Here is a 114,573-nt window from a genome sequence, read left to right on the forward strand (position 1 = left end):
CTCAAAAAATTGAAACTTGGAAAATAGCTTTTCTTTCCCCCAAAATATTCTCATAGTCGACCGAGAATAATCCACTTTAACGTCCGAAATTATATTAAGCGGATATTTTTTTTTTAACATATCATTTTTCATACACATCACTCAATAATTGAATCCTGAACTAAATCTTTAAATAAAAACTATTTACAAGTTGTGTTACACGTTATTGTAATTTAGAGAAAAGTAAAAGGGAATAGAGATATTGTCGGGTAAAATTAGAATATGACCTATAACATAGCCACTTTCACCTCTGGTGGTTTTCATCGTGGTTGAATAAATGCTTCTGGAATCACACTAGGTAGAAGTGAGAGCAATTAATTATAGAAAAAATTTATGCAGAAAGCCAATCAGAATAAATGCTAGATAAAAAATTTATACATGTTCTGGAGGAGAGAGAATCAAAAATTGTCTTTTATTAAGAATTTTGAGTTAATTATTGGCTAATCAAGAATTTTCTTTTAGAGAATACCATAAAATTGAGAACAAAATGTTTACTTGACATACTCATAAAAAATATGAAGGCAAGAAAGAATGAATATAAAAATAAATAAAAGAATGAAAATTATCAATATCTTGTGGATCGTGAAACACACTTCAACGCTCTCAAGTCTCAAGCTACTCAGCTGACTTCACCAGTGGGCCGCAACTCAAGGTTCCATATACAAGGCCCAAAAGGAGCCAGAAGGCCTAAGAAGCTTAATGGTTTTATTATGACTTTATTGGGTCTTTGTCATGTTGAGGTTATTTATATGTTTATTTTTGAAAAAATATATGAATATATTCATAAAAGTTGGGGGAAGCACAAAAACTACCTAGAATGACATTATAATTAACATAAATTGGAAAACTACCTTTACCAAGACTACCAATATCAAAAGAACGACAAAAAATTAGAACCTTATAAACTTGTCAAAAAAAAGGCTCCTCTAAATCTTTCTAACTGCCTCAATTACTGCAAATTCAACCACAGTTTCTATTAGTCTGACTGCCTCAATGAAGAGTAGTTTCTCAAGCAGACACACGAACACGAACAGCTGTAGTTTTGGCCGTTGAATTAACAGCAGGCACACGGCACACGATTCATGCGGCCACCGCCAGCTCCCATCTGTTCACTTCTCTGATACCCATCACCTCCACGGCTAGAAAAACCTCCTCGAGGGCCATTCCTAAAGCCAAATTCCCCCTGCCATTAAAATCACCACGACCATAGCTTCGGCCATTTCCATAGTTTGCACGTCCTCTGGCTCGTTCACCCCTGTAACCTCCATCATCCCTGTAAACTAGTGCTCTTCCGGATGAGAATCGCCCCCTACCTCGATTAATAATAAATTTACAATATTTTTATATCTAGGGTAAATATGTCTTTTTGCATAAAAGTAATCATCTTTCTTTTCATACTCTATTCTACCAAGCGGGTGAAGATAGTGTATTTACATCATTCTTTCTCTTCTATTTCTATCATTCTGGACAAACAGAGCATTTGAAAGCAGATGCATTTGTTCACAAATAACTAATTAGTTGTCTCTTATACTTAATTTTGTTTGAGAAAAATGTTTATAGGCGAAAGAAGTATGATACAAAATTGGTGAAAGAAGTATATAGGATTGTACCTTATGCACATGTTGGTCGAAGTAGTTTCATGAGAATATTATCGACTATAACATATTTGGGAATAGAGTGAAATATCACGGTAGAGTGCATAGTCATTTTTGAACTGAAAGTTACAATTTAACTTTTCTCAATTGTGATAATCACGATTAGACTTCCATGTTAAAAAACCAAACATGTCAAGTAAAAATGCTTTGATTCATGAAGGCTCCCAAAAAATAAAAGATACCTGTTCATCAAGAGACAAGCCCACCTTTCTACAAAAGGCAGGGTATTTGTACATTAGAAATTAGCATGAGCTACTGCTATCAAGTTGTTCGATCTCTACGTTTGAATTAAGCTATTCAAATTGAAGACTCCATCAGCAATATATGAGACTCAATCTCGTGTACCTCCATATAACTTTAGTCCCTTACAACATGCCATAAATCCTCCTGGAATAAAAAAGGAAAGGTAATAAAGAAGGAGCTGAGAGACGATACTTTCTATGAAATTTAGTGTGTAAATATCTGGCCTTTGCATTATGAAAAGACAACCAAACAGTAAGAAATCTGAGCAAAAAAAAACTACAGTATTTCCTTTGCCAAAGATCATAAGTTACAATCTCATGACCTTACCACCAGCAAGTAAATAAGGGTTTTGATTCATTCACAGCATAAGTGGAAATGGAGTATCAACCAAACATTTTTGTGAACTGGATATTTACACCCAGGTTCATCTTACTTCTGATATTCTGAAAAAAAACCTATTGAGTGATCGGGATGTTTTAGTGGGTGATCATCCTTAATCTAACCAAATGCCAAACAGACTCTAGGCATATTTAAAATTGTCACACAACTAAAACAAAGGAAACACATAAGTAACTAAAATGAATAATATATAGCCTTATTTTAAAATACGATTAGAACGACTTGCTAACAAAACAACAAACAGCACAACAACTAGCAATATGCAAAGAAAAGCCCTTTTCAACTTTAACTTAAATTCAAGTTTACCTGCTTCCCACTTACCGTCACCAATCCTGCTCTTCAAGATGCACCTGATCAAATATATATTTGGTTTTTAAGCTATTATGCATTTGATGCACCCAGGCAAATGCACAAAGGGTGTGTTTATGTGTGACAGGTCAAAAGCAGAACAACACCATATGATTAACTAAGTCACAGTGAAACTTTTAGTTCTATTCTATATTATCTAATGTGTTGGTCACTGATGCACAACACTAATAGTTTTGATAAAGAAGGGAACGGGAGGATGGGTGACTAGAGTTGAGAGACAATTGGCCTCTGATTTACTGAGTGACATATTTTCCATAACTTGCACTTCATTTTTGTGAAAGTTTAATGCACCAAAAGGTTCTACTTTTCACACTTCTTCAACATCTAAGAATAAGTTCTCACTTTCTTCCTTTTTTCACATCAACGTTCTTATCCCTCAAAATAGGGATTTTTCCTGAACCACTACAAACTTTGTTTCATTCAACTCAAGCAATGACATTACCCTATCCAAGCTACAGAGCACCCACTTAAGTTGTGAGATAGGATACAATCACGTTATTGCACATTTACAATTTGTTTCACTACCCAAGGGTTTCATAATTATACACCAATAATTAGTTATAACTTAGAAGCAAAGAGACTGAGCAAAGAACAATAGAGAAGGAAGCAAAAACAAAACAAATTATAAGAATCTCTCTCTAACAAGTTGAATGCCAATTTTACCTATAGCAGCTTTTGGTCTTAACTTCTGCTGAGGGTGAGTTTTGAAGCAAAAAGTTCAGTATTCCAGCAGGTATCGGTGCATGCTCTGATTTTGTTTTCTCTATGATATCAGCTTCTTTATGTAACCTGGCAGCTTCTCTCTGTGACACAGTAGCGGCTTTCTGTATCTTCACATCTATCATAGCTGTTCTAAGCAATGATGTAAACCGTTCCACTTTAACTTTCAATGACTTCAAGTGACACAAGAACGCGAGCTTACGCTTTACTAAATTGGGGATTAAGAAGAGAACCTAAGCAATGAGAATGAGGGTGAATTAGGAATGATTTAATGCAAGTAGACTGATTTTTTACAAAAAATTGAAATTAAAAAGCATCTTAAGAAGTAAGTAAAATTGTAAAAATAGGCTCAAAGGATGCCAAGGCACCTGAAGAGTACTTGTAGAGACTGTCAATGATTTGATATTAGTAAGCTCTTCCAGCCAGCTGAGTAGAATCAAAGGAGGCTCTGGGGCATATGCTCGCATGTCTACATCGATACTTAATTCTTTCACAGAAGAAAGACTACTCCCACAGAGCCGCTGACGAGGAGTGGAGCCCGTAAAATCCAACCTATGAAGACTTGGTGCAGAGAGCTCAACTTCTTTAAAGTCCCCATACAAAGTATGTATAATAGTAACATCAACAAGTGTTGTACTTGATATGCAGAAGGTTTGTGCATCCTTTATGCTACAATTGTCAATGATCAAACTATGCAACTTCTTAAAAGCCGAAAAGGGCTCGGCTCGGCGATTGATGCCCCCGGAGAAGGTGAAACAACCCAGATGCAAGCTGGTTAATGCTGGCAAATTGAGACATGAAGATACCGGAAATAAATTGCCAGAAGGATTAGACCGCCCAGTGTGAACTAAAAGCTCCAGAGATGTTAAAGACTGGCATGAAAAAATGCGAAGGATCTGAGACAGGTTATATACCACAGCAAATCGTAATTGCTGAACTTTATGTGACAAAACATAGCTGACGACCCTTTTGTGGTAGCGAAACTCCATAGAGCCACGACGCTCAAAATCAAAGCTGTGCAGTGCAGCCGAGCGATCGCGAAGGTCCAAAAGCTTATTCATGAAATCAGTGAAACTCTTCAATCTCACAAAGTCCGGCGAAAGTAATGTGATCGAAGGAACACATTTCCAGAGATCCTTCCATCTTGTGGATAATACGCAAGTCTGAACCGCGCATTTGGCTTTCATAAATGACATAATGTGAAGGAGAAGGCAATCGGGCAAATCACTGAGCCTGTCTTTGTTCACTACATTTTCACTTCCTCGCTTTGGCTTCGGCGGAGTCAACATCTCAACGATTGAACCAGTGTTCTCTTCATTTGCAGTCTCGCTACGCCTTTTTCGCTTCACAGGAATCAACATCTTCTCAACCGTTGAATCAGGTATTCAGAAAAGTACCGATGCATGAAAAGGCAACAAAAATTAAAATTAAAATGACTCTTGTGCAATTATACAGTGGATTTTCAAAACGAAGCAACGTCGTGTTCGATTGCATTTGGGGAAAAACGAAAAAACCTAGAAAGAACCCTATGTATGAATCAGCGAAGACGATGATACAGGAAAAATGGAAAATGAAATTGAATCGGGAAAGGAGAAATTCAAATACCTGAGGAGGATTGAGAAGGATGCAGGTGGGAGCATAAACCCTAGCTTGTTGCCGCTGGAGAAAGATGGAGTGAAGAGTTGAGGGGAATTTGGTTTGGCACCCCACCTATTGGGTTTCGCACCCCACTTTATTAAAAACGGGAATTTAAATTCCGATTTTAATACGAAAAAAACGGAAATTAAAAAACCGTTATATATTTTAGCATATGTGGCACATTTTCAACCGTTCATTGCATATAAAAAACAAATCGGAATTTTAAATTCCGTTTTGAAAACGGAAATTAAATTTCCGTATTGAATACATGGGGTGCCAAACCCAATAGGTGGGGTGCCAAACCCAAATCCCAGAGTCGAGAGATTCAAATGGAAATGAATCGTAACCGTCACTCACGTTGTTCAAGTTTTATAGGGTTTGATAGTTTTGAAATTTATAATTTTCGGCGGAAGAATCTTGATTCTTGTCTGACTATTGCATTGCCTGTTAAAAACTCTACCACAAATATAATATTTGATGGAAAAAATATGATCAAAGGAAAAAATAAATACTTTCTATTTTAGTTGAGCCATTTGAGTGGGTAAGCTAAGATATTCCATATAAGATTTTGAAATATTGTAGTCGGAATATTTTTATAAATAAATCTATTAAATTATTATATTTTAAGCGTTGAATCAAAGATCTCAACCAAACGCATTATCGATTTGTCTCATATTATGTTAATGTTTTTACATGGTTAGCTGATGTGTTAGCATAAATTGTTTCATAGCAATGATCTTCATGAAATGGCTTTGACACCATATGTAAATAACTGACTTGTTTGTAATTTTTAATTATGTGGGTTTGACGAAATTACAAGTAGAACGGGATGAGACCATATAAAATTGAGTGTTCACATTTTGGTAGGGGAATCATGTAAAATTGAGTGTTCACATTTTAGTGTGGGAATTTGTAGGGGTTATGAAGGTGATGAAGATATGTATATTACAACAATTTTTTATTTTTGCAACATTTTAAAGTGGATAGTGAAGACCGAAGAGAGTTTAATGTCAGAAAGACAAAAACAAGAGTGGCCCTTCACCTAAACATGACTGTCACCTTTTGTTTTTTTATTTAACGTGAATTTTAGGAATAGAGTCTGTAATGTAGGTTATAACTTATAATTAATACCTCACGGATAATGTTTAACTTTTTATTAAATCACATTAAATTGGAAAGTAAATTAAAAAATATATTACAATAAGATTTATAAAATATAGAAATATTATTAAGTTTTAAGTTAATATGAAAATATTTATAATATAATATAATAATTTAAAACTATTTTTTTTTAGAAATCAGAAATCTTTATTAAAATGCGGTTGATAGTACAAATAGTACTCAATAAAGTGAGAAACCCCCCCAATACACCCTAGGAAAGCTTTAAAAAAAACTATTTAGGACAAGCTAAACAGCTACCCAATGGCCTTAATTGGAAACCAATATTTTAGGTGCATCCAAAAATAAAACTATAAAATTACAGCACCTAAGAACTATCTTCACTCCACAAATTGCAGGACAAACCCTAGGCTACACCAACAAGGACTCCATCCCGTATCAAGCAATAATGCTTTGTTTGTTAGGAGAGAGATAGAAGAGAGAGAGATGCAAGAGAGAGAGATAGGAGAGAGATGGGAGAAGTAACCTTGTTTGGTGGGAGAGAGGAGGGAGGGAGGAGGGGGTTGTAGAGGTGGGGCCCACCCCTTTTTGGAGTCTCTCCAATTTGGAGAGAAATTGAACAGTAACCGTGGGCTGCATTTTTTATTTTTTTTTTCTACTTTTAGCCAACTTAGTGGCGGTTTTTAACCCCCACTTTGTTACTTTTTTTCAAAAAAATATTATTTTAATCTAAAGTTAATCTTTTCTCTCTCTTTCACCTCATTATTTCTCATCTCTCTCTCCTGTATCTCTATCATACCAAACAACCTCTTAAATCTACTCTATTTCTCACATATTTCTCTCTACTCAACTTCTCTCTTCTCTACTCTCTCTTCTCTATCTCTATCTTCTCTACCAAACAGAGTGTAAAAGACCAACAAGAAGGTGCATCTGCCGGGGACTGCAAAGCGACGAAACAGCCACTAACCCAACAAAAACAGAGCCCAACTTAGTATTGGGGGATGCTAATCAGCGCCGAATATCAATCAGTGAGAAAACAAAAATACCTGCCCAAAATTTTGGACGCGAGAGGTCCTCCCGCGCACTCTGACTCAGCCGGACCAGCGTACCGAACAACGAGCAAAGCGAAGCCTGAGCCACCCAAACCCAAAATTATTTTTATTCAAAACCAAATTCACTTAATCTCACTAACTGAGGTTTGATAATTCCTTTTCAAAAAAATTCATTTTCAAGTTACTATAAAAGAGTGCAGCAATGTATAATGACTTAGGATCTTGCTATGGAACATTTGTCACCATTTTTTTTAAGCAAAATTGTATTGAGGAGGTACTAAGGGTATCTCAACCCATGGTAAGTACATTGGAGTGAAAACAGAAAAAACAGATAGACAAGGTGACAAATGTTGAAGTTTATGTAGAGCTTGAGATTGAAGGTTTGTGCTTCTCTCTTTTATCCTTAGTGGTTATCTCATTTATATCTTTGTAGTGTTTCTAACCGCGAGGGTGATAAAAGAGGGAAGAGGTGGTTAGAAATTCAATCCCTTTGCCATTTCTTTTTTAAACTACCCATTTTCTCAAAAACACTTGGTACAAATTCATGAAAAAATAAGTGTTATGAGTGGCTAGTAGCATCCAACAGATGAACAAAATTTCACTGAGTCTTGTGGTAGAGCCTAGGGGTAAGGATCATGCTGATATTACACAATATCTCCAGTGTCATTAAACGAAGTGGTATAGTTTAATGCTCTGTATTAAGTACTTTATCAGATGGAATGGAATTGGTGTAGATTTTTCAGGTATATACTCTCCCAAAACGGTTTTGCTGCATCTTGTGTATGCAGTGAATTGAAAAGAGGGGAAAAGTCAATTGCAGCAGTAAACTAAAGTTATATAGAGTAATTAAGTTCCAATCCTTAAAATTAAGTTCACAATAAATAGAGTAATTATATGTTCACACCTCATTTGAGGTAGGTGTGGAGAGGTGGAAGAAGAGAGAGATAGAAAGAAATGAGAGAGAAAGTAAAGATGTGATAAGTGATTTGATTGATAAAGAAAATATAAATAGATAGAAATGAAGGTGGAAAAGAAGTGAAGATGTGTGTATATATCATAACTCCAGCTAATAGCTTTTGGAGTTTTGGTACTGAAATGAAGACGATGTCTTCGGTGGATCAGCTTGTTTAGTGAAGCACCGTGGTTCACTCTATTTACTGTCTTAAAAGACAAAAATAACCTTTTAACAAATAGATATTTCAAAAATACCATTTTCTCTTTTCCACCACACCTCCTCCGCCATGTATCTTCCGACCACCACACCACACCTTTTCCACCACACCATCTCCAAGCACAAGATCTCCTCCATTTCACAACAAAGTCATAAGGTTCTTTTTGTTGATCCTGGGATCTATGCAAACAATAATATGGGCATAAAAAAAGAAAAGCTACAAGTCACAGAGCCAACACCCATCACCGATCAATACAATCAACACATTTTTTCATCTGAAGCAACTAATTTGATAAGGGAAAATCACAAGATCTCATGAATTCAGTTTGGGAAAATCAAATTGTGAATGGAGATTTCATGAATTCAGTGTCAGATGAAGCTTGGGTGGTGGGGGAGAGTTGGTGGTGAATCTGGAAGTATTGGTGGATGGTCGGAGATGGTGGCGGATCTGAACAGGGAAATTGTAAACCCTCGGAATCCTTTCTCTGCGATGTTGGATCTCGGCGCCGAGTTCAAAAGCGGGTCGTAACTCGCCGACGACGGTGGCGGCGTCTCCGAGAACCCCATTTCTTCATCTTACTCTTTAGGGATTATGCGATAGAGAAGACAGTAGGGAGGGAGAGATTGGAACGGGGGTATATTTGTCATTGTAGTTTTTTACAAAATTTAATCTGGATCACTTAATATTTTAGTATTATATCCAACGGTGACAGTTCAACTGTACCACCTTAGTTCACTTTTTAATTGTCACACTGAAGCCAACACCTCAAATAAAGTTCAAAACATAAGAGATGGATCATGGAATTATCGACAACTTTTGGTAACGTACAACCTACAACGATCCACTAAACATTAATTTCATTGATATTTTCACATGTGACGTGGAACTTGTGACATTATAAAATTATGAATGAATATTTATATATTCGTGAGCTTATAATTATTATATTATAGATGCAGTGGGAGTCAACATGTGGGAACACACGGAAACGTCAAGCAGCTATTGAGGAAGATTTGTTAAGATCCATCCAAATTCTCACAATATCAGACTGGGGCCATTGCCTCGTGGGTCTTGTTGGCAAATGCATGTGCCCTTCAAGTTAACCCTTGAACTCTAGTCTTGTGCCGATAAATTGGACCAACCGACCATTTCCAATGTAATTCACACCAACGACACATTGCACATTTGTTTTATTATTATTTTGAGTTCAATATATCCATAGTTAACAACAATTAATCTCTTGTACTCACACAAAATGATTTTTTTTGCTACAACCTACTCACAGAAAATGATCAATGACTAATCTTGATCTCATAATTAAGAAATGAAGCGAGCTAGCCAATATGCCACACTTCACTTCAATGATTAATTAAGGCACATTTGTACTCTTTCATATACATGCATATCTATGCTTCAATCCAGTAGGGTCATCATACTTTGAAACCCTATGATCTGATCTCCTATCAAAAATGCAATGCCAAAGCAGATGATCTTCCCATGTAGCAAGACCATAGTACCATACCATGTCACTTTAGCAAAGTTACAATAGTATTCTCTCATTACAATAGTAAATTGCACACAAATCCTAGCTTACTGTGCTTCTAGTTCTGGGACACGGAAAAATTCTTTTTAGGAGCTGGTCAACGATCGTATCCCATAAACAAGTGCCACCTGGATAGGGACACGGGACCCACCCATTTTCATGACTCTGAAATGTAAAGGCTTTTTTAGGGCCCTCGGCTGCAATCAGAGGTTATAAATTTCAAAGTTGCAGTCAATGCTATTTAGTCAAAGTTAGGTATGGATGTGTGTACAAGTCGCGGTGGTCAACGTAAGCTTGAGAATGATTTGAAATTTTAATAAAGAGAGTAGTGGAATAGAATATTCATTGTAAAGAAGAAACTAGAAAGCATAGACTTGTATATATATATATATATATCAATTAGTAAAACCATAGGATAGGACCACCCCAAAAAAAACTATAGAAGAAAATTTTGAAACCAGTAGCAATTGAAACTTGTACATAGAGCTGTCAATACGGGCCAGCCCGGCCCATATGAGTCAGCCCGTATGGGTTGGGTTGAAAACGGGTTGGGTTGTGTCAACCCGGGGCCTTAACGAGTCAGGAAAATATGAACCCAACCCGGCTCGCTACGAGCTCGCGGGTTGGGTGAAAAAAAATATAAAAAATAGATAAATTGGATTAGAAAATGTTTTAAAAAAATAATTTCACAAAAATACTTTAAGAAATTGGTAACAACTCATAAGAAAGAGGTTTATCAACCCATTAATTTGTATGTCACATTTGAAATATAGTAAAGTAACTTTTTGGTTACAAAATATAGTAAAATAATTTAGTTGACAAGATTTAAAAACACAATTATTTTACTGTCACATTTAAAATAAGATAAATAATAGAATAACAATAAATAAAACACAAAAAATTGTCTCAAATTTAAAGAAATGAAAATTTCCATTTTTCTATCTAAAAGTAATTCATAAAACTAACCTTAAATTAAAGACAAATAAAATAATTTTTTTAGTAAAAAATAACTCTAACCCGACGGGTTGGCTCGCTTGACCCGCGGGTTGACCCGTTTAACCCGCGAGTTAAACGAGCCGGATTGCACTAACCCAAGTTCTTTTCGAGCTGGAATTTAACCAACCCAACCCGGCTCATTTAGCCAACCCGTCGAGCTGGCTCGCGGGTTGGAACCCATATTGACAGCTCTACTTGTACATGAGAGCATAATATTTCTTTTAACATAAGAGTACTTGGTTTAAGGGCTGCATATTTAATTTCTTTAAGTAAGGTGTCAGTCCTCAAATTTGAGTACGTGAATAAAAAAACTCTTTTAAAAGAGTTAATTTTTTATTGTCATGTGAATATTATCTGTTCGTAGAGAGAATTGCACTACTAAAAAAATACAAATTGCTAAAGCTCAAATTTTGAATTTCCACCTAAAAATGGAACTAAAAACACTTGATACTTTTGGCTTGAATTCAACCACTGTGAAACAGATATCCTGGAAATTGATCTGCTTAGACTTTAGCCAGAAGACAACCCGTGTGGAACGGACTAGTCTGCAATGTAGTAATTTCTGAAATTTGCTGGGCATCTCTTGTTATCTATTGTACAAAATCTGGAGTTACCATCACAATCTTGAAATGCAATTTGGACTTGCTGCTACAATCCAGAGAAGAAAAAAACAAACCGATACGACGGCGTTCTGCTTTTTCCTACGTCCTCTAGCCAGCCATGTACAACAAATAAACAAAAAAATTATAATTCTACTGTCACTGCCATTACTGAAACTCAAACAGCTATCACTTGTCTCCTAGCTGTTGTCTTTCGCATCCCCCATTATTTTTGAATTCCCTCTCTCTCTCTCTCTCTCTCTCTCTCTCTAATCCATTTTCCCCTCTTTAATTTAATACTATTTCACATCAACACCCACACATGACTCACTCAACTCATTTTCTCTTCTTAAACCAAATTCAACGCTACCCTCACCAACCCTTCTTCTCTTCTCTCTTTTTTCTCTCTCCGTGCGCATAACGCTATTTCGATTTCTCTATTTTCCCGCCGCCTCTGCACATCGCTTTCTTTCTCATTACTACCCTCCCTATTTTGCAGCATTTTTCTTCACTCTCTGTTGCTGCTCTTCTCACCATCCAGATTTTGAAAATGTCGGTCAGTTCCAGTTCCAGTTCCAGGGGAAGAAGAATAACCACCACAACGGACAGAGAAACCAGCCCAGAGAGAACCAGAGTCTGGACCGAACCCAAACCCAAAACCACCAGAAGAGTCTCCGTCGTTTACTACCTCTCCCGTAACGGCCAGCTTGAACACCCTCATTTCATGGAGGTTTCTCTCTCCTCCCCTCACGGACTCCACCTCAAAGGTAACTACCTCACTCGTTACTGAGTAACCAATTTCGCAAACCAATTAAATTAGTTGGTTTGCGTTGTTGGTTACTCAGTTACTACTTAGTAACTAACGAAGTGAACCAACGAAATTAATTAGTTGGTTTTGTTGGTTCACGTAGTTGTTGGCTACTAGAAAGAAAAAATCGAGAATCTCATTCCTTGATAACTCTTCTTTTTCAGACGTAATCGATCGATTGAACCAGCTACGAGGGAAAGGCATGGCTACTATGTACTCCTGGTCTGCAAAACGGTACCGTTTCTTTCTTTCCCCTTTCAATTCCGAAATTCGTTTTTGTTTGTTACCGTTGATGACGGTGGTGATGGTGGCGGTGATGATTCAGGAGCTACAAAAACGGCTTCGTTTGGCATGATTTGTCGGAGAACGATTTCATCTACCCGACGCAGGGCCAAGACTACATTCTCAAAGGATCGGAGATTCTCGAACACGCTGGCGGTGGTGCCGGAGTTGCACCGCATACATCACCGCAGACGCAGAAATCGGAGGAGGAGTCTGATTTTCCGGCGGCGATTACTAGGCGGAGGAACCAGTCGTGGGGATCCATGGACTTGAATGAGTACCGAGTTTACAAGTCGGATTCGTTCGGTGACTCGGCCGGGAGAGTCGCGGAAGCGGCGACTCAGACGGAGGATAAGCGGAGGCGGAGGAGGGCGGTGAGGGAAGAAAAGCAAGAAGAAGAAGAGAAGGATGGGATTGGAAGCGAAGAAGCGGAAATTGAGGGAGAGAGGGTCCCGCACCAGAGTACGGAGCTCAGCAGGGAAGAGATCTCGCCTCCGCCGTCGGATTCGAGCCCGGAGACGCTGGGGACGCTGATGATGGCTGATGGGCGGTTAGGATTGCGTCCTCCGGTGGTGCCGGTGAAGGAGAATACTCCGACGGCTGAGAACGGTGGTAGTGGGAGGATGAGAGCTTCGTCTGTTCTGCTGCAACTGTTATCGTGCGGTGCGGTGTCATTCAAGGAGAGTGGAGCCGGGGCAGGGAAAGATCAAGGGTTCTCGTTGGTTGGGCACTACAAGTCAAGATTGCCCCGCGGAGCAGGGAATCATGGGGGAAAGGAGGTGGGGACATTGATGGAAATTCCAGATTTGAGCAGGGTGAGATTGGAAGACAAAGAGTATTTTAGTGGTAGCTTGATTGAAACTCAAAAAGTGGAAACCCCTTCTTTGAAAAGGTCCAATTCTTACAATGCAGACAGGTATATTTTACTTTCACACAATATTTTGTATTTTCACTGATAAAGAATTTTTTGTTGTGTGAAAGAGTTTTGCTAGATTCATGCCTCTCCAAGGGTGCACTGCCTAGTAATTAGCAACATTGGGGATTGTAGAGTTTGACATTGATGCAGTTTCAGCTATAGGTTCTATAAAAAATTGTGGTTAATCATATGTTAAATGCTAAATTAAGACATAGAAAGTATCTAGAGATTGAAGACATAAAAAATGGTGTTAAGGTTTATATACTAGTCTAATTTTGCAGGTCAGATTATTGTAATAGTCCTATAATATTATACTAATCCCCATATATCTATTGTGTAGTAATTCTTTAGTCCACCCTAGTAGATTTCATTTCATTACTCATAGTTTTCTTTAGAGTTTGACTGAGTAGACATTCAGAAATGGTCCAAAATTAGAATATCATAATTCATCAGCTATTCTTAAAAAAAATAAAAATCTCAGAAGTAAACTACATATCTATTTATGGGCTTCCATTATTTTTTTATCTTATCTATAATTTACACTACAGTGTAGCTTTCCCTCATAGCTTCCTCTGTCTCCGGATGTTGTCTATTATGCTTGTTCATCATGTAATAGTAGTACCAATTGGCTTATTTAATTGCTTTTTCCCCCATTTAATATGAGTGTGCCCTGCAATTGAGTCTTAAATTTGTTCAATTTACATAAAGGAGCTAGCTATATCTGGTCTTGCAGAGAGTAACATGAGGTGCTGATACTTGACAGTTGTGTGCCTGTCCTGTTCCATCTTGTACCCAGTATGTATGGTGAATAAATTATATACTAGTTCATAATTTTAGTTAATGATATAAGTAATAACTACTGAGAGTCAAACACCTGTCCTAATTGTAGTTAATGAGCTGCTGCATGTGGGGTCCAATTTAAAGCATCCAAAGAGTTCATTCCTTTTCATAAATTAACTTGTCAGTTTGCCTCCTACAATTATACTAGTAGGACAATATCAGGGAAATGGGATGAGTAAAACAATAGAGTTTCGCTTGGGGCAATGAGCACTTCAATACATTCATAATTTCAGATATTTCATTATAGACTTTTTCTGATTGTTGTTTGTACTATATATATGATTTAATCAATCAAGTACCAACAATTTGACATATTAATGAGCTTAATAGTAATAGTCATTGTAGAAAAAGCAAAATTTGCTTAACAATCAGAACAATTGTAATTACATGACATGATTCAATACTGTTTATATGATCATGACCGTTATAAATTGATTTGTCAATTATGTGGTTTAGTCTAAAGTTTGGTCTCTCTTGCTCCTTGCAGCGGTTCGCGGTTGCAGATGATCGAGCATGAAGGGGAAGTTGTGCGGGCAAAGTGCATACCGCGCAAGTCTAAGACGCTAACAACAAAGAAAGAAGAGGGTACTTCCATGGATATTGTTAGCAGAAGCCAACATGGGAGTAAAAGATTTGATGGTTAACTATAAGTTGATGCTTTGAACGAGTATGAAACAAAAAGAACCTTGTCAATGGCAGTTTGTAGCTGACAACTGAGAACAGAGAAGAAGCTAATTAGAGGAAGCATTAATGTTGTATCTTATAGAGTAAGTACTAATCAAGTTAGGAGGTAGTATAGACTATAGAATTAGTCACCTTGAACATAAAACTCTCAAACTCGTTTGTGAGAATATGTGCTTCACCACTAATGCTGCTATTTATTTACACAGTTTCTGATTTCTATCTCTACAGAACTACTCCATCTCTAACTACTACAATTTCTTTATCTACTCGCTCCTCATTCTCATTCTTTGTTTCTGTTACAACATTTTGCAACTCCTCCTCAAGGATTTTTAGCGCACATTTTTCTCTGCTATCTATCAAATTGTCATCCTTTTTCATTGGTCGAACTTCTCTGGCGCTATCTATAGACATTGATATTGCTAGACAATGTTTTACATGCTGCTGCTGACTGTGACACCTATATTATAAAATTATATGAAATTAAATATCATATTAGTTGTTCACTCAGAAATCCTAAAACATCGAGTTAGATTGTGACTTGATCTAAAGCCAATGTAATAATAATATAGATGTGAATAGTAAGATCTCTCTTGTCCCACTTCTTACTTGTAATCTACATATTTGTTACGTCTAAACCCTCATAAGTATAGATGTTGTATAGTTGCAACTTATTTAGATGTAGAGAAGCGCTGATTAGACTACTTGCAATGGCCATGTTGAATGGGGGTTGAAAAATGGATTCAACTGTTGAATTGTTTCAATGGCCCTATTGAACAATAAATTGTTTCCACTCATGCCACATAGTAAAATCTCATTGATTGTTTTAATTTCCAAATTCTTATCTCATTCTAATTATTTGGGGTCAATTTTTCGTAGCAAATTAATTTTTTATTTAATTTTTTTCACCAAAATTCATCATTTTTTTTCTATAAATAGAGACTTGGTTCATTTGGTTTGGACACAGAAAAAAAACCGACATTTTTCCCTCTAGTTTTTCTATTTAGCCTTCAATAAACTCTTGTTTGTAGCTCTAAACATATTTTTAGTGAAATGGATCTCAACAATAACCCTTTTAATAATGACTATCCCTATATCTCGTCTTTTTTTACTTGCAAGAAAAAATTAATTAAGAATATAAAATTACTAAACTAGAAAGAAAAAAAATTAACTCTAAATTATTTCAATTTAATTTAAATCGATAATTGTTATTAATATATAATCACAAAAACAAAAACATAAAAAAAGTAAAAAATATGAAATAAAAGTGGTGGGGTAGGGTGTTGAATTTTATTAAACAAAACCATTGTAGTGAGTAAGAGTTGAATGCGTGTTGAATTATTAGGTGGAAGAGGGAGAAAATGATGTGGAGTGTAGAAAGTGAAAAAGTAGGGTGTTGAATGAAAAAATCATTGTACATAGTCTTAGAGTCGTTAAATGACTTGAAGGTACTGTTTTAGCATAATCATTTTATGTTGACTCTATTAGAGAAATAATATTAAATTATTCATGTGACTCTTACTTAATAGTTTAAACTTTTGGAATAATTGGATGTTTGACATGATATCAGAGCAGTAGAGCTTCCATGACCAAGCAGTTCAGAGTTCGACCCTTATCGCTCCCAATTCTTCTAAAAGAAATTGAATTTACCCACGTGTTAGATGGGCCCAATATTGTCAAGATTTGGGGCTTTATAATATGGATTTCACGTAAGATCTCATTGGAGCAAGATCTGTCCACGATCTAGGATATCGATCCAACCCCAGCTAGTGTTCTAGACCAAAGAGAAACTTGCTTGAGCTGCAGGACCTCCGTAACCACTTCACATCGTCTTCTCCATAGATCATCTTCTTTGTTCTCTAGTCTCTCGTGTTTCTAATCTCTAATGCACTAATTTTCTCTTCTAACATGAGTTTTTTCTTTTGATAGAATCATTCAGTTTTTATAACCTGTTCTTGATTTGAGTCTGGGCCATGGAATCTATTCATAATCTAATCCACCTTCAAAATAAACAAAATAACAAAAAGCAGTATTTATAACTAAAATAAAGGATAGCTCAAGTGGTAGGAGTAGGGGTGTCAAAGCGGGTGCGGCCCACGGGCTCAACCCGCAAGCCCGCAAAAAAGGGGCGGGGCGGGCCACGAAAAATGAGCCCGCAAACCATGCAACCCGCCCCACCCCGCCCCGCAAACATAGCGGGTCAACCCGCATCGGGGCGGGTCAACCCGCATCGGGGCGGGTCAACCCGCATTTTTCTATTTGTTTCCTCCACATAATTATGTGGGCTGCTACTGCCATTTTTTTCTCTCAATTTTCTCAAGATCTACATGTCAGCGCTTCTCACTTTGGTATGTGTTATGTGTTGTGTTTTGTCACAATAGAACTCCTCAAAGCAAAAAGCAAATGTTTGATCCGGATGAACATATATTTTCCTAAAGCTAAGTACCAGTACCACATATATAGTTAAAATGTTTTTCCTTAAAATATGAGGCTTAATTATTTGATCTAATTACTTCTATGACATTTTAACCAGTACCACATATATTCACAATGATAATTGGTTTTGATCTGTGTACTGCTATGACATGAAGACATTAGCATGGAGTTGTGGTAAAATAAAATAACCAAGTTAAAACAATTGATGATTTTTCTTTGATGAATTGATGGAATTAATTGTGAGAGATTGACGTACTGTGCGACATATTTTTGTGTTTATAATTCATTCATATTAATTATCATTAGGAAGTAGAATTTGACTCTTAATATTAGGCCAATATCATCATTATATAGACCAAAATCAGTTATTTGAAGGCAAAACCCACCATTTTATAGGTAAAAAATTGATTTTCTCTTTTACGCGAGCTAGCCCGCGAGCCCGCAAACCCGCCATTATGCGGGGCGGGCTAGACTTTTCCAACCCGCGCCTCATGCGGGCTAGCCCGCCCCACCCCGCTTTTATGCGGGTTGAGTGCGGGGCGGGGCGATGCGGGGCGGGTTGCCCGCTTTGACACCCCTAGGTAGGAGCTTGGGGACATATGGGTTGGGTAGGGGGAGGTCCAGGATTCGATTATTGGCGGGTGCAATTTATCTTTCTGATGTACCAAAAAAAATGATAAATATTCCTAATAATGCAAAATAAAATAAAAAGAATAAAAAAGTAGTGAAGTAAATATTAAAATATAAGAAAAATGCATGCCATTAATAAAACTAAATGCAAAACTAAATCAAAATAATATGTAAAATATGCACTCATCAAACCTAGGCGTCTCGTCGTTAGTATTTGATCACAATATTTGGTGCATAAATCAACGAAATCGACCGGGTCTCCATGAGGGAACAAGTCTTGTTAGCTCTAGATGTATCAAGCCTTTTTAAGGTAGAGTATACCTTGAGAATTCGGCATTTGCTTACACGTAACTTGATCGAAACCTATGAAGAAACAAAGTCTAGCAAAACCCTGAGTCGTTTAAGATGAAGCATGACTGAAAAAATTTCTCTTCAAATATATAATGGTCAGCCACCTTACATAATTTGTAACGCTTTAAATATTATTTCTTTCGAAGACACGTGTCTCCTGACCATTGGATTGTGCACGTTTTTTGAGAAGTTTAAATAAATATGGTATTAGTTAAACTTTCTTCCATATTTAAGGGGATTTCCTTTTTGCCTTTCACTTTTAAGGTCATTGTTTCACCTCCTTCGTTTCAAAATCTCTCCTTCCGATCCCCCTTTTCATTTCACTGCTGAGGTACACATTCCTGCATCTTTTCTCCCTTATTTTTCATTTCGTTCTCGTGTTGCTCTGTTTATTTTTCATTTTTCATATTCGTTTATTGCAATTCCTTATTCCTTGTCTCGTGTCTACTCTAAATATTGCCTAGATTTTTTGCAATTTTTGTCTCTTGGAATGTTTAGGGTTTTTAAAATTCATGATCATGGTGAATTGAGTAAAAACCAGTGAAGATATTACAATAAATGTTTAGAATATCCATAGATGTCGATGAATTAATCCATGATTTTGCTGAATTTTATGAGTTAATCGATGAAACTCTTAAATTGTATAAGGATGATTTTAATTTTAATTATATTGATTCTGACATTGGAGATCGGTCTATACTTTCCTAAGTCAGGATCTCCAATGACAAAGAAACCAATGCGTGTAAAAGTCAGTCAATTCGGGATTTAGGGTAACCACATTAGATCTTAATGGTACAGTTAGGTTATAAAGTAAATATAAAAGGGGGTTGAGAGGGGCGTATGATTATATCCACCCACAAGTTGATTTGGAAGATTTTGAAAAAGATACGATGTGACTAGAGTGATGTGCGATAAATTTATCATTATGTATTCATAATTTGTTTCTTCAATTATAAGGCGTGATGATTTCCCGTGAAGGTGTTGTACATAGGGGTGGAAATATGCAGGATTGTGTTAGATTACCAATGATCGAAAGCTTTTTTTAAATTTGGTACAAGTCATTGATTTTGTATTTTTTGTTCATTTTGGCCCTCATCCCTTGGATTTTTGGTTGTCTTTTTATGTCATTTCTCTGGATGGTAGGAAATTTTTGTTTTTGTTATCCCCTCAGTTTGTCATATTCTGCCAAGTCTTTGCTTTTTGTTTCTAGGTTAGTCTCTTTCCTCTTAATTAATATATTTGAATCTTAAAAATAAAAAAATACTTCATAGTTGAGTAAATAAGTCACAAGTTCATTTCTAAAGAGATTTATATGGTTAAATCATTTTATAGTCTAACATATTTAAACTTACAAATAAGTCATTTATTTTAGAATTAGTTGTAGAAGAATTTTTAATTAATTTTAAAAGAAAAATCAATTCTCTGAAGAAGCTTATGTGAATACTCATCCAAACATACTATCATTGGATATGCCATGGGGTGAATTCAATGACTTAGAACTTTGCTTAACATTACCTATTTATTTTCCGTTTCTTCTTTACCTGCATGCTATAGTGTTCAAACAAACGCCTCACTCACACACAAACATTGACACAACTATGTAAAAAGTAAGTTACTGTTATCTGAACTTGTTGGCATGCCACTCACTGCTCATGATTCTTTGAGGTTCATTTTGTGGCTTTATAGGTTATAATGTCATGATAAATAAAAAATTGTTTTTATTTTTCTTACCTTGTGCATTGTTGATTCAATTTGCATGTAGTTGTAGATGATGGCTCGTGTTAAAGGACAGAGAAAGCCAATAAAGCACCAGGCTGCTGCTTCTGCTGCTTTTGGGTGGGGTCAGGAGGGGCCTCTGGATTGGTCGGATGAGTTCTCAGAGAAGATTAATGGTAGATGTTGTTTTTCAGCTTCACTGTTTTTAATTCATGTGATGCTTAGCTTGTTTCTTATATATGTTTGATGTAGTTTTTACTTATGAATCCTGGTCTGTTCGATTTTTACATGATTGAAGTCTCTGTCATTGAAATTTTATACATGCTGAATCATGCCAATACACTGTGTTATAAAATCTGAGGATCCTTAATTTGACTCTGGAGTTGAATGCCATTATGATCATGTTATCTTATCAATTAAGAAATGCTTAATTAATCACATAAGTATAATTGCTCTACTGTGAAACCTAAATTGGTTCTTGTATCTTAAGCTGCAGTAGTTTTTTTCATATTAATTAGTGTATAAATCTATTACGTTTCATGAATCTTAGTTTTAGGTGATTTTGTTCATTTGGCGTGCATCTATTTGATTATATGTACTGAGGTATTGCTTGACTAACACAAACTCACCCAGGTATTGTATATACTATATACTGATGTGTCTGTCACTTTTTTCTGGGTTTTTCCCAGACAAAGTCAAATCTAATCTTTATATTTTCATTTGTTCATATATGTGTTTGTTTCTATCATGAAAAGAAATTTCACCAACTACCATTGCTAATTTTACATTTTGTGGTGCTTGGTAGGTCGTCATCAGAACACTCCTACATCTGTTTTCAAGATCACCAAAAGTATGTTTGAATACATATGTTCACTTGTTGAAGAAGACATGATGGAGAAACCTCCACATTTGGCATTCACCAATGGCCAACCAGTGTCTTTGCATGATCAAGTAGCTGTGGCGTTGAGAAGACTTGGATCCGGCGACTCACTGGTCCTTATCGGCGGTATATTTGGGGTAAGCAACACTATGGTTTCACAAATCACCTGGAAATTTGTGGAATCCATGGAAAATAGAGGGCTCCTCCACCTGAAATGGCCACCCACTGAGCGCGAACTGATTGAAATTAAATCCAAGTTTGGGAAACTACAAAGCCTCCCTAACTGTTGCGGTGTAGTTGATGTCACACACATCAACATGTGTTTAGCTTCCACAGAGCCTAATAAAGATGTGTGGCTTGACCATGAGAATAAACATAGCATGGTCTTGCAAGCAATAGTGGATCCTGATATGAGGTTCAGAGACATAGTCACTGGTTGGCCAGGTCAAATGAAGGATTGGATGGTCTTTGAGGATTCAACTTTCCACAAACTTTGTGATGAAGGAGAGAGGTTGAATGGGAATATTATTCGTCTCCCTGATGGATCAGAAATAAGGGAATACATAATTGGTGATTCAGGCTATCCTCTACTTCCATACCTCATTGTCCCATATAAAGGGGAAGAACAAGAACTCTCAGTTTCACAAGCTAATTTTAACAGGAGGCATCTCGAAACGCGGATGGTGGCGAAGCGGGCACTGGTGATGCTGAAGGAGATGTGGGGAATCATTCAGGGAACTATGTGGAGGCCTAACAAACATAGGTTGTCAAAGGTTATCCTTGTTTGCTGCATACTTCACAACATAGTGATTGATATGGGAGATAGAGTGCAGAATGAACAACTATCTAATTTGCCTACCAATCATGACCCAGGTTACCATCAACTGATTTGTGAAGCAGAAGACCCCCAGGGAGTGTTATTGAGGGAAAATGTGTCTCGCTACTTGTCTCAAGGGATGGCTCCATGATATGTTATTTGTCCATTGTTAGTGCTTGGTTGCTCAGAGATTTGAATTCCTGAAAGTTTTTTTTGGTTCTCATAAAACAATTGTTGCTGCTTCTGATTTATACTGTCAGTACTTAAAATGGTACTTTTTGTTGGGTGAACTTTGCAAGTTTATCAAACTATGATTGAGGATTATGCAGGTTATATTTGTTAGTAGAATTACAATAGTAATCTGAAATCATTAATCTCTAATCTGAACAAGTCTGTCAAAACTCGCTCGCTCGCTACAATTACATGGACTTCATCAGATGCTGCATCTTTTGGAGATGCTTGAGGTTCTCCTTGAGGTGAGCTCGTTGCTCGTTGCAAGTACATTGTCTACCCAAAAATGTGTCCATAATTTTGTTTTTTATTAGAATATTAATTAATGATGTGGTTGTCTAAATGACTCACGTGAGTTATTAACTCACAACTCAATGGATCAATATATAGGATTCATAAAATCATGATTACATTTATATTGAGTTGGTCGTGGATATCTGGTTGGCTTCGCTGCAGCTGGTGTTCCAGGAGGGTATATTCATGTTTTGGGGGTTATTATCATTCTTTGGAATTGGAACTGTCTTTATGCTGGCTGTTTACAGTTTATAGTATAGGAACTGTTGGGGGTTTTCACAAGTGCTATGTTTCTGGCACTATTTTTCTGTCTTCTTTTTTATAATTTGTCTTTCTGCCTATAAAAAAAAATTATCTTTCTCTCTTTGTATATGGGTTAGCACCCCTTGTGCTTAATCAATATATTATTTGTCTATATAAAAAAAACATTTAAATTAAAATTTGGTACAGGTCATTTTTTTTTAAAGAAACATAAACTCATATAAATCAAGCTGGTCTAGAAGTCAAAATGTCATCCAACAACAACGGAAATAAACCCGGCGGACCATCCTCAACCCAAACCTCATTGGTTAAGGTAGAAGTGTTCCGCGCTAAAAAGTCAGCCGCACAATTGCCCTCACGACGAACGAAAGAAAGATCAACAAAGTCGAAAAAATTACAAAAATGAAAGCAATCCTGAATAACAGTAAAAAGAAAGATCATTGGTTTTGCATCTTTAGTTCATTTTGGCTATCACCTCTTGATTTTTTGGTTGGTTTTTTATGTCGTTTCCTTGTGATTTGGGATTGTTATAAATCGTTATAATTAAAGTTCGCAACTTATATAAATTCATTTATAATATATATTGTCCAATAAAATCTGAAAAGATAAAAGCACTAAATGTAATGAGTGAGCTTAGCAGATAATAACCTCAGTTGATAAAAAAAAAATAGCGCAAAATTAAAACCAAATCCGAAAAAAAATTTTATGGAAACTCTATCCGTTAAATATCTAGTTTATAATTTTTAAGATTATTTTTTCTTTTAAAATGTTGTTGCAATTTGTTTTCAAAATAATAATATTAATTATTCATAAAATCAAGATTATGATTTCTTCATCTCCTTTTTTTTTAACAAATATTACATCTCTTTATTAATATATGAATTGTTTTTCCGTTATGTATTTCCACTATATATAGACATATAATGATACAACACCTCTTAGTGGCATTCACCATAAAGAAAAATCCTTCAAATTATGAGAAATCTTCTATCTACCCGGCTTTCACCTGGCTTCTCACATAACCAATACACAGTGGTACGCTTCTTCACCTTGTTAATATGGATTCCTGATCACCGCTAATTCGGTGAAAAAGGGATATTTTTTAATCTATTAACGACTTACTTATTCCATATGGGTGTTCTTCTTATTTCATGTGTTATCTGTTTTTCAATATTTTGAGTTGTTTGAAGTGGGAGCTGCAGTTTTGGAGCTTCGGTGAATCTTATGTTTTGTCTTTTGAATTGGTTGAAGCATCATGTGATTGTTTATTTTTGTACATGTTTAATTTGTTTCGACAAATAGGTGCACTAGAATCAATTTCATTTAGTTTTTGAGTGAAGATGCATTGGAAATTTTTTAGATAGTGTTTCACTTAACTTTTTCAATGCATCTACACTCAAACTAGCAGAATTTTTTAAGCTCTTTGAAATAAAAGCTATTAATCTTAACAAAAACTCTCCCAGTGGGTTAGTGAGTTGGGAAAACTACTTAATTAAGTGTTTATAATTTCTTATCACATAAAACTTATTATATAAACTAATTTAAATTTTTTATTGAAATACACCTATTCAAACTAAGTTGAAATTTTTGTTAAAATAAATTGAAATAGATAAATAAACATAAGTGGTACATGTTAAATTCTTCTTAAATAAGGTTTTGGGTTCGAATTATGTTGATGAAAAAATCTCGTTATGAGATTTAACTCCATCAGACCATAATGTAATGTTTCCACTTGAATAAGATTGTTGAAAGAGAAAGAAGAGAAAATAGAGGTACAATAAAAGCCTATTAAGATTTATATTGTGAATAATTAATTTAGTTAAAAATAAAATACTTTGTAGTAATTAATAGATTCCTAATCCTCATATCCATATTTTGATATCTAGAAGATAAAACTCAAAAGGTTTGGCCATGTAAATTTCATATCCATACATTGTGCAATTTTATTGCCCAGACTCTTAGTTGCAGTTCAAATCTAAAACTAGCAGTGAATAATGAACTTTAAATTTTATGAGTGTGAGTTATCTAATAATGGATGGGAATTCTTATGCAGCTGAGTAATAGATGGAGAAAGCCAGTAATTTCAATGTACTCGAGGAGAATACAGTGCCGAGATGGGAGATGGGGCTTGTTGTTGCAGCCATCTAAAAACTTGTCTAGGCCAAAATTCTCTGATCATCCATTCTTTCATTCCTTGTTGGTACATGCTTACAGTTCTGAAAGTGGTGGAAGAAGTGCAAGTAATGAAAATACATCTCAGGAAGATGCACATGCACGGTTTGGAGAACAGGATCTCAAAAATAACAAGCTTTCCAAAGAAAGTAAAAAGAGAGAATCACCGATTTTGACAAGAAGAGATAAGTTTAAAATTGAGATTTTGAGAAGAATTGTTCCGTGGGACAAAATTAACGTTTCTTGGGACACATTTCCATATCCCATTCAGTTCAGTAATTACTTACTCATCATTCCTTTTCAATTTATTTATCTTTTGTGAAATTTATTGTGGAACTAATTAAGTTGTCTGTTTCCATCCATATAGTGAGGAAAAAAAAACTCTTCTGGTGGAATTTGCTGCTTCACATTTGAGACATAGTAAGATTGCTTCATCTTTTGGTACTCGCCTTGCATCTTCAAGTGGAAGAATACTGCTCCAGACTAGTGGTATGTGATTTAACTAATAATTTTTAATTTTTTTAACAAATTTGATGGGTTTAGATTCATTTATACATCATTTTTTTTCTCATCTATTTTCATTCTCTTTCTTTTTATATCTCTCACTTTTATTCCTATCACATTATTTTTCACTTTTTTCTTTTTTCTTTCTAAATCTTTAATGTAAAAAGTGTTTTGTATGTGAACAAAACTTTATTGAGTTTACTTTCAACAATAATATGTTCACACCCAACATTCTCTAAGAGCATTTCCAATGCTAGTTCTTATTTATTAGTTCTTAGCATTATTCATGTGGGCCCGTACTGCCACATGTGTTTAAGCAACTATATGCAAATTTTGCTCCAACCATGAGTTCTTAGTTCTTAGCACTATTCATTTGGTCCCACAATATCATTATAGTAGTAATATTTTTTACTTTCATATAATTTTGATTTAAATTTAAATGCTAATTCAATACCTAAATTAAATCAATTGATGAATGAGAGAAAAAAAATTAATTTTTCATGCTAAGAACTCAAAAAGTAAAACATCTTATATAAGAACCTAGTTCTTATTTTTAAGAACTAAGAACTCCACGTCATCTCCTCCAATGGTTAAGAACTCAGATCTTAGTTCTTAACTCAAAAATAAAAACTAAGAACTTTGCATTGGAGATTCTCTAATATCTCATTTTCACTTACTTTTTCTTCTTATCTCTCATCTTTTTTTATGACATTACTAATTAAATATCTCAATTCTCTATTTTCTCTTTCTATCTCTCTAGTCTCGACCAAGTTGAGGCGGAGAGATGTATGAATGATTCATTTTCCTAAAGATGAACTACCGGATTGAATACTTTTTTTTCTGTTCCATCTGGAGATTACTGGATCGAATAATGATACATACACACTTCATTTTTTCATTAACCTCATTTTCACACATTTTTGTTTATGTCTCTCAGCATTTTCTATCACATGACAAATTATATCACTCATTTCTATTTTATCACATGAGGTGGAGGTGAAAGTGATTTCTCAACTAAACATTATTCATACCAAATTTTAACACACACACACTACTGGACACGTGAATACAATAAAGCATGGAACATTTTAGGAAATGAAAAAGGGGTGAGAAATTGAACTCCCATGGAGGAGGGAGATGGGGGCAACAGTTCCAGCAGTGGAAACTGCCTTCTCCTTCAATTCATCCAACAACGAAGGCGGCACAAACCCTCTGCGCTTTCCACGGCCTCTGAAACCTTGTTACAAATTAATCCACCTTTAACCCCTTCAACCAGAGTAATTGAATGTGTTAATTATATTGTCATTTTATCATCAGGCACTGAGCTCTATCAGGAGAGATTAGTTAAAGCACTTGCACAAGGTTTACAAGTTCCTGTGTTGGTATTTAATAGCACCATCCTTGCTCCTTATGTAAGTTGTGGAACAAGCTACAAGTTATCCAATGTTTTTTTAGTGTAATATATAGTATTGATTCTAGCTAGACTGCAAATAATTTACATGAATTGAATTGTTATGCAGCAGGATCTTGATGATGACTCTGGGAAGGAAGGTTCTCTGGAGTCAGAGAATAAGGATCATGGTGATTCTAGTAAAAAAGAAGAGTGCACTAGCAGTTCCGGTTCAGAGTCGGATGCTAGTGATGATGATTATAGTGGTGAAGAAGAGTGTACTACCAGTACCGATGCAGAGTCAGATGCTAGTGATAATGAAGATACACAGGAATCTGCTGATGCAGCCCAGGAACATGTCCCACATAATGTTGGAGAATTGCCCAAGGTGTATATGCTATTAATTTTTTATGAGTAATCTACTAAACTTGAATAGAGAGCCTGAAGGAACACTGTTTCTAAGAAAGGTCTCCATCCTGGCCGTTCATTTTATTTTTTTTTGTCCTGATTTGCCTTCGATCAATCTTGGCCATTCATCTTTTTTCTACAGCATTGGGTGACCCAAAGAGAGGGAAGCAGTGTTTTCTTCCACGTTTTCTCTGCCTCTGCCTCTGATTGATCTTGTCGAAGAAGGAGGTGTTAAAGGAGAACAGTGTTTTTGTCCGAAATTGTCGTCATCGTTGCAGGGTTCCCTCACTGTAGATAGGGTTAGGTTAGGATTAGGTGGAGAAGAGAAGAGGATTGCAGTTCAGAGCAAGGAGAAGGTGAAGAGAAGATGACCGAAAATCATCATCACCCTAGACAGGGTTTAGGTTAGATTCAGAAGGAGAAGAGAAGATGGTGGAAGTAGAAGGACGAAATTTCACTGTTTACGAATGGGGATGATCATATGGTGACGAAGAAGGACCAGATTCAGAAGCCAAGATGATGATAGATCACGTCAGTTCAGTACAAGTGCAGCAGGTTCATTCACTTTCCTGATAAATCCCACTGTTCATATATTGTATTGCATTTCAATTTCTCTATAAATACTGTCATTCTTTGGTGTTTCTTCCCATCCCTCACTGCGTTAGTTCCTCAATTCCTCAATTCCCTCAACTGCGTTTAATTGAATGGATTTTGGTTCTTCTTTCAATAGATTTTGGTTCTTTCAATATGTGATTGGAGTTTGCTTGAGTCCCCCTTTTGTCATATATTAGTGATTGTAGTTTGCTTAATTCCCCCTTTGGCTGCTACGTTTGATGCAGTTGCCAGTTTTGGTGAGCACAATGCGGCCTGTCTTCCTATATCCGGGGAAGACACTTTCCTTCTTGCTGCTCCATGTTTTTCTGCTGCTGGTACTTTGTGAGAGGTAAACCATTAGTTTCAACTGCCACTAGGAAAGTGAATTTTTTTATTTTTCTCTGATTTATAATTTTTTTTATGAATGACCTGTGAGTGATTCTTAGGGGTATGTAAAGATAACTTGTAGATGAATAAATCGCTAGGTATATTATTTTTTTGCTTATGTATGAGTTTATGAAATGCTACATTCAAGATTTTTGGTTGTCACAATATGATATTCAGTTGGTTTGACACAGACACTTACGACTATCCTCCACATCTTGATGCTCACTTGGTATTAATCATTCCTTTATTTGTGCAAGAGTAACACTGCTATGCAATTGAACCAGCCTTTGTGTATAGATTTTTTACTAGGAAGTCAGCTGTGCACGAGTTTCACTGCTCTGTTGTATGGGAAGTTTAAATGAATTGCCGAATTAGTTTTCGTTCCAGTCCAAGCTTTTTGATTTAGGGTGCCATCGGCTCTCCTTTAGTGACAAGGTAACAATTTAAATGCTTTCTGAATTCTAAGTTTCTTTATAGGTGAATAATACTCTATATTTCTAGCAAAACAATTAGGGTGTTTACAATTGAATTTGCGTCCTTTGAATTCTATAAGCAATTAAAGGATGTATCAAATTTTTTACATATGCTAAGCTTTGGCTTCTTTACACCATTCGTTGCTATTCCGTTGTGATTTTTCAGCAAAAGTCTCTTCTACTTGGTCTAAAATAAACATTTTATGTTTCCCTTTCTCTTCATTTTAGATATGTAAGTGGCTCATATGATTCTGACAATGTCTTCCTCTTATTGACTAAAGAGATTTCAAAGCACGAATCTTCGAAAACAGTATAGAGGGTTCATCGTTGAGGCTTTTCTATCTTGCACTTTCAGTTTTTGGTAACTCTTCCTCCGAAATTGGATTTGCCTACACTTCATATTTTCAAAATATGAATTTGTCACTTATATTTTCAAAATTGGATTTGTGTACACTTCATATTTTAACTTTGCCTACACTTCATATTTTCAAAATTGGATTTGTCACTTATTACAGATTACAGGTTTGTTTACAAATCTTGATAAATACAATATTTTATTTGCTTTGTGTTGTACCCTTTTAAGTTTATGATCTCATTTGTACCTATTTTTGTTTGAATGATGGGTTGCTTTGTTCAAATCTAGTACCAAAAGAGGCCTAATTACAAATTCTAACGAATTCTATTATTATGTTGTTCATTAAAAACTCTTTGTTTGTGCTGAGATCACATTAATTTGAGCCCTTTGTCAGTGGTGTATTAGTTGAGTGTGCAACTACTGTAAGTTGATACCTCTGATATTCTCCAATCATATTAGCAGTTTCAGTTTAAAAGTTGTTTTTTGTGAACAATATCTCTTATTAATTATGTGTGGTGAACATTTGATTGAAATTTAAGGCTTTGTTTTATAACAGCTTTTGATTAATGATATAATTGAGACCATGTCATGTGAAATGTGATATTTCTCTTTCGTCAAATGCACCTGCTGCCAAGCTAACACTGAGCAGTTTGATTCTTCGGAGAAATCATAAGCTAGAGTCAAATTGAACAGTGCTTTTGCTTTCAATAGAGTGGAAAGAAATGGGATCCAAGAAGGTGGAAGGAAGTCCTCCACAAGCTATGGAATTGAAGAAATGGGTGTATTGATTCAGTACAAGCTGATGCTCATGAGAGTTCAAATTATCTCACTGTTTATAAGTAATTTACGAGGTGGCCTTTATGTTTCCAAGTCCCTCTATAAATGCCTATATAGGCATATTAGTTTTTGCCTTTCAGACTGTACATCACATATCACTACTCACTTGAAGTAACTTTGAATTTATAGAGCCCATTGAATGTTTTTGCTGGCGTAAAAATGTACCAGTCAACCCTATTTATTTTCTTGAGTACTTATGTGTTTTTTAGTCATGGTAAATGGGGTAACTACTATACATGATATCTTGTGTTTTTATAATATTGGGATATAGTTTTAATGTTATCAAACTCCAATGTGATCTAGCAATAGATGGTTGGTTCAAGCGTTTATATTTTGATAGAAAGGTTATGTTGCTTGATAGGAAAACAGATAAAAGAAAACAAAATGGCATGAAAGGAACTTTTCAACCTCTCAAATAATTCTCTTTGCTTTGAAATTTCTTTGATGCTTCAGAATTAGGGTGCATATAAGCATGCTACTAATTCTTTGAAATTTCGCAGAGACCAAACAAGGCCCTCGTGAGGATGCTATTACTTCAAGCTCCAAATAGCCGTGTATTAAGATTAATGTTGTTGAGGAGGGTACTATTGAGGAAGATCTTTGTTCAAGTGGATGCACTACACCAAAGGCTAAAGAGTTCAGAATTCCGAAGGTATTAACATGTCCACCAGCTCCAAAGAAGAGAATAGTAATGCTCAATAAGAATATGTTGAAATTAAGATGAAATCTATAATTCTTATACATTCAAGTGCTTGAGCTTTAGTCACTAGATTACTCTAAATTTTCTAACATGGACGTTTACTCTTCTTGATGTGTTAATTAGGTATTTGTGCAATAAATGGAGAAGCAAATTATGTAAGGTTACAAATTTAAAAAAATGGTAAATCCACTTCTTCAACTTTTCTCTTTGAAAAACATGTAGGAGATAAGGGCACGACGAGACATCGCATGTGAATTGAATTTTGTTGCTTAAGTTTTCAAATTTTTATACTGCTAATCAAGTCATTGTTTTGATTTTCAAAATGCTCATTTTATTCATGTGTGATAACCTCATTCTTTCCATGATATCAGCTTGGAACTCTATTGTGTGTGGGACTAGGATGTGCTCTTCAAGTGTGATAGTCGTATTAATTTTCTGTGTTCAAACAGTAGCTTTCAACTTTTCAGTTTTCTTCCAGCTTTGATTTGGATTTTATCTTAAAAGACTTTTCTCTTATGTGTGGTTAAGCCTTAATTGGAGTATAAATTGTTTGTTTATTGGCAGAAGCTGTGTTTTTTTAATGAAAATTGATGATGTGAAGCTAACTATAAATGGGAACTGATGAATGTTATAGTGAACAATGGACGAATCATTTTGTTGCTTAAATGTGTAAGTCTTATTTTTTTTCACTTTCTCTTGGTCATGCTATATTACCAGTGCATTCAAGAGGTAAAGGAATATCATGGGTTGTGCAGAACGCTGGAAACAAAGAGAAGTGGTTGGATGAAGGCCTTTTTGCTTTGCCATGGAATGACATGATTGAAAAAAGTAGGAGATTTTGCTTGAATTGAATGAACCTACTGAGAAAAATGCAAGTTTCTACTTATGTAAACATGATTTGTTTTTTATATTTCTATTCCTTTTGTTGTCCACGTTGGAAAAGTTTTTCTTGGTCACAACTACCTTGCTTACACAGTTAAAATTTCATGTGGTGAACTGTTTATGCTTTGTCTGAAAGACTTCTGAAGTGGATTAATAGATCCAAAAGTATAATTTCACAATGGTGTTAGCTTGACATGGGCTCAAGATGCAAGTTCATTGTTTTATGCTATGTCAGATGAAAGCAATGACCTGACATGTAAAATTGTTGTTGGCTATACATTTTTATTAGTTTTTGGGGTTGGAGGAAGGGAATGGATTTTAGCTTAGGATAGTCTCATAGTCTCATAAGTTAAACTTTAATGTGGTTTTATGGCAGGGTTCTTTGTAAAAATACTTGGATATGATCCTGTGGATGATTTTGCAGTTTTAAAGAAAGATATTCCAACTATTGTGTGGACATAACAAGCACAAAAGATGGCAAGTTTAAAACTGCGAACTCGAACTCAAGGACTTCATTGGAGAAAGGAAGTAGACAAAATGAAAAGGGTCAACTCTTTTTTTGGGTTTGTGAGTGTGTCACCATTTTGCTGAGAAAAATTGGTGTAAGTACTGCATCAGAGGGAGATTTGGGATATTTCAATAAAGGTTCCCCTTGGAGCAGTTCCTACCGGTTTTATGTACTTATCATTTACTTATGTTTGTTTCTGGTTAGATAGTTCTTTTCTATATTTTTTCTGCATTCCATGGATTTTGTGATCCTCCTCTTCATACATCTTTTTTTATTAACAAGACTTTATCATTTAGTTTCTAAGAAGGGAAGCCCCTATATATGTGTCACACTTTATCATTTAGTTTATGGATAGTGAAAGTTATAAACTATGGCTGGCTGAATCAGATTAAACCACACAAGGCATATCTTTGGAAGAAGTTAGATATTTTCCACCTAATCGAACTGAGTGTCTATAGCCTTCATACATACAACCAGCCCTATCCTCAGTCTTCTTTTCTTTTGGAATATAACTACCAATTATTTTCATGTGCCCTATGGCATGAATACTCCAACCCTACTTGATCTATCTGCTATAACAATGTTACAAATTCAAGTGGGTGACTACTATCTTTGAAACCCCAGAATCTCATGGCCAACAAGTTGAGTTTTGCATACAAAAAATAAGTCTTCTTCGAATAAGATTTCTTTCCATAGCGGTATACTTAAACACATGGATAAATTAGGAAGCTCCAAGTATAAAATGTATCGATTGTAGAAAAACTGAAAGAAACTGACTGAAATGTAAATTACCAGAAGCAAAGTAATGAAATCTAACTGATGAAATATAAATCTACACTGAAAATATTTGGGAGTTTTAAGTAAAAGCAACATAATCTTCTAGGATGACAACTAACTGTCATTGCGGCAAGCAAGACACATAAGGTGAAGTAAAAGAAGCTAAAACTAAATATGACCATAAAAATCAGAACTGATAACACAGATTTTCTTCTTAAAGTCTGCTTATGAATTTGTCTATATGTAACTCTAGAGATGGAGAAAGTTAGCTTCATTGATTTTTCTATATGTATGTGTTTACATACTTTTGGTCATGGTATTTTCTACATGTCATGATATTTTAGAGTTGATATTATTTAGCTTTGGAATTTAATATGAAGTGAAAGTTAGTCTTTTCTTCGAATGTTAGCCGAAGTGGCAGGACTAATTTGACGTAGGGGATCAAAAGGGTTAAGTGTGAATGGTACAGGGTTCAAAACTTGTGGATGAAACACTGTTACAAATAGATTTATTAAGAGTATATTTTTTATTCACTTTGAAGATTGGTATATATTTCTTATTATATGTCATAATATTTTAGAGTTGATATTATTTAGCTTTGAAATTCAATATGAAGTGAAAGTTATGTTTTTATTCGAATGTTAGCCGAAGTGATATGACTAATTTGACGTAGGGGATCAGAAGGGTTAAGTGTGAATGGTGCAGGGTTCGAAGCTTGTGGATGAATTATGTATTAACAATATTTGATAACTAGGATATTTCTAAAAAAAGTAAGATAGTTGTTTTACTTGAATGTTGTGATAGTCCACTTATTTCATGTGGATTGAGTGGGGCATGATTTTTTTCATTTGTTCTAATTGTGTGGAGTTTTTTTTATGAAACTTATGTTTTTTGGGGTAAGTATGTTAATTTTTTTTGGTTAACTAGAAATTGGCTATGTGGGCCAGTTAATTTTCTGAAACTTTGGGCGGCCCAATATTTTGTTGAATGAGGAAATTTAATTTTTTGTTAAATGTTAGGCAGGTCTATGATCTTTGTTTTTCTTTTCCCAGAGACATGAATTTGTCATCATAAAATTAATTTTCTTATTCTCTCCCTTTTAGTTAGGATTCACTTTCTCCCCTTCCCTTTTCAGCCTTCCATTGTTTGTGATCTGAGCTTTGTTTCGTTTCCTGTTCAACAATGGACAAACTTGTGTTCATCCCACTTTGTGCAGCAGTTAGGCTTCGCGTCAGCGTCGTTGTTGCTGCTAATTGCCGAACATGGATAAGAGACGTTCAACTCTATCTCTTTGTATATCTTCTATCATGTTACAAGTAGGTATTTGACAGATTTTATTTTCTAATCTCTTCTTCTTGGTGCATCCAGGTAAGATATTTACTTATTTGACTTATCAGTACATATAATATACTAATCAGTAGTACAAAAGTAACAGTAATCATGATTTTCATGTACCCACCCCAACTGCTCTCAAAGGTATCATACTTGGAAGTAGATTAAAATAATTTTTTAACTTGATTATCATTTGTTTACATGATTAGCGTGGGGCAATTTTCTTGTGTAAGTAGGTCAATTGCTTGAGTCAGTTTGTACAATAAGGAAATTAGTACTTTTTGTGTTTTTTTTATGCGTATTTGACACTTAAGTTTCTTTCTGAATATATGTATATTGTTGACCAAAGTAGGTCAAACACTGAGATTTTCATCATTTTCACTCTGAAGCTTCATATATTTACTATGGAAACTTTAACATTGTAATTGTGTTCAAGTTATTTTGACAGATAAATGACAATACAACTTTTGTTATACATATTAATGTTTATAATTAGTCGTTGATGTCTATGTTTCGGTTAAGCCATATTTTGTGTTGTGATTAGTAAAAGTTACAATAATTGGTATGTGATTTAAATAGATAGAGTTAAATAAATTGATAAATAAATATGATAAATTAAGGAACTACTCGTCCGTGCATTGCACGGAGCCGGGTTAAATTCCTAGTGATATATATATTTTTTAAATTTCTTTGCTGTGGTAAAATGAAGTACTTGGTAACTAGAGCATAGAGTTTAACTTAAGATAATGGATGTTTAAAAATGACATTCTGATGCTAGTGTTAATGCCGCCAATCTATTTGCGTGCTAGGTGCTTTCAAAAGTCACCCAATGTTTACTTTTACTGTGTCTACACAGCAATTCTATTTTTGCATTGTTCTGTTACCCGCAAAGGTTATTGAGTTTCCTTTCTAAATGAACATGATCACAATTTATACAACAACAACAACCATGCCTTTTCCCATTACATAAATCAGCCTATTTGGTACTGCACTGTCATATATTAAGTATTTAAGTTTATCTATAGGTTATTTACCTCTAAATCTCTCAATGATCTGGCCTATGATTTTCCAAGGTAGAGGGATGCAGTCTACCCTAATTATTGGACTTTCATTGAAAATCATTTTGCATAATTCTCAAGTGTACATGAGATGAGTATAAAAACTTTGAACTCATTTGGCTGCAATATATGGTTTGATATCTCACTCTCTACCCTCAACTCTTACGGCAGATAACGTCTGCAACAGATGGTTTGATTTCTGAGCCTTCCAAGTCTAATGATGACAAGTCTGATGATAAAATTGGATGTCAACTAAGAAAAGGTAACATGTTGAGCTAGCTGTAACTTTGATCTGACACTTGTGATATTGAATGATGGTGCAAACTTTTATAAATCACCTTGTTGGATATTTACTTTGATTTTCCCATTTGTATTAGCATTCATGTAATTAATTACATTCCTGATTTTAGGCGACCGTGTGAAGTACACAGGGCCAACTATTCCAGCTACAGCTGATGATAGGTAAGAAAATGATTCCTCTTGTTTTCTTTGTGATAGACCCACCCACGCACTAGAGGTGCAGCCAACAGACAAGGTATAAGGCAGTTTAGGGAGCAGTTAGTTATTGTTAGTTGGAGTCAGTTATGGTTAGTTTGAGTCAGTTATTTTATTAGATATTATGTCAGTTATGTATTTTCAAACTGAATAGAAGTAGTGATAAATAGAGGGCTGTTAGATGGAGTTTGGCATTCAGAAATTCTGATGTCTTGGGGGGGCTGGACTCTCGAAATTCCAGAATCTACTTGGGAGAGACTGGCTCTCGAATACCAGTGTTGTACTATCATCCTATAAATAAATTTTGTTCTTATCACTTTGTCCCCTAGTATAGCATATATATGCTTTACTATGTGATGCTATCTCATGACACAATTAAAATTAAATTTTTCTTAAAGCTTATCTGTTGGATTATATTCTATTGGCAAACACAACACATTGCATGCAAATGAGACTCATGGAGGTATTGCTTTTTGGCAATTTTAACCAATTGTGGATGTATTGCAGCAGGCCTTTAGCTAATGGTAAGAGAGGAGAAGTATATGAGGTTAATGGAGATCGAGTCTCTGTCATTTTCGATATTAATGAGGTTGAGGTGGAAAGTGTTAATGTTAATAGAAAGCCACCAATTTATTGGATTAATGTTAACAACATTGAGCATGATCTTGATGCTCAATCACAAGATTGCTACATAGCAATGGAGGCTTTATGTGAGGTATAGTGCTGTGGTACTTTTGAACCAAAATCAATTTTGTATTAATAATAATAGGTGGACATGAACATGAGTGACTGTTGGTTTTGCAGGTTTTGCATTCCAAACAACCTCTTATTGTCTATTTTCCAGACAGTTTACATAAATCAGTTCCTGAGTCAATGCGAAGTGAGTTTATTCACAAGGTGCAAAAGATGTTTGACCAGTTATCTGGCCCCGTAGTTTTGATTTGCGGGCAATTTGATGCTCAGTCGAATGGACAATTCGTAAGTTTTAATGCCTCCTACTGAAATGCATAATTTTGACTTTTCTTATTCATCACGTTTGACAGACTGTAGTGTACAACCAAACTTTGCTAAGTCGGTAATGATTTCTATCTTTCTACAATTTTTCGCATTAGCTAAAAAATAGTAAGATTAAATCACTATCGTTTCTTTTTCTTCTTAGATACCTAATATATTAATAAATGTAAAGTTGTCGAATTTAGGCTTAAATATGTTTTTGATCCCTGAAAATTTAGCAAATTTTGGTTTTAGTCCCTAAAAAATATTTCTTAGTTTTTTATCCTTGGAAATACAACTTATTATCTGTTTTAGTCCTTGCCGTTAAGTTTTGCTTACAAGGCTCACACAATGATGTCCCAGCCTTCCTACTTGGTGTTTTTTATCTGATTTGGCACTGTGACACTCACGCATTAACACAACTCGGTGCCTCCTTGGCTTTACACATGTGAGACATCATGGTTGAAATTGATGTCAACCTTATCTCCCCCCAAATTAATTGAGTTCATTTTCATAATTGTTCACAGCTTTTTTCTACAAATGAAGGGCAAAAGACATCAAAAGATGGTGAAACTAACAAGGCCTTTAATGTGTTGTCTATACAGACACCTAAGGTAATTGTTAAGTATATCTATTATTATTTTCACCATTACATGGTTTATGTCATTTGAAATACTGTATGACTCTTTACAGGATGAGAATCTACTGGCAGCATTCAAAAAACAACTTGAGGAAGACAGGAAAAGTGTGATTTCACGTAGTAATTTGAATCAACTACGGAAAGTAATTCTCTTATTTCTGATGACTGTTTGTGTGTGTGTGTATGACACATGGAATCTTTTAAGCATTTATAGCTAGCTGGACTTTCTTGTTAGGTTCTCAACGAAAATCAGCTGTCATGCGCAGACCTCTTGCATGTAGATATTCATGGTGTCAATTTGACTAATAAGCAAGGTAAGAAACTCTATTTAGATTTTATAACCGTTAGGATAAAAGTTACCTTAAATTACTCTTAGATATAATTAAGATACAATTTCCACCATACAACTCACATTCTTTTTTTTATGAAATATTTCTTTTATAAACAAAGGGAATAGACTGCATTTTTGGTCCCTTTAGTTTTCACTTTTTGATTCTGGTCACACCCTCAAGTCTCTCTACTTTTAAAATTAAACAAATTTGGTCCTTCTTTCTGTTTTTATATGCATAAAATCATTAAGTCTTCATTTTATTTTCAAATATTTAAGGGTTTATGATGGATTAGAAATATGGTACAAGTTTCACTGTAGCATCATGTTTGTCTTGGTGTTGTTAAATTTTGTTTTCAGAAGCTGAAAAAGTAGTGGACTGGGCAAAAAATCATTACTTGTCCTCATGCCTGCTTCCTTGTGTTAAAGAAAATAGATTGTGTCTTCCTCAGGAAAGGTATAAATGTATACCTTATATCATTCTATTGTATTGGGTAGAAAGAATTTTAAAAGTCATTTGTTTGTTCTTTCCCTTTTGTTCAGTCTTGAAATCGCAATCTCAAGGTTGAAGGGCGTGGAAACAATGTCAAGGAAACCTTCTGAGAGCCTCAAGGCATGTTGTTTATTTTTCTGTTTTTATAAATAAATGATCTTAACTTGGGAGGCGTTTTTGTCTTATGTTGATTTCAATCATTATAAATATGGTAACAGTACCTTCCAGAGAATAAGCATGAGAGTAAAATCATTTCAGCTGTAGTACCTCCGGGTGAAATTGGGGTGAAGTTTGATGACATAGGTGCTCTTGAACATGTGAAGAAGGCACTTGATGAACTTATTATTCTTCCAATGAGAAGGCCTGAACTTTTCACTCATGGAAACCTGTTGCGGGTAATGCTTCTTTTTCTTATATATATTCATTCTCAAATCAATTTTGTTCTCCTTTTATTGTGTGTCATAAATTGAGGAAACTCGTGTCAGCCCTGCAAAGGATTATTACTGTTTGGTCCTCCTGGAACTGGGAAAACCCTTACGGCCAAGGCACTTGCTAGTGAAGCTGGTGCAAATTTTATCAACGTAACTAATTCGACCCTTACATCAAAGGTAATTTTGATTCTGCCACATTTTCCTCTTTGCAACTAAAACTTGGAAATTTTGGTGGTTGGTTTCTCTGATAACATGCTACTCTAATTTTACCCAGTACTGAAGGGCGTGTATGATGTCTATGTTGGAGTGTATGTTACAAGTTGTTAAGGGTCTGCTAGTTACAAGTTCATTAGAAGAGTATATAAAAGGTGAAATAAGGACTGAGTCAATAGTTATATTAAATATACTGGTTAGTAAAGAATAATTTTGAACAGAATTATAACAAGTTGATATTGTTAATATAGTAATTAGAAAATAATTATTCTGTAATTGAATTAGGTTATTAGGATTAGGACAGAATAGAACAGAGGAAATAGTATGTTATAGTTCACTGTTTGAGGGTCTATAATCCACTGCTTTTTCTATTATCAAATTCATTTGAATTTTTTCCCATTAAATTTGTTATATAAATTGTTCCAGTATTTTAAATGTGTATGAGTTTCTTCTCTTGTTTATGATATACCTTATGCTGTTTATTTCTTTGCTGATACAGTGGTATGGAGAAGAGGAAAAATTAACCAAAGCACTTTTCTCATTAGCCAGCAAGCTTGCTCCTGTCATTATATTTGTTGATGAAGTGAGTGTCTGAATGCTTAACTTGTCTCATCTTTAGTTTTGCTTTTCAAAATATGCTTCTTCCATCTTTTTATTTATATTATTTTTGTTAAATTGATACACTGGAGTTTAGATACTTGCTGAAAACTAAGTACTTAGTCCTTCTAGAATTCTCTATGTAAGGTTAGTAACTGTTTTCTGTTGAGCTGTTATAGCTAACACAACAGACCTGTGCCAAAAAGGATGAGCAGTAAAAAGCCATCTTTTGAAATTTATTTTTTAACCAACTTCAGTTTCCCCTTTCCAGGAATGCTCCATACTGGCAATCTTTCTTACTTAGATAACTAGTATTTCAGTCTAGGCTTTATTATCTTATCTATCTCAATCACGACTTATAAAATTGGTTGCTGACTAAAATATGCATTGTAGATTGACAGTTTGCTTGGTGCTCGAGGTCGTGCTTCTGAGCATGAGGCCACTAGAAAATTGAGGAACGAGTTCATGGCTGAGTGGGATGGACTAAGGTCAAAAGAAAACCAAAGAATACTCATCATTGGTGCAACAAACCGGCCATTTGACCTTGATGATGCTGTTATTCGCCGCTTACCAAGAAGGTAGTAAGATTCGTCTTACTTACAATTATTGGCTGAAGAGTTATAGCCATTATCTTCTGTTCAATTATCACATTTTTTATCTTTTGGTGGCATTGTGTTTGTCCAGGATATATGTGGATTTACCAGACGCAGAAAATCGAATGAAGATTTTAAGAATAATTCTTAAACATGAAAATTTGGATCCTGATTTTCAGTTTGACAAACTTGCTAACTTGACTGATGGATACTCTGGCAGTGATTTGAAGGTGGATATTGTTTTTTAAGTCCTACTAAATTGAAGAGGGCGCTATACTTGGTTCAGTATAGTGGTGCCTAACACTATTCTCATGCTTTTCGTTAGCTGCAATATCTTATGATGTGTCTAATAATATGGTGATTTGCGATTACATTTGGCAGAACCTCTGTGTTGCTGCAGCATATAGACCTGTTCAAGAGCTCTTAGAGGAAGAAAAGATGGTACGTTCATTATAAAATTAATTGCTCTTTCATGAGTCATGGATGTGCAGTAAATATGTGAAACTTGCTCGGCTTTCTTGTACTGATTGCTGTGTTCTCGATTCATGCACTTTTTTTAAATTCTTTTAGAATTTCCGCAACCACAAAAATGCATTTTCATGGCGAACCTTAGTAACTTACATTATCCCTTATCCGTGGAAAATATGATAGATACAACAGAATGAAAATCTCTCATAAACTTTATGTTCTTGTCATTGCAATTTTGTTCTTCAGGTCTGGATGCTTTAAAAAGTAAGTTAATTATAGATGCTGTAACTTTATAGCTGTAAATCTCTCAGAAAACATCCATAATTAACTTCAACATCACTCACTGCCAATTGTTTAAGATTACTTTGCCTGCTCACATGTTATTTCTACCTTTTGGCTTGCACAGGGAGGCAATAAAGGTACAACTTCTGCATTAAGGCCTCTTACTTTGGATGATTTAATTCAATCGAAATCCAAGGTATAAATAATGTGTGTGTATACTATATGGGTTAAAATTAAACATGGTTTTCGTCCTTATAAAATTGATACATTTTAAAATGTGTAGGTGCGTCCATCAGTTGCCGGTGATTCAGTAAGCGCGAAGGAGTTGAGCAAGTGGAACGAAATGTATGGTGAGGGTGGTACGTACTAGGACAAAATCATCACCATAAGTGGTTTTTAAGTTATTTGGATTCAGAGAAAAAGAAGAGAATGAAAGGAAAAGTGTTAGTAATGAAAATGAGTGTGATTTCGTTGCGAAGAGTTCACTGCAGACTTTTCAAGCGTGATCCATTGAGCTGATATAAAAGTAATTCAGTTTAATGTATTTTAACGAGATGTATTATCCCCTGTCTTAATGCCGGGAATATCCATTCATATGTTTAATAACAGGGGTAATTCGGTAATTCCCCAATTAATTTTTGTCAGCAATGTTTTACTGATTTCCTTTTTTATCTGATCTCTTTCTCTCAATTGACCTTATATTTTTCATGTACCAAAAAAAATTGACCTTATATTTTTCAAGGACTACCTGAACTAATTTTAGAGCTGTCTTTCATGACCAAGTTTTGAGGTCGGTGATCATGTACCTACAATAAATCCTATCTTGTTTTTTATCACTTGCGAATGAAATACTTCATTTATATGCGAAACTAGTATCTTTTACCCGTGCGATGCACGGGATAGTCATTTTGTGTGTGCGTGTGTTTTTTTTTAAATATGTGTTATTTTTAAAAAAAATATCATTAATTTATAAGGTTTTTTTAGGGTTGTAACATACCGGTTTGGTTCAGATTTAGGGTATTTAAATATCTGAACCAATTAAACATGTTCGGCTTGGGTTGGTTCGGATTTACTGATTTTTGCTTTGGGACCCGAATCAAACCAACTCAATCTCAACCGGATTGGTTCAATTCGAATGGTCAGATTTGAAATACAAAATATTATTTTGAAATTTGCACAAAATTTATTCTAAAAACGTGAAAATTATAAAGAAGGTAGAAACTTCATATAATCCAACACCTCCAAAATACAAACATATATAGATTACATAATAACTTAGGTGATTAACTTAAACAAACATTATGTCTTGGGCTGAATGGTATAAAATTTGTTCTCATACCATTGGTTGGTTAGGATTCATCGGATACTCGATTGATAAATTCGGAACCCAAACCAATAGTGATCTGATGCTGTAAAGAAATCTGAACTTAACTGATGATCCAATCCAACCCACCATAATATGTTTTGTTTGTTTCGGCTTGATCGGATTCGCGGATCGGACTGTACCCGCTTACACCCTAGTTTTTTTTAATAAATGTTTGTTTTTTTTTATCCTTTCTTTTGGCCATTGTAAATTTAAAATTATATTGCATAATTTGTTAAAATCTTATACTAATTGGAGGATTAATGGAATGCATATAAAAATTAAAAAAACATTTGTGGGTTATTGTTCAAAACCTAACAAAAAGACACATGGGTGGGCACAAATAGAGAAGAAAAAGAGTTCCTCTTAGAAGAGATTTATGGAAAGTCAGTACTTCTTGGAGAATATTTCCAACAATTTTTTTATTTTTTAACTATGACTTTTACTGTATAGTCTTCATAGACTGTGATTTTTGTGGTTTTAATATGTAATAAATTAGAATATAAAAAAATAACCAAGTGAACTGGTGAGAGGTGAATGTGTGAAATTGGATCCTAGTAAATAAGTTGATCAATGGAAGAAAGGAGTGACGATGACGCCACTGACTAATTGTCTCCACCTTCCAATATTTAAGACCTGGGTAAATATTTATTAAGCAAACGCATGGAATTCACTTATGTTATCCAATGAGATTGATCCATTCAAACGGCACTTTATATTTTCATTTTCTTGAATTGTGATATGTTAAGATATGTCGATCATATTAAGTCCATAAAAATAATTTTTTTAGGAAGTTCTGAATAAAATTAAAATAGGAACTAAGAAACTACCAAGCAAAGAATTTGAATGGTTAATGGCATAGATATAATTTTAACCTTAATTGTTTTTTCGGTTACTCAAACAAAAGTTGAATAGGCTAATTGGTGTTTAACAATTGACTCAGTTTTTATTGTGATGTTTTATTTTTAATTCAAATTTCAATACAGTTTTTAATTGCATTTAATATAAGCTTCATAATTTCACAATTTAGCAGAAGGAATATAGAAAAGTATACCGCCATCTTTTAAATGCATTTGTGCAATTACCCATAAAATATTAAAACAAAAATCTCAAATTCCAAAGAAAATTAACCCAATGAGAAAAACAGATTCAAAGAAAATTAAGGGAAAAGACTTAGAGAAGCACAATCCGTGCTTTGCACTTCTATGCATGCACAAAAGCTCCAATTCCCCGAAAGTGAGAAAAAAAATGGGCTTGTTGTCGAGTTTATGAGGTGAGTCCAATGGGAATGGAAAGAGAGGTGTAAAAGTAATCATGGGAAAGAGATAAAAGATATAGGGATATAATTGTAATATAAGGAAGGAGTATAGTAGTAACTTTACAGAGTTCTTAACAACCACTCATTTTTTTCAAGGTTTTTTTTAATATTTTTCTTTCTTTTTAGGGTCCAAATTGCTTCTTAGAACTTCACCACCAGGCTCAAATGCTCAATGAAAGAAGTATCATAAAGCCAAGCAATTAATGAGGAAAAATGAATGAAGGAAGGAAAAACGACCACCAAGAGGAAGAGAGTACGTGATCAAACTTGAAAAAGGGATAAAATTTCGAACCTAAAACAGATGAAAATATCAACAACTCAAAAGGGATAAAATTCCGAACCTAAAACAGATGAAAATATCAACAACTCATGAACGTGCCAACCTAAGGACAAAGAAATGTCGGTGCTCAATGCAGAACAAAGAAGGCAGGAAGAATGTAAAATTAAAAGGGTACTTAGTGCATAATTATTAACTCTTATAGAATGTTCTGTATAACCGTTGAAATATAACTCACAAAAAAACAAAAAGATTACTCTCACTGACTCCCAATAAAGTGTAATAACAACTCTTAAATACACTTTAAACACGATTAAAAGCAGGAAATAAAACTGACAATAAGCAATTATTTGTAACCGTTATTGGCAAGTATCAAAATAAGCAAAATTATTATTCATGACTTATTGATAAATTAAATGAGTAAAAAATAACAAAAAATTTATAGGAGAGTATTGGCCAAGATGACATGGCTGTCATAAAACTCACCCCAAATAACTTAAGGCAAAGCACACACACCAGAATAACCCTTCATTATAATATAAATGTGAAACGTTAACAAAATGCATGTTACTCAAATCACGAAGCAACCAAAGTGCATGAAGCATGAAATTTCAACATCAATGAAAGGATAAACATAACATAAAGTTGAAATGTAACTCATGGAAACTCAATAATTCTTAATAAAGTGAAATAGCATTACTGACCCTTAAAGACACTTTAAATAAGATTAAAAGTAGAAAACATAACTAACAATAAGCAATTATTTCTAATAGTTATTGGCAAGTATCATGAATAAGTAATATTATTCATGATTTATCAACTAATGAAATGAGGAAAGAATAACAAAAAACTTGGAAGGTATTGGCCAAGATGCCATTGTATTTTCTTCTTGTGCAGCTGGCATAAAACTCAGGCACATCATTGAGAGTAAGAGAAAAAATACAATGCTTCATTAAATTAAAAAAAATAGAGGAATGGAATAGATGACGATTTAGAAGAACGTTACCGCCTATGGACGTGAAATACATATTGCTCATAAATCTTTTGAAGAAATCAGTATAAGAAAAAAATTAGAGGAATGGAATATATGAGAATTAAGAAGAACACGTTACATCCTATGGATGTGAAATACATAATGCTTATAAATCTTTTGAAGAAATTAATGTAAGCAAGGGACACTTGAGCAAAACTTACTGGGGAATGGAATAGATCTTTTGAAGAAAGAGAGAACTTTTTCTCTAGTTTTCCATACTTCAACAAAACTTCAATACTCTATCAAGTCTCATGTGAAAGAAGTGGACAACATCATACTAAACCTGAAGTGCTTTCATTCCACAATGTGATAGAGACCACCAGGTGCATATAGAGATGCCTTGGATCTATGAAGGAAAATTTGAGATTATTATGTATAAAAAACTAAGACGGACCCTGAAGGATCCAAGCTCCTTTCAGAAGGTCTTACATTGAAAACCAAGAACCGAAAAACTCCAATTAGCTCTCCACCTTCATTTGCAGTTCTTCAAATGACCAGGTGTCCCCCCGTGTCTTCGATTTCTCCGCAGTTTCAACTGAAGTTGGCACAAAATTCACAAATCCCACCATCTACATGAGTGCATAGAGAGCCAGCCCATCTGAGATATAATGGAAAATAAAGGAAAAAGGTTTCGAATGAGTCAACAATCACGCAAAAATCACAAAAGTCATATTGGATTATCTATATCTGACCAGAAAAAGAAAATCACCAGAACAAAAAGATCAGAAAAATGCTATATGATTAGTGAGAACTATTTTGAACTCAGTAACCTTTGACAGGAACAAAAAAATGGAAAACAATTAAGTAGATTACGCAATGAAGATTAATAATTGATTAAATAAAAATAAAGTGTAGAGCTTAGCAGGTATGAGCAATAACCCAAACTGAGTCATCTTCTCACCAGTTCGGGTTTGCACAGAACCACAAAGTTTCAAAGGATCGTGTGGAGGAAATTGAAGAGAGCTGCAAAAGGTTGAACTTTGGCATCAATAAAAAGGGGAAAATAAAAAATGTCAAATATCAATTCTAATTTTGTTTAATGGATACAAACAGAAAGAACTATTTTCCTGTAGAGAGAGCGAGAGAGAACATTTCGAGGCTAGCCCCTCATGATCAATTTAAAAATTAGGCCAATAATCAATGTGATTTCAAGACGGTGAAGAAAAGATATAAGACATTCTTAGACAAAAATCAAGTGAAAAAGCAACATGGAAATAATAAAGCTTGTTGCAATTAAGATTATTCATACCTGAATCATTGAGAACAGTGTAAATCAAAATAAATTGTTCAACCAACAAAAAAGGATTCTTAAAAAACAAAGAGAAGAAAGATTCAGGCAATACTTGAATGAAAAAGTTAAACTTTTCAAAGTGGAGTGCATTTTCTACCTTTTAACTAAACCAAATTGCTATATCTGTATGTAATGATTCCCGAAACCTTGGCACCACCATCAATCTGATTTGCATCTTACTCTTTTCATATTACTGATAGCCGCTGTCAAATTCTTATTAAATTCTTTACAATGTCTCAATTCCTTAATTATTTTGGGTTATCCCTTTATGTCATGTTCAAGGAATTTGAGTTTCAAAATTGAGAGCTGGTTTAAATCTGCAGTAAACTAATCTGAAATTCAAACTAAAATAGGGAAAAAAACAAAGGTGTAGTAACTCACCATGTCTGTCACTCCCATGACGAACACAAAAAGTTTAAAGATATTTCAGCAATTTTTCTGAATAGATCCACCATTTTGTACCTGGCCACCTCTTCTTTTCATGTGTGGACATCAAGTCATGAAGTTAAAGTGACTCAGACTTATACAATATATAAGTGAACATAAGGATATAAATAATGGTATTCGCCAAAGGAATGAATTTTGCTGGTTGATTTTGGGATTTGAAACTAACAGGGGAGAGAAAAAACTACAATGATGATGCAGGATGCGAAGTCAATAATAGTTTGGTGCATTTCAAAACTCATCAACATACTAAATTGGTTTAATCTTTTCAATACTGGTATTTTGCAAACTCATCATGGAAATCATGTTAATTTTATTTTTGAATAGCATCAAAATCATGTTAATTAAAGAAGCTTTCTTGAATTAAAAAGAAACCAAGATATGAATTGATTTCCAATACCTTAAATTAATAAGTACCTAATCTTTTACTTCAATGTTATGGCTGCATGAGGGGCATTATGTGGTTTCAATTTCTTGGTTGAGATTGTTGTTATCTTTAGGAGTGATAGTGGGAGTGATTAATTCATTGCCCCAGATCTCCTCATCATCTCCTACTGTGTCCCTGCAACATAAAACTATACCATTTTAAAGGAACATAAACATCATAGGGATTTGAAGAATCAGAATAAAGACCAAAATCTAAAAGGAATGAGGGCCTTTAGAATAGAGCAATCAATTTATTCTGCCCTCACCTCTGCGATCAACCTCAACCGCCCTCTCCACAGCTTGAATCGCTTCCAAAGGTTCCATGTCATCTCTGATATGGAAAGGGGTTTGAGACCTAGACATTGAGTGAGTCACGACCTCTACAATCTCTTCCGATAGAGACTCTCTAGCTTCTGAAAAAAGACAAACAATATCTATAGGCAGAGATACTTTCTCTGTTAAACAGCAAAAAACAGCACCGACTTCACATGATATACCTAAAATAAAAGCATGAATATACCAAAAATAAAAGCATCATGAGGACATTATTGCTGCATCTGCCCGCCCCCTTTTGAAGAACTAAGATAAAAACACATTCAGAACTGGTAAAGCCACAACACATTCAGAAGTAAACCGCAAAATCAAGAGAAGCAATAAGGAGACGTCCATACCGGGTGGAAGACGATTCAGTGTCTCCTAATGCCCAAGTTCAGACTGACATACTGGTAGGGAGAAACCCAACCAAGCAAAATCAAAGAAAGAAAATGAAAACAAAATTAAGAGAAGAAGATAAAATGAAGGCTTTTGCTAAATTTCTCGTCAACATTTCACCATTTTAGCAATACAACTTATACTACCTATCCTCTTAAGGAATGAAAGGTGACCTTATATGTGGCACCATCCTAGGAAATAGAATATTCTAGATCATAAGGTATAATAAAATACTAGAACTATTAAACTAATATTCATAAAAGAGCAATATAATGAAACTAGCTATTTTTGGCCCAACTAATAGAAGTCCATTGAGGATGCAACCCTCTACCATTACCATCCCCTTGAAAACATCCTTGTCCTCAAGGATGAGTTGGAAGGATGAATCCAAATAAGCAGAACACAGGAGTAGCCATGCAATGATGAGAATCCAAGTAAGAAGAGAACAATATGTGTCATTATGAAGCACTGAAGCAAGCGGTGACGGTAAGAATTTAATTCCCTGGTGCCCAAGCCACATGGTTTGTGCTGCAAAGCTAGACCAATCGAATAGCTTAGGTGCTGCCACATTTAATGACAAAGAGTAAGCAGACACTATTTGTGGTTGCAAGTCTTCAAAGAAGATAAAATGAGACATGAGAAAAACAATGAGGCATAAATGTTCAAAGTTAATGATGCTAGGGTCAAATATCACAGGGAGTGAATCATGCAACTCAAGTCCGCTAGGTATATTTGCATAAGAACTATATAATGAATTGCCATAGTTAGTAACACAAATGAGCTCATGCATTTCCTCAAACATATGGTGTGAGATACTAGAGACATGGTTGGTGGAGTAAAAATCTGTCTCAAAGTTCACTTTAGGGATACTACCATCAGAAACCTCTTGAGTAGGATTCTGAGAAGTTAAGTCTTCAGATAATGGGGTTTGAGGCTCAACCTCTGCTGTTGCCTGGAATCCCATATTAACTGCATAAATTACCTCAGCTGTGAATTGATGTGATGCTTCTAATGAAACCTCAGTGTTGGAATGAGGTCCAATGACCAGTGTAGTAGCATATGACCAATCAACAGTGTCACTCACAGTGTGTTCAGATCTGATTCTGGTATGATTCTCAACCATGGATGTCTCAATTAGATTTACCCCTGACTCTATAAAAACAAACTCAGATTTGGTAGCACAACAATGAGATTTGAATTCTGTCTTGAATTCCTCACAAGTATGAAACTGTGGTAGCAAGTTGCTGAACCAGGATAGAGCATTTGTGGCATCACATTTCAGTTTTTTATTTGTAGAATACTTAGCAACAGTTGGCAACAAAGTAGGACCTAGGTAACTCAACCTTGAATCTCCAAAAATACATTTAGAGAAGTCACCATGGGATAGAGAAAAAACAGCATTGTAAATACCAGGATCAAAGGAAGTAATAATGAAGCCAAGTAAAGCCGGTAGAGAAGTTTCAACAATTATAGATGCCAGGACCAATGAATCAAGTTGAGGAGTCCCAGGCATGATGAAATGCCTTAGAAATTTTTCAATGTTAACCTGCTGCTCTTCATAATTCCTCTCAGAGCTGTTGTCAAACACATGGTGGAAAATACCAGGATCAAATAGCTTATGAGCAATATCTAGTAGATCAGGTTTAGCAAGTACGAATGTAGGAAGGGATTTAAGCATTTTCCAAGCAACAAGGCTAGAATTCAAAAATTGGATTGGCAACTTTTCAATATGACCAGTAACATGCTTTTCAATAGAATCCCCAACAGTTTCCTGCATAAGCTCTTTCTCAAGCAATGCCTCAAACACTTGGTGGCTTAATATGAAATCTTCATCCACACATTTAGTCAAGCCCCCATATGCTAGCTTAGGAGTGTGAGTACAAATTCCAGGAGCAAAAGAGATTATGAACAAGCCTGATTTAGTCAAGGACTTAAATAACAGAGAGTTAAGAACATAAGTAGAGCCAACTTGTTTCTCATGATCTTCCAACTCATGCAATTTGTCAAATAGGTTTCTCTCATGCATTTTAGCAAACAGTTGGGGTACGGTTGTTGCCACTGCTGTCAGTGTGGGTAAAGGGATAATAGCATTTGGGCATGGAATAGATGCTAAGTGAGATCGTACCTCTAGTGAAATTTCTTCAGATATAACCTTAGGTACTACAGTAGAAGTAGCATCAGATTCCAATGTGAAAGCCTGGTTATATTCATCTTGAGACATGGCTTTTGCAGTAGCTTGTTCCTCTTCGACAATAACCTCTTGTACAACCACCATCGGCTCAATGATTCTCTCAGAGGTGCTTGTAGTTGGAACCACGTTTGCAGATTGGAACAGGTCAGTAAATGACTGTGCGGCAGAGGTCTTTGATCGGTTGCTTCCAGTTTTGTAGACAACACTATTTGTTATAAATTGCCACTTGAAGTCATCCCGGAATTTCTCCCATGAATCAATCTGATCTTGCATTACCTGAAACCATGTTAAAGCTTGTCCTCTCATGCACTGAGCAAGCAGTTGGAAACGGGTTTCCCATGGGTAGGGATTCTGAAGAAAGTATAATCCAACCTCCAATAGCCAAGAACTTGGGTTTGCTCCATCGAATGAGGGAAGTTTTGAGCTATCCTTGGTCTTGTGCGTCTGAACTCGTGAAATATGTGGGTTATGGTGTGGGTAATAATATGGAGTAGGTTGTGGGTTGTACTGGTTAATCTGGGGGTAAGGGTCTGTAACCGGTTGGGGGTAGTGTGAGTAATAGGGTGGGAAAGGTGAAGCATATTCAGAGTTTGGGTTTGGATGGGTGTAGTGGTATGGTTGGTAGTGGGTACTGTTTTGTGATACGTGGGAGAGGGAAAGTGGATTGGGGTTGTAGGAATAGTGTGTGGCAGATTGGGTGTAGGAAGAGGTTTGGTAATGAGGATATGGTGGGGGTTGTGGTGGAATTGAAGGTTGCTTGTTGTGCTGGTAGGCAACTGGATATGTGAACCCAGAATCAGCAGAATGTTGCTCAGAAAATCCATCATTATGAAGCACCTCCGAGTGAAACGGTGCAAGATGAAAATCTGGAGAAAACATCACTGGATTTAACCGTGTGGGAAGCAAGAGATCAACCATGAAAGCACCAATTTGGTAGGGCGAAACCCAACCAAGCAAAATCAAAGAAAGAAAATGAAAACAAAATTAAGAGAAGAAGATAAAATGAAGGCTTTTGCCAAATTTCTCGTCAACATTTCACCATTTTAGCAATACAACTTATACTACCTATCCTCTTAAGGAATGAAAGGTGACCTTACATGTGGCACCATCCTAGGAAATAGAATATTCTAGATCATAAGGTATAATAAAATACTAGAACTATTAAACTAATATTCATAAAAGAGCAATATAATGAAACTAGCTATTTTTGGCCCAACTAATAGAAGTCCATTGAGGATGCAACCCTCTACCACATACTGTGTTGGCGAAAACAGAATCTTCACTGAGAGAAGAGACTCTCTAAGTCGTCCTGGTGCTAGGCGAGGTTGAAACACATCTACAATCAGGGGAGGAGATTTGTCGCAGAGATAGGAGCTCCGGTCGGATTTCAGATATAACCAAGGTTGAAGGAACTCTGAACCCTCTTCCCCTTTCTATTCCGTCTCTAACCACCGCATGTCTTCCGTAGAGCCTCTATTACAGCCGCCTCCCTCTCATCTTCCGTCGTCCCTCTCTCTTTTCCCCTTGAGTGGAATCCAGCCAAACCGAACGGACAGATGGAGGGCAAGGCTCCACAGTGGATTCCTCCTTAAAGTGCCTCTCTCTTTTCCTTTTCAGTTTTCCAGTAACGGTCGGAGCCATTGAAAGAGAGAAGAATGTGATTGCAGATGAATTGACGGCTGGGATTACATCTTTGAAAAATAATGCTTAACTTTACCAAAATACCCATACTGGAAATTAAATTGTAGTGCAATGGAATATTGAATTACAAACCTACCCTCCAGGCTGCACAAACTCTCCCTTTATAGATAGATAGATAGATACTTTATTTTCTTAAATAACCAAGTTTTGAGGTCGGTGAAAAATTGGATCATGTACTGTACAATAAATCCTATCTTGTTTTTTATCACCTGCGAATGAACTACTTCATTTATATGCAAAATACTTTATTTTTTTTAAATTGCCAAATATTATTAAAAGAACTAAAGAGGTCAGAAGTCTTTTTTTTTAACGTAAAACATATATTAAAAATCAAGAGGCCATAGAGGCAGTTACATCAGACGCAACCAAACCGAAACAATCCGGGGAACCTCCTGAATTCAAACGCAGTTGAGATACCTTGAGGAGTTCTTAGCCAAGTAATCAGCTACAGAGTTACCTGATCGACGAACAAAAGACAAACGAAAACTAAAAAAAGATAAAACCAAGTCCTTACAATCTATAAGAATAGAAATAAAATAAGAAGCTATTCTTATTGGGGTTGAAGAGATGGGTTTTATCAGGATCTGTTTTTTCTCTCAAATTATTGAGATTGGGGTTGAAGGAGAAAAGAAATGTGGAGTTTGGGAGAAAGAGAGAGGAAGGCCTGATATCGTTTGAAGGAGAGACGGGATAGTTTGAGTAAAGAGAAAGAAAAAAATAGAAAATGCAATGAAAATGCCACGTGAATTATGATGAAGAATGATTACATCAGAAGCAAGCAAGAAAGAGACACCTGAAGGGGCCTCTTCAATCCAACCAGAACTAGGAAAAAGCATTGCATTCTTGGCAAGATAATCAGCAACTTAAAGCCGAAATACTTGATCTATTGCTATTTATATGTCACATATTAAAAGCATTTTTTTATTTTTGTTTTATTTTATAATATATCTATCAAGTATTAATTTTCTTTCAAATTTACCTTTCTCGTTAATCATCTAAAGCAGTGATAAATGAAGTTTTCCATGGGATGTAATTTAGGAGAGTGCATATTTTTTATTAATTTAGGACTATAATAACTACTTATACTATATTTTCGACTATAATCACGTAGAAGTGGCTTCTAAATAGAAACAAGCAAAGCTCTAAATGTCTAAACGCAAGTATCACTTTAAGGACCAACTTTGTATCAACAAAAAATAGGTAATAATACGTCTTCAGAGATTACACAAAACATTCTGAAATATGAACTTATAAACAACTTCAGTGAAACAAATAGTTGTTGGTGGCACTGATAAGTGATATGCATAACAGAATCAATCAAAACAACTAGGAAAAGATCAACAATCCGTATAAATGCAATGGTGTAGGTAGTGAGACTTAACTACTATGAGTTTTAAATTTTATAAATCTTTAACTGATAGAATTTCTTGAAAGTTCTATTTTACGCTTTATGATAGTGAAAGCATGCCGTGGAGGATGTACTCAGCTGACTATAAATCGATCGATCTTTAGCAGAAGCGTAATATAGGTCCCTTGTTGCTGTTACTTGTAAGGTTAAATGTTCCAAATCTCCTCTTAGACTAGCTTTCTCTCTTTGTTGTTCAAGATGTGGGAATCACTAACTCTTCCTAGCTCCCATCTTCAAGCGGGGAGTGAATCAATGAAGTGTATATATAACATAGCTACTAGAAATAAGTATAGCTACATCATATATTATACTAATAATATTTAGAAATATAATCATTCATGTGTAATTTACTTAGGATAATTAATTATTTGACATTAATATAATACCAGAGTCTCTATGACTAAGTATTATAAAATTCGATATTTGTCTCTCTCAATTTTTCTAATAAAAAATTGAATTTCAGCACGTGGTAAATGAGTCTTGCATTATTGACGCTTTAAACTCATTGATTTTTACGTGTGGAAACGTGTTAGAAATATAATCATTCATGTGTCATTTACCTAATAACTTTAGATTTTGGATAATTAATTCATGACAATAATAACAATGGTTAGCTTTTCTATTTTATGTAACCTTAGTACCTTAGTTAGTTATCGGTTGTTTTGATTAAATAAGGAGAAGTTAGTTACGGGCCAAACATTACGCGCATTATTTCTCTGTTTTTTTCTCCCGTTCACACGCTCACCAAATTTTATCCTTTTCATTTCAAACTTTTTTGTCTTCCATGGGGTCTGTTGACGACTCGACGTGTTGTTTCCATCGAAATAGTACATAACAGGTTGGTTTCACATGAAATATATTTGAGGACTTCATCGGAAGGGACAAGTGAAAGTCAGGGGAAAGTTAGTGAATGATTCTAGACAAAACTCACTTCATTAATTTTCTCGCTCTATATCTCTCTTTTCCGATCACATTATATCACATCCAAATTTATCATCTTTAAGGAATAGTTCAAGTATAAGAGCTAAAAGATATGTAAGTCAAGTGCATGTTTAAAGATAAATAAAACCCCTCTCATTAGAAAAAAATTATACTCCCTCCGGTTCTTTTTATAAGAAACACTTTGGAGATTTTTCTTGGTCTTTTTTATAAGAAACACTCTTATAAAATTAAGTCAAATAATCAATATTAATGCAAAGGGACTTATTCCCAATACAAAAATATGGAGGGAAATTGCAAGCACCCAATAGGTATGACCAACATTTATGGTAATTAGCATGATTGTTCTTGTAAAAGGGAAAAAATATCATTGGAATTAAGCATAGTAATTAATTTTATAAAAAATATTAGTTTCCTTGGTTTGTGTGATTTTGTCCAAATTTTTCTTATAAAAATGACCGGAGGAAGTATTTATCACTTATCTCTCATCTTTTATCTTTCTAAGTTGTCTACAACTCAGCATCCAAAAGTGTAAATGAATGGAGGTCTGACTCTAATAATGTGGGTAACTTTTCCCAATTCTAATTGGCAATAAAATTATTTATAAATTATGAATGATTGTTTTATAAAATTCTTAATCCAATTATGTTGAAATATTGGTCCATGATTTATACAACCCCAAATGAAAATGAAAAAACATAGTACTATGTAAGTTTCATTTTCCTTTTTGTATTGATTAATTAATGATGATTCCTATCGTAATTTCTCCTTCAATTTGACTACTATGGTACTATCAGTTGGATTGTTCAATCTAGACAAATAGAAACAAAGGCTTTACGCGGTCACGCAATCTTAATTCTTAATTAGCAAATTGATCATATATATCCAGCACGAAAACACCTAGCTAAACACCCCTGTAGTACTGTTATTCATTCCTTCACTACAAAGAAAAATCAAATCAAGGGCAAAATTTCTTGCACTTAAACCGCGTCACTTCCCTATCCTAACACATATATATAATATAGTGCACTCACTAGTCACTGCACTGTCAAGTTCATTGCATCACTTGATCTTCCAATTAGTTCCTACTAGAAAACTTAGATATGAAGAGAATGAGAGACATGGAGGGTGACATGGCTAATTGTTTGATGTTACTATCCAAAGTTGGTGAGAGCTGCAACAATGGTGATGGTTTCGTGTGCAAGACGTGTAACAGGGAGTTCCTTTCGTTTCAAGCCCTCGGAGGACACAGAGCGAGCCACAAAAGGCTAAAGCTCATGGCTGCAGGCCTTTCTTCTTTCTCCTCGCGCCCGTTACAAGGCTTGAGGGAGAAGAAACAAAAGATGCACTCATGTCCCATTTGCGGGATTGAGTTTGCAATTGGTCAAGCACTTGGAGGGCACATGAGAAAGCACAGAGCTGCTATGAATGATGGTGGTGCTAAAAGGTCTGATCATTTGTGCTTGGACTTGAACTTGACACCCTATGAGAATGATCTCAACCTTATCTTGAGGACACCACCTTTATCAAAAAAAATCTAGTTATATATAGTGGGGATTAAGAGACTAAATGAAATATGTCTGTTTTACACATAGGTTTATAAAACACTTACCTAAGTTTCTGTTTTCAATAGGAAAGAAAAGGAAATTATCTAATACTTAATTTGTTCGTTAAATTTCAATTCACCTTTGGCCACTATCAAATGTATGAGGAAAGACTCTGTTGGGGATTCAATAGCATAAGAGTAAGAGGTTATTCTATGACTATTCACGTAATTATGACTGCGGCTAATTGAGACAAAGAGAAAAGTGACGTAAATATAATTTGCTTTTTGCAAGAACCTCTACTTCACGCCAGTGGCCGTAAAAAAGGAAAGGAAGCATGTTGACCTGCTATCTAAGCCCATATCCACATCCTACCCTCGATACTTGCACATTTTTTGAAAGAAAGCAGCTAGCTGTGCTAGCATGTTAAGTAAATGGTAGCAGAGTCTTGGAGGAATAAAGCGATGTTCTGTCTTCCGTTTCCTACTATTTTTCCCTTAAGTAGTTCTGTCTTGTCCTTATAGTGGTTATGAGACTTGTATCTAAAGCAAAAGGGATTGGGGCAGGTTTATCATTTTAATATGCTTAAGAATACCATGTTGCAAAAAATGAGGCACTTGATTCTCATCAATGTTTGTGTTACTCAAGCCGACATTTTCGCTTTCACTTCATCCACTATTACTCGCGCTAGTCCTTCTCTATAGGGCGGAACGCTTCCCTACCGATTCATTTGTTGAAATACAAATATTATACAAAATAGTACTTGGGTTTTTTATTCCCTTCTTTAAAAAATTGTATTCTCACTATTAAAATGTGATTCTTATAATGGATTTCGATTGCACCATTCAAAGAAATAAATCAAGTTATTCCTTGGATACCTTCTTTCTTTTAGTTTTTCTCAACTCATTTTTTTTTTCAAATTAAAAGAAAAAGTATCAACAGATATTATTCAAGAATAAAGTATTTTGAATCAATTAATGAAGTTCATTTTTTGAAACATTAGGAAAGAAAATGAATTGGAGTTTGTTTTTGAAACATAGGAAAAAAGATCCCCTATCCATTAAGTCATGTTATACGCTCTCATGAAATCCTCACAAACATAATAAAATTGCAATCAATTTGATAATGATCGGGTGACATTACTTTACCTGCTCGAACCAAACAAAATCTCTTAAATTATTAAATATGAATAAAAATAGATTGATTTGATTAGAATATTTTGAATGCAAGTTCTTGTTGGGAAAAAAATTGCTTGACATTAATAGAATCTTCATGACTTTTTTGTCCACAATTTTTTTTTACATTATCACGTGTATTACTATTATACGTTGTATATTCACCCAGTTGAAACTACATGGAAAAGAAAACTTTGCCAAATCGTTGTAGTTGCTCCTCCGCCCAATCAACGTTCCAGATTGATTTCCTACTTACACGTGTCCATCATCAAATAGCCCAACATTGAATTAAGCTCAATCGAGGTTCATCCAATCCTACATTCCCTGGACGAGAAAAAGATCGAGTGCTCCTCTCCTCACGCACCTTACCCTATCATATGAATCTCTCCTCTCTTTGAAAACCGTTCGGCGTTCACCACCGCCGGAAAGATTCTCCGATTAGGGTTCCGGCTATCTCTGATTATACCGATCGCCGTACCTTCCCGAAGCTCAATTGCTACTATCAGTATTGTGATTTCACCCTTTGCCTAGGTAACGCAATAACGCAATTCCTGAGCTTGAATGTTGGAAATTGTTTAATTTTTTCTTTGAATTTTTTTGGTAAATAGTAAATACCTTTTGTTTGATAGGTATTGAGCATTGTATATTCTTCTTAATTAATTTTTTTTTAATTTTATTGGATTTGTTTTTACTTTGTTTCTTTGTTGATCTTGAAGGATGTGTGTGAACTGTGCATGCTTGTTGCAGGAAATGCTTTGAATCACTTTGGAAACTAAGATAAATTGTTACTTGAGAATCAGCTGCAGGATTTTTCAGGGATATTTTTCACATGCAAGAGTTCAAGCAAATGGTATTTGTAGTTATTAGTTATATCTGGATTGAATAGATTCTGCCTTGTTTGTTCTTTCTTTCAGCTTGCATTATGTTAGTTTTTAGGAGTTAAGTCTAATCAAGTTCGAGTTGGATAGTAAATGTTGCTTGGTGCTGTTGTGTGTGTGTGTTTGTTTGGAAATTGGAATCATTATGATGCTTCCTTGCCCTTTTGGAGAGGGGGTTTTGAGGATTTGAGGTGTATGAAGTATAAGGTATACACAAATGACATGGGGCACGTCACACGGAAAAATCTATATCGTGAGGATTAAATTGAGGGGGCTCAAGTCTCAACCAAGGATGAGAGAAGCAATGGTTGATAAAATATATGCACATTTAGAACACAACAATGTATTTTTTAGAACTCAATTTCAATCCCTTGATTTTCTGACTGATAGTTCATACCATTTGCTTTTTCTTCTGAAGTGGACTCTTTGCCTTTACTTTGAAGGACCAAGTTCATATCATAAAGGACATGATAGGCTTCATGTAATTAGATAAACTATAAGGCAATATGTGCATTATATGTGTAACATAGTTGTTTTTTTTCCTGCAGTCTTTACAAAACAAGGGATTTTTGATGGTTAAGGGACACATTAATGATAGAGAGACAGTATTTGATAATCCTTCAAAAATTGAACCAAAACGACCTCATCAATGGCTCGTCAATGCTGCTGAAGTAGATCTTTTTCCAAACAAGAAACAAGCAGTAGAAAATGTAAGTGAAAGAACTAGTTCAGGATTTTCAAATGAAAATTTGACTCCCTGGCAGAACAGTCCCAATTTTCATTCAGTCCAAAACCATTTTGTTGGTCGATTATTTGGGTCTGGAACTAAGTCTAACAATATCCCTGAAAAGAATACTTCATATGTATCGGCTGAGGATTCTAATGTGAAATCAAAGTTGATCACCAATCCATATGGAGGTGATGCATCTTTTGGCCTGTCTATATCTCATTCTGTTGAAGATTCTGAAGCATGTACAAATTCTGGTGGATTTAAAAGAGTCAAAGTAGGTCAGATTAAGGATTCTGATGATGTACAGGCTCCAGAGAGGCATAATTATAATAGGCAAAGTAATGGGGATCTATATCAGACCTATAATGGCCAAGTTGATACAAGGTCAGCGTCAATAGGGCAAGTCTTTGAGAAGGATGGCAATATCACTTTAATGGGATTCCCCTACAGCAGAGGAGATGCCCAAGTCAGATCATTTGGCGCCCCCTTTGGCAAAGGAGATGATGTAGTCATATCAAGTGGCGAATCCTATAATAAAGAGAACACAAACATAATTTCTTTTGGTGGGTTCCCAGATGAACAGAACATTATCTCTGTGGGCAGGCCTGCTACAGACTATGAACAATTATATAATCAATCTTCAGTTCATTCTTCGACAACAGCCTATGAGAAAGAGTTGGGTGCATCAAACTCTGATATAGTTGCAAGTACTCCTCAGGTAGCAAGAGCAAAGTCTGAAACTGTTCCCAAGAATAAACAAGAGTTCAAAACAGCAAAGAAAGAAGCTCCCAACTGCTTCCCTTCTAATGTGAGAAGCTTGATATCAACTGGGATGCTTGATGGCGTTCCTGTGAAGTACGTCTCAGTGGCAAGGGAGGTAAGTTTTGGTCTTTGTTGTTAATTATTTAAATTTAAAGTGCTGCTTAATAAGTTATATTCCTTTATTGCTGAAGGAACTTCGTGCAATTATAAAAGGTTCCGGCTATCTTTGTGGGTGCCAGTCATGTAACTATACCAAGGTTAGTACGTCATCGGTCAAACTCCTTCATAAGATTTTTCAATTTCTTAAAATCTGTGATAGCTTACTTATTGCCTGATACTATACATTTTCAGGTTCTGAATGCTTATGAGCTTGAGAGACATGCTGGTAGCAAAACGAAACATCCAAACAATCACGTTTATTTTGACAATGGGAAGTCCATTTATCAAATAGTACAGGAATTGAAGAGTACCCCTGAAAGTTTGTTGTTTGATTCAATTCAAACAATTTTTGGCGCACCAATTAATCAGAAAGCATTTCACAGTTGGAAAGGTAAAGAAATTCCTTCCTGTCCACCTTAACACTGACACACTCGCCCCTGCATAAACTAGTTTTTTCTTGTTGGGATCATTTGGTAATTGACTTACTCTTTTTTCCCCCTCCTGCCAACTTTCTTCAGAATCATTTCAAGCAGCTACACGTGAGCTTCGACGCATTTATGGAAAGGAAGAACTTAACCTATAAGTCCCAAACTTTTGTTAAAATGTAACTTCGGTTAGATTCTAGTGTGCATAGTAAGATGTATCAGTTTTCAGTATGATCCCTATATCTTTTTCTGGCTCAGTGCGTTGTGTACCTTTGTGGCCTTGCTTAGTTTATTGGAGCTTTATGTAGCTCTTGTACAGATCAACGTTATTAATTGCTTTGGACAGAAATTATCTAGTACATTATCGAGGAAGCTAATGTTATTGCGTAGTTGAAGGAGCAAGAGTGCAAAGAGTTGTTAGTATTGGGACACTGATTGGGCTCGTAAAGTGCTATGTAACTATTTGGATTTTTGTCCAATTATACGAGGTAAATTCACTTGAGCACTTCAATTGTTCCTTTTTTTTTTGGCAGTGGATTATAGAGAGGAAGATGGATAGTTACTTTGAAGGGCAAATAATTTCCGGTTGCTTGTGCTTTTGTACGTTTTGCGTGAACAAGTGAAGTTTGTTGGGCTGAGTTGGTGCAGCACAATATTGTTTCTGGGAAGAAAAGTAATGAGTCATGATGAACATTCATGAGATCTTTCATTCTTGAGAACATTTCTAATTCTAATGAATATGTGACGAATTTATAAGTATTGTTTTTTTATTAACTTGAGGGCGAAAATCCGAAACAAATTACAAGCTACAGCCTACAGTAGCCTGTATAAACTGCATGTTTAAATTTTTTCTACAATTGATTATGAAGTTAAAATCAATTATGGTGAGAAGCTTTTGTGAATAGTTTTAAGTACTAAAATTGATTGAGGCAAAAGAAGTTCATTCAAACATATTGTAGATATTAGAAGCAGCATAATACATACAAGGTAAAGTGGTAAACTACAAAAGGATGAATAGCAATGTTTTGACATCCATGGATTCAATTGCTTCTTGATTCTATGTTGATTCTTGATTTTTCTTTTCACTAAGCTTAAGTGTTTATATCAAATTTACCTTAAAGGAAATAAGTATACATCCTGTAATGCAATGAACTGTGCAATTCACAGCTTTGCCCGATGTGAAGGACAAATTCAAAATGTGTATTTTAATCAAACTGGTAAAAGTTAGACATGCATTAACCACAATCAGATCTAGTTTTTGATTCAATACACTTCTTGAAAAGTCAGAAACTACTTATCAAACGCAAAATCCATAAGGAATGACACATTAAAACCGTTAACCGTTAAGCACTTAGCATCATGAACATCATACAAGTAATTTCTTCTTTACTTCTTGTTCTTGAACAATAATGTTGCTTCCAATCTGTAAAATGTGATCTCAACCACAACAAGACGATTTATTAGCAGCCTCCCCAGCCCCTGCTGCAGAGTCTTGGTTGATTTTGAGTGTTGTTGGCTGCAATAAAAACATCACAAGACATGCGATTTGTGAGAGAGGGAAGAAAGAGAGAAGAGGCTTTTGTGCTGAGAAGGGATGAAGCCGAAAAAAATGGGTAAGGGGCGAAAATTTAGCACATTAAGCAACATTTACCCATCGCTAAGGAAGAGTAGTGTAAACTTTTTATAGGATCAAAAATCACATTTGAATACTATTTCGTTCAGGGAAATTTTTCTCCTGAGCATTTTACCCATACCTTGGGCTGAGGAACCATGAAGTACTAACATATTAAACTAGTGAAAAGATGTTCAAGTACCTCTGCCTTGTGATCAGTATCAGCAAGCCTTTGTTTTATATCTCTTGCAATGGAGAAGAAAACTTCCTCCACATTTAGATTTGTCTTTGCACTCTGCAATAGAGTATTTTTCATAAGCATAATAACTTAGAAGTTTGACGAGTTTCCACATTCCCAATTATAAATCACTTACAGTTTCAAAGAATTTGATTCCATACTCATCAGCCAGTGCTTGACCTTTAGATGTTGGCACGGCCTAAAAAGAAGGCAATGGTATAGCAGTCACAAAAACATCTCAAATCTAACATGCATATATAAGAGAGGGGAAGTTCCTAGATGTTACTAAGCCAATTGATGTCATAAAACCAGAACTTAACCATCCTTCAAACCTTCCCAAACCACAACCAGAAATGTTTTACTCACTTACAGTAACGCAGTTTCTCTAACACATCCTTAATGAAGTAATTCAAGCATCAGGAAAACTTGCATCACAATAATGGAAGTACATTTGGAAACTGCAATGGTGAATTTTCAAGCCCTTTTGCTTTTAGTTTTGTAAATCTGATGCAAAATCAAATTGGTGTTTGGAAGATCCTTTGACTTGCTCTTGTAAGCTGTAACCCCACTCAAAAAGAGAGGGTGGCTGGGGGAAAAACATAAAGCTGGGGGTTTTATCAAACATTAACAACAAAATTTCCATACCCTTTTGCTTTCATCCATGTCAGCTTTGTTCCCGACCAGTATTTTGTTAACATTATCTGAAGCATGTTGCTCAATGTTGCGAATCCAATTCCTGATATCTGAAATTAGCAGAAGTTGGATTAATATTGAGATGGGAAAACCTTTTAAAGTTAGGAGTTCTGTGCAGATCTGTAAATTTCAAACTCAAGAAACAGCAGGAAATTTACTGTTAAATGATGCTTCATCTGTAACATCATAGACTAGCAGTATGCCCATAGCACCACGATAGTAAGCTGCAAAAAACATAGATTTCAGGAAAGGATATTTAGCACAACATAACTAAGATGACAAATACTCTCACTTCTACAAATTTTTGTATACTGGAATTTTAGATTAGTGTGAATGAAGCAATGGTACATACATAGTAAAGGACTGCTATATCTGGAAAACTCATGACATGTCAATAATAAAGGAATATTTATCTTACATGTCTTACAAGTGCTGGAATTTTTACATCAATAACATTCAATCTCTAAATCAAATAAAAAATATACATGGAAGATGCTCCTTGCTTCTAGAAACTTCTTCCCCTATATTTTGACATGGCTAGTTCTTGGAAGTGGAAGCAATGGAGATCAAAACAAGAAGCGGATTCTAGAATTCGGGCTAAGCCTAACTCTACTTCAAAAGCTAGTTGATGGGTGAGAATTGTTCTACCCTATATAGGGATTTATTTAGTCATATCTCTAGTCAATGCGGGGTCCGCTTACGCCCAGGGCTGTACATCTGAAGTGTAAAGTTTGTAAAACTGGACATATGCAGATAGTCCATTTATGGGTAGCTTATTAAATGGATCCAGAGTAGCCTTGGATACCATATTATGATCTTGCCAAGAAGAAAATCAAATTCTCATTGATTGAATGAACTAACAGCCTTATATACAAAGTTCACAAGAAGAGAAGGCCATATGTTACAACTGTAAACTTAACTACCTAGCATAACTAAATAACTAACCATTATAACTAAGTAACTAACTAATAACAGTAAATTAACGTATTCAACTAACTGTTTATCATTTGACAGAGACTACTTGAGCTTCAGCAATCGGCACAGGGCATGACTTTGGGGATTCAATTTTTGGCTTAGTCCTATAGGTTTACAATTATTATCTTCAAACTTGAACAATAAACTACCTACATATTCTCGCATGTCAGATCTAAGTGCTGAATAATAATTTCTCATCCTTTCTCTATCATGTCTCTCTTTTATCAAATTTTCTTTATGCTCATCTTTATCTCTATACAAATTATCCACTTTCACTCAAAACCTTTTAATCCTACACATCGGGAAGTGCCATAAGCCAAATGCAAATTGCCAAGCAATGTGTTTCTGTCTGTCACGTGCAATAGTACACAGATTAATAACAAATAGCACCAATGAAAATCATAAACCATACCAGTTGTAATTGTACGAAACCGCTCCTGCCCTGCAGTATCCCAAATTTGAAGCTTGACCCGTTTGCCATCAAGCTCAATGGTCCTTATCTTAAAATCAATACTGCATCATGAAGGAATCCCTTGCGACATTAGAGAAATTTCTTAAAAACAAAATTCTGCAGTTTTCTACTCTTAAACTGTGAAAACATACCCTATAGTTGTGATGAAACTAGTAGTGAAAGAGCCATCAGAGAAACGCAACAAGAGGCAACTTTTTCCAACACCTACATAAGACAATGACAAAAAGGGTTAATTAATTTAAGGTAAATCCAGGTGTGTTTTAACCCAAGAGCAACAACACAAACATTCCATTTTGATCCCTACAAATGTCAATGCTTTTAAATCCTTCATTGCAATAAAAAAAAAAACAATGATCCAAAACATGGGTCATACTAGATCATGAAAAAGATCAAAAGTTTAACAATTTAAAACAAATCCCAGTTCAGAAATCATAGAAAAAAAGAGGAAAATTGCCAAAAGGTAACTAATTCAGAAATTCCTAATGAAACTATCATCAATCATTATTATAACAAGTTTGAATTTTTCTTCGATTTTGAATGAATTTGAAGAAAAGGGTAGTTTACCACTGTCGCCGATCAAGAGAAGCTTTATGAGGTAATCATAATCGGCGCGAGCCCTTGCTGGTGGAGCCGCCATAAACTTTGAAATGGGTGGGAACACGATTCCCTCTGTGAAAGAGAAAACGCAAAGAGGGTTTGATCGGAAATGGGAAAATGGGAGAGAAAGGGATGATCTTTTCTCGTCCGAAGTTCACAAGTGAAGGAACATGCACGTTTTAGAGAGAAAAAACCGGTGCTTTTTTTCTGTGTTTTTTGTTTTTCGAAAAAAATAATAATAATAATGGAAATTTAGGAGTAAGCAAAGCATAACAGAACAGTAGGAGTAGGAGACAATGTGGATGGTTTTACAACCTTCAACTTTGGAGCTGCCCCGACTATGGTGGATTGGTGGGTGGGTCACTCAACTCTCTCTCTCTCTCTACCTTTGTTTTCCTTAATCAGAGTAAGCGGTCGGTAGTCGTGAGATTAATTATTTGTAGTAGATTAAGTGTAAGACTGACTAACAATTTCATTTTTTCATTCACAAAAGTTGAGTATTGAACTTTCAGGCACTTATTTAAAAAATGAAATGAAGTGTCGAATCATTATCTCCTCTATGCGCATGCCAGCATCTCCACCTATATGATGAGGGATGCCAAACTGGCACAACATTGATCATTTCATATTTCTTGTTATGATATCATGAATTAAAAAATGCACAGCTAATAATGAACCTTATCAAACCTATAATAATGGGTTCTGTTAGAATTTAAAAAAAAAAGTATTTTTCACTGAAATAATCATGTTCGAATCAGGAATATTTATATTTTAGTGCGATTATCTCGATAAACGAGGTTTTTTCTCCATTCATAAGACTCAAACCCGAGACTTTAATTAGGGTGAATAAAATATATACCACTTAAATTAACTACTCATTTATCTATTTTACGTTTATTTCAACTCTTCATATGTATTAAAAACGTGGGAAATTGTTGAACCAGGGGTTGCTATCGAATGCCCAAAGATTTCACTAGCACATGTCTGATCCAGCGATCTACCCTCTATGCGACGTCCACCAAGAGAATTATATTCACTTGTTCTTGGATTACTGTGATCAACTCGTTTTGGCTTGTTGTGAGGGACAGTGATGACAATTTTGAGTTCGATAGTGATGATTGGCAACATTGAATTTCTAAGAACATTATAGGCCTAGAAATTTCCTCAGTGAGAGTGGATTGGTTGTGTTTTTTACTATGGCTCTTTGGGCAATTTGGCGCCTTAGGAACGATTATGTCTTCAATCGGCTCCAACCTAGTGTCCAAAGAATTCGGGGCTTCATCAAATCCCTTGGAATGGAGACTCAAGTGTCGTGGAGTGTAAACCATGTTCCCATTGACATCGAGGAGCAAACCAACATGTTTGATAATCCCCAGGCTCGTCCACATCATATGCGGTGAATATCACTAGATGAGGGTGGACCAAGTTCAACGTTGATGCAGCAGTGTCGGAGGAACTTCTCGAGTTGTGGAGGTGTGTTGGGGGCCCTTCAGGTCGGTGGTTGCGAGGGTATTGTACATTGGCAATCTTGCTCGTGGCAATATTTTTCTAGTTGAGCTAATTGCAATCCACACAGCAGTGGAGATTGTGTTTGGCTTCGATATTCCTCATGTTATTATAGAGAGTGATGCCCTCAAAGTTGTTTGTTTACTTACGTCATATGATGTTACCTCTCATCCGTTTGGAGACTTAGCTCATTCCATCATTCAAATAAGACAATAGCATGGGGTAATGGAGTTTCATCATGTTTTTAGAGAGGAAACTCCCTTACCGATTAAATGGCTCATGTTGTGCGTTATTTTCCTTTTGGTACTCATATGATATTATCTCTTTTTGGAGAGTGTCATAGATTGGTTTCTCTTGATATGGTGGAGGTTGCGTCCTCTGGTGTTGCATCTGCGTCATAATTTGTATTATCGGGGCTTAGCCTTCCATGTAACAAAAAAAATGTGGGCCTCTTTATATATTTGTTTTATGACAATTTCTCAGGTTTCTCAGGTACTCATTTAAAAATGATGAGGTTTAGTACCTTTTGTTTTTATTTGTCATGTTTTCCTCCATTATAAATTTTTTTTGTATTCTAAAAAATGAACTAAATGGTACCATACTCTCCTAATTAAAACGAGTACTGGAACAACGTCATTTATTTTTTCACTGTAAAAATATCAATTTCTAAAGTTTTTTTTCTTATAAAAAAATGGTAATATATCAGTTTTTTTTTTTGACAAAGCAATATATCAGTTCAAACATGATATAGTATATTGTCGTTTCCTATTTTAATTTGAAGCATATGCCTTTTACTTATAACTATTTACTTTTTACTTCTTTTACTTTTTTTCGGTGTTAATTAGATATTTTCACAACTGATAATTGTGAGACTAATTTTACGCATCGGCAGTAAGTGATGGTAACTGACCAGCGAGTTTTACATGAATAAATGTTCCTTGATTTGTTCCTGGTTCATATACATGATGAAGGTAAAGGTTTCCAGAATTCAAAGCCACGTATATTCGCACTCAATATCAAACTTTACACTATCTACTGGGCCATAGCTAGTAATATATAAAAACTGCCATTGCGTTTACTGTATACTTTATGATTTAGCTAATCGACTAATTAAGCGTGTTAATTAGTTGTAGTGCACATCAAACTCATTTGGATGCAAATTAGAAAACATTTTGCAAATGTGCTGATGAAAATAAGTTTCCGCTCCAAGTAAGCTCACTACCTCAGGTAATAATGAAAATACTTCTCTAATGAATATGCTGACATATGACGAGATTAGATTGGTGCAATAAAAAACATGTTGACCCAAAGTTTCAAGATTATAATCTCATTAACCAATCGATCTAAGATTAAATTTAATCCTTTTAAAATTAAATTCCCAATAAACAAGTGATTTGCGGCGGGGTGCACATTTTGCCCGTGCGATGCACGGGGGTTATTCATTTTTGTTTATATTGTGTATTTTTTCTTTCTAAATTTGAGTTTTTTTAATGTTTATAGAAAGGAAATTTATTATGAATTAAAAAAAATATTAATCTTAGATATAAGCAAACATAAATTTTTCTTATATTTCGAGTGATGAATGTATTTGTTTTTATTTTGCAGAAACACAATAATTTATGAGTTTTGATTAAAAATGTACTCACCACCGTGTTGCATAAGAAGTCTCCGTCTATCTTTACCATCGCTTAAATACTCTCAAGTTTTTTCTCAAACAAATTATACCCGTAATAGCAAAAAGTCCTCTAAGATTGTTAGCAGTACTGCAATTAATGCAAACTTTCTATTACTTCACCCGTTTATTCTTTATAATCTTCAAATAAGCTCATCGTATAGTAGACATCCTTAATGTGTTATTTGTAAATTCATATATTTTTCTTAAGTTTGAAAATGAATGAGCCTTTTTTGTAAAATTTAACAATAACCTCAGATAATATTCACTTTTTTATAGCCTTTAATTTCTCAAAATCTGTGGTTTTTTTTGCTACATCTATCAAAAGAAATTTTATGAATTAAAAGTATAAAAAAAATTTAGATAAATAAATCATAAATTTGAAAGTTTTTTTACCGTAAAAAACCATGAAAATAAAAACTCTATTTGTAAATCATGAAAGATTAGGAAGACTCCATTATACATGGAAACTGTCTAATATAAAGTAAGATGGAATCAAGAGAAAATCATTACAAAAATGAAGGAGCAAGTTATAGCACATTTAGACATTTTAAGCTAAAATATCAGTATCTAACCTCTGGGTATATGTACCTGTAAAATGATTAAAAGTTTGAGCATTTATTCAATGTAGATACGTTAACACAGACTATAGAATTAAAAACCATTTAACTTTTACTTTTACTTATATAATTGCAAGGAAAAGGGTAAATGAGAAGGTTATTTTCTACATTGATATAATATTAAATCCCTCATCTTTATCTTTTATGGATTCATATTACTATTAATTATCATTTAACTAATAATTCAATAAACCAAAACTGACTTAAAAAAAATTCAAAACTAACTTTGTGTGCCCTATGGAATTTCCTATCTCATATGAATCAAATAATAAAAAATAACTTTTATATATTTTGAGATAAAGATAAGAAGGATATAACATGACATTAATGGGAGGATTGAAACCGTCAAATAGAATTTCAAGGGGAAGAGATAGTGAGAAGGTCATTTTTGCATCGATATCATATTTAATATTAAAATATTCTCTTCAACTTATGTGCATTTATTATCCATTTGCATGACTCACTCAAATCCTACGACAATCATGTACTTTGTAATTCCCTAATTGATATTAATTAATTAATAATAAGTAACCACTAAATTATATACTTAAAAACATTTAAATGACACAATTGGAGATGAAATATTTTTTGCAATTGAGCCAATTAATTTAGCATTAAGACTGGTAATATTGATCTTCAATTTAAGCAATATAGAATTGTAAATATTATCATAAAAACACGATGATATGAATTCCCTGATAGTAGCTAGTAGCATAAGCAAGCATTTCAACTCACACTTGAGTGATTAGGTCGCACATCACTTTTTACCTCCCAACTTTCATCCTCTCTTGGCTTTCTTATATAGGAAAGACAGATAAGTAGACATATAAGTGAATTAAATTTAGGAGAGATGTTTTATCTAATTCTATTGTCTAGCTTTTCGCCTATGTTTCTATCCGCTGTGCTTTCCACTATGAAATTATTTAGCTCAGCAACTTAAAAATTTGAGCTTCTGGTTTGGAGCCTCATATATTTTATGTTTTTGTCCTTTATATTAAGATTTTTATTTTATATTAATAATATTTTTATCAATTTTCCTTTATAATTTTTATTTTATTTTAAAAATGACATTGTTAATTTCTAAATTAATTGATTTTTGAATTGATATTTATTTTACAAACAAAATGAAATTCATTATTTCATTTTAAGAATAGTAATTTGATTTTATGAATTCTATATAATTGTAAGCACATGTAAGTGGAATTGTAGAAGTTTAAAGGTTTTTGGCCCATGGGTTGTATTCTTTAGTTTTGGGTCATCATTAGGAGCTTTGAAGTGGGATGTAAACTCAATCTTTCATGTTTTAAATTTTTCAACTTCTACATAACTTCTAAGTAAAAAAATATATAAATTCATACAATTTAATCACTATTTTTGTAAGTATATAAGAATTCTAGTTATAACAATAAAAAAAATAACCGGTACAAATATTAAATCGAGGCACCCATTTTATGACAAACTTACCTTCTATTTTTGTGCCTTTAGTGGGCCTAGTATTTCCGGCAATGACACTAATTTTTTGATTTAAATATATGTGTGTGTGCACACGCATGTGTATAATGTTTGAAGACTAATTTTTACAATATTTTAATAAATTTTTATTTTATTTTTATCTAACAGTTAAATTGTTATTTTTTAAACTAATTTATTCTTACAATTTATATTTTTTTAATTTATAACCTAAATGAAGTACCATGTAAAGAAAATTAAATTTTATAACATCTATATATGTATGTGAATGGAATTATATAAGTGCAAAAGTCTGTGAATTAAATTCTTTATGTTAGCGTTATCATTAGGCACTTTGAAGTGAGATTTAAATTCAATCTTTAAAGTTTATATTTTCTAACTTATATATAATCCCTAAAGTATATTAATGTGTTTCTTTTTCATATTCACATGTGTTTTTCTTCCCCATGCTAAACTTTTACTTTTGGGTGCTTTATTGGATAATAGTTGCAAAATCGGAACCAAGCTGTCAATGTTTGTTCCATCAAAAGGTCGGGAAGTTTCCATCCTCAGTAACAACCATTGTATGACTCCTTCCAGCTCCGACTTGAACAAATTTATATCTTCAACTCTAATGTGAATTTACTAAAACCAAATATAATGATAAAAGAAGAAATTACAAACAGACACAAAATCAACCTTTAAATTGAAAATGGGAAAGGATAAGTCAAACACTTAAATTGAAATTTAATATGAATTTTGAGATTAGAAATACACACACATACAACTTTAACAGAGAATTTCCTCACAGCATTTGTCATCCAGACAATAAACCCAAAAGCCACACAATTACCATGTGTAAGAGAGAATTGAGCACAATAAAGTTGGAATGCAAATTTACTAATTTTAGGTTGAAGCAGATAATTGAGTGAAAGTATAAAAATAACCCCATATGTTATGCAACAATTAAATCAAACCCTTAATGTATAAGTGCACAGAGAAACAAAATCAGAACTTTGTATAGAAAAGAATGGCAAATCAGCATATAAAATCACGCAAACATAGAATATGCCCATAAATTTCCAGGAATCTCCTCTATTTGATCAACAAAGTCAGTATAATTGAACCACATCCAAATGCAAAAACCTAGATAAAAAATGAAGCTATAACAATGTCAATAGAAATTAATTATTGCAAAAATATAAATCAAACACTGCAGAGGCCAAGTGGGAGATGAAGTTTCATTTTAATATCTTCATTTTAACCTTTAACATTCATTCACCCATGTTTTGATCTATAAAATAAACCCAACCACAATGCACCCTGCCATATAATAAGGGTCTGAAGATAAAATCACATAAAACTCATAATAGGGCAGTAAATTTTCCTTCACACACCAATTTAGAATTTAATACACAATGCATAGATTACAAAACATGGCAGCAAGTATACTAAGGAGAAAACATAATGCAATTACTCATGAAGGATCTAACAGAGGAAAAATAAAACATAGTAGGGGGAAAAAAAACAGAGTAGAGGTATACTTTTTAATGGATTCAGTCATCCTGCAAGTTGCTTTTTTATATGTCATCAGCTTTTCACATCATCATCATGATGCGTATACACCCCATTGAAAATTAAAAGCTATAAAAGAGGAATAAGTAAAACCAAAACTTGATTTTGACAAAAGATAAAGGAAACAAAGGAAAGACATTAGTACTTAAATATATGAAATGAAACAAAGAAAATTATCAAACATTAAGGTGATACCTAAAGTTGAACATCATCAAGTAAACCACAGCTTCCTTCGTTGAGAGTAGGGCTTGCAAGCATGGTTAAATGCCAAGGGAAAAAAGAGTAATTCAGCAAGTAAGGAAGTTAAAAAAGGAAATACATAAACCAAGAACAAAAGAATGCAATTGATGGCAAATATGGTTTTGATGTGAGAAAGATTATTGAAATATGAAACTAAAAATAATCAAATGACTAAAGCATAGGTGACTGAGTCATACCTTGATGTCGAAATCGGCGCATGTGGTGCAGAGGGCTGGTAGAATGATGCTTCTCTATTGTGTGTGCTTTGATGTGAGGAAAACTTGTTTAAGAGATTTTATAGGGAGATAGTTGAAGCGGATGAGGTGGGTGATAAGGTGGAGCTTGAGAAGGTGGAAGAGGAAGAAACTATGTGAATTAAATTTGTTGGAAGGTGGAAGATTTTTGAAGCTCAAAAGGTTGATGAGAAGTTGTAACTGCTGAATGTGGAAGAGGAAGAGAAATTAACGTTTGAAAGAAGGGCAAAAACCAATAACATTGGAGATGCAATCAACGGCCCTGATCCAATCTAACGAAAATAAGTAGTATTTTTACACAAATGTCCATGCTTAATTTGACAGTTGTGAACAATGAATTACTAAATGACAAAGTAGCCCTCAAGGTAGCAAAAACTCTCCCTTTATATATAGTATAGATATTAGTACAAAAAAAATTCACTAGTCACTACTCTTTTTCTGGTGGAGGAGTCTTGGCTTGCAATCTTTATCTTTATATAATACATATAATTAACGACCAAGATATGTCAATTTAGCTGATTCCAAATGACATGGGTGGCTTATGAACAAATCCCCTTAAGGGGACTCTGTTCGTGCTAATTAAGTTGGACTCAGTGATATTTAAATACCAGCAAAAGTTAGTCAAGTGTCATTGTTAACTTCACGATATTTATTAATCGGTAAATTTCATTATAAAATCCAAAGTTGGAAGTGTGTGATTAGGCAAGTTAAAATGGGCTCTCACTCTTTTTCTTTTTCTTTTTTTCTCTCATAAATCAACTTGACTCAGCTCACTTTTTTTGGTGGATTGGGTTAGAAAAATAGAAACATATTTTAAGGTGAGCTTTTTTTTTTTGCTCTCTACATCTAACTCGGTAGATTAAATTAATTAGAACTGAAGTGAGTCAAGTTAGCTCGTTCTTGTTTTTAGTTAAATTTTTACTTGCATTCAATAAAAAATGAATTGAAACGATTTTTGAATATAATAACAACATCACATGTCTTTTTTTTATTAATGAAGCATTAGTTTTTACACATTTTATTATGATGCTTTGAAAATTTAATTTTTTGTCCTCACATTTATTCTGATTTCCAGGGCACTTTTTCCATTTTTTTTAATGGTTTTGTTACTTTTGTGTTAATTTTTATTTATTTTTATATACAAGTGAGTTAGTTCACCTGACCCATATCTCATGGTGGGTTGAGTTAGGTTATAATTTTAGAGGCTTGTCAGAAAAGTGAGTTCATCCTTCACATCCTTCATTTTAGCTCCTACTTCCAAGGTTATATATTAACTATTTCACGACAGTTGTGAAGAAAGCTATTCATCAACAACAAGTGGCTCAGCTACACCACTAAGATTAGCAGCGAAAGTTTGGAGTCAATCTAATCTATAGGAGGCGATGGGGAAAGATGGTGGAGGCCGGAAGATATAAAAAGGGAGAGAAGACAATAAAAATACTAACTAACAAGTGATGGTTGGTCTAAATTGACTGTGGGCTAACATAATGGCTCATACATCATTAAATGAAAAATATATAATTAAATTTAAAATTATTATAAAGTTAAAAAATTATTAAATTTGACTAAATGTGTGACATATAGATATTGATTTATTCAAATGTTAAAATTTTGTTTTTTAACTATTTGCTTCAATCGATTTTAAGTTTATGATAATATGATTTAGAAAAATTTCAAATAATTCTTGTTCTTATTGAGATTAGACCTAAGTATTCTCCTTGGTCTCAACAACGAAGCACAATCTAGAGTGGCGGTGAGTGTGCGGTGGTCTGGTTGCAGCCTTGCAGGCATCGGGGTACCTACAAAAGAAACTTTAACGCTTAAGTCAATGTATAAGCAAGGAGAGAATCCAAAAGTTTAGAAAAACTCAAGGTAAAATGACACCTCATGTTAATAAACAACCGAACCTGCATTTATAGGGTCAAGAGCCTATGTTCAATGTCTCTACAAGTGTATGACAAGTCCTTAAGTGGAAGCTTCTAGACACATGGTTGGCTTTGGGTCTCCATGTTTTGTTTGTTGTCTCTCGGCTAGTGTGTGGTCGGTATCGAGGGCTATGTTGCTTCGCTTAGTCATGCAGACCATCCTTATAACGCATGCTTAATTGCAAGCTCTTTGTGTCAATTGTGATGCCTTCAGACCCTTTGGCCTAGTTGTCAACAAGAACAATCCTTTACTATTTTAGTTGAAAATAATGAAAATAAATGGTTGCGACACATAAGTTTAGTTGTGAGCTACAACTCGTTCAATAGTGGGTTAAATGGATCAACAAAAAAAGAACTGCATCAAACAAACTTGTATTATAGTATTGTACCTGGTTCTAACCCGTGTTGGTTGCGGGTTATGGAGGCTAGCTCAAAGGTCACAGTGTAAATTCCCAATTTTAGATTTGGTGCATACACATATAAAAAACAACGAAACTCTTCTTATGAATTGAGATAAATGTTTACTCACATTGCACTTAAGTATACCCAAGTCTTCTTTTGTGTTTATAATATGCTTAAGCAATTCTTCTATTTTCGTGACGAATATTATTTCATATTATAACATGTTTGGATTGACGGTGTACACACAATCGGAACCATTGGTCACCTTAGAAGATACCCATTGTAACTTTTCCCGAAAGTGTTATGCAACTTTTAATTAAAACATCAAACACGTATTAGTAAAATCCCCAAGATTTAGTGTGCTATTAATAAAATCTTCATAATTCAGTATGGGCCTTATACAGTGGATACACACCATGTGCATTGGACAGCAACCAGCCATGAACTGATGAACCTTGCAACAGCCTTTCCTATTAAGCAACGTAAACGGGACTACGGGAGGGCCCATTTTCTCCTTTGTCATTTTGTCCTCTTTCTGTTTCTGAACAGAAAAATTAATGACATCTCAAATACTTAAAAAATAAATATTTTACATGGTGAAATCCAAAACAATATTGCTATTTATTGTTAAAAAAATAAAAAATAAAATAAAAACTAGCCAGCAAACTGCAATGTGTATGCACATCCACATTTACTAATATAATTATATTGATTTCTTTTTAAGGCATGAATCTTTCTTGAGATGTAATTTTATTTGAATTGACATTTACATTTTGATGGAACCAGCTCTCACAGTTAAGTTTTTTTTATTTACAATAATCAAGTTGAATACACTAATTAAAAAGAATCAAACATAAACATGTACTAATTGATTATTCATTCACCATTATATTAACTAATTATAGAAAAGATGCCAAAAGCATATGTGAAAAGAATTGGCCAACCATGTTAATGCTGAGGTATATACCAAAGAAGATCCTTGTGTCCGCCCCCACCCACCCTCTTTCCATACCCAAAAGGAAGAACTTCACCTTTATAGTTCAGCAAACTCTCCATACCTTATTCTCTTTGATCAATCTTCCATTTGAAGTTCTGGCCTTCATAGATGGAAACTAGGATGTCATGCAGCAGTGAGATTAAGGATGGTGCAGCAGAGGAGGAGGATGAGGCAGAGCTTGTGATTGTGATCAACCAATGACAAGTGTAAGTCTCTGAACTTGGCTTGATTCTTTGGGTAACTGAAGATCCTTTGGCAGTAGCAAGATGAGATAGGTGATCCTTCTCAGAAGAGTTAAAGACAAGATTTTGAAAAATGTTAAAATTTCCTCTTTGTTTGCAGCTCCATGTTGCTGCTTACTATAGAGATTCTTAGCTTTTTCAGTGTGTCCTATTATGCACCCTTTGGCAGTGGTACTAATTTAGCTGGAACTTCTTTTTTATGTAATAATTTTGATCTGTTCTGACATTTCAAAAGCTCCCAGATCAATATGATGATTCACGAGATTTGATTGCATATTGTTGTGTTTGTATCCTCTTCTTTGATAATATCGTGTTGTAATGATAATTAAGTGCCGTTTGATTTTGTTATCATGTGTATAAACATCTACAGATATCAGACTCAGCAATGAATTGGTTTTGGGTATTTTCCCACATCTTTGTTTGTAGGTAAATAATAGCATTCGATGCATTAAACTTCAAGAATGCGCATTATATAAAATGCGAAACGTGAAAAGAACTTAAGACTGTCGGCATTGAGTAAACCAAACATGCTTCGAACCACACATATTTAGAACCAAACATTCTTCGAACCACACATATTTAGAAATGTGTTTTGTCCGCTATTGTTTGGTGTGAATTAACTAATAATTTATTAATTAATGATTTATTTGATTTTATGTTAAAACGGAAAAATAACACAATCAAGCATATACATGTTTACTTTATAAGTTTGGGAGTGATTTTACATGTTTTGTCCTCTATTATAATTTTTTATTTTGTTTTTTTGAGACCAATGAAATATAAAAATTTATAATATCAACAAAATAATGAGGATTCTTCCATAAGCCAAAGCTTTCAGAAAAAGAAAAATCATGATGAAAGTGAAATAACAAGCTGAATGCTCTAGGCCATGGATAACAACTTCCTCATTCAAGCTGAATGCTGTGGTACATCTTGTAATCCTTGAGCTAGGCTTTCACTTTTTTAATAAAAGCTTCTTTTATAATAAAACTTGGCTAAGTACGAAAAAATGGAATTTTCCGAAGCACCAAAAAGAAAAGAAAAAAAAATGGGCCAATCGAACTTTCATTGAACCAGCCTGCCATAACTTCGTTATAAGAGGATTGGACCTTGCTCAAAAAAAAAAAGAGGGTTGGACCAGATTGACATGTCTTTTAGATGGAGAACTACAGTGCCAACCCAAACTTGATCTAAATTCGTTTTTTTTTTTTTTACATTTAGTTTTGCTTTCATTTACTACAACAAAGATATAGAGCAGTTCACTTTTATTTATAGTTTTTTATTTATGAGGTGCCCACTAGGGTGGGGAAGTTTCAAAATGGTCCACCGGTGGACCAAAGGGTTATAGTAGTAATTTACAAAATAAAAAATAAAAAATTTTGTAAAATACTCAAGGTAGATGATGATGACATCAATTTCTTTATTAAAAGGAACAAAATTACAAATATCTACAGCTATGATAATTCGTTTTCTCAAAATCTATTATCTAGAGCTTTATGATAATTCAACATAGTAGTGACCAAAATTCTATGCAGCTAAATAGGGATTGCCATATCTACAAAGTAGAAACAAATGATCCTGGTAATTGGCTCACAACTTCAAATTGGCATTCAGCTTCAAAATAAGAAAAAAACGAGACTAGAATTCATAATCAGTAATTAAAATTTACAGAATTCAGCCAACTCCCAATGTAACGCCCCGATTTCTCGAGTGTCACACAGTAACCAAAACGTCGTGAATTTTCGTAAAGAATTTTCGCCGTTCAATTATTAACCAACATTAATGACAAAGATTCATTTTATCGAAAACTCTTGAAACTTATGAACAAATTTGCGGAATAAATAAGACATGCTTTTCTGACTAAAATACTCGTAATTAAAAGGAACTGTAATTCCAAAGTACATAAATGAAACCTTGGGCTAAAGCCCTACATCAAGTACATCAAAGAAAACCCCGAAAATAAAAATGATAAATAATAGTTCGACACGAATTCTCAGCCCCACAGAAAAGAACACTCTAATCCGGATCCCGCTCCGGAACGTCAGCTCCCGCTCCTCGCGCTCTCTTCTTAGACTGCTCCAGCTTTATCACACTCTTCCGAGGTCCCACTCTAAAGCACTTTGGACGCCAAGGTACATGCTGCGCACAGACTCCCGACTGGGCCTCTGGTGGTGAAGACTCCACTGCCTCCTCCTCCTCGACCAACTGTGACTCCACTGTAGTGTCCTCCGAAGGATCTTCTTCCTCCTCGTCCACTGTAGTCTGATGAAACCTAGCGGGAAGATGTGGCAGCACAACAGTCCTATTCCTAAGGATCTACCTCTCCACAACCGTCCCAGATCTGTTCCTCCCTAGGAGCTCCGCATCGCCGACGTAGACTCTCCAGACTCCGGAACCGTCGGTCTCCCAGAGCCGGTCTTCCGCTGGCCTACTCAGAACGATCTTCCATCTCACGATAGTCTCCAATATCGTGGTGGTCACCATCTACCCCCCCCCCCAAATAAACACATAAACAAATAACAGGGTCAGATCACATGTTATCTTAGAAACATTCACATGTTCATGTATTCTCATAAATAACAAGGTATAATAAGCATAATCTTTACGTTATATCACAGTCAGTCACCTAAGTTCAGTTAGGCTAACGACCTCACCATTCACACAACCACCTCAACACCAATGGCCATATTCACGATCATTCGCAGATGAACAATTCTCGGAGGGTACACACCGTACAACCCTCATTCATGTGGGGGGACACACCGTCCGCCGGACACACCGCCCGTCCACAGAATCACAAGGTGACCGCAGTCAACCAATCACGTGGGGACACACCGTACAACCCACAAAACACCCTCGCGTGCAAGTAACCGTTTGTCTCTAACGGTACCATCGTTCTCATGGCCCATAGTCTTCACTAGACCTATGTCCAATTATTCACATTTACTTGCAAGCGATTAAGTTCTCATTTCTCTTTGTTAAAGGCTCTATTGAGTCAACCTAGAGTCTTAACATTTTCACAAAACTTATACAACTTAAATGACAGTAAAAATCACAGCACCAAAAGGAATTACAGCTAGATGAGCGACCTTTTGGCAATAATCAAGATAGGCAACATATAAGTCATACCAAGGCACTTAGACATGTTCTCATGCATATCATTATTTAATTCACGACAACTTCACCAATCAAGCTATCACATAAACTTGTGCATGAGTCGGAAGGAAGAAAACTTGCCAACAACCACAGAAGCGGCTTGGCCGAACCCTAAAGGGCTCAAGGGTTTTCAAAACTACTCCTTCCTTCCATCTCAACTTCACAAGTCAATGTCCAGCCAACAAACATAAGCATATACTCTCCAAAAATCCAGAATTGATCATGTTACAAATTGCATGTTAAAATCATGTGAAAACCTATACAACTTTAGCATAAAATCATGGTTTTCATACATAAAACCTAGGGTCATTTACCAAACATTAACCTACTGATCATGGAATCACACAAGCTTCACAAATATGGTAAAAATTCCAGAAGCAGTCAGCAACAATCAATACATCAAAAAGCTAAAGAAAAATCCACCAAAACCGCAATTTTGTACACATGAAATCATAGCTTTTCACATAGAAATCCCTAAACTCTACCCATGTCCTAGAGATCAGCCCTTACCTTGATTTCTTGATCTGAAAAGAATGGAAGAATGAAGCTTGGATAATCTGCTCCTTGCTGTTCAAGTTCCTCTTCTACTCGAACCCTAGCATTTAGACAGCAGGAACAGTGTGCATTAAAACTGGTCTCCAAAATTCATTTCTCAGCCGAAATTGACATACTATACATGCCTGGAAAGCTATTTTGAAAATCTACAACTTTCTAGTTTATAACTTTTTCATCTGAGACCCAGAATCAGGTGATATTAGGCTCTAAAGCTCGCTGTCCAGTACAGAAAACTGGCAGTGATACTTTTACCTTCAAATTAATTTATAACCATTTGAGTCCAAGGTTTCTAGGCCATGTTCCAGCAAACATACAGCGCATATTCCTCCTCTAAATTCCAGTAGCAACATCTCATCATAATCATTAAGAATTAATCAATCTTAGGCATATGAATCATCATGAATCGGATCTAAGCAAAACTCATAGCAAGGGTGACATCTATAATAGTGATTTGCAAAGAGGCATGGCATCCATCATCTCATCATCTTAAACAGTAGGCATCACGTGCATATGGCAGATAATCAAGCCCTAAACCTCTCATGCATTCTCATACATCATTCATCTTCATAAAGATTCAACCTTTAATCATGCTTTCATGAAATTTTCATCAAGAAACCTAGACTCTACCCTTACCTTGGCTGATTGGAATGAGAGAGATGATGAAAAGGATGAATGAAGAAGCCCTCTCCTTGCTGCTCCTCACAGTCCTTGCTTGCTCTCCTTCTTTCTCTCTTGATCTTCTCTTGGTTTCTCTTGCTTTTCCTCTTCTTCTTCTTCTTTCTTTCTCTCTAGCCGCCACCCTCTCTCACTCTTTCTCTCTTGTTTTCTTTTCTTTTCTTCTCTTCTGTTTTTCTAAATGAGATATGTGAGTGATGTGTGTGTATGAGGGTTTCTAAGTCAGCCTTGAAAATACTTGGAGAAACAAACTCTCCCTTTCCCTCATTTCTCCAGACCCACGGCCCAAACTAGCATTCTCAAAGGATTTTCACAATTTTGCTCCTTATCTCACTATTTTGAAAAGAGACACAACTTTAATGCTCATCATGCACACTAAATGCTCATCATTTCCCCTAAGAAAGATGAAATGGCATTGACTAAGGGAAAATAACTCCCCCTCCTACACTTAAAACTCCAATCTTTACCTTTCAAAACCATAATCTCCCACAAATCAAGCAAACAAGTCAAACAAGAATTTTCTTTTCTTCCCTTTCAAAAATTCGGCCAACCCCTTCCCTTGGCTTTTGAAAATAATTTCGGAATTAAAATCACTCCTATAGCAAAAATCGCAAGAAATGTGCAGCCAGACATGTGGTTACTAAAACGTGAATATCTCGGGTTACAGATGTTGGAATGACATGAAACCAACGAGAGAACTTAGCTAACTGAAAGAGCTACAACTCTCATGAAGAAAGCATCTCAATATTAGGTCTTTAAGACCTCTGAAAAATTCACACAAGGTCACGGACAGATTAGCAATTAAATCAAACTTCACTAGAAATTTCACTTTTATTCAATAAATCACTTAAGCAATACATAAGCAAGGTTAGGATCTTACAATACCACCCTCCTTAAAAATAGTTTCGTCCTCGAAACTACTATAGGAAGACATACCACACTTCCACTGCGCACTCTGATATTCCCTACAAATTTCCCAGTCGTCTCGACGCATAGGTTATTGTCCTTAGTCTCATCTTTCTGGTCTTCACGTGACATCTCTAATGGTCTAGTTCCACATCATTCTCACAAAGGGAATTCGTCTCTCCTTAACGTTCCTTTCATAGCCCAACACCAACTATCATTCCGATCACCATTTTCCAATATCAAGTTTATCAGGCTCAATATCCAAAAGATGGCAATCAGGAAAAATATTTGGTAAGGATGTTCGAGTCACTCTCATTTCACTGTCTATAACCTAGACACTCGTCGTAGAACCTCACGGAACTCATCCGTTAGAGCACGACCCAAACTGCCTCACTGCAGTCACACAAAACAACAAAAGTTTAAGTCAAACAGGTGTTATGCTCATGCCGGTACACGTTGGTCGGCGTCCCGCCCAGGTGATCCAGATGCAACATCAACAGCTCAGACACGGGAAAACAAACTTCCGGACACCGAGCTCAAAGGTTCCATCTACCAATTCACTCGTTCGGTAGTTCCATCCACCACCTAGTCCATTCGACGGTTCCATCCACCATCTGGTTTGTCTGATCTATGGTTCCATCCACCATATATGATCATTGGTTCCATCCACCAATCCCGCCTTTCCTGATGGTTCCATCCACCATCTCGGTCTGACCAATGGTTCCATCCACCATTCCTGCTTCACCGATGGTTCCATCCACCATCTCATCGACCTTAATGGTTTCATCCACCATCTTGATCGACACACTTCGTTCACTGGCTCCATCTGCCATCCTTTCTTAGCAGATGGTTCCATCCACCATCTTTGCTAAGTAAGGAAAAACAAAATCGAGAGTGTAACACAGTCACACAAAACACCACAAAAACGTAAGGAAGACGTTGACTCGGTCAGTGTCCTTCCCCGCCTCTATGACTCAATAATGAGCATTCAGCACACAAAATCATATCACACACATAAATCACAAACCATTCACAAAATGAGATAATATCAATTATTATTTATTTTACCAAGTCTGACACAAAGTCTCGACGTGGTCAGACGTGTCCCACTTGGAGCGTTCACTCCAACCTCAGTCTTTGGTAAGCGACAACTCTTAATTAAAACATCCTTTCAATCCCTCACTTTTCTTCGATCTTACAAGTAGTGTCAGCACGCATCCCAAAACCTGAGAGACGTCATGCAAGTTCACCTCAAGGGTGACATACAAGGCAACAACAACCCTTAGGTATCTAGCAGTCATCTTCAAATAGACCTTGATATCACGCTCGTACTAGGGCGCTTATCTAAAAAAAAATGCTCGTACTAGAGCACTAGGCGCCAAATCCAAATCCAATTGATCAACCGTTTATAAGATAATCATCATCTTAATACCTAAGAATCCACACGTGACTCTTGTTTCGGAACTATCCTCATTCACACCTTAAATCAATCTTTCACTTATCCACCAGTCAAATTATAGCCTATTTTTTTTTTAGTCTGAAATCTCTGCATAACTCATAATTCATTCCCTTCAAGATCAAACCATATATTGTGCCTCTAGGGACTTAGTCCAACTTTCGCTCCCTAGATTTTAATCTTCAAAGGCTCAACTGCTATCGTCACGACTAAAACCATTAAATCTCTTATTCATACCTGTCGCTCAACTCTCAAGGACAATCTTAACCCCTAAGGTTTTAACGTCATGATGGTGATGGATTCACGGCCATGAAGAGAAGAAGCTTGCATGGTGATGGTGGCTCGCGTGTTTGGGGCTGCCGGACTCGTTGGAAGAAAGCTTGTGGTTGTCCATGGTGATGTTGTGGGTGGCCAGCGGTGGTGGTCTCATGGAGGGAGGAAGAAGAAGTGGTGGTGCTGCACAAGGAAGGGAAAACACGTGAAGATGGTGGCTCATGTGGTGCTGCGGGCTCGCCGGAAATCGCCTTCGGCAGCGGCTCACGGCGGAGGACGGCGGAACGGAAAATTGGTTGAGGGGTTTTGTTGCGGACGATGAGAGGAGTGCAATGGTGGTGTTGGTTTCTGCAAATGATGAGCGATTCGCCGGAGATCGAGGGTTGAAGGTGGCGGTGGTTAGGGTTCTGTCTTCTCTGTTTTACGTTGTCCATGGGGGTGGTGGTGTTGCGGCGGTACTCGGTGGTGGTGGCGACTACCATGTGAGGAAGGGAAGATGTGATGATGATGATGATGGTGATGGTGCTTTGTTGTTGCAGAGAAAAGAAAAAGAAGAAGAAGATAGTACTGGAAATGCTAGAAATTCGTTTTTTCTTTTTTTATTAATAGGAAAAAGTATATTACATTTTTACCCTTTTATTATTCATTCAATCCTAACCATTCATCTACAGAATATTCTTTGATTCCAAGATCTAACGGTTTTAAATAATGGACCACTAGTGGACCAATTAGTTAGTTCCCCACCCTAGTGGCACCCTTTATTTATCAAAATAACACTTTTATTTATAGTTCATTGATTGTGTTAGAGGTTTTTATTATTATTATTATTATTATTATTATTATTATAAATTTATAATCATGCAAGAAAGTTAAAATGTCAAATGAAATATTAGGTAATGTATGAATTAGCAAGCAACCACACATTTAATTAATGAGTTGAATATATTGGGTACAAACTTCCACGTATAAATTATCTCATAGCAAAAATAATTTAATGTATATTTAGTTTTCAGTTTGAAAATTATTTCATCTAACTGAGGCCCAAAGTGGAGAGCTCGGAGTTGGATTTTGGCAAAGGAAAATGAATTTTGCAGTTCTTTGTTCGAATGGATTTGTGACCCTTGTTCGTGCCACATCTTAACCGAAAACCTTAAGGCATTAAGTTTATGGGTCACACCTCTTATAAAGTCCTCTCATCACCCATACTTAACTAATGTGGGACTCTAACTCACACTTGAATTATCAACAATCTTCTCCTCAAGTGCGAGTCACCACCACATTATCATGGCCCCCACCCCGGAAGCATATCCAGTTACCAACCCTTGTATCGTCGTTCGCTGGTCAACATAACCTGCCATCTAGCCACACTGCTAGGAAGACTTTCGACACAAGGAATCGTTACCACGGTTCCACGAACCATCAACTATGATACCACTTTTTGGGGAGACAGAGGAGTCCATGGGCCGAGAGCAAGATACTAAGAGATATTGACGCCACATCTTAACCCAAAACCTTAAGGCATTAGGTTTATGAGCCACACCTCTCATAAAGTCTTATCTTCACCCATACTTAACCAATGTGGGACTCCAACTCACACTTGAATTCTCAACAAATTCTAAACGCTAAGAGATAGATGGCTGGATGGGGACTGAGAGTTGATTGCTGGTGGAATTTAAGAAAAAAGGCAGGGTGATAGAAAGGATGGAATTATGTGCTTTTATATTTTCTCTTTTTTGTTATTTTTTCTCCTTCTTTATTGTACTTTTCTCTTTTAGTTTTTGGCATTGCTTTGTCTTTTCCCTCCTAATTTTGTAATTGGGGGTTCGCACCCCTCGTGCTATCATCTCATAAATCATTGTTTATAAAAGAAAAACCGAGGTCCAAAGTATCTTCCACGTTTGAACTATTGGGTTGTGTAACCTCAGTTTCTAAATGCTCCAAACGGATTTCCAAACCGAACACACCCTTAGAAGACAACAAAATAAAGATCGAAATATTAGATTGCTCATTTTCAGCATATGAAAAGTGTAATTTATAATTTCACCAACAAGTATAATTCTAATTTTTCTAATTTCAAAATATTAGATTGCTCATTTCACCAACAAGTATAGTTCTAATTTTTTCATGTGCCAACATATAAAAAGTGAAATATTTCTTAAGTGTGCTAACACGCCAACCCGCCGTCCCGTCAAAATATGGGTTGGGTTAAGACTTTAAACTCAAATGTCAAAAGTGAGTCAGCCCAACCCAACCAACATTTCGCAGGGTTAGTGACGGGTTGGGCCCGACCCGCCAACCCATATTGCCACCCCTACTAAAGATGGTTAACCACTTAACCCTTACTTTTACACTCAACCAAATTCACGGATGTGATGAGCTACATAAATTTTTGATGTAACATAATTTGTTGATATATCTATAATACATATTGTTTTTATACTAATCTATAAATATAATTTGTCAGTTCGAAAAATATTTAGATTGTTGTTGCTTATTATCTTAAACATTTTTGGATCTGTTTCAAAGCTAAACCGCGAAAATGTAAAATCATGATCCAAATGCGCGCCAACGGAATCTAAGAAGTGAAAAAGTGAAAAGTAACTAATCCAAGAGAAGAAGCATCTAAGCCGTTGATCTATTGATGCGTTTCAACCAGCTCATCGATCCGCATCATCAGAAGTATGATCTCAACCGTCCATTAAAGAATACAAACAGACGGATAAAGGAGTGCCGCGTCATCAATCCGTGCGTAACGCCAGCAGCCAATAAGAACGCGGAAAACTCTTTATATATAAGTCACTTCAACGTTGATATTTTTCATTCAACGAAAACCCAATTAATTCTCTGTTCCCAATCCGCGATCTCAATTCCAATTTCAAACCCTAGAATCTTTTTTCCCAATTCGTGATGGCACCCAAGGCAGACAAGAAGCCCGCGGAGGAGAAGAAGTCGACGGTGGCCGAGAAGGCTCCCCCGGCGGAGAAGAAACCCAAGGCCGGGAAGAAGCTTCCCAAGGAGGGCGCAGCCGCTGCCGGAGACAAGAAGAAGAAGAGAAGCAAGAAGAGCGTAGAGACCTACAAGATCTACATCTTCAAGGTCCTGAAGCAGGTTCACCCAGACATCGGTATCTCCAGCAAGGCCATGGGGATCATGAACAGTTTCATCAACGACATCTTCGAGAAGCTCGCTCAGGAATCCTCCAGGCTTGCCCGCTACAACAAGAAGCCCACCATCACTTCCAGGGAAATCCAGACCGCGGTCAGGCTTGTTCTGCCCGGAGAATTGGCCAAGCATGCCGTGTCAGAGGGTACCAAGGCTGTGACCAAGTTCACAAGCTCTTGAACTTCTGTGGGCTCTGTTGTTTGTTGAATTAGGTTTTAGTCCTAATTACCTGTGTTTTTACATTTTAATTAGTTGTTTTTCGTTTTTTCTTTTAAATCTGTAATTGATGAAATGAAGTCTTATGGATCATTTTGTGTATGTCAAATTGAACAATTGATGATTTAAGACAGTAAATTGTGGGTCTGGTACATGCTTTGTTGTTCTTAGTAATCGCTTTTCTATGAACCCTAATTATATCAAAGGTTTCATTATGAGTTTTGCGTTCGTCAATTGTTTTGTTTCCATGGAAAGTACTTACATGACTTACGGAAAGTACTCAATTTGCAACCTTGCAAGATATGATTCTCGGTATTTTGTTCCCTTTTCTCATTCAGCAGTCATTTAAATTTACAAAAATATCGTATGTATCCTTATTCTAGGTATTGTTGATATGTTTTGTTAAAATGTAGACGTTTCTTATGATAACTTCAGTCTTCACAGCATAACTTGAACTATTCATGGTAATTGTCAAGAGAGCTTCAGCATTGGTTTACAGTTACCTGCTGTGCTAATGCTAATTACAATCTTCACATTCTATTAACAATGAAAGACTTATATGTTACATTTAAAACTGCTCTCCCAGCTCTCAGGTACCGAATTCTTTTGGTGCATAGCTCCTACATGAAGTGAATGAATCACTCAAAATTCCTGATGCATACATCCATGATATCTTCTGTTAGTTGCATTTTATTTGCCTGTACAGCTATAGATGACAAGATAACATGGCATCTGTAGATTGATATGCAGAATTAGTTTGAAGCTTTAATCGATAGGTGCTTAATTCATTTATCTTTAAAAAGGTGGTTCAAGACTAACCTGCAAATGATGCAAGAGACCAGGACTAGCTAGTGCTATCTTGGATCTTGGCATTTTTTTTAATAAATGTTTCCATGAAATAATCATCTTGTGCATTTGATATATGACATGTTACATGTAGAATGTTACTTGTGATTAATGAATGTAAGAATCAAGCAACTCTTATATGATTTGCAGGGTTATAGAAAGCGACTCCTTGGAAGTCATCAACATGATCAATAATGCAGAACAACATATGCATACTTGAAATCCAGGATTGGAGAAAGAAAGATAGGAAGATACGGTTCCAATATGTTTTGAGCGAGGCTAATTAGGTAGTTGATTGTCTAGCAAAGCTTTGATCATGATTTTCGATTGGGAATTTGTAGTTCTAGATCTCCCTTAGTTAGAGAGAGGTATTCAAACATTACTCTTCTGAAATCAAATGACTTCAAACTTGCTTTTCATCAAGAAACAATTTCCCAAAATCAAATTAGTCTAAACTCTAGCTTTCACACACACTGAAGCAGTTTCAACATGTTGTAACATCTTGTGAATTGCTTGATAGATTTGGTGGCCACACTTTGCGGGCACAACTCACTCGAATGCGACTGCCATCTAACACCTGAGAAATGATCAAGAACAAGCAAAGTTCATAACTGTATTAGGTGAAATGTACATAACATCTTCAGCTAAAGTACCCCAAGTATTTTCAGGTGGAAAATGAACCTGGCCGTGCATTTGATGGCGAGCTGTGGCAGCTGTAGTTTCAGAAGTAAACCGAACAAATCCATACCCTTTTGACTTCCCAGTCACATGATCACATATAACTCTAACTGCACAACAACATAGATATTTGATATATTTCTCAACAAAACTAATTTAGGGATAAAAAATAATAAGAAAATATCGTTTTCTTGTTCTTACCTTCGAGGATTTCCCCATGTTGCCCAAATGCATCTCTCAGAACAGTTTCATTGGTATCGTGGGAAAGTCCTAGGTTCCAATTGCAATGCAGAGGTCAATTTCGGGATTATAATTCAATCAAATCACAATAGATGCAATTGAAGTGAAAGGGGTGGGAGAAGAAGACCTGCGACGAACAAATTGGCATGTGAATGATGGCGTGCGAATAGGAATCGTGGTGGGAGAGAGTTGCGGTGGAGAAGAGCGACGCAATTTGCTATTGGACTGGTTAAGCGCATAACTTTGATTTCTTAATTGATGCAACGAACAAGGTATGCGGTTTCTGCAATGGTTGCAGAGGGGAGTGACCTTGAACAGCGTCGTTTTGATCATAACCCTGAACTTCTCTTCTTCTAGCCCTGTTTGTTTCTCTATATTTTTTTCGGGTCCTTCAAGTCCTGTTTGGGTCAATGACTCAATGCATAGCTGATTCTGGGTCAGATCATATAATGGCCCAGTCTTTAAAAAAAATGACAAATAAAATGAACATTAGTTGAATGAATGAATTGCACCCTTTTACCCTCAAAAACCTCTTTGGGCTTCTCCTTCCTCGATATTGCAGAGTTCACCATATCTGCGTCAGCCTCAACCACCTACCTCCACAGCAGTCTTCGTCTGCTCCATAAGTTTAACATAATGAATAATATGTATATAACTATCATATTTATTTATGCGTTCAGAGTCGATCGTAACTATCTTTACAAGTCATTAAGAAGATTTGTGGAAGGATTGCATCTAGGGCGCATGTTTCCTATTCTACATCTATATATCTATATATATATATATATGAAAATAAGGTTTTATTCTATAAGGTCTATGACACATGACACTTTCATATTCATTCATTTTCCCTCCAAGTAAAAAAAAAACTCATTCTAATTTTTTGTCACAACATACAATCATGACTCACCCTATTTAATATCATTTAATGTAATTCCAATTTTTATGTAGTCTTTATTTAAAAGTCCAAAAATATTTTAAATCCTTTTTAATTTAATTATCACAATAACTAATGTTTTCATTTTTTAATATTTAATTTCAATTTTTTATATAACCTTTACTTGGAATTATATTTGAAAACATATCAAATATGATAAAAAAAACTTAAATTCGAAAATGAAACAAAAATAATGAAAAATCAGAAAAAAAATATGAAATTCAAATTGAATACACATTTAATTTAAATGGTATTATATATAGCTAATTAGAAAAAAACACACTTTATATTTCATGGTGCTTCTATAAGTACTTTCATCTTCTTTCATGTTCTTTCATGTTCTTTCATATTCATAAAATTTCTTTTTTTTTTCTTTGACATTTTTTTCCTGAAATAATTAGGTATCATTTTGTTCATTCTCCTTTTATAAGGTTTATAAGGTAAGAGTTTTCACTTTCTTCTACTTTTGATTCACCATATTCTTCTTCTCTCCCTTACTTTTTTTAACATTTTAGTGTTTCATCTTTAATCACTTTTGCATGTTCTTTGTGTCATCATATGGTTCATATTATTTAATTTATTTTATTCTATTCACATTTTAATATCTAAATCTGATTTAAAACAAATTCTATATTTATTAAAAAATATAAAAACTATATTTATACGAAATAAATAAATAATTATTACACCTAATTCAAAAATAATTATAATTCTAGGTTTTTGTTTCAACCAATACATAAATACGAATTTGAATAATAGAAATAATTAAATAGAAAATAAAATGATTCAAAAAATTATGTACAAACATCAAATAATTCAGGATCCCGCTAGAATAAAAATGTAACCTCTAAATTTTTATTCACCATATTGAAATTTAAATTTGAAAGAAATATTAGTGATGCTATAATGTATCAACACTTACTAGGCAATTTAATATCAAGGAAACATAATGATTTTTATTCTCTTTTAAGAGCAAAATATTAATAAACTACTTGTGTCTTATTATGTATATATTTTATATTCTTAACCTTATAATATTAATACCCTTAAAAATATTAATAACAAAATATTAATCCTAACTCAATAAAATTCTATATTTTTTTAAAAGAAAAGTATAAAATAAAAATATGGTTTTTTTAATATTAACTATTAACTTAAATCAAAATAAGGTTCGAAAACTTCAAACAAAAAATGATCAATACTTATTTGAAAATTTAATGTTATACATAAAAAAGAGAATTATTCTTCCTCTATTCCATGTCATGTGTCACCACCATGTTGACTAAGTTTCTCTCCATTAAAAAATGACTTCATCTACAAAAATTTTTATACATAATAAAATTTCAATTTTAAACATATTGATGATATTAATGAAATTATTAAATTCATTGTGTATGATTTATTTGTCTCATTAAAATTTCAATTACAATTATTATTATTATAATAATTATTATTATTATGATGTTTGAAATTCAAAATTATGTACCTTATAATTTGGATGGTATATTCTACGGCGAAGGGTGGTGGAAGCGATTATTAGGGGGTTCGGGAGTTGTTTGTGGTAGTGGTATTGACAATGTGATATAAAGGGCGGTGGTGGTAACTATGGCGTAGCAGTGGTGAAGGGAAGTGATGACGATAATGACGATGGTGGTGACATAGGGTGGTGGTTGTGGGAGTAGTGGTTGTGATAGAATGGTGGAGGTAGGGTGATGGTTGTGGTAGTGGCAATAGTAGGGGTGGTGGAAGCAATTCTAAGAGGGAATATGGATGTGGTAGTGCGGTGACACTAGTGCTGATAGTGATAATGATAGTGATGATGGTGGTTGCGACAATGACAGTGGCAAAGACGACAACTATGGTGGCAAATGCGAAGGGTGGTGTTTTTGGTAGACATGGTGGCGGCAGCAGTGGTGAATGGTGGCAGTAGAGTGGTGGTAGTGGTAATGGCGGTGGTGGAGGGTGGTGGGGGAGGTGTGTGGTGGAGTTCGTTGTGGTGGTGGCAGTGACAATGGTGGCGACAATGTTGTAAGGCGGTGGCGGTGGTAAATGGTGGTGGTCTTTATGGGAGTGGAGTTGGCAGTGGTTGGTGGCGGCGATAGCGAAACAGCGGTGGCATGACAATGGCGGAATGTGTACTATTTGTGGTGGCAATGGTGGAGAGTAGTGGTGGTCACAAGTAATTCATATGTCACAATATTATCATATCTTATTCATCATTTATATGGTGGATTAAATAACCCATCATTTTATGTAGACAAGTAGATTGATGAATAAATTTATACAATAGAATATTAACACCAAATATTGGATAAACTCATAATGTATTGTGTTGTATAAGTTTATACTATCATACTTAATACAACATACCAAACGAGTTCTTATTAACAAGATTCTAAACATAAATATCTTATGTAAAATAATGATCCAAAAGATTTTTCGCAATTAACATTAGTATTTTATTTTTTATGAAATATTAATATATAGAATCCATAAAAAATCAAATTTAAATATATATTTCTAACCAATGATTGTTTGAATCTTTAGGTTGAGAGTTCAATTTCTAGGAGTCAATGTCTTAGGTAGACTTTTGACCTTCATCACACCCATGTCAGAATTACGAGAGATTAATTTAACAACAATGTTTTTTCTAACAAACATTTATATATTTGTGCAATGAAAAATTATGAAAAGCTTTTTATGAACAAAAAAAAATTATAAAAAATTTCAAACATAAATTTTAGATATTATATAATAACAGTCACCCGTGCATTGCACTGGTCATTCAACTAGTTGAAACAAAAATAAAGGTGGTGAGAAGTTCATCTGTCTATTATTAAGGGCTCATCTAGCTTCCAATGATAAGTTGAACTCATATTTAAGTGGTAAAATTGCACTAACAAGCAATTGGATGTCTGGCAATATGACAAAATGTTAACTAATAATGTGCATGTAATTGCACAACTACATTTGTATTTGAGTTTAATGGATATGCACTGATAGTGTAAAATAGTTTTACACAGTCATCCAATCAAAGCATGTCACATAGGAGAGATAATTACATTTGACTTTAACTTTAAATAAAAGAATAATATATTTTCTGATTTGGCGGAATTCAATTGGATGTCTGTGTAAAACTATTTTACACTGTTAGTGCATATCCATTAAACTCTTTGTATTTATAGGTTCAGAGTCTATCATAACTACTTTTGCAATATATTTGGAAGCTTCATTCATTGGGATAAAATTTTACTAAAAAACAATTGGATTTTATTATAGTTACGAATAGAATTTGGGAAGCTCTTACGAGAGCTCACATTTTATTCCTTACACAATCATCAAGACCATGAGGATATGATCAACGACATTTGCAAACACTTGGGTTAATCCAATCTTCCCCTCGCAAAGAGGAAAAAATGTAGGAAGTTTATTTATAACACATTTGATTCATAAGGCCAATCCTCATAACTTGACTTGATTGGGACTTAAAATAATAGAGGTAAAGGAATAGGAAAACACGGTTTGAAACAACACATTGAAAAAAAAATCCAAGCCCTAATTTGTCGACTTAGAGGCTTGTTACTAGTTGGAAGGTTCTTATTAGTGCAATTAGAGGAAAGTCCCCTGATTGCTTGTTCCCTCAGTGTTCTTTGGGAGAATCGAGGCAACAGCAAAGGGAAAGGGGGGAAATACTTGGAGAGTCCATAATGATCGTGTAAGGAAAATGAAGTCTTGCTTTTAAGATCTCGAATCTAAACGATTGACAATTGGTTTTCAGGATCAATAAGAAGAGTTTTTATTTTCCATTCAAAAGAGTGTAGAGATTTCGAAAAAAGAAGGAAACATGTACAATAGCGAAATTAAATGTTAAGAGAGAAGATTTGAAAGACTGCGTTTCAGAAATGCAACTTTGCTACACGTAATCACTATTATGGACACAATCATTAGAAATACATCTTTTCATTAGTTGCAACGTTTCAGATTCAGACAAGGCAAGCCGATTCTAAAGACTTCAGAAGACGTTTGAACAATCGTATAAAGAGGGTTAAATGCCACCATAGCTCAACAATGAAACATGACATGTCAAACTTTGCATGCCGGGATGAGGGTCTCCTATATCGGTTGACCCAAAAGGCTATAAGCCCCAATAACGTCTCAACCGGCCTAAAAGTCTCACAATTAAGTGAACATCATTAAGACATATGAAATGTCTTAATTAAGGACATCCCGTTCTAGTGAAGGCCGATTGGGCACATGATACCTCATTTATTGATAATCACATAAGGTTGTTCAAGGGTGATCATGATATATGTAGTCCTTTCACAAGACTTCCCAAACGACTTGTAGAGACAATTACGACGACTCCAGGTCTATAGATACGTGTGCAATCGTTCGTTTTTGCACGCATTACTGATCATGCTAAATTTTGAGTTATTCATAAACTATGAGAATCTTTGTTAGCTCTCCCATTGACTTGTGCACTGAAGAGTTTTTTGCAGGTACGCGCCTATGGTGCCATCACAATTACCTCGTGCCAGTGGAGCCAGTCAATGCCACTCCCACCATTAGAAGCAAAGAAATCCGACTAATCTTACTTCAGGAAGAGCATTAGTGTTGTCAACCAAATTTTGAAAACTGTGACATAAGTAATTTATTTTTACAACATAATTTGTTGATATAATACACGATTGAAATCTAATTTGATTGTTTTTTTTTTAAATCTATATTCTGGGTATTTAAAATATATTTAAGCAAAAATTTCAATGCTAACCGCGTTTGTAAAAAAATAAAAGAGAAAAATTAAAAGGCAAACCGCGAAAATATAAAGCAGAATTATCCAGATGGGCGCGCAACGAAATCTAACAACTAAAAAAGTGAAAAGCAACTAATCCAAGACAATCCAATACATCTCAGCCGTCCATCTATAGAGTAGTTTCAACCAGCTCACCGATCCGGATTATCAAAACTAAGATCGTGACCGTCTATTAACTTGTCCAAAGCTGACGGATAAAAGAGTGCCGCGTCATCAATCCGTGTGAAACCCCAGCAGCCAATAGGGACGCAGAAAACTTATTATATATAAGTCACTGCAACCCTGATATATTCATTCAACCAAACCCTGTTCTGTGTTCCCAATTCGCGATCCAATTCGAAACCCTAGATATATTTTCTTCCCAATTCTCAATTTGTGATGGCACCCAAGGCAGACAAGAAGCCCGCGGAGAAGAAGCCCGCCGAGGAGAAGAAGTCGACGGTGGCTGAGAAGGCTCCCCCGGCGGAGAAGAAGCCCAAGGCCGGGAAGAAGCTTCCCAAGGAGGGCGCAGCCGCTGCCGGAGACAAGAAGAAGAAGAGAAGCAAGAAGAGCGTAGAGACCTACAAGATCTACATCTTCAAGGTCCTGAAGCAGGTTCACCCAGACATCGGTATCTCCAGCAAGGCCATGGGGATCATGAACAGCTTCATCAACGACATCTTCGAGAAGCTCGCTCAGGAATCTTCCAGGCTCGCTCGCTACAACAAGAAACCCACCATCACTTCCAGGGAAATCCAGACCGCGGTCAGGCTTGTGCTGCCCGGAGAGTTGGCTAAGCACGCTGTGTCTGAGGGGACCAAGGCGGTGACGAAGTTCACAAGTTCTTGAACTAACAATGATAATCCTGTGGCTTTCTGGTGTTGGTTTGTGTTCAATTTCGGTGTTTGGTTTAGGGTTTTGCATTAGGCGTTAAGGACTATGTTAGATCTTTAATTTTTAGATTTTTCTGTCAGGGAAGAATTTGGATCTGCTCGATCCTATTGTGTATGGATTTAGTTTTCTGATGGTACAGACTTTCTATCAACTGATCTTATGGATTAAATGTTTTACCCTTTTCGCGATATTTGCATATATTTTGTTTTTTATTGCTTGGAAATTTTATATTTAAGATAATATTATTACCTGCACCTAACTGGAGTGGATCGTGATTACTATTCACTAGCGTTTTGCAGATTGTTTATTTTGAGTTTGCAGTCAACAATTAACATGCCTCAAGTTTATCTGATGATTCAGACTTGAATCTCAATTCTCAAACTAAAGATAAGTATGCCCACTTATATTAAAACGAGAAGTCACATGTTTTATGTACTTAGAAAACAATTTACCTAAATAAAGTTGTGAGTTTGAACTATTTCAATTTGGGATGCTGCGTTTTTCTTTGGCTCTGTCAAGCCAAGCTACTGTGAAGAGCGGGTTGCAGGACTTGGTTTGTTTGCTTGGGATAGTGTGGGTGAGATGTCAGCTTTGTCCTTTGTTTTGGTGTTTTGTCACAAGTTGTAGAGGCTGTCCATTTTAGATGGACGATTTCTTTGGCCTTTGATCGGTGTTTTAGCTGGTTGTGCTTTGAGAGTTGAGACAACTAATGTTCCAGTTGTTTGAGATGTGAAAGTAAACATGAGGGTAGTTCTTACCTAGTCTTTGTGGTTTGTGATTGTCATGATTTTGATTTTGTTTTTCATTGGTTTGTTTATCAAACTGCCATTTATGCTGCTGAAGTGCTGATTATCTTGCTAGAAGGAATACTTCCATTTGGCAATTCTATTTGAATTGAGTACAACTGACCCCGGGCTTCTCCTGTCCAGCTTGATCTTATGGGCAGAGCCTTTTTTGTTTTCTGAAATCTTAATATATGAAGTAGTCTTAAAAAACTTTAGATCAAATGTGCTAGTTTTATATTATCTTATTTTTTGGATGCTCTTGTACATTGGTCTCTAGAGAGTTTGATTACATTTATTTTGGATGTGCCATTTCTTTTTTGATGAAATTTTTGAAAGTACCAATGATCTGAGCTCTTAATCTAATTTCTTAAGAAATATAGCAATAGTAATAATGTTTGAATGATTTGATCATACTTGTGAACTTTGGCTTAAAAAAATCATCATTCACATAGATCTTCAAATGTGTAGAATTAAGGTCCAAGTGAGGGCATATAGCCTGCCCAAGTTCCAACCAGCATTGGCGTGATTTTTTTTTGGCAAGACAAAAACAGTGCAGAGGTTAACTAGTCATTCATATAGATCTTCAAATGTGTCATGGCAGCGTTTGTGAAAAAAAAAGCTAACTAATTAAATTTAAAATATAACAACCACAAAAGTACAAGAACCATTTTGCTATTAGCAAAGTTTTGAATTCTGATCTTGCAAAGTTTTCAAAAAATATGACTTAAATGGCTTCGCCCGGGTTCGAACCGGAGACCTTCAGTGTGTTAGACTGACGTGATAACCAACTACACCACGAAACCATCTTGAGATAGCTTTTCACATTTTAATATTTAAAAACAACGCTCTTCTATTATTTCTTCTTATCTATTCTCGGACGATTTTGTCCTTGTCTTCTATCTTTATCTCTCTCCACCACTCTCAACTCTCACAACACTCGACGAAACCCTAAACTCGTTGCAACTTCACTCACTCTCAGTTCAGATCTTCGTCTCTCTCTGTCTCTGCTTCACCTCACTGTTCATTGCTTCTGATAAAATCACCACACGCAACCATGTCTGCAGGTCTCGATATGACCCTCGACGACCTCATCAAAACCAACAAAAAATCCGGATCCGGAAACTTCAGGGGCCGCTCCGGACCCGGACCCGCTCGCCGCATCCCCAACCGCTCCGGCAACCGCACCGCGCCATACGCCGCCACCGCTAAGGCACTTTCCTTGCTTCCATCTGTTGCTAATTTTATTTATTTAGAATTTCGATGAGATTCGGTTTTCGATTTCAAAACCTAATTTCCGTCGGATTCAACCGCTCATCGGATTTAGGCGCCGGAGACCGCGTGGCAGCACGATTTGTATGGAGATCAGGCTTTGCCGCCGTACCCTGTGGCTCACGATGCTCGTGCACCGCCTTCCTTAGAAACTGGGACCAAGCTCCTCATATCTAATTTGGATTATGGTGTTTCCAATGATGATATTAAGGTACTATTACCATCTCTTCTTTTCGTTTAGTTCAATGCTTGTGTTGTCTTTATTTTGCATAACCTAGAGCTTTGATTGTTAGTTTTTTCACGAGCTGTGATAATTGGTAACTATTGTGTGGGGTTTGTTAGGAATTTTGGTTTTGATTGTATGTTGTTGTTACTGGTGTTTCTTGAGAGGCCCTTTTGTCAAATGGAAAAGGTTTTTGCATAAATTATGTGATGTGAGCCATGCTCACGTTGGCATCATCGTGTTATCCATTGTTTTGGATGAGAGGATGTGAGGAGGTTGTAGTGTCAACATGTCCACGGATCTTCGATACTTAGCATAGTTGGTGTTTAGCTGCTGCAGTTGTATGTTTGTTTTTAAATCAAGCTGTTTTCACTTTAGGCTTCTTATGATTTTTTTCCTTCCGATGCCTTCTCTTAGGCTTCATAGACTGTAGTTGATCCATTAGTATGCAGGTTTATCTTATAAGTTATAACATTGTTTTTGCATGTGATATCTGATTCCAAATTGCCTTTATTTTGTTACTCTATGATAAAGAGAAGTACGGGGTTAATTTTGTACTTAGGGTTGTCACTGCATGCTTCTATCTAGGATTGGGGTCAGTATGAAGTGAATTCAATTTTAAATAGTTGGTGATTATATTATTTTAAATCCATTGTACAATTAAAAGTTCTCATCTGTGGATTGTATAAAGAAGAACATATATAAGTGTCTGTTTCAAGGTAGTTGAAGGCAAAATGTGCTCGTAGGGAATTGGGGGGTTTTAGTGCTTTGAGGCGTGAGGTAAAGGTTGTTGGTAAAGAAAGTCATAAACATTTATAAATGAAAAGAGGTCAAGTATTTGACTACTTTGCATTGTTTTTCATTTTTCACACAACTTAAGTACTTAACTACTCAACCATATGATTTATTCATCCTAAAAATAAGAGGTTGAATGTTACATTTACAAAAGCACAAGATGTTTGTTGCTAATAGTAAAAATACTCATTTTGTTATTCTTTTAACTTCCTAAAAAGTTTACCCCCTTTACACCATAGTTAGCAATTTATATGGCTGGGATTTTTCAATGCTAATAGGGTTCTGTTGCCACCTAAAAGTGCCGATCCCTTGTAGCACCTAGCCTGATTTCCTTTGGCATGTGATTGACTACAATGGTCTGTCTTTCTTCTATCCAGAAACCTAATATGCCTATTTTACTATATTATTGAAAAAGGCAAATATGAGATTATGCATTAGACTTGATAGTTATACAGTCAAATGTTTGAGACAATTTTCATGCTATGCAGGAATTGTTTGGTGAAGTTGGTGACTTGAAACGACATGGCGTTGATTATGACAGGAGTGGCAGATCAAAGGTTGGTCCAGTTAGTATAATTGTCCTTCTAATAATTTTCTCTCTCATGCTGCTATTTATAAAAAAAATGTTCTTTCATAGGGTTCTGCAGTAGTAGTCTTCTCACGACGAGCTGATGCTATAGCTGCTGTGAAGAGGTACAACAATGTTCAACTAGATGGGAAACCAATGAAAGTAGAGATTGTGGGAGCAAACATTTCTTCACCTAGTGTGCCCCCTGCTTTAAGTGGAGCTTTTGGGAACAGGATTGGAGTTCCTCAAAGGTATGAGATTGTGCTCTAATGATCTTCTCTTATTTAGTCTGACTTTTTGAGGCGTGAACCTTTTTCACAGTCTATGTTCTTCTTGGATTGGCTATTTTTGGTTTTTTGAATGCTGATTTGGGTTTAACATATTGCTTTGTGATTTTTTTTTTATATATTGCTGCAAAACTTGATTGAGTCTTGCTTTATGATGATTGTAATCAATAGATAAATGTTATTGTGGTCTCTTGAACTAGCGACTTTCAATCTTTGGATTGTCTGAAAGCTTTTGTCTATTTTGAATTTACTAAGTTGAATTATTGATGCTTGACATATTCAAAGTCTCCTAACTATTCTGACGTCGTAGATGCCCTGTCAAAAGCCTGATGTTCATATCATCTTTGTCATCTTGTTTTGTAAAAGTTATGCTTGATCAGTGAGTTGCTGCAGTTGAATGCTAGTTGCTAGTTAATTCCAAGTACTCTGCGTATACGTATGTAAGGAGGGCAACTTGAGGCTATGTACAATTTATACAGGCGGAGTTGTGGGGGATTTACATGGCTTATTAGTTATTACTAGCCAAGAACCTTGGCCTGCAACGAATTGTTGTTGAATCTGTTTTAAAGCAGCCACCAAATTTTAGACACTGACTGCCCATTTATATGCTCATGTGCACACATTTGTGTGTAACAAATGAGCTCATTTATGAAGCATGGGTACTCTGAAAATAGAGATGTACCCTTACCAGGTACGTACCCAAATGAATATTCAAACAAAAAAAATGGGTACTTCAAGGGTACGTATTGGGTACTCAGTGGGAACTCTTTTTTGGATACTTCTATATCAAAACTACCAAGTTTTAGTATGTTAAAAATCTAATTTGTTACACTGGAGCAGACACCTCTGCACACTGCTTCAGCCTCCCCCCGTAAGGTCTTAGCTCTGTCAATCATTATCACCGTCCGCCAACCTTCGTTGTTTGCACACATGATCATTGACCACCGTGGTGTGATGGAGGCCTCTGCTCTTCCACTGCCGTGCTGATGGATTAGCAAAGCATGGGCGTTCTTGTTATCCTACAATTTATTATTTTTAAACCTCCCTGCCTTTATTTCTTACCTTTTTTTTTTCCAGATTTATAGCACACTCAGATTTGATAGAGTGGCTCCTTTTTAGTTTTATCTGCTTTCTTTCTTCCATACACCCAAAACAAAAGATGCCGTGTTTCTTTGTTTGGTATACATGCTCTTCTAGGTATTATCTTATTTTCATTTTGGGTCTTCTTGATACTTTACTTTGAATATTTTGACTTCTATAATGAGATGAGATGGCTTTTATATTAATCATGAAATAATTATGTGATTGTAATTGTTGTCTTTTTCTTATGGGAAATGACTTCCATTTATCTGGTTTGAGCAGTAGACAAGGAAGAGGAGGGGCATTACGAAGGCCAGGAGGTAGAGGGCAAGGCATTCGAGGGAATCGGGGACGTGGAAGAGGCCGCGGTGGAGGTCGTGATGAAAAGGTTTCTGCAGAAGATCTTGATGCTGATTTGGAGAAGTATCATGCAGAGTCAATGCAATTGAACTAAAGAAATTATCCATGTTTCCATTATTTTCATGCTTTTACATCTATGGGTATTATGGCATGATGGTGGACCACCATGTGTTTATGTATCTGTCGCAGCCCTCCGTTTTGGGGAGAGGAAGGGATTACTTCGTGAGTGAAAACTGTTATTGATGTGTGGGATATGGGCTTCTGTTTAATATTCGTTTTCCCTGGGTATGAACTATAGATTATGAAACAGAAATTCGCTTGTAATATGCACTCAAACTTGCTTTCATTTGCTTTAATTGTTTGTTTTATCAACAAGTGGATAAAGGAAGTGGGAACCATGATCTGTATATCACTATGCAAAGAAATGTCTGGCTGCACAATGTGGGAGGCCTCGGATTTCACCCACAGCTGCTTTTTTCAATTAAGCCTGTACAGTGGAAACTTCAGATGAAGGTAGATTCCCAGCCTCTTCTCCCCCTCGTCTCACCCCAAAAGATAATGTATGTGAAATTGTTATTATTAATCTGACATTTCCCTTTGCTATGATTTTCTTGTTTAATGTAATCTAGAATAAGCTGTTTTCTTAGAGATGTTCGTTCTTGTTATGGATAAGCACCATATCTCCTGACTCTGGCAATTTTGGCTTATTTATCTAGTGAGATGGAATCTATCATCTGTTCTACTTGACTTCATCGGTTGAGTGCAATGGTCAAGATAAGATATAGGTCTACAGATGAAGATAGAATTCCTGGCTAGAGATGCTCTAGGAGTTGGTATTTATGTTACACTCACCTGTCATGCTCATTTAGGTTCAGGTGTCTGTGTTGGGAATTCAATTTGGTTGCTGGTTTCAGAACTGTCATTGGGGTTGAAGTTACACGTTGGTATTTTTTTACAGGCTATATAATTTACTGATTTTAACTGAGAGGAACATTGTAATGTTTCTGATAGAAATGCGTGCTTTACTTATGATGGTCAAAGCGGCTTTTGAAGTTTTTTTTTGAAAGAGGCTTTTGAAGTTAACAGGCGTTGGTGAACATTGTTGTAGTTATGCTAGGTGTTGGAAAGGGTATATTTACTTCAGTTAGGCCTAGTGAAATGTTTGTCCTTTATTATGAGGTTTCTTTTAACTCCATTTGGTAGCAGTCTGTTGTTCTGTTTGTGTGGATTGTGAAGTTGAGAAATTATCTCGACTCAATTATCTCATCACGGAGAAAAATTGAGTGTTGTTGTTTAGAATCTTGTATAGTGATCTCAATGAACTATCTCGACTATAGTCTGCTACTTGGAACAAGTTGGGGTGTTCACAGTTAATTTTGGTTTGAATTTATAAGAAAATATAAGTTGTGATATAATTTATTTTCAATTAACATGATTATGTTAGGTTTTCATTTGTGGGTTAAGATAAATAATCTAAGGTGAAATTGTTTTCATACATGATCTTCTTAACCCAAGAATTTTTTTGGTAACTTGGAGGGGCAAGGCCCCGAAAGCGTTTAACCCAAGATTTTAAATCTTAAAAGATAAGAAATTTTTATTGATAGTTTTAAACAATAGACTCTGAATATATAAATCATTCACGATTGTGGCCCTTTGCACTTTTGCAGTAATCTTTTCTCTCATTCCTTTTTTTTATGGAACTCTTATTTTTTTTAGTAGTATAGCTATTTTTCTTAAATGTTTGATATTTAAATTTTCTAAAACATAATTCAAATATGATAGTTATGAATTGTTAAATTAATTATCTATACCAATTTAGTTTTTAAAAATTTCAAAAATCAAGGCAATTAAGTTACATATTTTATCTGATTTTCGTATATTTCACAAGTATACTTATCATCACTTTATTGAGTCTCCTGCCTTATTTTTGGTTTTCTTCTTTTACCCCTATAAAATAGAAAAAAAATTACTATAAAATATTTAAAATTCAAAAAAAGTTCTAAAAAATAAACAATATTAGAATTTATGAATATTAAAATCTCAAAAAATTTGCAAATAAAATATAATTGAATTATTATATTTTATTTTTACTGTAGAAATTCCGACGTCTTTCTTTCTCTCATTCTCTTATCTTTTTATCATACCAAAACCTACAAAAATTAACTCTATAGCCTCTTTCTCTCTACTCATTTATCTCCTCCCATTTTATCTTATCTCTCTTAAACGGCAGAGTATAAAGGTGTAAACGAGTCACATTTGCCAAGAGTATAACAGATGAATACGAGTCTCTTGCAGTTAAATGTTTGTTTCCAGTTAAAAGCATAACACTTATTTTTTTTTCTTTCTTGCACTGAAAAAACGAAAGAAATTAGCAAAAGCTTATCCCATTAGCTTCTCTAACAGATCTAGGAGTCTCCTTCCAGATTTTAAAATGGTCGCAACTTACTAATAAACTTGATTAAAGTATTAAACACTTTGTAACACTAAAATAGTAAAAAAAGCCAACTTCCATAAAACATAGAAATAAGAGAACTTCAAATATTTTGATAAATGCAGAAGTTCCAAAGCTTAACACAACTCAAAAACTTCTCCCCCTATTTTAACAAAATGACATGCAGTCCCTTGTTTGTAGAGTCTTTTCATTTCCTAACACTATATTCGACCTCTAAACTTATGATAGACACTGTGAACGAAATATACATACCATTAACAAGCTTGTTGTTTTGTACACACATTACCCCGTGACAACCAAAAAATTATCACAGGGTTAAATGATGATGCAGGCTCTATATGCAAAATGCTCTTGCGACATATGAGATCTATTGTGATTTTGGCTTGGCAATCTTCTCCCACGAAGAAAATATCAACCTCAGCAAGGAGTTAAAAATTGCCTGGAGGCAAGAAATTGCAAAGTACCAACAGGACGAGGGCCAATACCATGGATAGAGCAACCTGAAGAATAGACTTATGAGATGTCGAGGGTATTGTCCCACCTGTAATCATAACACAACATTAACATCAATATTCGGTATGGTGGAAAATCACTTGTATAAGAATTATGCAATCATTGAATATTCGTTTATGCCAAATGACAGTCATATAATTCATCATTTACCCTATACAAAAGAAAATGAAAGCTTATAATTGAAGTCAAATACTTCAGTTAACATTGGTGCTCACACTTTCTTGTTTATTGATACCTGAATTTTTTTATTCTGACAGGATACTTTATTTAAGGGCAGAAAGAATAAAGATGTTGCTATTTATCATAAGTTTTCACTCAAATTAGGGGAAAAGAGTACCAACCGGAAAGAGAAAATCTAATGCATCCCAGGCAGCATGACGAACAGCTCTAGTAGGATACATTGGACCACCAGGAGAAGTAAAACTATATAGACACGTTTTCAATCTCGTACTTGTAGTCATTCTCAATTCCATTCCTGTGCCAATGGCATAAACAAAAGAATGCATCACTGAGTAAGGTTGAGACAAAAAATATTCCATGTCTAATTACTGCACCTGAATAGTTGATATAGTACCCTGAAGAACCTTAATTTCTGAGAGATAATGCAGAAGCACTGGTTCCACCTTCAACTTCAGAAGCTGGTTACAAGAATTTTAACACATTCATCAGGCTGACATCATTTTATTTGAAACAGAGGATATGGCTTTTAACAGTGAAAAGGTAATTGAAATGTACCTGATCAGTGAGTTCAGTCACAAATATATCTGCCGGACCGCCAACTAAGAAAGCAGTTTGAAAGACAGGACATTGTTTAAAGAAGCTACCTAGTTTACCAGCTGCAAAGAGAAAAATATTACTATCTTTAAAAAAGACTATTTGCATTTTCATTGATAGAATAATCCACTCCTCTGAATGTCTACCTGAATTGTAAAATAGAATGAACCTTGAGAGCAAAAGATACATATCTCGTTGAGCCTGTGAGAAGAAAAGAATTTCAGAATGCTGTTTATCACAACAAAAATAGTTGGAAACGTCAAAAAGAAATTGTTGGCTGTATTCATCTAATGCCAAAAACAATAACTGATAGGGTACCTGGACAGGAATTTTATTCAATCGACTGTGGTGTAATGCAACATCATCCAAGAGGTACTGAAAACAAAAATGGAAAAAGGAAATTTACTAACAACATTATTCACATGATACATATCAGTGCAAATCAAGCATAAGATTCTCTCCAGGACTCTTACACGGAATAGAGATTGGAAACGCCTTGTATTTGTTTGAATGTCAATCCTGCACATGACGCCAAAAAATATTATTGCAATATAATCGCGGACTGAATTTCTGAATACCAAGCCATGTCCACCATACCATAGCAGAGGTTCTATCCCACAAAGACATTTTTAACTTCCTGTTTTCTTTTTGATAGATGGCATAAGCTTGCAATGATTGCTATTGAATTGGCATAAGAAAGGCTGTTGATAAAATCATGTAATGCGAATAATGATGTTTTTCAAATACAACAAAGAACCCTGAGAATTTTATTATTCCAATTTAGGAGGGGAATAGAGCATGACAGAAAGTTCATATGTTTTGTCCAAGCATGGTATCTAAATCCAACTAAGTAACATTTTCAATTATAACATCTGTATTCATACCAGAAAACATTTGTGGCTCCTTGAACCAGAGCAGATGAATACCGGAGGAGCACGTCTGGATTATCAAGATGAACTTCAAATAGCTGCAAAAAGATAAGAATTTATTTGCAACAAAAGAGGAAGCAACAGGAAATTGTTATGCTGACAAAGATTCTTAATCCTTAAAAGCATTTTAAATTTTAAGTAACCAAGAACAGATCACATTACATTAATCGGAAACAGGATATATATCAAATGTTTGTGCATTGTAAATTAACTGAAAATGGGAATTACTAGACACTCTGAAACCAGGTTCAAATGAACTGTGGATGATTCAGAAATCAGAAAATCATGCAGCCAAATTGAAAATGGCTAGATTTGTCAGAAAGGAAAAATACCAACAGTGAGTGAAGCCTTCAACTTCTAGTAAAGCATATTGTTGAAATGCTACACAATTAGCATTTTTTAGTTCAAATTTCACAACACAAATAATCATGAAATAAGAAACGAACCATTTTCATTTTAGAAATTACAACAGAGACTTAAATTATTGCCAATAACCATTCAGCTTAGCACAGATTTTTGCACTAGGCCCAAGCAGCTGGTGATAATTTATTGGGGTCTTGCTAACGAGTGCTCTAAGGACACGGGTTAAAAAACCAAAAAATGAGAAGTACTATTTACTGAAAGTACAAAATATAATGTACTGGTAATGTAAAAAGTTACACTTTTTATCCTATTCTTAATTCCTTAACCAGGGAACTTAGGGTACTAGTTAGCATTTGTCTTTTTAAAAAAAAAAAGATATTAGAAAGTTATTGGCAGCACCGGATTTGAAGAACTATTACTGTTAGTAATTAATGTTGAATCTGCATACATTATTGTACTAATAATTCAAAATTGTCCTAACTCCTAACCAGTCCTCCCAATTACCAGGTACAAAATCCACCATGTTTTTATTCAATACTTTCTTTGTTAGGTAAAAGGAGGATTATAAAGAGGTTATAGCAAAATATTTCTATGCCTAGAACAACAAGTATGGATATTTTTCTTACATTTATTTGAAAAACTTCATAATGAAACAGAGGAGGTCTAAGGATAGATTATCTTGTTAGAAAAAAGCTTCAAACAACGATACAACTTAGAACAAAAAGAACAAATTATGATCATCAAAACCTTCTATAAAAATCCAAATTAGATATATACTTGCAATATGTGGAAGGCTCCCAATGAAACAATCAATATACAAGGACATTTTAACCAAAACCTCTAGTTTGGATGACCATGTTAACCATAATAGCAACTGTTTAAAAACAGTTTGGACTGGATTCTAGTTGTGTTAAAGGCATGACTGATCATGATGAAAACACTGATAGCTCTGCACTTCAAATACTTCCCTTTCTAATTGTGTAACACATCTGTTTTTTTTTTTTTTTTTTTCATTTTTCAATGCAAGTGTTCAAATTCAAAACCAGCAATGGAAGATCATACAACCACATGAATGAAAGCTGACATACCCATTTGTGAAAGAGGAGAGCAAATATATGTGAAGCAAATGATTGACTCCAGAGTTGAACAATCATGTCAAGGATAGGTTTGCCACTCTCAGGAACTCGTACAAAATAATCAGCAAGCACATCATAGAAACACAACGGACCATCATTCACATACTCTGCAGAAGAAATCGCATCTTCTTCCTTGTTCACAATTACATCTGCCAACAATAACTATTAACTATTATTATCTTCAACAATCACGAAATTGGACAAGTTATGAATTCGAAACTCACCTTTGGCTCGGTCATCAACTTCCAAAGCTACGTCGGCGAAGAGCTCCTGCAGCAAATTGCGCCTCTGCGAAGAATTTGCGAGTGCCTGCAGAACAATCACCACATGCAACACAAAACTGTTGCGTTACAGGAAATGAGGGAAGTAATAATAAGAAGCGAATAGCATTTTGTGAATGGAAGAAGAAGAAGAAGAAGAAGAAGAAGAAGAAGAAGAAGAAGGAAGACGAACCCGCTGGAGCTTCTTGTGGATCGCTTGGCAGAGAGCGTCGAGATACGCGGAGGTTCGCGGCGGGGAATGAGCTTCGGTCATTTTTTTTTCTCCGATCGGAAATCGGAATCCGATTGAGAAGTAGGAAATGCAAAACCCTAATTCTGATCTAGAAAGTGGTTCAACATTTTGTTGGATCGGATCGTGGAAGCAGAAGGAACAGCGATGAAATTGAAATTGAAATTGAAATTGAAGGTTAGAATTGATTGATTGATTAATGTTATTATTGAATTCGAGAGTTTGATTGTTTTTGGATTGAGATTGAAGGGAGCGTGCGTTTGAAACGTGGAAAGCAAAGATGAATGATGTTGAGATGAAGCGTGGCGTGGCTGTAAGATAGAGAGTCACACGGAGATAGAAAGTAATAATCAAGTTATTGGATGCGGTGGTGTGTGCGTGTTTTGGATAACGAGAAACAATGTGATCTATCTGCCGTGGAATTTACTCATCACTTATCTGTGTCATTGCTACTCTGCTTTAAGATAATAGTTTATCTTTTTGGTACACCAGAAAGATATATTGCACCCTTCATGGATTGATATTTTGACCTCCCCCACCCTACCCACATGTCATATAGCTCTTGCCACTTGAGCTATCATTCGATGACAGATAATTATTTATCTTATTCAATATAAACTTTTTACAATTTTGAAGATAGTAAAAAATTGAAAAAACTTTATAAGTGCAATTTACAAACACAAATCGTTCTATCTAATGTATATCTATCATAATGGTTAAAATTAACTCTTTAATCCCTAAGGTTCGATCATTAAGAACTGTACTCTATGGGAGACCTTTGACTTTAATCACACTCGAGTAGAACATGGTTTCCTCAGTAGATGATACATGTGGTTAAAAAACTAACAAAAATTGTAAAGACTTAGTTAAAAAACTTCATAAGCTCGTCTACTATGAATATAAAGATAAAAGTAAGTGGAAGTTGGTTAAGAATAATTTTTATTTTTTATCAATTAAGAAAAATTTAAAGTATACCAAATATAATTGCATTTAGGAAGTTCATTAAACACTTTATTGTATACTACTTTTTTTTCCTATTATAGGTGAGTGCAACAATAATAAACCTCAGGGAAAGTTAGTGCAATATGTCCATATTTATGTAAAAATCATATTAAATATTATTACCAAAAGCATATTTTTAATATAAATTACAATTATTATCAACCAAAAATTTCAAAATTAAACTATTTTGAAAAATGAATTTATTTCAGTTATTCTTTTATTTTTTTATAATAAATATGATATGCATAATATTTTAAATATTCCTTCTAATTTTATTAATTTATTTTTAATATATTTAATTTATTTATTATCATATAGGTATTTAATTAGGGAAAATTACTCTATTATAATCAATAATTACTTGATAAAAAAATATAAAAGTAGCAATATTAAGAAGAATCATTAAATGATAACCACAATATGTAATTAATGTAAAAACTCAAGTGAGCTTTACATATATATATATACTAGTACTTTGACCCGTGCGATGCACGGGAATATTCATTTTTATTTATTTTTTGTTTTTATTTTTAAATTTGTGTGTTTTAAAAAGATATTTTATAGATTAAAAGAAATAGGTTTATTTTAGATTACGAAATCTCTTTCAAAAAAAGAAGATATATGAAATCATAAATTTGTATTTTTTTTTATTGAATGTTGTTTTTGCTTTTTTGAGTTGCTATTTGGTTTTTATCTTTTATACTTGTTCTTTTAAATGCTCGATTGATGGTTTTTTTTTATATCTATTGAATAGTTTATTAAAACATATCGAGAGTGTATCGTTGCACATTTCCTCTAAAAAGATGTTATTCATATGACATTGTGAAAGACTTCTTTGTAAACTACATTTGAAGTACTATGAGAATTGTTGTCATCACTATCACAAATGAGGATTTTTAATCCTTTAAGGTGCGTGACTCTAGAGAATGCTACATATAATTGGTCATGTGAAAACACTTGTTTTGACAAATATAACCCCACTTTTTTAATGATTGTCCTTGACTTTTATTTATAGTCATGGCAAAAGAGCTATAGGAAATTGTCGACTTTGAAATTTAAAAGTAATTCTCCTATTTGATGGAATTAAGTTAATCTTAGTATAGACAGTCTTTGTCCGGAACCTTTTGCTCCAAAACACCATTTGAGTAATAATTAGACATGTATCATTTCACATTCTAGCTAATTGGTCGATATTTCTTAGAAGCATTAGTGGAGCCCTAATTTTTAGCCTTAATTGATGATTAGGCAAATCTGAAGAGTTTATTAGGTTTAAAAACTCTGGTGTGTGGATATCATTTGAGCTATCATAATTTTTTGTCTGATGAACATGTGTTATCGGCACTCAAATAAGTTTTCTCTTATCTAAAAAACAGTGCAATCATGTTTTCGTTTAAATTATCAACAATCTTCGGCTCTCAAATAAGTTTTCTCTTCTTCAAAAAACAATGACATCATGGTTTCGTTCAAATTATCAACAATCTTATTAGTGGGAGCTAAAATAGCAACGACTAATGCAATCTCTCCTTTGATTCTTATAGCTGCTGATAATAGTTTCCAAATGTTAGCTTTTCCTGTTCCTCCATAACCATAGAAAAAAACATTTTTTTTATGTATGTATATTTATTTATATTTTTAAAATAAATTTCCATGAGTACATGAAAATTTCTTTTATAAATTATTTTCTATATAATAATAGAAAGCATAAGTGAATAGGATTGTAGAATATTAAAGGTTCCTCGGACATAGCTTTGAAGTTGGATTTAATTGTACTCTTTAAAACTATAAATTTTTAAACTTATAAATTAATTTCTTAATTTCTATATAACTGCTAAATGGTACTAATGTTTTTTGTAACACCTTTTTATGCTTATTAACCAATTTGCATATTTAAGACATTTTATTTTCCACATAATAATAGAAAACATATGTGAATAGCATTGCAGAATATAAAATGTTCTTGTGACATTATTAGGTACTTTGAAGTCGGATTTAATTATACTCTTCAAGGTTATAAACTTTTAAATTTCTTATAAGTTAATTTCTTAATTTCTATTGAACTCCTAAATGGTATTAAATTTTTCTATAACACCTTTTTTGTGCTCATAATAATAAGTATATTTAATACATATTTTATTACCTACATAATAATATAATAATAGAAAACATATGTGAGTAGGGTTGTAGAATATGAAAGGTTCTTTTGACATTATTAGGTACTACAAAGTTGGATTTAATTGTACTCTTTAAGATTATAAATTTGTAAACTTCTTATAAATTAATTTCTTAATTTCTATTGAACTTTTTGTTTTATTCTATATAATAATTAAAAAAATGTATAACTGTTATTAAAATATGTCTAAAATTTCATATTGGTTACAATCATTATAATCATATTGGTTACATATCACTATATCATTTAGGAGTTACATAAAAATTTTAAAAAATATTGATTAGAAGTTCAAAAATTTATAACATTACAGATTAAATTTTAAACCAACCTAATAATGACAGGAAAACCAATCAACTTTTACAATTCTATTCACATATGGAGATGGAATGAACAACCTGATTGAACATAAGCAATAATGAGCATTTTTAAAACAAATACACATGCTTAATTTGAGTCTGGTGTACAATGAATTGTTGAATAACAAAATTGCACTCATGCTACAAAAATTATATAATATATAGATAGCTAGATAGATATCATTGGTCCACCTAAAATTAGAATGATTTAATCCAACTTTTTCTAGCGTCTTTTTAGACAACTCCTTTTAATATATAATTTCAAATTTGTTAAATAAATTATAGATTACAATATAAAAGAGAGAACGTACATAGAAGCAACTTGAAGATACATGGATATAATTTTTACCAAAGTTGATGTCTGTAGGTAAAGGTAATGTGATAACACATTTCACTCTTGAAAATGTTCATTGCCATAATGAATATACTCCTTTTACAATATATAAGATATGAGCTAGAAATAATCTTTGGTGTTACATTGATCTAAAAATTTCTGATTGACAACCTTAATTGATATCTGAACACTAAGAAAAATGGAAGAAAAAGAGGATTTTAATTTTCATCTAAAAAGACAGTCAATGTGAAATTGAAACAAACAATTCCATTACATCCCTCGAGATATTGAAATTGAAATAAATTGATGAACATCCTAATCCAATAAATTTGGCAATGCCAAATCTAGCTCTAGTGAAATATGAGTATATAGAAGTAATCGAAAACAACCACAGCTCATAAGCCACCACCAAACATTCTTCCTTAGTAGATCTCATCTGCTTCATCAAGCTCTTCAATCAATCCTCTCATGCTACCTATTTGCTTTAGCATCTGTGGAGGAAGGACTTTGCTCATATGCTAGAAAAAAATTAGGTTAAACTAAAAAGTTAGAGCTTGATTTATCTATCGATGGCATATGATCTGCACCAGATCAACATCATCATATACAATGCCGTTAGAAATGAGGGTTATTTCCAATAACTTCGATGAACAAATTGTAAGGGGACAAAAAGAGACTATTAAAATGTCCACCTATAATTTTTATTTTGAAAGGAGACATGATATTATTGATAAAAGCCAAGAGAAAAATCTCAAGGCCAAGTACACCCCATCCCAACAGCAGAGGATGAGCAAAAGCAACAAAAGCAATACAACAAAGAAACAAAGGCAACAAAATTAATACAGCAAAGATAGAATATGAGACAAATAGGGGAAAAACAGGGGACGAAGACAGCAGTAGAAGGCCCCAGAACTCAATAACAGAACAACAAAAATCCATCAGCAGCATCAACCCAACTGAGAGAACCACTTGGCTAAATGGAACAAAGCTAACCTCGATTAAGCTCACTCTTTTGTTTAACTTGCATACTTTTTAGTGGACTTTTTAGTTGCCCTGTAAAGACAGCACGAAAGATATTACAATATCATTTAAAATCTTTCAAATATACTATATCAAGAATCTAAAAAGGACATGAGAGTAATCCATGAAATATAGCTTAGTAATCCATCATGTGATAGAAAAATGAGGAATTCTATTATTTTGCCACACATCATACAAATGCTTTATGCATGTAACCACTAAGCATTAGCTTTATGCCATGGAATACATAACACCTTAATTAAAAATGTTAAACAGGCATAAAGCTAATGCTTAATGGTTACATAACAAATAATGACGGCCCCAAACACATTAAGTGCTCCTTAATGTATAATAACTTATGACCATTCATTTTTTTAACGGTGACACCTTTCTTTTCTAATTAAAGTGGCTTAATAAAACTCACCAAATGAAGTACTCATCGATTTTTTCCAGCCTCACTTGCATGTAGTGGGAGCATGACAACACATATATCTATTTAAATCAGCTTCTTCAATCACAAACCCAAAGTATGTGTAGTTAGGAAGTAATCATAATCAAAATATTATGATTTACTAAAAATCTGCATAGAGAAGTTAATAATTTTGCTTTGCAGTAGTAGAACAAAGACAAATACGTAAGAAGAAAAAGAGATAAAGCTTACTGGGAAAGTCTGTCCAAGCTGTCTTTTAGATGTATGCATATGGCCTCCACTAAATAAGAGGGCAGAAACACTATTTTCCCAGATCAATTTAGTCCACTGCACCTGGAACTTAAAATCAGAAAGTTTTAGCACACAAATAGTACCTAAATTTAGTACTGGCTATGGCAATTCCATCATTATAGAAAGCAAGTACATATTGATAAAACTCACCAAACAAAATACTCTAAAAAGAAGTATAAATAATTTAAGAAATGCAAAAAAGTAAACATTCAGCATCATTCATTGAAGTTTAAAAGCAAAAAAAATAATATCAAAAAGCAAGTTAAGAATCAACATATATTGGAATACCCATAATCAAATTTATTCATGGATTTAAACGATTTGGACCCTAAATCCAAGGATACAAACAATTCCAATCAGCAAATGATAGTGGATATGTAAAACAAAAAAAACATCAAATTACAGACGGGATTAAGCCCCATGTCTGATGCATCACAAAATAGCAGTAAGCTAGGAAAATCAAGGGTCTCTCATCTTCAACACTATCTGAATGAGAATACAAAAAAGGGAAGACACTCACCTGGAAGAACTAAACACAGACAACAATGATGGAAGCAGCCACACATGATTTCATAAAAACGATTTTCGTGTTTGCAGCATTCGATGCTTAGGATTTCTTCGTTATCTCTGCCACTGTGAAGAAACGGGTTGCAAATCAGAACCTTGTGCATTCAAATATAGAACCTTGTAATGATAAAGGAGATAAACATGAAATTAAAATAAAATGTGAAAGATGCCATAAAAGTGACAATTCTGGAAACCGCATAAAAATTCAGAAAGAAGAGAGAAATGAAAATGGGGACGAAACCATCTTCACATGGAAATGAAGAGTGGCGTCTGAAGCTTAGCGGAAGAGAAAAAAATGAGAGGCATGCGATTGAGCATCAAAGTGAAGACATATGGTGCAGAGAGAAGGGGGAACCTAGGGTAGTAGATTATTGTGGGGAGTTGGGTTTGGTACCCCACCTGTTGGGTTTCCCACCCCACTTTATTGAATACGGGATTTAAAGTTCCGTATTTAATATGAATAATACGGAACTTAAAAAACCGTACTGTATTTGAGCATATGTGGCACATTTTCAACCATTCATTGCATATTAAAAAAATACGGAATATTAAATTCCGTATTGAATACGGAACTTTAAATCCCGTATTGAATAAAGTGGGGTGGGAAACCCAATAGGTGGGGTACCAAACTCAACTCCCATTATTGTGGCGCGGGCAGAGCTTTGAAACCTTCAGAGCGGAACATTGGGAGATGAAAGGTAGCGCCACAGAGCGAGCTTCCAATCAGAGGCACGATCGACGATGCATGTCGATCGGAGCTTGTCGCCCTTCCTGTCCCAATGCACGCCGTGTAACGCTGAAGACTTCACCAACGACGATAACTGTTTCGTCGCCGATAGGAGCAACATAATCCGATGCCAATGGTATCATTAGTAAGAATCTGAAGCTGCATCCACCGAACCTTCGATGCAAATCCTTCAAGTGCTAAAAAAAGAGTGCTTTAATGAGGAAAAGAAGTGAAAGAAATTAATAAGGGATAGTGAAGAGAATGTGAAAGATCTAGTGGCTAAGAAACTGATGAAGGATTGAAGGGTATGAAGAGACGAAGGAAAACCAATAGTCAAGAGGAGAGTGAGAGACGGTAAAGCATTAATGGCTGAGATTCAATCTAAGTGAAATAAAATGCATTTTTACTAAAATATCCATGCCCAACTTTCATAGTTTGTGAAATTAATTGTTGAATGACAGGTTTAACCCCAAAGCTGCACAAACTCTTCCTTTATAGAGTTTATAGATATATATAGATTAGTTAAATATGAATGATGTGAAAACTTTACAAGAGATTTAACTTATATTCAACAAATCCAACGTCTTAAAATTTTAGGTAAAAATGTGGTCTTAAAAAATGTGGTATCAAATTCTCTTCGTATGTCCCCGAATGATAGCTCAAGTGGTAAGAGCTTAGGAACATGTTAGTTGAGTGAGGGAAGTCCAATGATCAAACCCTAGAGGTTGCAATTTATCTTTTCGATGTAAAAAAAAAAAATTCTCTTTCGTAGTTTATTTCCCTAAATACTTGAGTAACACGTGGTTTTCAATTGATAAGAGAATATCTGCCCGAAATAATTTATTTATAATATTTTTTTTTATTGGCTACAGGTGTGGATTGAGTGCTCTCAATGTGGTGTTGAATTTGACACCCCATGTACCATAATTGACACCACAAGCTTTAAAAAAAGGCCAGATATGCCCTTCGAAAGTTCATGATCCAAATTACATCGAGACTTCATTTCTCGAATCCATTTCCAAATTTACGAAATGAGATTTGAACTTACCTCTAGGGTTCAATTTGGAAATTGAAGAAGATGATGAAGGTTTGGGGTCGAAAAGGGCTTTCAGATCGCACAAGAAGATGATGAAAGTTGCAAGGCTCATGAAGTTGAACGTTGATGAGAGCTCCGGACCTTGAAGTTTGATGGAATGAAAATGAAAGTGAAGGGGGTGAAACTCGTGTTCTCTTATAATACTGATAGGCTCCGGAAGTTTAACTTCTGAAGCCTTCCGGAACTTAATTGTCCGGAGTTGTTATAATACTGATACGCTCCGGAAGTTAAACTTCTGAGACCTTTCGGAACTTAATCGTCTGGAGTAAAATATGGAGGAGTATTTAAGTATTTTCCCATTTTAAAGTGGGGTGACAAATCCAACCACCTCTCAATGCCTGAGCTATACTGGTCATGCTTTCTTAAAGAGGAACGATAATGAAGGTATGCATCTCACATTAAAGTCAATAAGAGAGTAAGAATGGATATTTCAGGCAAGAGTACAAGTTGCATGATTGTTGGTCTTTTTATGAAGTGGTCACTACTGACTATAGTTTGGTTAGTGATTTAAGGCATACACTGCCTACATTGTACGGATGTAGGGTATAGAAGCATGTTGTCTTCATCCTTTTTTTTGTTTTGTTGTTGAGTTGTCTTCATCCTTTGTGTTGACAATGATACACAATCAGTGAGGATATTTTCTCATAAGGTTAATAGACTGACCTGGGCTTCTCAAATGTCTCAAAGATTAGCCAGAACAACTATTATACTCCCTCCGGTCCTATTTATAAGCATGAAGGAGAAGAAAAATCTTGGTCTTTTTTATAAGAACCAAATGAAAGTTTGAGCTATATTAATTAATTTTTTCCAATGATGTCCTTATTAATTCTAACTTGTAAAATGTGTCTCATTAATTATTCTCTCTCTTTTTCACTTTCCAACACTAATAACAAAGGGTAATTTTAGAAG

The 114,573-nt window shown here is 34.9% G+C and overlaps 12 protein-coding genes, 2 long non-coding RNA genes and 1 other non-coding gene across 50 annotated transcripts; 8 read left to right on the forward strand and 7 right to left on the reverse strand.

Moving 5' to 3' along the window:
* Positions 1-731: 731 nt before the first annotated feature.
* Positions 732-5,186, reverse strand: LOC130740505 (F-box protein At4g22280-like). Of its 9 annotated transcripts, none has more exons than XR_009020156.1 (6): positions 5,031-5,186; positions 3,794-4,786; positions 3,369-3,658; positions 1,877-2,081; positions 1,650-1,753; positions 732-1,312 (listed from the first exon to the last, which is right to left on the reverse strand). XR_009020156.1 is itself a non-coding variant. In XM_057593139.1 (4 exons), exons 2-4 carry the CDS (start codon positions 4,784-4,786, stop codon positions 2,060-2,062), a joined length of 1,305 nt encoding a protein of 434 aa, XP_057449122.1. In that variant the 5' UTR covers positions 5,031-5,186; the 3' UTR covers positions 1,825-2,059. The 9 variants fall into 9 exon arrangements, 1 of the variants encoding a protein (XP_057449122.1); XR_009020157.1 differs by having other exon boundaries at positions 732-1,319; XR_009020154.1 differs by having other exon boundaries at positions 732-1,348.
* A 6,672-nt stretch (positions 5,187-11,858) lies between these two features.
* LOC130740506 (protein SOSEKI 5) lies at positions 11,859-15,293 on the forward strand. Of its 2 annotated transcripts, none has more exons than XM_057593141.1 (4): positions 11,859-12,311; positions 12,517-12,586; positions 12,678-13,526; positions 14,878-15,293. In XM_057593141.1, exons 1-4 carry the CDS (start codon positions 12,095-12,097, stop codon positions 15,032-15,034), a joined length of 1,293 nt encoding a protein of 430 aa, XP_057449124.1. In that variant the 5' UTR covers positions 11,859-12,094; the 3' UTR covers positions 15,035-15,293. The 2 variants fall into 2 exon arrangements, with proteins under 2 accessions (XP_057449124.1, XP_057449123.1); XM_057593140.1 differs by having other exon boundaries at positions 11,864-12,311; positions 12,678-13,550.
* A 4,673-nt stretch (positions 15,294-19,966) lies between these two features.
* LOC130740508 (protein ALP1-like) lies at positions 19,967-22,225 on the forward strand. The gene is made up of 3 exons (XM_057593148.1): positions 19,967-20,095; positions 20,251-20,380; positions 21,010-22,225. The coding sequence occupies exons 2-3, from the start codon at positions 20,257-20,259 to the stop codon at positions 22,050-22,052; spliced, it is 1,167 nt and encodes a 388-aa protein (XP_057449131.1). The 5' UTR covers positions 19,967-20,095; positions 20,251-20,256; the 3' UTR covers positions 22,053-22,225.
* Positions 22,226-26,459: 4,234 nt separating this feature from the next.
* LOC130740507 (outer mitochondrial transmembrane helix translocase-like) lies at positions 26,460-41,241 on the forward strand. Of its 6 annotated transcripts, none has more exons than XM_057593143.1 (25): positions 26,460-26,775; positions 26,884-27,141; positions 27,304-27,716; positions 28,001-28,104; positions 28,440-28,577; positions 29,527-29,821; positions 30,308-30,459; positions 30,631-30,687; positions 33,891-35,326; positions 35,475-35,526; positions 36,067-36,274; positions 36,364-36,537; positions 37,080-37,166; positions 37,246-37,335; positions 37,428-37,506; positions 37,881-37,977; positions 38,064-38,133; positions 38,232-38,408; positions 38,499-38,621; positions 39,157-39,240; positions 39,648-39,832; positions 39,939-40,077; positions 40,229-40,288; positions 40,722-40,793; positions 40,881-41,241. In XM_057593143.1, exons 11-25 carry the CDS (start codon positions 36,257-36,259, stop codon positions 40,965-40,967), a joined length of 1,542 nt encoding a protein of 513 aa, XP_057449126.1. In that variant the 5' UTR covers positions 26,460-26,775; positions 26,884-27,141; positions 27,304-27,716; positions 28,001-28,104; positions 28,440-28,577; positions 29,527-29,821; positions 30,308-30,459; positions 30,631-30,687; positions 33,891-35,326; positions 35,475-35,526; positions 36,067-36,256; the 3' UTR covers positions 40,968-41,241. The 6 variants fall into 6 exon arrangements, with proteins under 6 accessions (XP_057449126.1, XP_057449129.1, XP_057449125.1 ...); XM_057593146.1 differs by having other exon boundaries at positions 29,682-29,821; XM_057593142.1 differs by lacking the exon at positions 29,527-29,821.
* A 3,373-nt stretch (positions 41,242-44,614) lies between these two features.
* Positions 44,615-47,619, reverse strand: LOC130740509 (uncharacterized). 16 transcript variants are annotated; one of them, XR_009020168.1, is made up of 6 exons: positions 47,421-47,600; positions 47,247-47,328; positions 47,016-47,183; positions 46,724-46,885; positions 45,490-46,354; positions 44,615-45,186 (listed from the first exon to the last, which is right to left on the reverse strand). It is a non-coding gene; the product is annotated as an uncharacterized LOC130740509 (long non-coding RNA). The 16 variants fall into 16 exon arrangements; XR_009020167.1 differs by having other exon boundaries at positions 47,016-47,162; positions 47,270-47,328; positions 47,421-47,599; XR_009020171.1 differs by having other exon boundaries at positions 47,270-47,328; positions 47,421-47,599.
* A 7,009-nt stretch (positions 47,620-54,628) lies between these two features.
* LOC130735806 (zinc finger protein ZAT8-like) lies at positions 54,629-55,539 on the forward strand. The gene has a single exon (XM_057587698.1). It carries the CDS (start codon positions 54,803-54,805, stop codon positions 55,238-55,240), a length of 438 nt encoding a protein of 145 aa, XP_057443681.1. The 5' UTR covers positions 54,629-54,802; the 3' UTR covers positions 55,241-55,539.
* A 1,181-nt stretch (positions 55,540-56,720) lies between these two features.
* LOC130740510 (uncharacterized) lies at positions 56,721-59,877 on the forward strand. 3 transcript variants are annotated; one of them, XM_057593151.1, is made up of 6 exons: positions 56,721-56,949; positions 57,135-57,268; positions 57,845-58,903; positions 58,980-59,045; positions 59,140-59,338; positions 59,466-59,877. In XM_057593151.1, exons 2-6 carry the CDS (start codon positions 57,248-57,250, stop codon positions 59,528-59,530), a joined length of 1,410 nt encoding a protein of 469 aa, XP_057449134.1. In that variant the 5' UTR covers positions 56,721-56,949; positions 57,135-57,247; the 3' UTR covers positions 59,531-59,877. The 3 variants fall into 3 exon arrangements, with proteins under 3 accessions (XP_057449134.1, XP_057449135.1, XP_057449133.1); XM_057593150.1 differs by having other exon boundaries at positions 56,722-56,949; positions 57,166-57,268; XM_057593152.1 differs by lacking the exon at positions 57,135-57,268.
* Positions 59,878-60,551: 674 nt separating this feature from the next.
* On the reverse strand, positions 60,552-64,237 carry LOC130740511 (ras-related protein RABE1c-like). Its single transcript, XM_057593153.1, has 8 exons — positions 63,927-64,237; positions 63,494-63,566; positions 63,303-63,403; positions 62,074-62,139; positions 61,868-61,965; positions 61,359-61,421; positions 61,187-61,279; positions 60,552-60,888 (listed from the first exon to the last, which is right to left on the reverse strand). Exons 1-8 carry the CDS (start codon positions 63,997-63,999, stop codon positions 60,811-60,813), a joined length of 645 nt encoding a protein of 214 aa, XP_057449136.1. The 5' UTR covers positions 64,000-64,237; the 3' UTR covers positions 60,552-60,810.
* Positions 64,238-84,666: 20,429 nt separating this feature from the next.
* Positions 84,667-85,392, forward strand: LOC130740513 (probable histone H2B.1). Its single transcript, XM_057593155.1, has one exon. The coding sequence runs from the start codon at positions 84,770-84,772 to the stop codon at positions 85,202-85,204; it is 435 nt and encodes a 144-aa protein (XP_057449138.1). The 5' UTR covers positions 84,667-84,769; the 3' UTR covers positions 85,205-85,392.
* Positions 85,393-86,198: 806 nt separating this feature from the next.
* On the reverse strand, positions 86,199-87,415 carry LOC130740514 (glycine-rich RNA-binding protein 2, mitochondrial-like). The gene is made up of 4 exons (XM_057593156.1): positions 87,132-87,415; positions 86,966-87,034; positions 86,768-86,874; positions 86,199-86,663 (listed from the first exon to the last, which is right to left on the reverse strand). Exons 1-4 carry the CDS (start codon positions 87,241-87,243, stop codon positions 86,571-86,573), a joined length of 381 nt encoding a protein of 126 aa, XP_057449139.1. The 5' UTR covers positions 87,244-87,415; the 3' UTR covers positions 86,199-86,570.
* Positions 87,416-93,036: 5,621 nt separating this feature from the next.
* Positions 93,037-93,817, forward strand: LOC130740512 (probable histone H2B.1). The gene has a single exon (XM_057593154.1). The coding sequence runs from the start codon at positions 93,133-93,135 to the stop codon at positions 93,580-93,582; it is 450 nt and encodes a 149-aa protein (XP_057449137.1). The 5' UTR covers positions 93,037-93,132; the 3' UTR covers positions 93,583-93,817.
* A 1,324-nt stretch (positions 93,818-95,141) lies between these two features.
* On the reverse strand, positions 95,142-95,215 carry TRNAV-AAC (transfer RNA valine (anticodon AAC)). Its single transcript has one exon. It is a non-coding gene; the product is annotated as a tRNA-Val (tRNA).
* Positions 95,216-95,309: 94 nt separating this feature from the next.
* LOC130740515 (THO complex subunit 4A-like) lies at positions 95,310-99,691 on the forward strand. 2 transcript variants are annotated; one of them, XM_057593158.1, is made up of 5 exons: positions 95,310-95,622; positions 95,737-95,892; positions 97,188-97,256; positions 97,337-97,518; positions 98,920-99,691. In XM_057593158.1, exons 1-5 carry the CDS (start codon positions 95,467-95,469, stop codon positions 99,086-99,088), a joined length of 732 nt encoding a protein of 243 aa, XP_057449141.1. In that variant the 5' UTR covers positions 95,310-95,466; the 3' UTR covers positions 99,089-99,691. The 2 variants fall into 2 exon arrangements, with proteins under 2 accessions (XP_057449141.1, XP_057449140.1); XM_057593157.1 differs by having other exon boundaries at positions 95,315-95,622; positions 98,917-99,691.
* Positions 99,692-101,483: 1,792 nt separating this feature from the next.
* On the reverse strand, positions 101,484-106,046 carry LOC130740517 (uncharacterized). Its single transcript, XM_057593159.1, has 11 exons — positions 105,615-106,046; positions 105,386-105,470; positions 105,114-105,310; positions 103,618-103,700; positions 103,207-103,252; positions 103,052-103,108; positions 102,880-102,934; positions 102,695-102,795; positions 102,534-102,597; positions 102,301-102,434; positions 101,484-101,987 (listed from the first exon to the last, which is right to left on the reverse strand). Exons 1-11 carry the CDS (start codon positions 105,693-105,695, stop codon positions 101,814-101,816), a joined length of 1,077 nt encoding a protein of 358 aa, XP_057449142.1. The 5' UTR covers positions 105,696-106,046; the 3' UTR covers positions 101,484-101,813.
* Positions 106,047-109,747: 3,701 nt separating this feature from the next.
* Positions 109,748-112,214, reverse strand: LOC130740519 (uncharacterized). Of its 4 annotated transcripts, none has more exons than XR_009020178.1 (5): positions 112,197-112,214; positions 111,795-111,907; positions 111,215-111,316; positions 110,978-111,061; positions 109,748-110,586 (listed from the first exon to the last, which is right to left on the reverse strand). It is a non-coding gene; the product is annotated as an uncharacterized LOC130740519 (long non-coding RNA). The 4 variants fall into 4 exon arrangements; XR_009020177.1 differs by lacking the exon at positions 112,197-112,214 and adding an exon at positions 112,083-112,176; XR_009020176.1 differs by lacking the exon at positions 112,197-112,214 and having other exon boundaries at positions 111,215-111,322; positions 111,795-112,183.
* Between the last annotated feature and the right edge of the window lie 2,359 nt (positions 112,215-114,573).

The sequence above is a fragment of the Lotus japonicus genome, chromosome 2 (assembly GCF_012489685.1).
Source record: "Lotus japonicus ecotype B-129 chromosome 2, LjGifu_v1.2".
Lineage (NCBI taxonomy): Eukaryota > Viridiplantae > Streptophyta > Magnoliopsida > Fabales > Fabaceae > Lotus > Lotus japonicus.

Excerpts from the sequence above, each read along its gene's own strand:
- LOC130740505 (XM_057593139.1), bottom strand. The coding sequence starts at position 4,786 with ATGTTGATTCCTGTGAAGCGAAAAAGGCGTAGCGAGACTGCAAATGAA. Across the intron at positions 3,659-3,793 it reads TCTCTACAAGTACTCTTCAG|GTTCTCTTCTTAATCCCCAA; the intron begins GTGCCTTGGCAT and ends CTCATTGCTTAG. Across the intron at positions 2,082-3,368 it reads AAGACCAAAAGCTGCTATAG|GAGGATTTATGGCATGTTGT; the intron begins GTAAAATTGGCA and ends TTTTTATTCCAG.
- LOC130740506 (XM_057593140.1), top strand. The coding sequence starts at position 12,095 with ATGTCGGTCAGTTCCAGTTCCAGTTCCAGGGGAAGAAGAATAACCACC. Across the intron at positions 12,312-12,516 it reads TCACGGACTCCACCTCAAAG|ACGTAATCGATCGATTGAAC; the intron begins GTAACTACCTCA and ends CTTCTTTTTCAG. Across the intron at positions 13,551-14,877 it reads AATTCTTACAATGCAGACAG|CGGTTCGCGGTTGCAGATGA; the intron begins GTATATTTTACT and ends TGCTCCTTGCAG.
- LOC130740508 (XM_057593148.1), top strand. The coding sequence starts at position 20,257 with ATGATGGCTCGTGTTAAAGGACAGAGAAAGCCAATAAAGCACCAGGCT. Across the intron at positions 20,381-21,009 it reads GTTCTCAGAGAAGATTAATG|GTCGTCATCAGAACACTCCT; the intron begins GTAGATGTTGTT and ends GGTGCTTGGTAG.
- LOC130740507 (XM_057593143.1), top strand. Across the intron at positions 38,134-38,231 it reads AACCTTCTGAGAGCCTCAAG|TACCTTCCAGAGAATAAGCA; the intron begins GCATGTTGTTTA and ends ATATGGTAACAG. Across the intron at positions 38,622-39,156 it reads ATTCGACCCTTACATCAAAG|TGGTATGGAGAAGAGGAAAA; the intron begins GTAATTTTGATT and ends TTGCTGATACAG.
- LOC130735806 (XM_057587698.1), top strand. The coding sequence starts at position 54,803 with ATGAAGAGAATGAGAGACATGGAGGGTGACATGGCTAATTGTTTGATG.
- LOC130740510 (XM_057593151.1), top strand. The coding sequence starts at position 57,248 with ATGCAAGAGTTCAAGCAAATG. Across the intron at positions 57,269-57,844 it reads TGCAAGAGTTCAAGCAAATG|TCTTTACAAAACAAGGGATT; the intron begins GTATTTGTAGTT and ends TTTTTCCTGCAG. Across the intron at positions 58,904-58,979 it reads ACGTCTCAGTGGCAAGGGAG|GAACTTCGTGCAATTATAAA; the intron begins GTAAGTTTTGGT and ends TTATTGCTGAAG.
- LOC130740511 (XM_057593153.1), bottom strand. The coding sequence starts at position 63,999 with ATGGCGGCTCCACCAGCAAGGGCTCGCGCCGATTATGATTACCTCATA. Across the intron at positions 62,140-63,302 it reads GTTTCGTACAATTACAACTG|CTTACTATCGTGGTGCTATG; the intron begins GTATGGTTTATG and ends TGTTTTTTGCAG. Across the intron at positions 61,966-62,073 it reads AGATGAAGCATCATTTAACA|ATATCAGGAATTGGATTCGC; the intron begins GTAAATTTCCTG and ends TGCTAATTTCAG.
- LOC130740513 (XM_057593155.1), top strand. The coding sequence starts at position 84,770 with ATGGCACCCAAGGCAGACAAGAAGCCCGCGGAGGAGAAGAAGTCGACG.
- LOC130740514 (XM_057593156.1), bottom strand. The coding sequence starts at position 87,243 with ATGCGCTTAACCAGTCCAATAGCAAATTGCGTCGCTCTTCTCCACCGC. Across the intron at positions 87,035-87,131 it reads TGCCAATTTGTTCGTCGCAG|GACTTTCCCACGATACCAAT; the intron begins GTCTTCTTCTCC and ends ATTGGAACCTAG. Across the intron at positions 86,875-86,965 it reads ACATGGGGAAATCCTCGAAG|TTAGAGTTATATGTGATCAT; the intron begins GTAAGAACAAGA and ends GTTGTTGTGCAG.
- LOC130740512 (XM_057593154.1), top strand. The coding sequence starts at position 93,133 with ATGGCACCCAAGGCAGACAAGAAGCCCGCGGAGAAGAAGCCCGCCGAG.
- LOC130740515 (XM_057593157.1), top strand. The coding sequence starts at position 95,467 with ATGTCTGCAGGTCTCGATATGACCCTCGACGACCTCATCAAAACCAAC. Across the intron at positions 95,623-95,736 it reads CATACGCCGCCACCGCTAAG|GCGCCGGAGACCGCGTGGCA; the intron begins GCACTTTCCTTG and ends CATCGGATTTAG. Across the intron at positions 95,893-97,187 it reads TTTCCAATGATGATATTAAG|GAATTGTTTGGTGAAGTTGG; the intron begins GTACTATTACCA and ends CATGCTATGCAG.
- LOC130740517 (XM_057593159.1), bottom strand. The coding sequence starts at position 105,695 with ATGACCGAAGCTCATTCCCCGCCGCGAACCTCCGCGTATCTCGACGCT. Across the intron at positions 103,109-103,206 it reads GTTTCCAATCTCTATTCCGT|TACCTCTTGGATGATGTTGC; the intron begins GTAAGAGTCCTG and ends TTTTGTTTTCAG. Across the intron at positions 102,435-102,533 it reads AGAAATTAAGGTTCTTCAGG|GAATGGAATTGAGAATGACT; the intron begins GTACTATATCAA and ends CCATTGGCACAG.